This window comes from Schistocerca americana, chromosome X (genome assembly GCF_021461395.2).
Source record: "Schistocerca americana isolate TAMUIC-IGC-003095 chromosome X, iqSchAmer2.1, whole genome shotgun sequence".
NCBI lineage: Eukaryota > Metazoa > Arthropoda > Insecta > Orthoptera > Acrididae > Schistocerca > Schistocerca americana.
In genome coordinates this window covers 168,718,245-168,862,423 of record NC_060130.1, presented here as the reverse complement: position 1 = coordinate 168,862,423, position 144,179 = coordinate 168,718,245, and the positions used below count along the sequence as shown (strand labels likewise).

The 144,179-nt window shown below is 40.4% G+C and overlaps 1 protein-coding gene across 1 annotated transcript; it reads left to right on the top strand.

Annotated features, from left to right (window-relative positions):
- Positions 1–79,322: 79,322 nt before the first annotated feature.
- On the top strand, positions 79,323–132,447 carry LOC124555580 (G patch domain-containing protein 4-like). The gene is made up of 5 exons (XM_047129544.1): positions 79,323–79,641; positions 86,009–86,175; positions 102,015–102,122; positions 113,810–113,946; positions 132,013–132,447. The coding sequence occupies exons 1-5, from the start codon at positions 79,596–79,598 to the stop codon at positions 132,293–132,295; spliced, it is 741 nt and encodes a 246-aa protein (XP_046985500.1). The 5' UTR covers positions 79,323–79,595; the 3' UTR covers positions 132,296–132,447.
- The last annotated feature ends 11,732 nt before the right edge of the window (positions 132,448–144,179 follow it).

The following is a 144,179-nucleotide window of genomic DNA, read 5'->3' as shown; positions in this document are numbered from 1 at the left end:
ATTCCACATTAAATAACTGTATTTGATGGCTTTTCTTTCACTGTTTGCTTAAACAAAGAAAGTTCTGAAGGTTGCTGTAAATATACATAACAATATAGGATATAAATACTACTACTAACATGAAGAATGCCTTGATGTATGTCCTGCTTTGAATTTAATATTTCAACATCCTGTCTTTGTAAAATAAAAACATTGCAAATTCCTGCAACACTGGTCATAAAATCTTATACTGCATGACACCAGAAACAGTACAGAGTCTATATCATAAATTTCAACACCAGAGTTACAAGTAAACAACCACAGAGCAGTCCAAGCAGATACATATCTGTAGGAAGGATTTGAGCATTGATATAGGGAGAAGGTATAAATGGCATTCATGTTAAACACAGAACTGGCTTTACACTGCTGAGGTCACCCCTTTATGTCCGGATCGCAAGTAGACATGTTGCTCATAAGAGACAATGAGAGTGGCTTTCACAGCTGGTATTTGCAATCTTGCATGGCAGCATGGAATATCATTCATCTTTCTTGTTTAGAACTTGCAAGTACACTCATAAGTTGCAAGGTTTGAACTAGAAACTACAGAGCAGCAAGAATGACTAAATGATTCAATTACAAAGTCTTGTACTTAGCTTTAGTTGCATTTGTCTCCTCCAAGTTGAAACTGCACTGTGTATTTCCCAGTGACATTTGAAATATCATGTAGAATGTGTGTCATATACTTGGTTACCTCTCAAATATAAACACTGGTCATAAAGTTTGCTGCAAAACTTCATTTATTCACTGCCAAACTAATCTCTATCCAGTGTATTACATTGCACAATCTGCAGTAGTGTTGTGCAATAATTGTATATACAGAGAATTTGACAAGTGCATTCTTTCATTAATACATCCACATTGCAAATTTCTTTTGCCTCATAAATGTAATTTTGACAGTCATTTGTGATCAATAACAGGTTAGATTGAGAGATATTGTGATTTAAATTTTGTTGTAATTTATTATTTTAGGTTTATTGGATATCTTCAAACATGGTAGTTGTGGTGACACTGCCAGACACCACACTTGCTAGGTGGTAGCCTTTAAATCGGCCGCGGTCCATTAGTATACGTCGGACCCGCGTGTCGCCACTGTCAGTGATAGCAGACCGAGCGCCACCACACGGCAGGTCTAGAGAGACGTACTAGCACTCGCCCCAGTTGTACAGCCAACGTAGCTAGCTACAGTTCACTGACCAATACGCTCTCATTTGCCGAGACGATAGTTAGCACAGCCTTCAGCTACATTTGCTACGACCTAGCAAGGCGCCGTATTCAATTGATATTGAGATTCTATTAATGTATCATCAAGAGCGATGTTCTACAAATGTGGATTAAAGTTAAGTATTCCAGAAGCTACGTACTTTTCTTTACAGCATTCATTACGTATCCTGTTTCAGACCTCACGCCAGCCTGCGTGAGTTTAAGCGCGTGCCTTTCGGCTTCCTCTCATTGTGTCTAGGCTGTCTTGTCTAGACACAACAGTAGTAATTTTGGCTTGTAAACAAACATTACTAATTTATTGTTATGACACTAAGTAAATATAGGTACCACAGACAGTATATGGATAGTCATCATTCCAATTATAAGTGTTATTCATTAACCTAAAGCATAAGAATGTCAACTGGAAGGACCTTTTTCAAGCACACTGTGATTTGGTGCTCTACAGGATACCCAGCTATAAAGTGAATTGACCTATACCAGGCATTAAGTGTTAAAAGCACCCTCAGTGGATAACAAATCCCTCCGCCTTTAATCATCCTCTACATTTGGAAATGAACAGGATATAATGTGATTTGTCTACAAGGAGAAGGCACTGTGCTGGAGGCTCAAGTATGGAAGGTGCTGACAAAGAATATTCTGCTGGTTGTTGAGAGTCCCTGAAGAGGGGGGGGGGGGGGGGGGGGGGGAGGAATGGGGATACTGATGGCAATTGATTTGGATGCAATAATTGTGTCTTTGTCAGAATCGACTTCTGCTGTTCTGAATTATCATAATCCTGAGGCAGTGGCTGGGTGGTGATGGCCAGTAGTGTCAAGGGTTCAGGTTGTATTGGTTCTGAGGCAGAGCTATCAGAACTTTATTGCAAGAAGGCTGAATGTGTTCCTGACGAGGTGCCTGTATAGGCATCCTCTGCTAATGCAGCTGTTTACGGTGGCACATTGGCCACCAACAAGTGAGCATGCGTGAGTAGTATGTTATGTTACAAGCATTCCGAGTGCGAAGAAAGTGTCTTAGCACAGTGAAAAATTACTCCATTAAGAGCTTCACTTCAAAAATCAAGATCTCACCTTGATGAGATATGCTTTTGCTGGATATTCCACAATCTTTTCACGATTTTTTCCTGAGTTAGGTATCCCGATATTTGTTTTCTTAGTTTGATTTTTCTTAACTCTGTGACAGCTGTTCCAGAGCATGATGAAGGTGTTGCAGACAATCCTGAGCTCAAAAAACAGCTAAATCTGTATATCAGCTACATATTCAGTCATTTGGCTGTGGTTTCCTGAGGTTTATTTTCTGAGTTCAGATTCTCTAAACTCTGTGACCACCACTCCAGGGCATGATGAAGGCATTGTGGACAATCCAGAGCTCACAAAATGGCCAAACCTGTAGATCAACTACAGATTCAGATGTTTCATAAGTTCAGTATCGTCCATGATGCCTTCATTGTGCCCTGGAGGTTTTTTGGAGAAAGCTGCTGCTAGTTTATCAGTTGATAAAGCATTATGTGTTCACTCATGATGTTCATGTAAACTGAGTCCTGATGAGATTCTAATCAGCTGGATTAAAGGTCATGGTGATGCTAAATTTTCTGTAGTGGGTGATTGTACTGTACATACTAATTTTTGATGTATTGTATGTTTAAGATTAATAAAACTACACACTGATCTTCCCAAAAGCTGAGAACTGATGTCTTCTTTTCTTTTGTAGCCCCTCTGGGTCCTCAACATGGTATCCTGTCTCTGGGTTTGTGCTCTGTGATAATGCATATGAATAGCTTATTTGGTAAGGGGGTGGTGTGGATGGGTATTGCAAATGGTACACTCCGTTGAACATCTGGTTTATCACTGGACAACAATGTAACTATGAGTTTATTTGCTGGTGACACAGCATTTTAACCACCAGCGGAAACCTACAACAAATAACAGAGCATGCGCAACAACAGCTAAAAATCTCAAAACTTGACACATTAAAATATAACCAAGTTTAATAATGAATTAAGAATGCTTCCACCTTTTTGCAAGTGCACACATTATTGTTTTGTTTTATCACCCACACATGTTTCACTATAGTTGTGGCATCCTCAGTGGGTTCTTTCATTATTATTATTTTCATTTTATTTTATACTGTGTGTATCCTGTGGCTGCCAAAACCAAAATCAGTTGCATGTCTAAATTAGTACACCATGTCACCATATTTTGCTAGTCCTTAGATGTGACAGGTTTGTTTTTATGCACCAAACATGTTTTTGTGTAGTTGAGATGAACAATTTCTTCTGCTCATTTGTAAGTACTGCATCCTGTTATATGGCTATGGCTTGGACAGAAGTTTCACTGCACAAACTTACATTTCTGATGTTCAAGTTTAAACCAATTGAAACAACAACTGTATTTTTCACCAAAAAACAACAAATACTGAACAGAGAACTAAAAATTTATAATGAACTAATTCCATGGTAGGAACATGCAAAATATCTCAAAGTCTGACTAGGCATCTACAGTAAAATTTATCAGAGCACTATTTCCAATGCTCCTCAGCAAAGAACTTCACAAAACTCAAACTTTTCAAAGTCAACATTCAACTGACAATACTATATGGAAGTGTAGTACAGGGCACTACCAGGCAAAAAAACAGATGCCTCAAATAGAGTCTACAACCACAGTGGCACACCAGGACAGTAGAAGCATACAGATCCCCATGGGAAAATGACATACAAAACACAAAAGCTACACAAACAGACTCTTCGCCAAACTAAACAGTTCTAGAAATGTAATCAGACAACTAGAAAACACAGCAACAGTTCACCTTAGACTGTGGCTCAGCTATGAAGTGCTGAACAACTGAACAATTAATAACCTGTCTTGAAGATAATCTGCTTAAGGCCAAATTAAAATAAAGATCAATTAAAAACACAATCATGAGGGAAAAAGACCAACCCACTTAAAAACTCGAGTTACCATAGGAGAAAAGGATCCAATTGGCAGCCTGATACCCTCAAAAAGTGTAAATAAAGTCAATTTTTTGTAAAGCTCACACTCTAGAAACAAAGATGGTTAGTCTTCAGCACAAAAAACATTGAGTTGCGATGGAGAAGACCTGACATCCTTGGTGTATAATGATTATGTCTAGTGCCCATTCAAGCCTGGGTCCAAATGTATCTGTGAAGATCAGCAATCCAGGACAGAAAAATGGCTTCTTCGGGAGGGGGAGGGGAGGGGTACAAGAGCTCCATTGAGGAGGAACGGTGGTGACTAAGCAGAATGTAGGTTGGGCTGCACACAGAGTTGGGTCTACAGGTAGCCAAATAGCTTGCCAGAACTTTGTCCTTTGTTGTCATCTGTAGCACTTTTTTTTCATCTGTGACTTAAAATGTCTTTATCAGCACCTCAGCCTCCAGGTTGGATGCAAGGTGAAAGTGTGTGATTGTGAGGTGCTGAATTCTATTCCTGTGACAGAAAGAAGAAAACTGGTTTTGTGTAAACTGCGGACCTGACACAGTGGTCTTAGGGGCCCTTCAGTAGTGTAAATGGTTGTCAGAAATGTTATGGTTACTGAGCTCGTGTTGGACACCATGCTGGCGATTTTTGGGAAACTGGACAAGGAATAATCCACCAAGAGCAACAAGGAGTCCAAGAGGCGGCCTATAAAATCTATATGGATGCATCAAGGGGTTGGCATGGGATCAGCCATTGTGGGTAGTGGTGTGGCTGCAACGATGACTGGTTCCACATATAGGTTGCAAATGTGAGGACAGGCTTCTCAACTTCTGAATCAAAGTCTGGCCAATATGCACAATGCCAGGCTCACTCATCTGCACTATGCTCAATGTCTTCTATTGGTCACCTACAACATCTGCTTGTGGAGGGACTTAGGGATGACGACCACCCGGCAGGTCCTCACGCAGCACACTGAGGTGATAGTGCAGTGAGTGGAAGGTTCATAGAGAAGACAGAGCATTTGTAGGAAGACACACCAGCCAACCCCTACTGGACTTAGGTGAGGGCATGTTGTAGCACATGGAAGAAGGGAGAGAGATCAATAATTAGAAGTTGCTTATTTATTTTCAGTTTTATAAATGGGTATTACTAAGGCATACTTCAGTCTTTCAGGAAATACCCTTTTACTCATAGACTGATAACAAAAGTATCTCAAAGGGGGCACTACCAAGTCAGCAGATGACATGACGACTTTGATGGAAGTACCATCATAGTCAAATGAGTTCTGCTTTTCAGTGACAAAGACTTTTGTGATCTCCTTGGCTTTCCCAAAAATGATGTCAGTCGATGGAGTGTACAGTGCCTGTCTAAGTACTTCTAATGGATCTACTTTTGATGATCAGTTTTTAATTTCTAGATTTCCTGCTACCAATAAGAATAGGTCATTAGAGTCTATGAAAAATGATATGACTCAAACAGAATTTTTCACACAGCTACTATTATCAGTGAGGCGAATATGATTCACCTCATGCATTCTTTCACACCTCATAATGCTCCAAATTTCCTTTAGTTGGTTTTTGGGATTTTGTATTTTTTTATTGGTAGAATATGATTTATTTTATTTGTTTATGATATGATGAAGATTTCTGCACTATTGCTTATACTACACAGCCTCCCTGAGGATTGGGCTAAAGAAATTAGCAAGACGTGTCCCTTATGTCGCACTGGGACAGCAACCATTGCATAACATCTCTTCTGTGGAGGGAGCAGCTATTCATATCCATTTTCTTACGAATGATGATGAAGTAAAAGTTTTACCAGCTGAATGCTACAATTGTTTTGTCAGGGGATGGTGACATACTTAAAATGGATTCACTGCCCAGTGATTGGCTTACAGAAGGTTATGGATGACCCCCGTGGAAAGGGGTAGATGCAAGACTCTTTCACTTTTGAAAATGAATGTATTGTTGGAAGATTTGCGCAAGAGACTTCATTCTGGTGCTGTTATTCCACCAAGACTGCGTGTACTGCCAAAGATACAAAGGGAAGGGGTACTCTATGCTGTATGGTTAGTACTTTTGGTGCATAAAGTTACAACCTGGTGAAGTACTTAACATCATTTCTTCATTCATTTATTGGCAAGTTTGAAATGAAACCATATCTTTAATTCTATGAATTTTATTCAGCAGTAAAGTCTGTGAGGCTGGATACTTTGGATTTATTTGTGAGTTTTGATGTGGTATCTCTATTTACACATGTCCCTTTGGAAGAAACCTTGCATCTGTGAAAAACTGGATTCCAAATTGTCAAAGCTTTGTCACCATGTGCTGACACCACATATTTTTCATTTAGTGGCAATATTTTTGAACAGACACGGAGTGGTTATGGGTGGTCCTTTATTGTCCATAGTTGCCAATTTATCATGGAGGTCTTTGAGGAAAGGGCACTGAGGTCTTTGGCTTTGAAACCAATGTGTTTCTGGAGATACATTAATGATATTTGTTTGTCTGACTCCATGGAAATGATACCCTCATCTGATTTTCTGGATCATTTTAACTGTTTATTTATTTATTTGTCCATATAAATATCTTTTTCAGTACATATATTGTACACAGGATATTGGACAGAAAACCTTTTTAGCTATTGGTTTTTCAAATGTCAAATATACAAATGGCTGGCTCTGAGCACTATGGGACTTAACATCTATGGTCATCAGTCCCCTCAAATATACATTATTTAAATTTTTATAACAAATTGTATCTATACAGTTAATAATTACAATTTTGTAAAAATACTGTACATTTATAACTTATTTCTACAATTAAAGATACAAATTACATTTTTTCTTGCATAAGATACTGTGAGATTGAATAGCAGCAGTTTTTCAGAAGGTAGCCTGTCACAGACTTTTTAAAGCTTTGTTGTTCAGGAAGAGCTTTTATATGTCTTGGTAATCTGTTGTAAAGTTTTGTTCCTGCATGATATACACCGTTTTTGGCATAAAGTAGTGTTACAATGATTAACGGATTAACATGTATGTCACTGCCTGACCTGGTACTGTAATCATGGACACTTTTGTTTTGAGGAAAAAGGTTTTCTTTTCTCAGTATACTTTTTTGACATGCATGACTACTTCCAGTATAGAAATGCAGGGAAGGGGTAGGTTCTTTAGATCTTTACAGAAAGGTTTGCATTGTTTTCTGCTGCTCACTTGTTTCATTATTCTTATAATTGCCTTTTGTTTCCTGAAAATTGTTATGGCCTGGTGTACATTTCCCCCGCAAATGATACCGTACGTCAATGCTGAATGTACATGAGCAAAGTATACAGCCCTAACTGCTTCTGCACTAGTATTGTTGCAAAGGCTTCTTATTACATAGCTCATTTTTGCTAGTTTTGAATTTAGGGATGTGATATAAGTGTTCCATTTAAGATTTTCCTGGATATGAATCCCAAGCAATTTAGTTTCATTTTCAGCACTAATGTTTTGGTTATCTATACATGTTACGGGTTGTGCCTCATTTTTAGGTTGTGCCGCATTTATATTTTGATCAGTGAGGAAATTCATGAGTACTGTTTTTTGCGGATTAACTATTACCCTGTTTCTGGTAAACCATTCAGACACTCCTTTTGTAATATTTTTTGCAGATGCAGTACGATTTTCTTCTTTATTCCCTTCAATCAATAGACTGGTGTCATATGCGAACAGTACTGGTTCAGAATCCCTAATGTGTGATGGGAAATTATTAATGTACACCAAAAAAGAAAAGGACCTCAAATGGAGCCCTGTGGAACACCATGACTTAGTCCACATGGTTCTGAAAGGTGCACCTGGAGTTCATTTCCTTCCATGTACTTAATTTCAGTTACCTGAGAGTGATATTCCAAATACGATTTAATCCACTGATTTGGCAAAGCTCTTACACCATACCATTCAAGCTTCCTCAGGAGTATAGAATGATCAATCACATCAAAAGCTTTTGTTAGGTCCAAGAATAAACCTGAGATATTTCTGTGGTTGTCCACTGCATTTAAGACAGGATTCATCAGCTTGAAAGTGGCTGTTTGAATTGATCGCTGTGGTCTGAAGCCATATTGACATCCAGAAATAATATTATTCTTCTCAAAGAGTGTAGTTAGTTTTGAAAGGAACACTTTTTCAATAATTTTCGAAAACCCTGACAATAGATACACAGGCCTATAGTTACCCATACATTAATGATCACATTTTTTATATAGGGGTATTACTTTTGCCATTTTCAGTGGCTGAGGGAAGATTCCACATGATAATGATAAATTGTGTATGTCCAATAAAGGCAGAAGTATTTATCTTGCTGTTATTTTTTTGATATAATCTCGAATATCATCAATAATTACTCTTCAGTGAATTAATGGCACTTAGGAGCTCTGTTGGGCTTATTGGACTGAGGAACATGGATATATTATTTATTTCAATAGATAAAAGTTCTTTTCATGTTGTATTAGGTGGATTTCCAAATTTTTCCTTCACTAATTTTCCAGTAACAGTTGCATAACAAGAATTGAAACTGTTTGCAACTGCCCCATGCTCAGTGACATTCTTGCCATCGTGTGAGATCACGAGTTGTCTTCTTCCCCATAAGATCTTGCACAGGTTTCCATATGGACTTAGTTTTACTGGATGACTTCATAATCTATTTGTCATTTTCCTTAATTTTTGCCTCTTTTATGACGCGTTTCAAAACTAGCTTGTATTTTTTGAAATAACAATAAAATCTGGACTGCTATGAGTTTTTGACTGCAGGAAAAGTTCCCACTTTGTTTTCCAAGAATACTCTAATGCCTGATGTAATACAGTTTTTGAATCTATCTATGCTTTTGGAAATCAATTACCTTCATGGAAAAGCTATGTCAAAGTTATGCTTGAAAATGTTCAAAAAATTTTCCATCTTTTTGTTGGTAACAGAGGTATCACATACTTCTCTCCAAGATTGTTCACTGATTAGATACTGGAAGTATTCAATATTTTTCCTACTATAAATCCTTTTATGGATAATATTTTGTATACTGGTCAAAATGTGATTTACAAGTATGATCAGTAATTGGGAAAAGTGGTCACTATAGCCGGTATCAAAGTTTTCTGATGCACACTTGTCCATGTTTACACATACCTGATCAAGGAGAGTGACACTAGTTTCTGTTACATGTGTTGGAGAGCTAACAGTCAGACAAAGATTGTAGGCTTTTATAATATTTAAAAACTTTTCCCTGTGAGGGCTATGGCTCAAAGTCAATGCTAAAATCACCTCATAGTACCACTGTTTCCCAGTTGTCTTAAGTTTGCCTAAAGCAAGGTCAATTTTTTTGATAAAAACACTTATGTTGTTAATAGGAGATCTATACACACATAAAATAATAGTTTTTTCAGACATTAACTCAACAGCTGAGATTTCAAAGTGTCTTTCACAATCAAGTTTGTAAACAGATGCTATACTCTTCTAATCTACATTTTCTTTTACATATGTACAAGTTCCCCCATGTTTTAATTCCATTCTACAAAAATAGTTTGCAAGGTTAAAATGCAATATTTTTAAGTATTGCAAATACTCATTTTGTAACCAATGCCCACAAAAACATCTTTCCATTCACTATTAAGGAGTGTATTTATTTCATCAACTTTGTTTGTTAATTACTACAGTCTGGTGTACAATCTTCAGTGTGTATTTGCAATTTAATTCTGCATCACATTTTTTTGTGGTACAGTCTAACCTCACTTGAGGGGAGCAATTGGTGTTGCCAAATGTGTAACAGTGAAGCATCCGGCATGATACTGGTATCAGTCATTCCTTGCAAATGGTTACATAATTCACACAGTATCATGTTGTCATTCCTCTCATGGTACAGGATTTGCATGAGCCTTTGACCCTTTGGTTTTAAGCAATATGAAATCAGCACCATCTTGAGAGCATTGTAAGCAGGGTGGGATGGGGAGAGGATGGGGTCTTAACATAATATCCAACACCACTGAAGTAGCATGTTGAGCAAGGTTACTGATCACGAAGGTGAACTGTTCAAAATTGTTACTGACTTGCTGTTGCTTGAAAATGCTCTTCGTTATTGCAAGCTAAATTCTCAGTTGATCGGATGTAGATAATGGGGCCTGAATTTGCAGGTGCAATATGCAAGGATTGCAAGAGCTGAAGAGTAGATATTTCTGTTCATCCCACAAGTGGTATCATTATGGTGAAATGACTAGGACCATGTTCTCCCTGGGTTTGATGACTTATGACACTGTTGAAATTATGTGTGAAGTGGTGTTCTGTGATTGTATCGCTGTGTCTGATGGCACGACCAGTGCAGTTGAAACCATGATGTTCCAAGATGGACTGGTGTGTGGTGTAGAATACAGAAGCTGAAGCACAGAAGGCGGGCACTGTAGAATCTCGGTCTCATTTTCAACGTCCTTAATGGCGCCTTTGATGGCGTGCAGAAGGTTATGTGCGGTAGTCATGGCTGATAACCTATCCACGACGGCACAGTTTCGTCTTTGGGGTCACCAATTATGTAGGGACACTATCTCCTACATACACAATATGTACACTAACAGTGTGATTAGATTAGATTAGATTCAGTTTTCGTTTCATAGACCCAAAAAATGAGATGATTCTCATGGGTGTGGAACATGTGAAAGTATAACATAAAACATTTGAATATAATACACTACTGGCTATTAAAATTGCTACACCACAAAGATGACGGGCTACAGACGTGAAATTTAACTAACAGGAAGAAGATCCTGTGATATGCAAATAATTAGCTTTTCAAAGCATTCATACAAGGTTGGCGCCGGTTGCGACACCTACAACGTGCTGACATGAGGAAAGTTTCCAACCGATCCCTCATACACAATCAGCAGTTGACTGGCGTTGTCTAGTGAAACATTGTTGTGATGCCTTGTGTAAGGAGGAGAAATGCATACCATCACGTTTCCGACTTTGATAAAGGTCGGATTGTAGCCTATTGTGATTGCGGTTTATCGTATCGCGACATTGCTGCTCGCGTTGGTCGAGATCCAATGACTGTTACCAGAATATGGAATCGGTGGGTTCAGGAGGGTAATACGGAACGTCGTGCTGGATCCCAACGGCCTCGTATCACTAGCAGTCGAGATGACAGGCATCTTATCCGCATGGCTGTAACGGATCGTGCAGCCACGTCTCGATCCCTGAGGCAACAGATGGTGACGTTTGCAAGACAACAACCATCTGTAGAAACAGTTCGACGACATTTGCAGCAGCATGGACTATCAGCTCTGAGACCATGGCTGCAGTTACCCTTGATGCTTGATGCTGCGCCTGTGATGGTGCACTCAACGACGAACCTGGGTGCACGAATGGCAAAAAGTCATTTTTTCGGATGTGTCCAGGTTCTGTTTGCAGCATCATGATGGTCGCATCCATGTTTGGCGACATCACAGTGAACTCACATTGGAAGTGTGTATTCATCATCGCCATAGTGGCGTATCACCTGGCATGATGGTATAGGGTGCTATTGGTTACACGTCTCGGTCACCTCCTGTTCGCATTGAAGGCACTTTGAACAGTGGACGTTACATTTCAGATGTGTTATGACCCGTGGCTCTACCCTTCATTCAATCCCTGCAAAACCCTACATTTCAGCAGGATAATGCACGACCGCATGTTGCAGGTCCTGTACAGGCCTTTCTGTATACAGAAAATGTTTGACTGCTGCCCTGGCCAGTACATTCTCCAGATCTCTCTCCAATTGAAAACGTCTGGTCAATGGTGGCCGAGCAACTGGCTCATCACAATACGCCAGTCACTACTCTTGATGAACTGTGGTATCGTGTTGAAGCTGTACCTGTACACGCCATCCAAGCTCTGTTTGACTCAATGCCCAGGCGTATCAAGGCCGTTATTACGGCCGGAGGTGGTTGTTCTGGGTATTGATTTCCCGGGATCTATGCACCCATACTGCGTGAAAATGTAATTACATGTCAGTTCTAGTATAACATATTTGTCCAATGAATACCTGTTTATCATCTGCATTTCTTCTTGGTGTAGCAATTGTAATGGCCAGTAGTGTACTTTCTACCCTGGTCATTTTTCAGGAGATAGTTGAAATAGGTTAACACAATGCAGTAAACTGGAACAGCTAATGTCTACAGAATTAATACACTGTCAGAATGAAACACTGTTACGCACTATTAATAAATTTATCATACACAAAATGCCTAATCTTGACTGTTGTGACCAAGTGTTGTCAGAACTGAAATCTAACAGATATTTTTACTTAAACTGGTTAATAGTCTCTGTTAAGATATTCATCTATGGGGTAGAAGGGGTTGCCTATCAAAAAGTCTTTCAAACTCTGTTTAAACCAGGCTCTATCTGAAACCAAGTTTTTAATGGTTGCTGGCAATTTATTGAAAATATGTGTTCCTGAATATTTGACCCCTTTTTGGACCAAGGTAAGTGATTTTAGGTCTTTGTGTAGATTGTTCTTAGTCATAGTATTGATACTATGTATTGATCTATTGGTTGGCAACAGAGATGTATTACTTGCAAAAAATTTCATTAAGGAATAAATATATTGAGAAGCAGTGGTTAGAATACAAAGTTCCTTGAACCGGTTTCTACAAGATGTTATTGAATTTACACCACAAATTATTCTTATCGCATGCTTTTGCACCCTAAAAACTTTTATTCAGTTTGATGAGTTGCCCCAGAATACGATCCCATATGACATAACAGAATGGAAGTAAGCAAAGTATGCAAGTTTCTTTATATTTATGTATCCTACACCTGACAACACACTCATGGCAAATACAGACTTGATTTATTGATCCATTTTCATCTGCAGCTGCACAATGTGCAAGAGAGATTTATATCAATTAATGATGAATACTTAAATGTTGTTACGCTATATACAGAGAGATAAAATACAAATGTTCTTCTGAATGAGACTACATTGGGTAAACACACCAAAATTTAGTTTTGTAGGTATTCATTTACTGTGTAAAAGCAGTGATCAACCAAGTAAGACTTCAGTTTAGATTTGAAGTGACCAATGTTTTGTATGTGTTTAATGGTATCTGGTAAGGCATTGTATAGTTTAATACTAGGATTGATAAGGCTGTTTTGAAATAACTTTGTGTTGGCGCTTTGAACATGTACATCCAATTTTTGTCTTGTATCATAGCTGTATATTGTGTGATTTTGAGTGATGAGTGGTCTTTTTGTATATAAGTTTTGCTTTAAATATATTATATTTTCAAGTGTATATATATGCAAGGAAGTGGCAGGATCATCCTTTTTTGAAACAATGGTCTACATGATTTGCGATTATCTACCCCTTCCATTATTCTTATAATTTTTTTTTTATTTTTTTTAATTTTGAATGTTTTGATGGTATCTTGTTTAGGCACTTAAGCAATTCTGTGGTATGTCCTTCCCAACTGAATTTATTATCGAGCTGTAATCCCAGAAATTTAACACTGTCAACCTCTTTGATTTGCATGTCTTCATATGTTATACTCATGCTGGAAGAAAATGTCTTGCAGGTTCTGAACTGCATATAGTGGGTCTTCTCAAAGTTTAATGACAGTGAATTAGCTTTAAACCACTGCGCACAGATACAAAATACACATGCGTACCCATTAGCAAACAAACCAGAACAGGAAGCAACAAAGAACATAAGAAATTAAAGACACACTGCACTTGTCACATATAAATTTGTCAATTATGTCATTCGCAAAACCACATTTTGTCAATTCCCAATGTAAAAGTTGTTATTAAAATTATTCATGATGCCACTTATTACATGTAAATGCTTTGGTATAGATGAAAATAAATAAATGCCTTATCTCCACCCAGTATTTAAATTTTATGGGCAAGTAATGCAGAAGCAGTGTTGCAGTCTGCTCTAATATGACACTTGTGGCAAAAGGACATGGCAGTATCAAATAGCAGTATGCCTGCTACTTTGAAACTTCTGTGACTATAGTGAAATGGAATGAAGCAAAAAACATAAGATCATTGTTTCACATGTTCAACTTCAATTCTGCATCAGTTCAACAAGCTGATTTCCCCTGCAAAAAGTTTTATACTTGCTTATTTACCTGGCAGCCGCAGTGAACTGTTTTGCAGTACCATAGTGCATTTGCAAGGAAAGTATTTTCTTCAACACATACAACTAAAAGAATTACCATATTCATATTGTCAACACTAACTGAAAAACTGTAGACTTACTTCCCACACTCTTCACTCTCATGTTATCAACCTTAATGCATCTACATCACATATACTTGCATTTAATCAACCTGAAAGCATCAACATCTACACAAAACCACATCATTACTAGGAAGTACATGACAGAAAACTCTGGTGTATGGCATGCTTTCAAAAGCAAGAGACAAGTGGAATTGTCATTATTCTGAACAAGTGAACTGAAATATATTTTCAAATATTTACAGTGGCTTTCAGGTCAGATGACCACTTGAACTCAAACAGTTAGTTTGAGCACCTACACTTTAATGTACAGTACTTCTAAAATGTGAGTACTCTAAACACTGTCTACAATCTGTGCCTATGAGACGTTCTCCCTCAGATGGTGCTGTTGATAGAGGGGGCAGTGAGGTAGCTAGCGGGAATCTTTCATCAGTAACATTACCAGATGCCAAGCTGTTTGATACAAATATTGCAATAAAAGGCTAATGGAATTTTCATGAACATTATGCTTCCTCGACAAGTGTTTGTCACTATACTTTGAAAAAACAAACTACATACAATTCAGAACTTTTAAAGAGGTTTCTTACCAGTATATGCACAAAATACAAGAAGCAGATAAAAGAAGTGGAAAGTGTCAAATTCTTGGGAGTACAGCTTGACAATAAATTCAAAGGGAGGTGCATGCCATAGGACTGCTGAAACACCTAAACAAATCTCTTTTTGCACTGTGCACTGTGACATAGGGGATATAAAAATTAAAAAGCTGACATACTATGCTTACTTTCATGGGATTTTCTTTTGGGGTAACTCATTAAGCCAAGCTAAAGTTTTCTGGATACAAAAACATGCAATAAGAATCGTGTGTAGTGTGAACTCAAGAACATCCTGCAGAGGCCAGTTTAGGGAGTCAGGGATATTAACTACTGCTTCCTAATATATTTATTCCTTGATGAAATATGTCTTATTCAAACCAACAGTTCATTTCTTGGAATCAATACTAGAAATAAGAATAATCTTCACAATAACCTACTTTTGTCCAAATAGGTGTCTAGTATTCAAAAACACACATTTTCAATAACTTTCCAGCAGCCATAAAAAGTTTAACTACCCCTAAAGTTCAGTTTAAGAGGAGCGTAAAGGATTTATTACTAATAACATATAATGATGTGAATATTAGTGCAATCTGATTTCCGTACAAATGCACTGCAGTAATCATTGTAGGTAAGTGTTGTAAAATGATTCTTCTACTCATCGTTTACTAACTCATAAATGAAAATATGTTTGGAAAGTTTAGATTCACTCCACATGCATGATAATTCATTCCACTCTGGTGCGGAAGGAACATCAGCATATACATATTTTCGACATCCTGGAGTATCTCCTCGCTATGGTTCAATTGGAAGGAAAAATACATCTAATCTAATCGCCTTTGGAAAATCACAATTATTACTTTATCTTGCTACTGTTGACATGGCACGTTACTTTCACTGTAAACAGTGTGTATTTTTCTGCTGATGGGGGCAACTAAGAGGGGAGGTTGGTCACAACATTAAGAAATAAACAATAAGCTCACTTATAAACTGGAAAACAAACTTATCTTCAGACACGGGCAGTCTCAGGGATCACTTACTTTTGCCTGATTTACTAATAGTTATACTTTGAATTCTTTCTGTATCGCGTCTGAAAATGAAACAAACACCTCCAAACATTGCAAAGGGGTTATAAATCATATTCTAATGACGAACTCGTACTGGACTTTGTCGCAATTTATATGTGTGAACACTACGCGAAAATTTATTCCATTACTAGAAATTTAATGCCCAAGAAATAATTTTGATTTATAATTTCTATCGGCCGTTTTGATGAGATGAAAATTTCTCTCTGCATCGAACATATCCACTTCTGCCGCAATTTTGTCTTGACTTGGAAAGCTGAGCACGCTATCCTTCCGTCCTGACACACAAGTCCCTTTATGCTGTTACACTGATATACAATAGCAGGAACTGTTTTACTGTTCTAATAATAGTGTTAACCATGAAAATGCTATTTCAAGAGAAACAGCTACGCCCAAAAGCGTTTGCGTTTCGGGAAGCTCCAACATCCTACTGCTTGGAACACTATGTTGCATCGAACAAATAAATTGAAAACATGGAAGTTATTACTATTGGTACACCTTCGATATTAACTTTCACAGGATGGGGGTGCCTCAACGGCTCAAAGTTCGAACTATTGAGTGTCAGTTCTTTTACGGCTTCTGTGAGTTGCCAACCCTCCTCCTTTCTCCGGGCTTGGGACCGGCAACAGCAACTGCGGACCTACTGAATTCACTCTCGCAGCAGCTGAAGGCGGAGTTAAAGAGGTTTTCACCACAAGTTTGCATTTAACAAAGTTTAAACTATAAACAACTCATCAGATTCATCTGTATCGTTCAATTTCTCTCGCACCTTCGTCGCCGGAGGTGTGAAGTTTATATGCTGCAAGACTACTGACAGTTAACGAGTGTGAAACCAATCCAATAAAATTTAGTATTCTTATCTGTCCATCAACCCTGCATACCTTGAATTTAAATATTTACTTGGCTTTTCAATATTAATAAATATGAAATAAACCGATATTACACAAATTTTGGCGTAAAATCGCCTACCCTGTTCGGTCGTCATATTGTTTCTCAACAGAAATACGAGATGGCAGCACGGGTACCATCATACTGCAGGATTCAGAACTTGTGTTCTGTGATCAAAGTATTCCCACCGTCTTATCTGTATTTTCCAGCGAGTTAAATTTAACACGTTGGTGTTTTCCATATCTTTGGCTCTGTTGTAAACAGTACCCAACATTCCAACTAGTATTTTCGCGATGCACATGACAGTAGAGTGCATTTATCACCTATTTTAATAAATATGTGTAGAGATAAAAAGGAAAATTTAGGTACACTGTGCATGTCGAGCAAGTTTTCGTCTTTATCTGTACTTACGTCTACAAGTACACTTACGCAGAAAGAGGTTTATTTATTTACTCAGACATCTGGTCCCAGAATTAAAATAATGATGAATTATATTCAATAAGAAGCAAAAAGAATCTTGCAGAAACTGTTACAAAGATCTTAATATTTTGACCTTTCCATGAATACACAATATTGATTATTGAAGACCTTTGTAACTGCGTTGAGGTATCCTTGTATGTTCAATAATATTGTCAAACTACCAATGTGTTGACCGTCTGATAGAGCGTATTGACGTATTTCCAGTTTTAGAAATATTGGTGAGCAGTACTGATGGGCCTCAAAATATTTTTAGTATTGTCAATACATACAGAATGTCAAATATTGACTGTTTGACAATATTTTCCCCTCAGATGTTGATAGAACTTCATAAACCAGTCACACGGCGTTAAATATTGTGCACTGTTGATTTTTTTTTCAATTCGCCGTTGTGTGTATCATACCATAGATTCAATTTTTAAGCGAGTCTTTTAACACAAAAGAATTTTTATAGGCGTATGCAAAGGTAATCAATAATCATTGTACATGCCACTTTAGGATGGTTGTCGGAGGATGCTGTATGACAGTAATTTGAAAAAAAAAAAAATATATATATATATATAGTGACTAGTAGAGTTCGTTTTCTTGCTGTCGGTATTTATTTACCGGCATACAGGGTTCAATCGAAAGGCGTTTGTCCAGGGCACGCAGTACTTCGGTGCAGTGGGATAACTGCAACCAACACGTAAAAATTCAATACATTATGTACAAACGATACTGGGAAATTCTTTAATGTCTCATCAAAACCGTGCTCAGATCAAAAAAATTAAAATTTCTATGAACATCAGAAAGCCTATTTTCAGCATTATTAGGAATGAAATAAATAAACTTGGCAAGGCAAATCATATTTACCAACTAGATGACAGTAGTAGTGAGGCAGATGATGTTTTAACATCAGACCACTGGCCACAAAATTCTGTGAATTCTTCCTGACACTGGACGATGGAAAACAAATCCATTAGATTTCTTTAGACTTTGTCTGCCCCACCAGCAGACAGTAGTTTTACCATATCAAGTTGTCAATGAGGTCATAAATTTCTGTAGGTCACTAAAAAGTAATTGTGCCAACTGAAGTCTTGAATTAGCTTTGTAATCATTTGATGAGCCACGATATATTTCCTGAAATTCGAAATCTGCATTCGTAATATTAATTTAAAAAGTCGGAATAAGCAGGTGAGCTCTGTTATAGACACATCTCTGTCCTCCTCGTGTTCTCAAAACAATTTGAGAAGGTAGCTTGTAACAAAATGTTAAACTACCATTCTGATAATAACCCTTAACAGAAGCTTAGTTTGGCTTCCGTAAAGTCTTTTCTATAGTGATATCCAAGTATTATGTCAAAATTCCATCCTAGTAGAAATAAACAAGGAAAATTAGTCTGTTGACGTTTGATCTTACCTACACTTTGTGTAGTCCATACAGTTCTTTAAGAAAAAGAAAATGTCATGGCATTATAGGTATTCCCTTTGCGTGGCTGGAAACATACTTTAATTATAGGAAAGAGGGGGGCCATATTAACAAATTGTGTCACAAGACTAGCACTATATTTAAGGTGGGAAACCTTGAATTATAGTTTCTTGCAATGTTTGACAATTAGCCGACTCCTCTTGTTGACCAACATAAACAATTTACCATGGGCGTTAGAAGACTATTAAAAAATTGTGATATTTGCTACTGAAAAAATAATCTGCTAAAGGGCTCAAACACACCCATACCAGATGCCACCAGGAGAATTATGTAACAGGCTTACAATTACTTAAGGCTTAATCTTTCAAAGACTCATATTAGGTACGCATTTCCAAATAGATAAAAATGATCAGTGAGCACACTCTGACTGAGGCTCCATATATGGAGTTCATAGATGAAGATAATGATTATGTTTGGTTTGTGGGGTGCTCAACTGCGATTTTATTCTTACTGCATGCTTCTGCAGAATAAAAAGGTACTTTTTTTACCACAGCTGGATTGCCCCACAAGAATATGGCATAGGGCAGTACTGAGTGAAGGCATGCAAAATATTTTAGAAATCCTGTCTCCAGGTCAGCACAGTGAGAGAGAGTTCTAAGCTGAACTGAAATGTCTGTCTAACTTAATCATGTACTGGTGCCACCTGTACGTCTGTGAAGTTCTCAAGATGACTGAGTGTTTGTGTTGTCACCTATGGCCTGTGGTGCACCACAGATGCCTGTACCAGTTTTAGATAGCACCATTTTCTCATACACGGCATACTTTAACCACATTAGCACACAGACAGTTTCCAAACTCAGCCATTTTGGAAATGCTTCCCCCCTTGGCCCAAAAGCCAGTGATAATGCCCTTTTGGGCCTCAGATAAATCGCTCCGTTACCACAGCATAACAATGACTGCATCATTTTCCTAGTCCCACCAACAAGCTTTACATTCCCTGCCATCTGTGAGTGGTTATTGCATGTTGACATCAAATATAGGTGGTGGTCACATTATTGTGACTGAACTTTCTATTTTTACTTTCAGTATTGTCAGTGCTATTTTTCTGGGGGAAGCGTACCCTTCACCTTTTTCGTCGATAAAGTAATTTTATGAATTGTATGAATTTTATTTTTGTGATCTGAAACTTCCCTGGCGCACAACGTTTTCTGGGTAGTTTATTTATGAATTTCCAAGCTCTTCTCAAACTGGAAGTGATTATTTATACCAAATTATTCCTCTGCCCTCAGACAGTCTAAATTCTCATTCAGTTATGATTGCTCCCGACTGCCATGATATACTGTTCACATAATTGTCATAATTGTTTGGGTAAATATTTACAAGATTTGTGAGTTTGAATGCCATACATAATTCTAATTATACTCTTCTGTGGGATAAATATTTTGGGTTTCAACGTAGAATTTTCCCACAATATTACACCATAGGACATTTACACAAGAACATAATGTTTATTTTCTGATTTATGCCTCCATCTTATTCCTGTTGCAAAAGTAACTAAATCTTAAGTTTTAAGGGTGTCATTGTATGAGTGTCTCAATTTAAGTTTTTGGAAAATGTAACCACGCAAAGTAGAATGTACTGCCACAGTTCTGATTCTTTTGAGGTTGCTGTCTTTACTACTGATGGCCTTGCCATAGTCATAATATCAATTCCCATCAGATCACCAGAGTTAAGCACTGTTGGGGCTGGCTAGCACTTGGACGGGTGACCATCTGGGTCTCTGAGTGCTGTTGGCAAGCAGAGTGCACTCAGCCCTTGTGAGGCCAATTGAGGAGCTACTTGACTGAGTAGTAGTGGCTCCGGTCACGAAAACTGACAACAGCTAGGAGAGCAGTGTGCTAACGACATGACCCTCCGTATTCACATGCAACAACGCCTATCGGAGGAGATGATACAGCAGTCAGTCAGTGCTGTTGGGCCTTCCAAGGCCTCTTCAGATGGAGTATTTTTTTTTTTTTACTAATGCTAGTTTTTAGACATACCCAACTTCATTAACTGTTTTTAAATTCAGGGAATGATATTTCTTGGGAGACTGGAAAAGCACTGTGCAAAATGACATTTAAAATCTTCGCTGTTAACACTTCTCACGTCTGTATTTGCTTCAACAGTTATTCTTGTACCATCAACAAAAAGAAATAATTTGGCCTCCTGTTTCAAATAATGTTGCACATCACTCATTTCTAGATAAACGAGCTTCCTTTTTCAAGCTTTCTTCCCCAAAGCAGGTGGTCTGTGTATGACATGTTAAAAACTTTTAGTTGCTGAAACTGTCTGTTGTAAGTTTCAGAATTGTTCTTTTTTTTTCAGTAATATGTAAAAGACTCTGTTATTGTACCATTTATGGCAGACATACATTTTTTTGAAGTTCAGGTTCATACAATCAGACACTGTGAATAAGTCATAGATATCTCCATCTGTGGCTAACTAAATAAGCTCACCAGAGAAAATATTAGTAACTATCTTAAAAGAGTGCACTAGTTACTTTGGAGCACTGCGGGTTATGTAGACCTGGTACCAGGCGCTCACATAACCCTCCAGCACTGACGTAAGTAATGGCAGTGAAATGGTGTGCATATGCCAGTCAGTTGTACAGAGTCGTTGCAGCTGTGTGGGTTGAGGTTGAGCTGTGGCAGAAGAGCAGTAGTGAACAGACACGTTTGAATGTGCTCATCACCACACTGTGATTTGCCCAGTTTGTTGTTGTATCAGCATGGATGGTGCAGTGTGTCTGCAAGAAATGGTGTACCACTTACAGCTATGTAACATAACATAAAAACTGTGGTCATAAAAAGATCTTAACCAACATGGACTGGATACAAGTGCCACACCTAGTCATCAAACATTAGTTGCTACTGTCAGTGATTGTGCATCAGTCTCAACCAGTTTCTGAGGGAACACTGTGAAGCAAACTGCATGCAATAGCCGTTTGAAGTCAGGTATCTCACAAACAGTCAGTGTTCACAACAGCAAATACAGTTGCATGTTCGTTACCCTGGATTTTAAGCTTGTCCATTGATACTAACAAGTGCTCATCTGTAAACATTAAGTGGCAGCAATCAACTGTCATGGGAGCACACCTCTAAAGGCATGTCTGGTAGATACAACAGAAATTGTTTAACACTAATGCTAAAGTGGTATTCTGCCTGAGCAGATAGTTTGAAGGAGGGAGTGAAAATGTCACAGTGGGAGCTGTTGAACAGCAATCCTTACTGGTTACACATTAAGTTTAAGGCATCAGGGTATGGTTGTAGCAGGCCAGGATAATAGTTAATGCTTTGGCCACAGAGTACAACCTGCTAATACTGACAGGAATGAATATAGGTGACTGCAATTTGGTCACAATTTGAGGGCATAGAGGTTTTGGTAAACTTAGCTAACATAAGAGCTGTCTCACAGCTGGATACATCTGATCGAATTGTTAGACCTGAACACAAATAATTATTGTTGTGGACACATTGTTGCAACTCAGCAACCATTAAGGTGGCATGTGTTTGCCAGTCCTTACTAGCTGCTAGGTAAACATGGGTCTGCCAGCGTGCATTTTTGTAATAATTCCCACACAACAAATTCACAGGCAGTGCAAGTGATGGGTAGTTTTATTTGCGCCACGAGGCTCTCATCAAGGTGGATTATTTCCACCTTTGCAGCAGTGTAATAATAAGACAAGTGAGATTCAGTCACAGGGTAAATCATTTGTGAAGGTGTCAAAGGTGAGTGGAGACATTGGTTAATACAGGCATTAACAAATCACCAGGCAGAAGAGTGGTAGCGAGTTCATGTTGAAAGCCTAGGTGTATAGTAGTATGCGAAATGTTTACTTGTAACAGAGCTGCATGAGTGTTGTAGAGAAGAATTTGTGTAGCTCTTGTGAATTCAAGTGCAGCAGTGAGATTGGATAAATCCTCATGTATCAACAGAAGATCTTGGGCAACAGTGTTTATAAATATCTCATACTGTTGCATCAATGCAGTGGTAACTGTTGGAATGTGTTGAGTGGGGGCAAACCAATTGTCTTCTAGATGTGTGTGTCACACCCATTGACAAGTGAGAATGTCATGATTACTATTTCAAAGAGCAGTGGCATAGTGTATAGTGATGTCCCATCAGTTGGCACTATAATAGTCAGTTTTAAGTACAGATCTTCTTGCACTAAACCATGCTGTCTTTACACAATGGGGCAGTACAGCATCAGCAATGTTGTGTAACCATTCACATTCATTCTTACCAAGTTTAATTACATTGAAGAGCCAAAGAAACTGGTACACCTGCCTAATATCGTATAGGGCCCCCGCGAGCACACAGAAGTGCTGCAACACAACGTGAAGTAGTGCTGGAGGGAACTGACACCATGAATCCTGCAGGGCTGTCCATAAATTAGTAAGAGTATTAGGGGGTGGAGGTCTCTTCTGAACAGCACGCAGAAAGACATCCTAGATATGCTCAATAATGTTCATGTCTGGGGAGTTTGGTGGCCAGTGGAAGTGTTTAAACTCAGAAGAGTGTTCCTGGAGCCACTCTGTAGCAATTCTGGATGTGTGGGGTGTCGCATTGCCATGCTGGAATTGCCCAAGTCCATCGGAATGCACAATGGACATGAACGGATGCAGTTGATCAGACAGGATGCTTATGTACAGGGTTATTACAAATGATTGAAGCGATTTCACAGCTCTACAATAACTTTATTATTTGAGATATTTTCACAATGCTTTGCACACACATACAAAAACTCAAAAAGTTTTTTTAGGCATTCACAAATGTTCGATATGTGCCCCTTTAGTGATCGGCAGACATCAGGCCGATAATCAAGTTCCTCCCACACTCGGCGCTCACTGCAGGCCGACCCGTTGATTTCCCCTTACAGAGGCATCCAGAAGCTTTAAACTGCGCATACCATCGCCGAATGGAGTTAGCAGTTGGTGGATCTTTGTTGATCTTCGTCCTGAAGTGTCGTTGCACTGTTATGACTGACTGATGTGAGTGCATTTCAAGCACGACATACGCTTTCTTGGCTCCTGTCACCATTTTGTCTCACTGCGCTCTCAAGCGCTCTGGCGGCAGAAACCTGAAGTGCGGCTTCAGCCAAACAAAACTTTATGAGTTTTTCTACGTATCTGTAGTGTGTTGTGACCATATGTCAATGAATGGAGCTACAGTGAATTTATGAAATTGCTTCAATCATTTGTAGTACCCCTGTACATGTCACCTGTCAGAGTCATATCTAGACATATGAGGGGTCCATTATCACTCCAACTGCACATGCCCCACACCATTACAGAGCCTCCACCAGCTTGAACAGTCCCCTGCTGACGTGCAGGGTTTATGGATTCATGAGGTTGTCTCCATACCCGTACACATCCATCTGCTCGATACAATTTGACATGAGACTCATCCGCCCAGGCAACATGTTTCCACTCATCTACAGTCAAATGTCGGTGTTGACGGGCCTGGGCAAGGTGTAAGGCTTTGTGTTGTGCAATCATCCAGGGTACACAAGTGGGCCTTGGGCTCTGAAAGCCCATATTGATGTTTCATTGAATGATTCACATGCTGACACTTGTTGATGGCCCAGAATTGAAATCTGCAGCAATCTGCATAAGGGTTGCACTTCTGTCACATTGAACGATTCTCTTCAGTCATCGTTGGACCCATTCTTGCAGGATCTTTTTTCAGCTGCAGTGATGTTGGATATTTGATGTTTTACCAAATTCCTGGTATTCACAATACACTTGTGAAATGGGCATCGCTACCTTGGAGATGCTGTGTCCCATCGTTAGTGCGCCGACTGTAACACCATGTTCAAGCTCACTTAAATCTTGATAACCTGCTATTTTAGCAGCAGTAACTGATATAACAATTCCACCAGACACTTGTTGTCTTATATAGGCGTTGCTGATCACAGTGCCATATTCTACCTGTTACATATCTCTGTATTTGAATATCCATGCCTATACCAGTTTCTTTGGGTGCTTCAGTGTAAATCTCATAGAGAACGGTGGTTGCTTAGTGTTGACTAAAGCATGCTCATATTTTATCAGTTTGTTAGTCACATACTAAAATTTAGCCTCCTCATTATGAAATGATTTCTGCGAGGATTATAGCTTGATGTGGTGTATACAGCAGATTGCTTACACATTCAAGTTACACTCCTGATGGGGATGGATGGATATGTAGTGGCAATGACCCAACAAAAGTGCTTAATCAGAGAAATATAATATCACACATCACCTTGATTGACTGTGTAAATGGTATAAACTCACACAGCAGGTAATGGAAGTCAAGTCAACACGTGAGTTCAGAGGCAGGCACACTCGTTACAGTGTGTTCCAACGCCTGACTAACTATTGCCTGTTACTTTCAAGAACAACCAATAGTCCATCCATGAACAGTCAGCTCCATAATCAATGCATTGTTATGGCAACAAAGCAAAGGTTGCACATATTTCTTCAAGAGACGCATTGTCACAAACCCCTACATGCCACACAGTGTTGTTACACACTGCATGAAAGCATATTGTTGGTGTATCAGTCTTGAAGCAAAGGACTTCTCAAAGCCATATGTCGCTGACAGTTAACTTGACAGATGGTGACAAATACATGGCTGCTATCTGCTCGCAGTGGTACTGGTAGGAACAGGTGGTGAGTGGGAGTGGGGGAGGGGAGGGGGGTGCAGAATTTATCCACTCTGTGTATGGAAACTGTGTTTATTCAGTTCCAGACGTAATTGAAGGGTTTCTTGCAAGAAGGAGGCAGCTCCACTTTTCCCAATTTGTGGCAAATTAAAATAGGCATTTTAAATATTCAGTTTTCACCAAAACAAAAATTAGAGGGCCTTGTGTTGGGTTATGGGATGTCTAATACTTCTGACCAGAATACACACAAATGCATGCACTCAGGTACGTGCAATGGAGTTTTGACTTTTGGAACTGCCTCTGTTTTGCTCCAAAGTGAATGAAAAAAACTCTTTTTTTGGACCATATCCTCCGTAATTAACCATATTTCAGATTAAAAACATTTATTAATAAAGAAAGTACAACATTATTGGCATAATACATCAATATGTGCTGTTTTTCTTCGGTCTTCTAGCTCTCCCCCTCAGTCTTCTCAGGTTCATTTGAAGCACCTGACATCAACTGGTCATAAAACCACATATCATTTTCCCCAACATACTTTCTGGCTAGCTCTTTGACATCTTTAAACTTTAGGTCTTTAAGCAGGAGGAGACAATCATAAGCTTGATGAAGGTGGTCTATTGTTATGAGACTCGCAGGTCCTTGGTTGCAAATTTGAGCATTATCGAAGACAGTCATCCCTGTGGTGGCACTCCATTGAATAATCCCTTTACCAATGTATGGCTGCTCATAGACGAATATTTTGTACTTAGTGATTAAATATTTTCCTCTTTTCTTGTTTGATAGTGATATGTAAGTGTTCTTTAAACAAAAGTTCTTCAACTTGTCAACAAAGTTGAAAATAAATCCCTGGTCCATTTCAGTGACATGAAATTTGGGGCTGGTTCTTCTGATAATGCGAGCATAGTCCACTGGAAGAAAAACTCTTTCCATCTTCCTCAAACACTTTTCTATATTACCGAATGCTCTGTCACAGGGCATAAAGCTGTGGCCCGGTTCAGGGAATCGATGAACGATCTTTGTAAAGCAGCGACTTTTCACAAGCTAAAACAGGTACTGCGTTAACAAATTATTTTTATTTCGTGAGACACAGTTATCAGAAGATAGGTAAAGTATTTTGATATCATGTGTTAGAACGTGGTTGATGTAGTGATGTATAAAACTTATTGGCTCATTGGATGTCTTTTATCCAATTGTTTCATCATAGAGACAAAAATGATGTTTTCGAGTCTTATCAGACAAAATCACAAAGTTATGGACCCACAACTGGCATTTATAAAATGCGTCCGCAGAAGGAACTTTGGGGAGGAGCATATTTTGGTGGTAGTCGAAGCACAACATCTCGGTGTCATTATTACATTGTGCAAGTGCCATCTTGTCTTTAATATCTTGATTGGCACCCTGGAGCTCCTTATGTCTCTCATCTGAGATAGAAGAGGCACTTAGTTCCTTTTGTATGTAGTCACACACTTTTGACACTTGTCCGATCTTGGGTGCCCAGATCTGATGTTGAAGTGTGTCTTGAAGTACCATAAGTAAAAATCATATTCTGCTGGAGATTCAGAATGCCTTTCCATGTACAAATGATGCATTTCTTTGGTAGTGAGGTTGGCACACAAGTATTGTCTATTGCTGTTGTCTCGTTGACTGTAATGTGATTCTCGTGCAGGAAAACTGTCAATGTGACAATGAACCTTTTGCACAGTTTCATCTGGAATTTTGATGCATCTTGTATTATGCTTTCCCCTACCATCTGGCTTCGGTGTGATAGTTCCATCAAAAGAAAGTTGCTTTGTGATGGCAGTAACGTTGTGCAACTCTTTACCATCACTATCACTAATGCCAGATCGAAGGATAAGTTTAAACAGTCAATCAAACAACTGCTATTAGAAACCCCTTTATATTCAATCAGAGAATTTCTTTCAAACGAAAATAACTGAAGCAAACAGGCATAGTAGACTAAAAGAAAAATGTGCACAGGTATAGAGAAAAAGAAAATATAAAATGTGTTACTTTCTTAACAGCATTGTTTTATCTAAAGATTTAGGTTTTCTACAGTATTATCGCTGTTTTTTTTTTTTTTTTTTTTTTTTTGTAAATGTAAACAAAACGGGATTTAGAATATGTATGTGCTGCATGACTGTATTATACCGTATATATAAGATGATGGACCCATAGTATAGAATTATTGCAATTAAATGTTCTGTAATTTAGGTACATAGATTATGTATGCCTCATAAAATCCATTCAGTTTATAGTATCTAAAATTTTGTAACTATGTTGTAAATTTCTGGAAATGTTGTGGCTAAAATTTGTTAGTTATCCGAGCAAAACTATAGTTAGAATCACTAAAAGTAATGTATTTTATTGGAAAACTGACAAAGCAAATATGTACTTGGACTTACTCCATAGATGTACATCATAAGCTGCTAAATAAATAAATAAACTTCCCATCAAAAACACTGCAGGGGTATACTCATTGCCATTGCAATGTGCAGCTGAGAATTGTCACAAAGAAGGAAATGCACAACAAGTATGTTACATGGGGTTGCATGAAATTGGGCGAAACCCTATAGTGGGTACCAATATTTTGGCAGGAGACACTGTTGGTGTAGGCATCTTTATGTGCTCACTGTATGCTCAGAACTCAAAAGAGCGATGTGACAGGATCGACAGGCATACTAGAGACACTGCCCAACATATCTGTGCAAAGATTAATCGGATTTTCACTGACGTTTTCATTTTGCGACCTGTCAGATCTTTCTTTCCACATAACCCTCATATGATAATATTCGTTTAAGTGTTATGAATATGTTGAATATGGCCTTTAGTCTTTTGATGAAAGAGCATAGTTCTCTACTTTTTAATTCTAAACAGTTTGCACACTTCTACAAATAATGAGGACATAAAATTTGTTCCCTGATCAATAGAATAGCGTCAAGGCTGCCAAATGGTAGTAACAGATGATTTATAAGTGTCAGCCATCATGTTGTCTATTGACAATAATATTAGGTATTTGTAAAAGTGATCAATTACTGACAGGATAACCTTTCTGCTGAGGGCATCGACTTTGTGGTGCAGTTTTCCAGGTTTATGACGTAATTCATAGCTATACTCCACTAGTTTTAAAACCCAACGTGTGAGCTAGCTACTGGGATTCTTTAAATATAACAGCCACAACAAGGCAACGGTAAATTTCCTGCCATATTTTAGCACTTGACACCAAACACTAAAGCCAAAAACTCTTTTTCTGCAGTGCTGTAATTGATTTCAGCTTTGTTTAGCTGATAAGAAGTATAGCCAATAGGTTTTTCTCTGTCAGTGTGTTCTTCACTCAAAATGACTCAGAAAGCAAAGTCTTAGGCATCACATGAAAATGCAAATGTTTTTACAAAGTCAGGATACCTCAACATAGGTGAACGCATCAAAATTGTTTTTAGCTTTTTGCATGACAGTTGAACATTCTATGGACCATTCAAAAGTTGCCTCTTTCTTCAATAACCTGGTTAAAGGATTAGTCACAGTGGCATAATCCTTCATGAAACAGTGATAGTAATTACTTAACTGCAGAAAGCTTTGTAATTCCTTTACATTGGTTGGGGCAGGGAAGTTATCCATGGATTCCACCAATCGCAGGTGTGGACTTATCCCATCAAAGCTGATAATATGTCCCAAGTACTGGACCTGTGACTTTGCAAATGAGCATTTTCCTCACTTCAAACTTAGATGGGGATTCTTTAACCTCATCAGCATATTTTTCAAACGATCTGCATGTTCCTCAAGAATTTTAGAGAAAATGGTAATATCATCCAGATACATCAGACAGGTGGTTGGCTTCAAACCTCCTTAACAGCCAATCACTAAACCTTTGAAATCTGAAAGGTGCATTTCTTAGGTCAAAAGGAATCTGCAAAAACTGGCACAAGCCAGAAGGTACAACACAAGCTATTTTAGCTCGGTCCCCAGGGGCCATCGAATCTGATGGTAGCCTGAGCACATTTCAAGTGTAGTGAAAAACTTAAAATTTCCTGACTGATTCAGAGTTTCACCAACATGTGGCAAGGGACTGATTTCAGTACTGGTGACATTTTTTAACGCTTCATGTCCATACATAGGCAGAAGATCTTCTTGACATTAACAGATTTTTTCTGGACAATGACAATTAGGCTCAACCAGAGACTGGCTGACGGTTGAATAATTCTGAGACTGTAATTGATACGAAATTCAGGACAATTTCTAGTAAATTGGTTTTGCATTTCTGGTTGGAATCTCATGCTATACAAGATCAGTAGCTGGTAAGTATTGCCTCTCTTTGAATAACCACAAATACTACTCTACAATTGGGTATAATAAACTTTGCTCACAGTTGGTTAAATGGGACATCTTATTCTGCAACTGTAGCTTGAGCAGTGGCATGATAGTGTACACTTCTTGGACTGGTAATAATTTTTCTCTTTATTAGCCATCTTTTTGACAATGGATTCTTCATTCTTTTTTACTTCTTGCATACAGGTCAGTGTAGTTTGGTATTGTCACATGTTGGAGTCCAAAAAAATCTGAACACACAGGAATTAGCATTTTCTCTTCCACAGTTTCTGCTTTGCACAGGCCTCATCTGACATGTACTTGTATACTGTCAAGCACATAATTCTGAGTGAGTGGTCAAAAAGACAGACCTCTTAAGCTCCTGCATTTTGACAGTCAACCAGAGAATGTTTCTTGTGCTGCCAGTTATCATGACAGGGGTGGATGCATTCAACAGCAAGATATGTGGTTTATTGGCATTTTGGGCAAGGGCCCCCAGATTTCTCCATGCCTGTGAGGTGTTGTCACCCCAAATTGGTAAATTGTTTCACTAAGTTTTACAGAGTGGAGTAGAGACCAGAAATCAATCACACCCTGATATTGGCACAGGAAATCTTTTCCCAGCAAGATGTCAAAATCAGGTGTCCTCTGCCTTACCACTATCATCTCAAACTCATAGGTGGTGTCATTGATTTTCAGCTTAACTGAACATTCAGCTTGAGGATTTATAACTTCAGTACCCAAACAACTAATGCGACACTGGAGTGGTTTCAATGGCCACTTGTCACCAGGAAAAAGAAACACTAGATTTATCTGGGTGCCTGTATGCACTAAAATTTGGGCTGGTTTTCCTCACATTTCTCCTCTGACAGCCACATTTGCTACCTTCTTCAAACTGTGGTAATTTATAGTGTTAAATGACTTTACTGGGAGTGGGATGGGGTGGTAGTGCCTGCCCGCAGGCCATTTTCCCGATTAGAATGCACACAACCACAGAATGATGTGTTTCAGTTGTGTGTGCCCAAATCCTCACAATTATGATAATAAGGTGCTCAATAGGTATCAACCTTACGACTAGAATGTTTGCCTTGGCCAGAAAGTGATTCATCAGGAAACATACAGCACAGCTAACAGTTGCACACCAGGGTGGCAACGTACATCATTGTGGGTTATATGTGAACCAGAAGGTATAAGTTTTGAATGAGGCTGTTCTTACGAGATCTGCAAAATGTTCAAAATCTTCCCCTGACCTCTGTCCGAGGGTGGACAGTTTGTCATGGTATTAACACCACGCTTGTTGGAATACTGCTCTGTTAAACTTTTTTCCAGGGATTCAAATCTGTTAGCCTATTTTAAGGTGTCAACAAGCTGTACATAGATGTGTACATCTCTGGTTAAGTTTAATCATGCGACATTATGCATAAAACTGTCAGGCCAAGCGCAAATATGACTCATGTCATGGATATTTTGTAAAAAGGTTTTCACATTATCTGTGGGTTTTCCAAAGAACGAGGGAATAGAATTGACTTCATGGAAACTGCTGGCAGTAGTAGAGAGTTTAGGTGAGGCAGTAGCCAAGCTAGTTTTGACTCCTCTGGCTTCACCAAGGGTAGCTCAAACACTGAAATCTACCTTTGGTGGAGCTGATTGGGCTGCTAGGCTTCACAATTCAGCATTTTTCTCCCCTAAATCTGCATTTTGACTGTGACATCTTTAAGTCTTCGCTGTAAGGAATCACTGTGTTTGTTATCCTCATTCCCTGAGAAGTTTAATCTGCATTTTGACTGTGACATCTTTAAGTCTTCACTGTAAGGAATCAATATGTTTGTTATCCTCATTCTCTGAGAAGTTTTCACCCTGATGTTGCATTTTTGGTGTCATGCTTACAGCAAATGGGGAGCGGGGGGTTACAGTAACAAATATGAATCAAAATAGCACAGGAAATAAACCAAACCCTACAGGGCTAAGATTCCCTATGCCTTCAGGCAGCTAGGTGGCACATGAATTCTCTGGCAGGTCGGCAACAGGATGCAAAGGCAGAGGAGAGCAACACTCACATTAACAGTGCCATATGAAGACAGTGGTGACAACAGCAGCGGCAGTGGTGGCACATGGCTATGGCACAGACATCATAGGCTCTATGACAGTGGCAGCATGGGGATGGCAGGAACAGGCAGCAAGGGCGTTGAATGCAGCACTGCATTGAACAGCAAGCAGGCAGCAACCACCAGTGGGTTGAACAGGACCTGGGTGGCAGCAGTGTGCTGGTTGGCCGGAATTCAGTGCAGCTGAGGACAGCAGTGTAAGCAGCAAGAGCCAGATAGCCCATGCACAGCAAGACAGTCCATCCACCTTCACAAGTGTGGGCATAGTGGTGACAGAACACACGTGCCATATGGCACTGGCTTAACTGGAAGCAGTTTATAGGTGCTTACTGCTGAGGTTATTAGCATAGGCCTAACTCGAGCCAGAGGTGGACACAGGCCACATGAAAAGATGTGCCCAGCACTTGTCCATTGCTAACACATCAGATTTTGGCAACAATCAGGAACAATACTCTGGATCAAATGTTGAGATACATCCTGCAAGGTAACAGGAGAGGTGAGGGAACAGGCATCTGGATTATGGTGGTCAAATGAATGACAGAAGGTTAACTACCAAAACACTGATCCCCAAATAGGTTTATTTCCAGAAGTGGGTATACATTTGTGCCTAGAGAAGGGGGCAGGCAACAGCAGAAACCCAAAATTAAGCTCATGGAAATCTAACATTCAGCACGGGGGAGTGGAAAAGAATATGCTAACACTCCAGGTGCCAACAGACAAGAGGTAGTTGTGTCTCCATGTAGTCCCTTATGTGTGCACTCAAGGCACCACATGACTCCTCTTATGCCATCCCATTGGTTGAGGAGGTTGAACAAAGTTCACTGAAGGTGTTTCTCATTCAGCACCCATCACTGTGAGAACCATAATATGTAAGCATCCCTCACTGAAGGTGTGAGACGGTGGGTGCCTGCCCAGCATCCAAGCTAGTTAAGACTCTCAATAAAGAAAAAAATATATTTTTCAAAAATGTATAACGTCTGTCCTATCCAGGTGCAGGGCACCTACAGAAAATACTCTTCCAAAATGATCCAAAAGCAAATGTGTTTGGCACATATTACAAACTTTTTGCTCAGAACTATAGTTCACTGCTTTATCTTATTGAAATGGTAGAATAAGTAACATTCATCTGTTGTGACTCTACTTTTTTCTTAGTGTCTAGTTCACGCAAGTCACTTGTCAATAAAATCAAATATGTAGAGAAAAACATCCAGTAATTGGTTCTGGGTTCAAAGAGTAGTTTCTTTTAAGACGACCGCTGTGGACACTTATTAGTTTTGTACAGAAAAGCTTAAGTTAGATCAAAACATACATATGCCAAGAAAGAGCTGATCTTTTGTACATTGCACCCATGTCTTTTGAAGAAATACTTGATGGGTGGCTAATACAATATTTAGCCAACATAATATGTGACGAGATGAATGGAGGCCAAATTAAAACTGGACTGGAAAATACTTGAGGATGAAATGAAATGTATTGACCTAGTTCATGAACAGAAAAGCCACTGTTGACATAGTGAATAAGTTATCAAACTATTATTACAAACTGCCCATCTCAGAACAATTTAATTTTGACCACTCTGTTATAACTGTCTTGCCCCACCTGATGTCAAAATTCTCTTCCAAATTGTATTCTTGTATTGCAGGCTCAGTATATTACACCAGTCTATGTTTTAAGTAAGAGTGCCTCAGTACATAGTTTTTGCCAATGGCTATCCTCCAGATTTATGTGGCGCATGATGCACACTCATATTTATTTTTGCTTTGGTCCTGTGAGATCTTGTACAGACATAGAGCAAGTCAATAGAAAATACAGAGGCAATAAAGATTACAAATATGTAATAACATTAATAGAATTTACTGCAAGTGATGGCTATAGATAAGTTTGATTGTAAATGCAAATGATTATGTTAATTGTACATACAATTAATGCAATTCCTCACACACATTATTGCTAAAATATGCCTGGTAATTTTATATTGTAAAATTCAACTTCATTCGGAAAGTAATTGATTTACAGAGTAGAAACAGTGGTCCATCAGAAATTACTTCAGCCATGTTGTTATGAAGATGATTTTATAATTATGTTCTATTCATTATGGACAAGTTTCTGATCGACCAATGTTCTGTCGTAAGAGACATAAATGTTATTGCAGTTATTTACTTTATAAATGTGCACAGACCTGTTTTGCTGACATGTATTTGAAGTGCACAAACATTCACATACAGAAACTATTGTTCTGTTGTTCAGCCATGGAAGGTTCAGTATGTTAATTGTAGGGAAAAGACAACGTGAATGTTGTCTCTTTATATTGCAAATGATTCTGATGGCTTATTTTTTGACTAAAAAGTGAATTCCTCCAGAATGTTATTCCATATCTCATTGCTGACTGGAAATATGCATAATGCACTTTTACTACTGTTTTTCTGTTACAGTGTGTGTTTTATATCCACAGTATATAACATGTAGACAATAGTTTAGCTGTAAGAACTTTTATTAATAAACTCTAGCAAAGAGCTTATTAAAAACTTTGAGAATCCCCTAAGCTGAGCAACAGGCTTGTAACTTTTAATACTGCCTGTGGTTTCCTACTGAGCATGAGGGTGATCTTCGCAACCTTTAGAAGATTTAGAAATGTACCAATGAAAAGAGTTAGTAATAATATGCTTCAGAGGTTCTATTATATAATGTAGTGTTTGTTTTATAATACAGTGTTGAATGTCAGCAAAACCACATGACAGTTTCTTTAATCTGATCCCCCATGATACACAAAGCAAGTCAGAACACTTTAAAAGAAGCAACAAAAAAGTATGCCAAATTTAAAAGAACACAAAATCTCCAAAATTGGCCATGTTTGACTGAAGCCAGAAACTTAGTGCAGACTTCAGTCCAAGATGCTTTTAATAGCTTTTGAAACAAAACTCTGTCTCGATATCTGACAGAAAATGCAAATATATTCTGATTGTATGTAAAGTAGGCCTGCACCAGGGGCAAGACACAATCAATACCTTCACTGTGCAATACCAGTGGTAATATTACCGATGATAGAGTCATTAAAGTGGAGTTATTGGTTTTCCGAAATTCCTCCATCAAAGAAGACAAAGTAAATATTCCAGAATTTGGATCAAGAACAGCTGCCAATATGAGTAACTTAGAAGTGGATGAGATTGGTGTAACAAAGCAGCTTAAATTACTTAATAAGGACAAGCCTTCATCTCGGATAGCAGGCCTATACCAGCTAGGTTCCTTTCAGAGTAACCACTCGCTAAATGAAAGATCTGTACCAAAAGACTATGAAGTTGCACAGATCACACCATCACTCAGGAGAGGAAGTGGCAATAATCCAATGGATCACAGACTCTGATCATTGGTGTCTATTTGCCAACACATAGTCAGCATGGATTCAGGAACTATCGTTCTTGTGAAACACAACTAGCTTTTTATTTGCTTGAAGTAATGAGTTCTATTCATGAGGGATCTCAAATTGAATTCATATTCCGAGATTTTCCGAAAGCTTTTGATACTGTCCCTCACAAGAGACTTGTGTCTATAGAGTACCGCTTCAGTTGTGAAACTGAATTTGTGATTTCCTGTCAGAAAGGTCACATTGTGTATAATCTATGCAGTCCTCTCAGATTGTTTGGAGATGATGCTATCATGTATCATATAGTAAAATCATCGGAAGATCAAAACCATTTGAAAAATGATTTAGACATGATATTTGTGTGGTATGAAATTTGGCAGTTGACTCTGAATAACGAAAAATGTGAGCTCATACTCATTAGTACTAAAAGAAATCTGTTAAATTCCGGTCACAGGATGAATCACTCAAATCGTCAGTTTGACTAAATTCATAGAAATTACAATTACTAACAACTTAAATTAGAATGGTCATGCAGATAATGTTGCAGGTAATGCAAACCAAAAATTGCATTTAATTTGCATAACACTTAGAAGATACAACATGTCTACTATAGAGGCTGCCTAAACTACATCTGTCCATCCTCTGACAGAGTACTGTTGTGTAGTATGGGATCCTTACCAGGTAGGACTGACGGATACCAAAAAAGTCCGAAGAAGGGTGCAAACAGGTTGGTTGCAGGTCCTCAACTGGCCTCCCCCTAACCAACACACACATGGCCATCACTGGCACCGAGGTAGAACCCGTTTTCAACTCAAAACACAACAGACCTCCATCCTGCCTTCCAACGAGCTGTCACTTGGCACAACTGAAATCACAAATGGTGATGTTTTGGGGTCAGTGGAATGCACATTACAGGACATCTGGCTCAGAGCTACCCTTGAAGCAATCTATTTGTAACAGTTCATTGTGTTCCTGTGGTGCCCACTGCTGCTGAAATTGCTGTTGCAGGTGCAGTAGGTTATGCCAGAGCCATATGCTGAACATGATGGTATTCTCCCTCAGTAGCGGCACATAGCTGCCTGGAGCCCAGTCTCCTCACAACTTATCATCCTCTTGATCACCACTGCTAACAATCATGTACAGTGGCTGTATTCCTTCCAAGTCTTTCTGCAGTATCGCAGAAGGAACATCCAGCTTCTCATAGCCCTATTACACAACCTTCTTCAAACTGAGTGAGGTGTTGATAATGGAGTGTTTGTCATCTTAAAGGAATTCTTGATTAACATCAACTTGGACATCATCCTTCAGGTGTAGAAACACACCTACCAACTTTCGTTTACATTGCAATTTCTTTCGTCCAGTGTATTTTACTGTCACCAATCTGCCTAGAGAGAAATGAATATCATAATAAAATAAATCAGAGCTCATACAGAAAGATTTAAGTGTTCATTTTTCCCCACATGCTGTTAGAGGGTGGAACAGTAGAGAAAGAGCCATAAGGTGGTTTGAAGAATCCCCTGCGAGGCACTTGAGCTTCAGTTGCAGAGTAATCATGTAGATATTGAGGTAGATATTAATGAGTTGATTGTGTATGACATGACTGAGAGACGTAGATGCTCTGGCGGGTTTTCAGTGTGGCGCATATGAAGAGCTAGAAAGTGATTTTGGATCAGATGATTTGCTATTTTCCTGAAGTATTCATTCAAACTATTAGCTACTAAAGTAGTATCAGATTCATATCCATTTTCCTGCTTTAAACTAACACTTTTTGCCACTGGCTTTGTGCCTGTTTCGGACCTGATGACATTCCATATCACCTGTGTCTTGTGTTTCTGTTTCCAGAACTTTTCGTCAGTACCTCATTTTATTTAATCTTTAATAACTTTGCGGTAGATCTTACTTTACTCTTTGATACAATTTTGCATTTCTAATTGTAGTTTGGCACAGGGATGACAAGACTGTGAAGTAGTCACTAATGGCACAAATGTATCAATATTAGCCAATGGTGGGTCGACTACACGCCAGGAGCTGAAACCTGGAAGACAGAATGAATTTCGTCATATGGTTCAATCTACGGTGGAGTAGACAGACCGAACACCATGTGGGTAGTGAATATAGAGGAAAACACAATATGCAACCAGTGCAACCAACTGACAACTCAGCATATGGAAACAAAACTCTGCGCAAAGTCAAGGATTTTCTATGGCTATTGAAATCAGCATTAGAACTGCTGGACCAGACCTTTTGCCACCAGCAGTAAACATCTTGGTTAGTTGCTCTGCCCAAGCTAGGCCTGCACATGCCCTTTGTGACAGCATTATGTACTATTCCACTGTGAAAAGCACTCCAGTTCCTCTGCATCAGTCTCAATGTCAGTTGACAGGGACATTAAATCCCTTCCCCCTGGAGAGGTCATGCAGGGCTGAAAAGGCCCAGTTTGTGTCACGACCTCTGGTGCAAGACCAGATAGTGTGGAAGGTTCCATGGCAGCAGATTAACCATTGACACAATGCCCGTGGAGCTTGCTCCATCGGAGGAGTGGAAAATTCCAGAGGCTGGATGACACTTAGTCCAGCAGCATGGGCTAGGGCAAGGACTCTGTCACTGGTGAGCAGGGGCACCAGTTCAAATACCATTGGCTCTGTGGTAGCAGGCACAAAAGGTAGCCCTACCTTCAGCCCATTCACAGTAGAATGTAGGATGGCTGAGGGCACGGTGCAGGCAGCAGCAGGTGAGTATGCTGTTGCAATTTGGTACCCACCACCAGAATAACGCCACAGTCATCCCTGTTGTCCAGCTGATGTGGAGATGGTGGCACTGAAGCTCTAATGGTTACAGCTACAAATGAGTGGAACGATGAATCAGTTGCTCCAGACTGACATCCACCTCGAACAACTGCCAGCCTTTGTGGCCCACCACTAAACCTGGTAGCCAACCTTCCTGCTAGGTGAAAGACCGTACCCTGCCAGCAGCCCTGTGAGGAAAACACAGAGAAGTGTGATTATCTGCGGCATTCAACTCAGGGTGCAACAAATCCAGAAGAGCCTGTGGCTGCTGTCCATGCAATCGTTCCACCTGATTGTATTCCGAATACATAGAAAGAAGGATCCTTTATTGTATGATTATATGATAGCGGAACAAACACTGGTAGCAGTTACTTCTGTAAAATATCTGGGAGTATGCGTGCGGAACGATTTGAAGTGGAATGATCATATAAAATTAATTGTTGGTAAGGCGGGTACCAGGTTGAGATTCATTGGGAGAGTCCTTAGAAAATGTAGTCCATCAACAAAGGAGGTGGCTTACAAAACACTCGTTCGACCTATACTTGAGTATTGCTCATCAGTGTGGGATCCGTACCAGATCGGGTTGACGGAGGAGATAGAGAAGATCCAAAGAAGAGCGGCGCGTTTCACCACAGGGTTATTTGGTAACCGTGATAGCGTTACGGAGATGTTTAACGAACTCAAGTGGCAGACTCTGCAAGAGAGGCGCTCTGCATCGCGGTGTAGCTTGCTCGCCAGGTTTCGAGAGGGTGAGTTTCTGGATGAGGTATCGAATATATTGCTTCCTCCTACTTGTACCTCCCGAGGAGATCACGAATGTAAAATTAGGGAGATTAGAGCGCGCACGGAGGCTTTCAGACAGTCGTTCTTCCCGCGAACCATACGCGACTGGAACAGGAAAGGGAGGTGATGACAGTGGCACGTAAAGTGCCCTCCACCACACACCGTTGGGTGGCTTGCAGAGTATAAATGTAGATGTAGATGTAGATTTCACCTATTAAATAGTGTACCCCAGTACATACCCAGAAAACATGACCGTGCATTGTCTCAGGACAAGCCAGACACGGACTTCTTCATTTGAGTCTTGAATGTACACACCTCTCTGGGTGAAGTGGGATGGTAATCAAATGCTGGATACCACAGTGAATGCGAAAGTCTTCAAACTCACATGACACAAATTACTGACTGTTATTGGATACAAGGGCTTGGGGTACCTTCGATAGCAAAAATGTGAACATTTTCTGTTGACGTCATGGAAGACTGTTTCATCTACATCTACATCTATATACATACTCCACAATCCATCATATGGTGCGTGGCAGAGGGTATCTCGTACCACAACTAGCATCTTCTCTCCCTGTTCCACTCCCAAACAGAATGAGGGAAAAATGACTTCCTATATGCCTCTGTACGAGCCCTAATCTCTCTTATCTTATCTTTGTGGTCTTTTTGCGAAATGTAAGTTGGCAGCAGTAAAATTGTACTGCAGTCAGCCTCAAATGCTGGTTCTCTAAATTTCCTCAGTAACGATTCACAAAAAGAACGCCTCCTTTCCTCCAGAGACTCCCACCCGAGTTCCTGAAGCATTTCCGTAACACTCGCATGATGATCAAACCTACCAGTAACAAATCTTGCAGCCCACCTCTGAATTGCTTCTATGTCCTCCCTCAATTCGACCTGATAGGGATCCCAAACGCTGGAGCAGTACTCAAGAAAAGGTCATATTAGTGTTTTATAAGCGGTCTCCACATCTTCCCAAAATTCTACCAATGAACTGAAGATGACTATCCGCCTTCCCCACAACTGCCATTACATGCTTGTCCCACTTCATATCGCTCAGCAATGTTATTCCCAAATATTTAATCAACATGACTGTGTCAAGCATTACACTACTAATGGAGTATTCAAACATTACAGGATTCTTTTTCCTATTCATCTGCATTAATTTACATTTATCTATATTTAGAGTTAGCTGCCATTCTTTACACCAATCACAAATCCTGTCCAAGTCATCTTGTATCCTCCTACAGTCACTCAATGACGACACCTTCCCGTACACCACAGCATCATCAGCAAACAGCCGCACATTGCTATCCACCCTATTCGAAAGATCATTTATGTAGATAGAAAACAACAGCGGACCTACCACACTTCCCTGGGGCACTCCAGATGATACCCTCACCTCTGATGAACACTCACCATCGAGGACAACGTACTGGGTTCTATTACTTAAGAAGTCTTCGAGACACTCACATATTTGGGAGCCAATCCCATATGCTCGTACCCTAGTTAGGAGTCTTCAGTGGGGCACCGAGTCAAATGCTTTCTGGAAGTCAAGGAATATGGCATCCATCTGATACCCTTCATCCATGGTTCGCAAGATATCATGTGAAAAAAGGGCGAGTTGCGCTTCGCAGGAGCGATACTTTCTAAAGCTGTGCTGATGCATGGACAGCAACTTCTCTGTCTCAAGGAAATTCATTATATTCAAACTGAGAATATGTTAGAGAATTCTGCAACAAACCGATGTTAAGGATATTGGTCTGTAATTTTGAGGATCTGTCATTCTACCGTTCTTATATACAGGCATTACCTGCATTTTTTTCCAGTCGCTCGGGACTTTACGTTGGGCAAGAGATTTGCAATAAATGCAAGCTAAGTAAGGAGCCAATGCAGTAGAGTACTCTCTGTAAAACCAAATTGGAATCCCATCAGGACCTGGCGATTTATTTATTTCCAACCCATTCAGCTGCTTCACAACCCCAGGGATGTCTATCACTATGTCCTCCATACGGGAATCTGTATGAGACTCAAATGGCGGTTTGTTTGTACGATCCTCCTGCGTGAAAGATTTCTCAAATGCTAAATTTAAAATTTCAGCTTTCGTTTTGCTGTCTTCTGTTGCCAGGCCAGACTGTTCAATGAGTGACTGGATGGAAGCCTTCGACCCGCTTACCGATTTTACGTAAGACCAGAATTTCCTTGGGTTTTCAGCAAGATCTTTTGCTAAGGTATGACGGTGGTAGTGGTTGTATGCTTAGCGCATCGCTCTTTTTACAGCAGCACGAATCTCTACTAACTTTTGCCTGTCCTCATTCTCCTGATCTTTCTTGTACTGCTCCCGATCTTTCTTGTACTATGAGTGCAACTGTCTTTGTTTCCTGAGCATTCTCCAAATTGCGGTGTTAAACCATGGTGGGTCTTCTCTGTCCGTAACCCAGTTTTTCGGCACATATGGGCGACATATGGGAAATTTAGTGATTTAGTGATTTTAGTGATTTATCAACCACATGCTTCCCAAAACTGGGCACACAAAGTTGATGTATACCATGTCCCAAGGACACTTGAGGACTGGGAAAGGAGAAAACTGACATGGAGGTACAGGCTGGTTTTGTGAACATACCATGCAAGCCCACACAAGGTGTTCTGTGTAGCAACTGATCACTATCCAGTTGACATGATGACATGTCAAAGACTTCATGTGAGTCATACCCCAGTGTGAAGCAAGCAGTAGCCGCAGTATGCAAGGGTACAATGTAGGGATGACCACTCAACATCTTTGCTGCTCCATGGGAAGCACCTCCTTGACAATGCTGACTCAAACATGTAGTAAAATAAAAAATAAATAAATAAATAAAAACATTATGCTAAATCTGCTGCTGAAAGAGCACATTCTGGCTACCCCATCCCATCTGGATAGCTGAGACAATTTTCCAAAAAAGCAGTTTGGCGACTGGCAGTTGTGACCTCCCATGCTGTCAAATTAAAATCCAGCAAAGTCTGCTGCAGAGGTGAAAATGAGAGCCCCCTGTCACTTGATATCCAGATCCCCACTGACAGTTGTGATGATGCATCCACATTCACATGGTGGGTGCTCAACTGGTGTCATATGTCATGTTGTTGTTGTTGTTGTGGTCTTCAGTCCTGAGACTGGTTTGATGCAGCTCTCCATGCTACTCTATCCTGTGCAAGCTGCTTCATCTCCCAGTACCTACTGCAACCTACATCCTTCTGAATCTGCTTAGTGTATTCATCTCTTGGTCTCCCTCTACGATTTTTACCCTCCACGCTGCCCACCAATGCTAAATTTGTGATCCCTTGATGCCTCAAAACATGTGCTACCAACCGATCCCTTCTTCTAGTCAAGTTGTGCCACAAACTTCTCTTCTCCCCAATCCTATTCAATACCTCCTCATTAGTTACGTGATCTACCCACCGTATCTTCAGCATTCTTCTGTAGCACCACATTTCGAAAGCTTCTATTCTCTTCTTGTCCAAACTAGTTATCGTCCATGTTTCACTTCCATACATGGCTACGCTCCATACAAATACTTTCAGAAACGACTTCCTGACACTTAAATCTATACTCGATGTTAACAAATTTCTCTTCTTCAGAAACGATTTCCTTGCCATTGCCAGTCTACATTTTATATCCTCTCTACTTCGACCATCATCAGTTATTTTACTCCCTAAATAGCAAAACTCCTTTACTACTTTAAGTGTCTCATTTCCTAATCTAATTCCCTCAGCATCACCGATTTAATTTGACTACATTCCATTATCCTCGTTTTGCTTTTGTTGATGTTCATCTTATATCCTCCTTTCAAGACACTGTCCATTCTGTTCAATTGCTCTTCCAAGTCCTTTGCTGTCTCTGACAGAATTACAATGTCATCGGCGAACCTCAAAGTTTTTATTTCTTCTCCATGAATTTTAATACCTAGTCCGAATTTTTCTTTTGTTTCCTTTACTGCTTGCTCAATATACAGATTGAATAACATCGGGGAGAGGCTACAACCCTGTCTCACTCCTTTCCCAACCACTGCTTCCCTTTCATGCCCCTCGACTCTTATAACTGCCATCTGGTTTCTGTACAAATTGTAAATAGCCTTTCGCTCCCTGTATTTTACCCCTGCCACCTTCAGAATTTGAAAGAGAGTATTCCAATCAACATTGTCAAAAGCTTTCTCTAAGTCTACAAATGCTAGAAACGTAGGTTTGCCTTTCCTTAATCTTTCTTCTAAGATAAGTCGTAGGCTCAGTATTGCCTCACGTGTTCCAACATTTCTACGGAATCCAAACAGATCTTCCCCGAGGTCGGCTTCTATCAGTTTTTCCATTCGTCTGTAAAGAATTCGCGTTAGTATTTTGCAGCTGTGACTTATTAAACTGAAAGTTCGGTAATTTTCACATCTGTCAGCATCGCCCTTGTATAAACCCTCTATATACTCCTTCCACCTTTCTGCCTTCCCTTCTTTGCTTAGAACTGGGTTGCCATCTGAGCTCTTGATATTCATACAAGTGGTTCTCTTCTCTCCAAAGCTCTCTTTAATTTTCCAGTAGGCATTATCTATCTTACCCCTAGTGAGATAAGCCTCTACATCCTTACATTTGTCCTCTAGCCATCCCTGCTTAGCCATTTTGCACTTCCTGTCGATCTCATTTTTGAAACGTTTGTATTCCTTTCGGCCGGCTTCATTTACTGCGTTTTTATATTTTCTCCTTTCGTCAGTTAAATTCAATATTTCTTCTGTTACCCAAGGATTTCTACTAGCCCTCGTCTTTTTACCTACTTGATCCTCTGCTGCCTTCACTACTTCATCCCTCAGAGCCACCCATTCTTGTTCTACTGCATTTCTTTCCTTCATTCTTGTCAATTGTTCCTTTATGCTCTCCCTGAAACTCTGTACAACCTCTGGTTTAGTCAGTTTATCCAGGTCCCATCTCCTTAAATTCCCATCTTTTCGCAGTTTCTTCAGTTTTAATCTACAGTTCATAACCAATAGATTGTGGTCAGAGTCCACATCTGCCCCTGGAAATGTCTTACAATTTAAACTCTGGTTCCTCAATCTCTGTCTTACCATTATATAATCTATCTGATACCTTCTAGTATCTCCAGGATTCTTCCATGTATACAACCCTCTTTTATGATTCTTGAACCAAGTGTTAGCTATGATTAAGTTATGCTCTGTGCAAGATTCCACCTGACGGCTTCCTCTTTCATTTCTTACCCCCAATCCATATTCACCTACTATGTTTCCTTCTCTCCCTTTTCCCACTCTCGAATTCCAGTCCCCGATGACTATTAAATTTTCGTCTCGCTTCACTGTCTGAATAATTTCTATTATCTCATCATACATTTCATCAACATCTTCATCATCTGCAGAGCTAGTTGGCATAGTAACTTGTACTACTGTAGTAGGCATGGGCTTTGTGTCTATCTTGGCCACAATAATGCGTTCACTATGCTGATTGTAGTAGCTAACCCGCACTCCTATTTTTTTATTCATTATTAAACCTACTCCTGCATTACCCCTATTTGATTTTGTATTTATAACCCTGTAATCACCTGACCAAAAGTCTTGCTCCTCCTGCCACCGAACTTCACTAATTCCCACTATATCTAACTTTAACCTATCCATTTCCCTTTTTAAATTTTCTAACCTACCTGCCCAATTAAGGGATCTGACATTCCACGCTCCGATCCGTAGAACGCCAGTTTTCTTTCTCCTGATAACGATGTCCTCTTGAGTAGTCCCCGCTCGGAGATCCGAATGGGGGACTATATGTCATAACAGTGTGATAACAATGATTACTGAGGAAGAGCGCACACCTCTGCAACCATCGGGCAGTTCTGTTCAGCAGCTTGGAATGAGGACTGAATAAGGAAATCAGTGAATTGTGGTCAGTGATGAGTAGAATTTTGTCTGATGCAAGAAAATGTGAAACTTTATAATTCCGAAAATGATAAATAGTGCCTTCTTTTCCACCTGTGAATAATTACATTGTGCCACAAAAAGCATCTATGATGCCTAAGTGATGGGTTGCTCAGTGCCATCCAGGTTCCGATGTGATAGGACCACACAAGTGCCATGCAAGAACATGTCACAGACCAGCGTTAAAAAGGGTTACCTGGGGTAAAAGAAGGCATACAGGGAGCACAGAGAAAACACCACTTGAGGGACTGAAAATCCCATTGATGATCAATGGACCAGACAAATTTAATGCTCGTTTGGTGAAGCCAGTTAAGAGGATGACAGATGTGCGCGGCCTGGGGAATTAACTGGAGCTCTCTCATGTTTTTGGGTGCCAGCAAGAAGACAAACGACTATGACATACTGACCCATAGGGTTGAGGGCATCTTTGCTGAGGACATGACCCAATACAGCTGTGGGGAAAAAAGACTCCCTTTTTTTTTTGCAATTTCCAGTGAAGGTTATTCTCCATTGTACGTGTCCCAATATCAACAAGGAATGTCCTGAATCAACTGCTTCAAATATAATTAATAGTGGCACAAACTATGTATTAGCACATTTTTAGTGCAGGTTGCATACATTCAGGGGCAAGTATGCATTCAGGGATTCAGGGGCAAACCTATTGCTCTCTTTTGATTGACAGGTCCTTAACCTATTGTTCTGCTAAGTGGATTAGACCCCCAGGGATAACCCACCTTCTGAGAAACCATCCACCCCTCCCCATCCTCCTCCTATCCCACCCCTCTGGGAACCCCCCCCCCCCTTGCCGATACAAGTACACTTCCTAGTCCAAGTTATTAGAATAGCCCCCTCCCACTCCATCAATTTGACTAATTAATTAACCCCTCCCCCTCTGGGAAATACCCAGCCCTCTCTCTCCTCTTCCACGCCTGGAAACTGGCGGGAAAAAGGCCAGTCGGTTGGCCATTTGGCAGGAAGTCGATTGCAGTGTATGGATTATTGTTTAAGCTCTTTCTGGTAGACAAGGCAACGTGTGGAATATTGTTTATTTTAACAGTATAAGGGATACAAGGCAGCGTTTGGAATATAGCTTATTTATTTATGTATTTATTTATAGAATTTGTCGGGAAACTGACTACCATGTGCAGAATACTGTTTATTTATACAATTTGTGGGTTACAAGGCAGTATGGAATACATAAACGGTTGAGGCTCTCTTTATTCCGATCATGCAAGGAAACGCTGAGTGGGCTTGGCTTATATTTCCTGCTGGAGTCAGGGATGTTAAGGCACTTCTTTTTTTATTTTCCTCACTTTTGAAAGCACAGTGGTGTCTAAGCACAGACGAGAAAATCAGAACAATTACATGTCTAAAAGTTCATGACATATTTCAAAATGTACAGCAGATCATGGAAAAAACACAGACACACAGTAGATGGATGTCTAAAAGATTCTCCTAGAATTCGAAGCACTGTTCTACAGACAAAAAAGATGGCTGGAATTTTCAGTGAATTTGGATGTTCTCCAAATGCTGGAATGGAGATGTTCTAAAACCACAATAGTAGGCGAGGGACAGCATCCCAACTGTCTGACACCAGAGGAGGCTGGTCTGCCTGGATTTGTCTCTGAACACTTGAACAAAGAAGACATCACGTGACTCTCTGATGACACGAAACTTTCTGTAGATACCTTGCTTTGCCCCCATCTTGTTGGGACCTATCTGTAGAAACGCCAACGTCTCCATAAAGGATGTCTTGTGACTGTCTGATGTCATTGAAATTCCTGCTAATGGAGCATTTTTAATGGTTCCTATTGAATTTCACCTTCAAATTGCTGCTGCTGGAGTGGGAGCACTGTCCGCTGCTTTCTGCAGATGGACAAATTACGGAAATTTCAGTTGCAAACTATTTTGTATGGATCGTAAAACGTACAGCAGTCATATTGCACTGACAATTAAACCTTGCAAAAGTGGTCACCAGATCATGAAATATGGAAAATATCGCCTAAGACACTTAGACAATTACACTGCTCTGCTGTTGTCGAGGAGCGGTCGAATTTTTCAGCGTGAAACTGATCTCCAATCAGGCTATATCAATATGAACAATTGTATCACCATAGCACATCGTTGTAGTAAATTCAATTCGTATCCTTCACCATTCAGAACCCTCACTTCTGGATCCTGCATATAGCTATTGACCACCACACATATACTGTGAAGACAGACAGATGCCAAAAAACATAAGCACTTGCACCATATACAGGGTGGTCCATTGATCGTGACTGGGCCAAACATCTCACGAAATAACCGTCAAACGAAAAAACTACAACAAACAAAACTTGTCTAGCTTGAAGGGGGAAACCAGATGGTGCTATGGTTGGCCCGCTAGATGGCACCGCCATAGGTCAAACAGATATCAACTGTTTTTCTCTAATTACGAACTCCCATTTTTTATTACATATTCATGTAGTATGTAAATAAATATGAATGTTTTAGTTGGACCACTTTTTTCGCTTGGTGATAGATGGCGCTGTAATAGTCACAAACATATGGCTCACAATTTTAGATGAACAGTTGGTAACAGGTAGGTTTTTAAATTAAAATACAGAACATAGGTATGTTTGAACACTTTATTTCGGTTGTTCCAATGTGATACGTGTACCTTTGTGAACTTATTATTTCTGAGAACATGTGCTTTTACAGAGTGATTACCTGTAAATACCACATTAATGCAATAAATGCTCAAAATGATGTCCGTCAACCCCAATGCATTTGGCAATATGTCTAACGACATTCCTCTCATCAGGGAGTAGTTCACCTACCGTAATGTTTGCACATGCATTGACAATGTGCTGACGCATGTTGTCATGCATTGTCAGTGGATCACGATAGCAAATATCCTTCAACCTTCCCCACAGAAAGAAATTCAGGGACGTCAGATCCAGTGAACGTGCTGGCCATGGTATGGCACTTCGACGACCAACCTACCCATCATGAAATATGCTATTCAGTACCACTTCAACCGCACGCGAACTATGTGCCGGACATCCATCATGTTGGAAGTACATCGTCATTCTGTCATACAGTGAAACATCTTGTAGTAACATCGGTAGAACATTACAAAGGAAATCAGCATACATTGCACCATTTAGATTGCCATCGATAAAACGTGGCACATTTACAGTTCCTCCCATAATGCCACACCTTACATTAACGCACCAATGTTGCTGATGTTCCACTTGTTGCAGCTATCATGTATGTTCCGTTGCCCAATAGTGCATATTATGCCGGATTACGTTATCACTGTTGGTGAATGACGCTTCATCGCTAAATAGAACTCGTGCAAAAAATCTGTCATCGCCCCATAATTTCTCTTGTGCCCAGTGGCAGAACTGTACACGAAGTTCAAAGTCACCATGCAATTCCTGGTGCATAGAAATATGGTATGGGTGCAATCGATGTTGATGTTGCATTCTCAACACGGACGTTTTTGAGATTCCCGATTCTCACGCAATTTGTCTGCTACTGATGTGTGGATTACCCGTGACAGCAGCTAAAACACCTACTTGGGCATCCTTATTTGTTGCAGATGGTGGTTGATGTTTCACATGTGGCTGAACATTTCCTGCTTCCTTAAATAATGTAACTATCCAGCGAATGGTCCGGACACTTGGAAGATGTTGTCCAGGATATCAAGCAGCATACATAGCACACACCAAATTGGACGTTTTGATCACAATAGCCATACATTAACACGATATCGACCTTTTCCGCAATTGGTAAACGGTCCATTTTAACATGGGTAATGTATCATGAAGTAAATATCGTCCGCACTGGTGGAATGTTACGTGATACCACGTACTTATACGTTTGTGACCATTACAGGACCATCTATCACAAAGCAAAAAAAGTGGTCCAACTAAAACATTCATATTTCTTTACGCACTACATGAATATGAGGGTTCCTATTTAAAAAAAGGCAGTTGATATCTGTTTGACCTATGGCAGCGCCATCTAGCGGGCCAACCATAGCGCCATCTGGTTTCCTCCTTCAAGCTAGCCAAGTTTCGTTCTTTGTAGCTTTTTCGTTTGATGCTTATTTTGTGAGATATTTGGCCCGGCCACGATCAATGGACCACCCTGTATAATCACAGCAGTAGATATTCCCCACGAGGTCAGCGGTCATCCTTTGTGGCCAACAGTCATGAAGCAACTGCTTCCACACACGCTGGCCTGATGTGTGATCAGAGCGTCCTCCACGGACAGCGGCCACTCTCCAAACTGGTGTGCAAATGCTGGGCCGCTTGCCCCATCACAAAGGCGTCCACTAATGGTACTGTTTCCGTTTGGCCTGCTTGGTGCCATGGTTTCTGCAATGAGTTGCGATCATCTCTAGACTCAGGAATTACAAGAACATTTACTTTCGGAGCTCTAGCAATGAGAAATGCTTCATCCATCACGAATCAATTTATTGATCTCGAAACCGATATCAACTGCAATATCCGATTTTACACGCAAAATAGAGATGTATTTATGACACTTTTATGCTGCAGTCATTGAGTAGCTAGTGAAAATTTCCCGAATTTAATGTATTTTCACATATCATACCATTTACACGATTGTTCCCCATATCAACCATATCACAGTAAGCTACTTATCGCTTGCACAGTGTAATTCTGAAGGTTAAGAGTGGAAATTTTATCTCTAGAAACCTGAAACGTTAGTGAGGTGGGATGTGCAGAAAACGTCTGAGTAACTAGAAAATTATCCCATCTGCAAAGATACATATTTACATGAAAACTGGAAAATGGAAGAAATTGGTAGTTCCACTCATATTCTTTAACGAAACCGATGTCAGTTATATAACAGACTCCAGATCATCGTTGTACTTTACAATGTCAACTAAGGCTTTAATACTGATAATTGTACACTTTTCTCATGTCTAGAGAAGCAGCGAACATCTCTTCCACCTGTTTTTCACCATCTAGATACAAACAACACACCACAATCGATGTTCTCTCACGCAAGTAAAGACAGGAAATGTGTAGAATGGCAGTACAAGCAGTTGACCGGTCAATCTACATGGGAAGGAATAATTGCCAAGTGCAAACACTCACCATACTGAATCTTCTGAAATTTCCACATCAAAATCGGAGAATACACACAACATATGGAATCACAAAGGCTGCCCAATATATACTGAGTATTAGATTGCTATTCCCACACCTATGGGCAACACTGTTAGGTCCGCTGCAAGCTAGTACCTTGCCTGCCAAGTTCGGGCAGCTCCTGCATTAGGGCAGAAACTATAAGTCTTTAAAAGTTTTCCCTATCTGTGATAATGATGGAAGCAGAATAAAGGAATTAAAATCTGTGTCATACTTGAGACTCGAATCCGGGTCTCCCTGCTTATGAAGCAGTAATAATAACGATTACATCAAAGTAAACATGAATACTTGGCTTTGAGCAAAGCCTTCTAGATACAAGGCCTATGCAAAGCGGCCATATTGGCACTTGACGTCACAAACTGTTGGACATCTTATCTCTAGTCGGTAGTCCTGTTGGCATATACTATCCACGAACTATTACTTGGCATCCCCCAGCGGCGGGTGCGGAGAGTAGGGAGCGAGCTCTCTGGCTGCTGAGGGTGTGGGAAAGGAGGGGGGAGGGGGGGTGGGCGGGGGGTAATGAGGGTAATGAGCTCCGCTTCCATGTACTGCAAGCGCACAGTGCAGGCAACACAATCGTGTTTCTTAAACTCCCACAAAAGCAGCTATGTGTAGGACAAAGTTAATCGTCAGTTAAATACTTCATGCTACCGAAATTGAGATCACTGTTTGTACTGACATATTAAATAAAAGCATTAACAGTGATTTTTGTTTTTTTCCACTATCACAGCACTTTATTACATTCATCATCATTTTACGAGAAGCGCTCCTTATAACCAGATTCTTTTTCCGAACTGGAGTCGACGGTAACTTCCGCGATGGGTCAGCAACCGGATCGTTAGTCATTTTCAAAACAGTGAAAATGCAGATACTATACACACAGCACAGCTAAGCGACCGAGGTAGCAGGCAAAAAAGCAGTCTACGCCGCACAGTTGGCAACATGTACAAATCGCCACGCCACGAAATCCCCCGACTGCTACTGATAGTTTCCAATTCGGGGACCCGCATGCCAAGTTATAGTTCGCACTTCCCATACCGTATGTTGTGTTGCAAGTTTGTGCCGCGTGAAAGTGGTATATATTTCATACATTATTCACCTACAGTTCTTCAAAGTATGGGGTACAAGTGCTGCGTTCCCTTTTGCCAGGCAAAAGGGAACTTTTAGAAGAGGAGAGCATGGGAATACCTATGCAGTTTCAGTACTAAAACTTGTATAGCTGCAGGGTGCGTCACAGACCCGGCCATCAGTATGTGATGTCACAAGCGCGCACACCGGCTTGTTGTCCAGGTCAAGGTGGTGTTGGTTCAAGTCCCGGCCATGACGCAGGTTTTGATTCCTTTCTTCTGCTTCCATCATTATCGCAGATAAGGCGGGAATGTCAATCCGTTCCAGTCACCGGCTACCTCTGCCATGCACCTGCATATGAGACACAATTGTGTAATTACAATTAAATATTTCGATCGTAGCTCCAATCTAGTGACATTCGACAATGAGCGAAGTGTTGCAGATACCTTCCCCTGATGACTATGGCTGATCGCACATCAGGCCAGCACGTGTGGGGGCAGTTGCTTCATGACCGTTGGCTGCAATGGATGACCACCGACTTCGTGGGGAATATCTACCGCTGCGATTATATATGGTGTATGTGCTTGTGTTTTTTGGCATCTGATAATATCAGTATCTATAGCATTCTCATGACTGGATGTAATTTTCCACGTAAAATATTGCATCCCCCTTACGGCCATCGATGCACTGAAATCACAGTTTTAAACATCAGATCCATAGCTCTCCTCCTATTAAAGTAGTCATTTTCTTTGCACGTATTGGAACACAGGCCACAGTAACTTTATACTGCAATATATACACATCTCAGACAAGCAGTGCAGCTATCATTTATATGTGTATAGCATCAGAAAAAATTATGGCACATCCACACGGCTAGGTGTCTCGGTTTTCCTCAGCTCTAGGAAATTATTTGACGTTTAAGTCTTCCAGTCAGTGCTTCCAGAAGGTGCTGCATGTCGCCAAGACTCTCTCAAACAAGTGTTGTAAAACACAGGCGTCTGGCACTATGTGATATTCAACAGGGCTCCCATGGACGAAAGAGCTGGAAAGACATCGCCGATATGGATTGTTGTACTGTAATAAACGTTGCAGTTGATTGGTCAACAAAGAACACGTGAGGATCTGCTTAGGGGAGCCAATGAGAGGACGTTCTGTCTATCCATTTTGTTGAAGCTGCATTGCCTGTCCTGTTTGTGCACTGTAGCAGATCCAGTTGAATCCTTGCAGTGCTATACTGTGCAGCTGTTTACGAAATGACTCTATCGCTTTTTACAGTCAGATATACTCCTCAATGCTTTGAAATCACACTTCACCATGTCAAATCTATCCTCCCCTTACAACTAGACACTCCCCTTACAACTAGACATACGTAATATTTTTATGTGGATTGTATTTGATCACTTTCCACAAACATCTGGTGATATGTCGGAACATAATCCACAGTACCTTTATATAAAAGTTTGATAGATTCATTTTGTAAACAGCTACACAGTATAGCTATGCAAGGGCTCAACGGGATCTGCTATAATGTGACCTTGAAGCAGCATAACATTTCTGACTATCAGCTACAGGTGTATAGCGTCCGAGAAAAATTATATGGCCACGCTTGCTCCAGCTGGGTGTCGTTTCGTACTGCCCGGAAGCAAAAGCCCACCGCCACATCATCATCGTCACCACATATTTGTCAAAGAATAAAGAGTATAATTACAACTGAAAATGCCCTTGCGTCTTTTTTATTTCACGATTTCGCCTCTTCCACGAACGCTTTCATTTTTGACACTTGTAAATCCGGGCAATAGAGCAGTGAGTCTATACATTTTGTTATATACCATTTTAAACTTCACTCTTGAACAGTATTCACCTTAAAAAGAAAAATAATGTCGTTTGTGTCATCAGTATCCTTTATGTACACAATGCAGTTGTAGATAGGTTTCTTTTGTACACACAATACATGTATGGTGTACATGACTAAATAAATAAATATTTAGATGACTCTCTCTCTCTCTCTCTCTCTCTCTCTCTCTCTCTATATATATATATATATATATATATATATATATATATATATATATATATATATATATACCTAAAAACAAAGATGATGTGACTTACCAAACGAAAGCGCTGGCACGTCGATGGACACACAAACATACACACAAAATTCAAGCTTTCGCAACAAACTGTTGCCTCATCAGGAAAGAGGGAAGGTGAGGGAAAGACGAAAGGATGTGGGTTTTAAGGGAGAGGGTAAGGAGTCATTTCAATCCCGGGAGCGGAAAGACTTACCTTAGGGGGAAAAAAGGACAGGTATACACTAGCACACACACTCATATCCATTCGCACATACACAGACACAAGCAGAAAATGTCTCAGATCATCAAACACCTCCTCACACCGATGAAGCTGTCTCTATATTTCCTCCACCCACTATGTCGTTTCGTCCTCGCCTGAACTGGTGAAGAGCCGCCTGTTCAGCTCCCCTACATCACCTGCAACATGATGACCTAACAGAAAAAGCATATACACATGCAAAAAAAATTAAGGGGGAAAAAAATGCACTTACATGAGAATGCGATGGTTCCTGCTTATCATCAACGCATACCCTTCATTGTTCTCCTTCTTCTGTCAGGAAATCATCTACAACAAAGAATATGCACCATATTACATATTCAATGAATTTTTTAAATAGAATTTATATCTACATATTACTGTGGCGGTGAAAAACATTAATGGATATGTACTGAAACAATACGCAATTCTTACAAGGGAACCTCCCCATCGCATCCCCCTCAGATTTGGTTATAAGTTGGCACAGTGGGTAGGCCTGGAAAAACTGAACACAGATCAATCGAGAAAACAGGAAGAAGTTGTGTGGAACTGTGAAAAAAATAAGCAAAATATACAAACTGAGTAGTCCATGAGCAACATAGGCAAATCAAGGAGAGCGTGAGCTCACGAGCGCCGTGGTCCCGTGGTTAGCGTGAGCAGCTGTGGAACGAAAGGTCATTAGTTTCAGTCTTCCCTCGAGTGGACAGTTTAATTTCGTTATTTTCGCAAAGTTATGATCTGTCCGTTCGTTCGTTGGCGTCTCTGTTCACTGTAACAAGTTTAGTGTCTGTATTTTGCGACCGTACCGCTAAACCGAGCGATTAGTAGACTAAAGGACGTACCTCTCCAATGGGAACCGAAAAAATTTGAACGCAAGGTCATAGGTCAACCGATTCCTCCACAGGAAAGCACGTCTGATATATTGTATACGACACTGGTGACGGCATGTGCGTCACATGACAGGAATATGTTGTCGACCCACCTAACTCGTACACTTGGCGAATGGGTAAAAAGACTCTTCTACCTTGCCCGATTTGGATTTTCTTGTGGATGTGATAATCACTCCCAAAAAAGTGATCGCATCAGACGGACGGACAGATAATAATTGTCTGAAAACAAAAAAATTTAAATTTCACTCTACGGAAGATTTGAACAAGGACCTCCATTCCGTAGCTGCTCACTCTAACCACGGGACCACGGTGCTTCTACACTGACATTCTCCTTGATGTTGCATATATTGCGCATGGACTACTCAGTTTGTATATTTTGCTTATTTTTTTCATAGTTCCACATAACTTCTTCCTGTTTTCTCGATTGATCTGTGTTCACTTTTTCCAGACCTATCCACTGTGCCAACTTATAACTAAATCTGAGGGGGGTGCGATTTAAAGATTTTGGTCCCTCAATATCTTCTCCAACAACCTAAGACTCGTTGGTTACAACATATTACATTTACAATGATTATATATATATAACGCTGCCATTGCTGCTACTGCTGGTGCAGCTGCTGCCAGTGCTGTTGCTGTTGTTTTTGCTGCCGCTGTCGCACCTTAGCATTCATTTCATCCACGATTCAGTGGATATTTGCTGAAACAATAAGAAGAAATCTGCCAGTGCTGTTGCTGTTGTTTTTGCTGCCGCTGTCGCACCTTAGCATTCATTTCATCCACGATTCAGTGGATATTTGCTGAAACAATAAGAAGAAATGTATTTAAGACGGCCACTACGAAAGTCTTAGTGGGAGAAAAAGTTGCAGTCACCGATTTCAATCTGTACCTACCAGGTAATTCTCTATCCAGCTCTAACAGCCTCTGCCATTTGCCGCCATTGGCACTCCCACTGCTACTTGATGCTGTTGATCACTTCATGTTAAGTGAATCAAACTAGCGATTAATGTAAACGAGCAGGAACAAGACAGCTGACCTCACAATGGCATTTGAAAACAGGACGAGGCTGATTTCTTAGTACATAAACATTTAGCAGATGCAAACAGTTCATTGTTCTTTTCGTTTCTTTATTAAAGTTGCTGTTCTTGTGAGATTTTTTTACGCGTACTTCAAGCATTATTTTCATAATATATTGTGTCTTAGGCTAACATTTAATGCATAGTTTGGCAATACATGGGATATGACTTTTCAGAGTCTTACAGTCGGCTGAAGAATGAGTTTCCAACATTTTGTCCATTTGCTGCTCAAATAGGATACAATAATTATTGAACTGTCAATATTTTCCATACAGTCGTCCTCAGCAAACTGCTCAATGGTTTCAAAGCTTTGCACAATAACCACATATATTTGCTGCCATGACAAATTCTGTTGCCATTATTATGAATTACCTTATGTATCTATTGCATATCCAAAATATGTGTGTGTTATTAGCTTCGGAAACTTGTTCTTTTGAATAACATAGTACACTCGAGTAAAACCAGGAGCGCTGGCAGTCACGCCACGCCTCCTGTCCATGTGGAGGTGGAATCACGTGACCGGCCTGTGGCCGTTGTGGAGGGGAGACTGCAAATTCCGTGTGAAACTTGAGTCTTGCGACAGGAAGTAACTACTCGACAGAGAAAGAGAGAGGGAGAGCATGTGTTTTGACAGGAATTTCTCTGGTATCAAATATCAAAGGATTACTACCACCTGATGTTGTATCAGTACCTTTGCGTCTGCAATATCTTTAAATATATACCGTCTATGCTCACCATCATGGAAACCACGAAGGAAAGCAATAGCGCATTAAAAAAAGCTGTAGTATCTTCACTGGCTACAGAACAGACGTTATGATTTATTATTACTGATCTTTTCAGCTATATATCGAACATAATGCATCTTAATCGATGGTGTTCCATCAATCTGGCATTGCACATTCGAGTCATGGTGCTTGAAGTGGGGCTCATAGTTTGAAATGTGTTCATCCCTTGTAAGGACAGATGTAGGGCAAAATGCAGTCTTGTGCGTAAACATATATATCTCCAAAAATATTACAGCTAAAATAGTAAAACTTGGGTCTACTATGTACAACATAATGCTTGATATTCTGTGCAATTTTTGTTTGAAAATGCGCATCGACATACATTTCATAAGGATCTGAATGGTAACCATTGTTTCTATAATGTACCTTTTCTCATGAATTAATCAAGCAATATGTGGCAGGGGGCTTTTGCTGCCGGGCAATTCAAAACGACACCCAGCTGGTGCAAGAGTGGACGTATCATAAATTTTCTCGGACGTTATACACCTGTAGACATTACGCTGCTTCAACGTCACATTATAGCAGATCCAGTTGAACCCTTGCATAGCTATATTGTGTAGCTATACACCTGTAAATATTACGCTGCTTCATCGTCACATTATAGCAGAACCAGTTGAAACTTTGTATAGCTATATTGTGTAGCTGTTCATGAAATGAATCTATAAAACTTTTACGTAGAGGTACTGCGGCTCATGTTCGACATATCGCCAGACGTTTGTGGGACGTGATCAAATACTACACACGTAAAAAAATTACGTATGTCTAGTTGTAAGGGGAGGATAGATTTGACGAGGTGAATTGTGATTTCAATGCATTGAAGTGTGTATTTGACTGTAAAAGGCGATAGATTCATTTCGTAAACAGCTGTGCAATATAGCAGTGCAAGGGTTCAACCGGATCTGCTACAATGTACAAACAAGACGGGCAATGCAGTTTTAACAAAATGGATACACAGAATGTCCCCTCATTGGCTCCCCTAAACAGATACTCACGTGTCCTTTGTTACACTATCAACTACGATGTTGATTACAATATAACAATCTATATCGGTGATGTCTTTCCCACTCCTTTGCGCATGGGAGCCCTGTTGATTATCACATAGTGCTGGACGCTTATGCTTTACAGCACTTGTTTGAGAGCGTCTTGCAGGATGCAGCACGTTCTGGAAGCACTAACTGGAAGCGTGAGAAAATTTCCTAGAACTAAGGAGAATCCAGACACCTAGCCACTGTGAGTATGGACATAGCCTACCACAATTTTTTCTCGTGCTATACACATATAAACGATAACTGCACTGCTTGTCTCAAATGTGTATATGTTGCAGTGTAAAATTATTATGGCCTGTGTTAGAATATGTACAAAGAAAATGACTACTTTAATAGTAATGGAGCTGAAGATCTGAAGTTTGAAATTGCGGTTTCAGTGCATCGTTAGCCATAAGGGGGATGAAATATTTTTCGTGGAAAATTATGTCCAGTCACAATAATGCTATAGATATTAATATTTCAAGAGCCACAGTCGTCAGGATAAGGTACACTCCTGGAAATTGAAATAAGAACACCGTAAATTCATTGTCCCAGGAAGGGGAAACTTTATTAACACATTCCTGGGGTCAGATACATCACATGATCACACTGACAGAACCACAGGCACATAGACACAGGCAACAGAGCATGCACAATGTCGGCACTAGTACAGTGTATATCCACCTTTCGCAGCAATGCAGGCTGCTATTCTCCCATGGAGACGATCGTAGAGATGCTGGATGTAGTCCTGTGGAACGGCTTGCCATGCCATTTCCAGCTGGCGCCTCAGTTGGACCAACGTTCGTGCTGGACGTGCAGACCGCGTGAGACGACGCTTCATCCAGTCCCAAACATGCTCAATGGGGGACAGATCCGGAGATCTTGCTGGCCAGGGTAGTTGACTTACACCTTCTAGAGCACGTTGGGTGGCACGGGATACATGCGGACGTGCATTGTCCTGTTGGAACAGCAAGTTCCCTTGCCGGTCTAGGAATGGTAGAACGATGGGTTCGATGACGGTTTGGATGTACCGTGCACTATTCAGTGTCCCCTCGACGATCACCAGTGGTGTACGGCCAGTGTAGGAGATCGCTCCCCACACCATGATGCCGGGTGTTGGCCCTGCGAGCCTCGGTCGTATGCAGTCCTGATTGTGGCGCTCACCTGCACGGCGCCAAACACGCATACGACCATCATTGGCACCAAAGCAGAAGCGACTCTCATCGCTGAAGACGACACGTCTCCATTCGTCCCTCCATTCACGCCTGTCGCGACACCACTGGAGGTGGGCTGCACGATGTTGGGGCGTGAGCGGAAGACGGCCTAACGGTGTGTGGGACCGTAGCCCAGCTTCATGGAGACGGTTGCGAATGGTCCTCGCCGATACCCCAGGAGTAACAGTGTCCCTAATTTGCTGGGAAGTGGCGGTGGGGTCCCCTACGGCACTGCGTAGGATCCTACGGTCTTGGCGTGCATCCGTGCGTCGCTGCGGTCCGGTCCCAGGTCGACGGGCACATGCACCTTCCGCCAACCACTGGCGACAACATCGATGTACTGTGGAGACCTCACGCCCCACGTGTTGAGCAATTCGGCGGTACGTCCACCCGGCCTCCCGCATGCCCACTATACGCCCTCGCTCAAAGTCCGTCAACTGCACATACGGTTCACGTTCACGCTGTCGCGGCATGCTACCAGTGTTAAAGACTGCGATGGAGCTCCGTATGCCGCGGCAAACTGGCTGACACTGACGGCGGCGGTGCACAAATGCTGCGCAGCTAGCGCCATTCGACGGCCAACACCGCGGTTCCTGGTGTGTCCGCTGTGCCGTGCGTGTGATCATTGCTTGTACAGCCCTCTCGCAGTGTCCGGAGCAAGTATGGTGGGTCTGACACACCGGTGTCAATGTGTTCTTTTTTCCATTTCCAGGAGTGTATTTCCAATACTACGCTCATTGTAGAATGTCACCAGGTTGAAGCTACGATCGTAATATTTAATTGTAATTACACTGATAAATATGTGGCTAGTTTCCTAGGACGATTCGGCATGACATACGGGTGCATGGCAGAGGTAGCTGGTGACTGGAACGAACTGACATTTCTGGCTTAATGTAGGAGCCGCTGCTGACCCGCCTGAACTTTACAGGCAATGTACAAGCTTGCAGCTGACCTAACAGTGTCGCCCTTTTGGTGGGTGAATAGCAAACTAATGCTCAGTATGTGTTGTGCAGCCTTTGCGATTCCATATGTTGTGAGTATTCTCCGATTTTTATGTGGAAAAGTTTAGAAGGTTTAATATGGAGAGTGCTTGCACTGGACAATTATTCCCTCCCACATAAATTGACCGGCTAACTGCTTGTACTGCCATTATACACATTTCCCATCTTTATTTGACTGATAGAACATCAATTGTGGTGTGTTGTTTGCATCTACACTCATGCTCATAAATTAAGGATAATTGCAGAATGTGGTGCCACACAACCTGGCACTTCACAAAACTGGCGCTAATAGCATAGACATATAGGGAACACACGATACAGTCCGCAGCTCGTGGTCGTGTGGTAGCGTTCCTGCTTCCCACGCCCGGGTTCCCGGGTTCGATTCCCGGCGGGGTGAGGGATTGTCTCTGCCTCGTGATGTCTGGGTGTTGTGTGCTGTCCTTAGGTTAGTTAGGTTTAAGTAGTTCTAAGTTCTAGGGGACTGGTGACCATAGATGTTGAGTCCCATAGTGCTCAGAGCCATTTGAGCCATTTGAACACACGACACAGATCTGTAATTCCACGGTATTGGTGATAAGTTGAGAAAACCGTCTCTAAAAACATGTGCTACAAAACGCCACTGTTTCCTGCGCATGTACCCTGACATCAGTATGTGATATGATCACCATGTACACGTACACAGGCCGCACAATGGGTTGGCATACTCTGGATCAGGTGATCGAGCAGCTGCTGGGGTATAGCCTCCCATTCTTGCACCAGTGCCTGTCGGAGCTCCTGAAGTGTTGTAGGGGTTTGAAGATGTGCAGCGATACGTTGGCCGAGAGCATCCCAGACGTGCTCGATGGGGTTTAGGTCTAGAGTACAGGGAGGCCACTCCATTTGCCTGATATCTTCTGTTTCAACGTATTCAACCATGATGGCAGCTTGGTTGGGCCATGCATTATCATCCATCAGGAGGAAGGTGGGACCTACTGCACCCCTGAAAAGGTGGACATACTGGTGCAAAATGACGTCTCAATACACCTGACCTGTTAGAGTTCCTCTGTCAAAGACATACAGGGGTGTACATGCACCAATCATAATAACACCCCCACACCATCAAACCATGACCTTCATACAGGTCCTTTTCAATTACATTGAGGGGTTGGTATCTGGTTCCTGATTCACACCAGATGAAAACCCGGCGAGAATCTCTGTTCAGACTATACCTGGACTCGTCCGTGAACATAACCTGGGACCACCGTTCCAATGACCAAGTTCTGTGTTCATGACACGAGGCTTTATGGGCTCTCCTGTAACCAGGGGTCAGTGGAATGCACCTTGCAGGTCTCCGGGCGAATAAACCATGTCTCTTCAGTCGTCTGTAGACTAAGTGTCTGGAGACAACTGTTCCAGTGGCTGCAGTAAGGTCCCTAGCCAGGCTGCCTGCAGTACTCCGTGGCCGTCTGCGGGCACTGATGGTGAGATATTGGTCTTCTTGTGGTGTTGTACTCTGTAGACGTCCTGTACTGTAGTGCCTGGACACGTTTCCTGTCTGCTGGTATCGTTGCCAAATCTTGAGATCACGCTTTGTGGCACACGAAGGGCCCGTGCTACAACCTGCTGTGTTTCACCAGTCTCCCTAGTATTCTACCCCTCATAACGTCATCAATATGGGTTCTTTGAGCCATTTTCAACACACAGTCACCATTAGCACGTCTGAAAACGCTGCACACTTACTCGCTGCACCGTACTCTGGCATGCACCAACACACCTCTGTGTATGTGGACTGCTGCCAGGGCCACCGTGTGATGACCGCAGGTCAAATGCACCGCATGGTTATACCCCGAGGTGATTTAAACCCGGAAACCGCCCACCAGAGCGTTGTTTCACAATGTATCAGCATTATCTTAATTTATGAGCAGGAGTGTAGATGGTAAAAAACAGGTAGAAGAGACGTTTTCTGGTTCTCTAGACATGAGAAACGCATACGATTACGAATATTAAAGCCTTAGTTGACTTTGTAAGGAACAAGGATGATCTGGAGTCTGTTATATAAGAGACATCAGTATCGTTAAAAATTATGAGTGGAACTACCAGTTTCCTCTATCTTCCAGTTTTCACGTGAATATCTTCACAGACGGGATAATTTTCTGGTTACTAAGAAGTTTTCTGCACATTGCACATAATAACCTCGCTAAGGTTTCGGGTTTCTAGTGATGTAATTACCACTTCCGCTTTCAGAACTACACTGTTCAAGCGATCAGTAGCATACTGCGATATGGTTGATATCGAGAAAAATCGCGTAAATGGTATGATATCCTGTTAAACCACGTGAAAATACATGAAATTCCGGAAATTATGACTTACTACTCAATGACTTCAGCATAAAAGTGTCATACATACATCCCTTTTTCGCGTGTAAAATCGGATATTGCAGCTGATATCGCTTTCGAGATCGATACATTAATTCGTGATGAAGGAAGCGTTTATCATCGCTAGAGCTCATAAAGTACATGTTCTTGTAATCCTAGAGTCTGGAGATAATCGCAACTCATTGCACAAACCATGGCAGCAAGCAGGCCGACCGGAAACAGTACCGTTAGCGGACGCCTTTGTGATGGGGCAGCTGGCTCAGCACTTGCACACCAGGTTGGAGACGGCTGCTGTCCGCGGAGGGCGCTCTGACCGCACATCAGGCCAGCGTGGTGGGGGCCGTTGCTTCACGACCGTTGACCGCAATGGATGACGGCCGACCTCGTGGGGAATATCTACTGCTGCGATGATATATGGCCACGCTGGATTAGCCGAGCGGTCTAAGGCACTGCAGTCGTGGACTGTGCGGCTGGTCCCGGCGGAGGTTCTAGTCCTCCCTCGGGCATTGGTGTATGTGTTTGTGCTTAGGGTAATTTAGGTTAAGTAGTGTGTAAGCTTAGGGACTGATGACCTTAGCAGTTGAGTCCCATAAGCTTTCACACACATTTGAACATTTGATTATATATGGTGTATGTGCTTATGTTTTTTCGCATCTGTCTATCTTCGCAGTATACGTGTGGTGGTCAATAGCTTTATACAGGAACCAGAAGTGAGGTTTCTGTATGGTGCAGGATACGAACTGAATTTACTACAACGGTATGCTATGGTGGTACAATCGTTCATGTTGATATAGCCTGATTGAAGATCAGTTTAACGCTGTAAAATTCGACCGCTCCTCGTCAACAGCAGAGCAGTGCAATTGACCAAGTGTCTGAGGCGATATTTTCCATATTTCATGATCTGGTGACCACTTTTGCAAGATCTAATTGTCAGTGCAATCTGAGTGCTGTAAGTTTTACGATCCATACTAAATAGTTTTCCACTGAAATTTCTTTAATTTGTCCATCTGGAGAAAGCAGTGGACAGTGTTCCCACTCCTGCAGCAGCAATTGGGTGGGGAAATTCAATAGCAACCAATCGAAATGCTCCATTCACAGGATGTTCAATGGCATCATACAGTCACAAGACTTCCTTTGTGGAGACATAGGCGTCTCTACAGACAGGTTCCAACAAGACTGGGGCAAAGCAAGGTATCTACAGAAAGTTTTGTGACGTCAGAGAGTCACGTGATGTCTTCTTTGTTCAAGTGTTCAGAGGCAAGTCCAGGCATACCAGCCTCCTCTGGTGTCAGACAGTTGGGATGCTCTCCCTCACCCGCTATTATGGCTTTAGAACATCTCCAATCCAGCATTTGGAGAACATCGAAAGTTCACTGAAAATTCCAGCATCTTTCTCGTCTGAAGGACAGTGCTTCGAATTCTAGCAGAACCTTTTGGATACCCATCTGCTGTGTGTCTATGTTTTTTCCAAGATCCGTTGTGTGTTTCGAAATATGTCTTGAACTATTAGACATGTAATTGTTCTGATTTTTTCGTCTGTGGTTAGACACTAGTGCACTTCGAAAAGTGTGGAAAATAAAAAATAAGTGCCTTGACATCCCTGACTCCAGCAGCAAATATAAGCTAAGCCCACTCAGCATTTCCTTGCATGATCAGAATAAATTGTGCCTCAACTGTTTAAATCATCTATACTGCCTTGTCACCCACAAATTGTAGAAATAAACAGCATTCCGTACACAGTAGTCAGTTTCCTGACAAATTCTATAAATAAACTAATTCCAAACACTACCTTGTATCCCTTGAACTGTTAAAATAAACAATGTTACACACATTGCCTTGTCTACCAGTAATTTTCTTAAACAATATTCCATACATTGTAATTGCTTTTCCATTAGATTCTTTAAGTAAATGAAGTATATTGCATTCACTGCATTGTGCCCCATAAATTGTTTAAATACATAATATTCAACACATTGTCTTGTCTACTAGTATTTGTTCAAACAATATTCCATACACTTGAACCCATTTCCTGCCAAATGGCCAATCAACTGACTCTTTTTCCCGCCAATTTCCAGGTAGGGAAGTGAAGAGAGAGCACTGGGGGATTTGCCAGAGTGTTAGGGTTTAATTAATTGAAGAATTTAATTAATTAGCCAATAAAATTGATAGAGTAGGAGTGAGCTATTCAAATAACTCAGGCCTGGAAGTGTATTTGTATTGGGAAGGGAAATTCCCAGAGGGGTGGAGGAGAAGCAGTGGGAGCGAGTGGGGTGGGGGGATGGGGAAGGGTGGGTGGTTCTTGGAAGGACGGATTATTCCCAGGACGTCATTATCGAATTAGCAGAACGATAGGTTAAGGACCTGTCAATCGAAAGAGAACAACAGATTTGCCTCTGAACGTATGCTTGCCCCTGAATCTATGCGACTTGCACTAACAAAAGGCGCTAGAACATAGTGTGCACCACTGCTATCATTCATAAATTTGGGGAGCAGACAAAATTTCAAAAGGCAAACAGCTAAAAGTCCAAATGTGCTGTTGAACATTAAGAAACTCCAAGAAGTGGCATCTGGAAACCCCTGCAGGTATGTGTCATGCAAGTCAATGTGTGAAAAATACTGGCCCCCTGGGAACTTTGCCAGCAAATCCTCTGGCCATGAAACTGAATATGAGTCTGTGACATGTTGCACATTGACTGGCAGTATAAAATCACCACAAAGGTGCATGGCACCATCTGGCATCTGATTCACCACCGAAGGGGTGGCCCACTGCCTTGACGAAATAGGAAAAATGATGCCAATTTCCTGCCAATGACGCAGCTCAGCACTGACATTGTTGCACAAGGTGAAGGGAATAGTAGGGGGGATGACAAAATTTAGGTTTCGCCAGCAACTTAAGGGAGATGTGGGCCTCGAAATTTTTTGCCCAGCTCAAGGTATTCTTAAACAATTGGTTGAACGATCGTAATAAGGAGCCGAATTGTGAAAGAGGACTGATTGAGACATTAAATGTACTTTGCAACTTTCTGGAAGTCAATAAACAGAATAGGCATGAAACCTAAAAATATTTCGCGCAAATGGTGAGTCTATTACTAACAATGTAAGTTACCATTCCACATTCTTATAACCTGCAGTGACAGATAATTGCCCCCTAAAAGGAATACACTGTTTACTGTAAGACACAATCTGATGCGATGGTTATCATAATGCAGAGTAACACAATAGCCAGCACTTTTCTAAGTTAATGAAGCTGACTAATAATCCTGTATCTACCTGAAATTGCATTGGTCACCTATTCACTTCCAGCGTTAGAAGAGGACATTGGGGTGATGCTTGTGGGCATTAAAGAGCACCTCTAAGCCTAGGGAAAACACTGGGGCCTCTCACGGCTGCCCCACAGCTCGTCCACTGTCACAAACAGTTGCCAAATGGCCTAATTTGTGACATACCCCACACATGGTATTGATGTGCAGGCAGCCCCTTCGAATATGCACCAAATGGCAATCGGAAAAGTTTCGCATGATGGCTCAATGAGCAAAACAGGTATGGAAGGGAAGTGACGTTAGGAATACGACAAACATCATGAGTGGGGATCATGAGACTTCGATTTAAGAATACCTGCTGACCCTGGCATGGGCAGCGCCATGACACTGCTGCACTCGAATTGTCCAGAGCGTCGTCACATGGCAGCTCAGTGGAAGGTAACTCTTTCTGCCTTACACCACAGGGCGCTAGGAGCTGTTTACCATGCATGTCGAACATTACCGCCTGCCAATTGTCAGAAAGTGCACCCCTTGCTGCTGCCGTAAGTACATGTGATTTAGCAATCCTAGCAACTCTGGCTAAAGATGGGTTGTACAAGGTCAATGTCCTAGTTTGGACCTATGGGTTTGGTATTAACCAGATAATCACGTCCTCGATGAGCGAGTCCACATACGAGGTAGCACCCTGGGTACACTCAAACCAACATTTCGTAAGAGACTTTGCAGGTCAGTGAACCATACCATGTGTGACTGCCCAGTATGCTTGTGGTGTTGGTTGAACAGTAACCATGCCACTACCACATGGGTTTGATAACCAAATTACTGCATGAGTAACTGACAGAAATCCTCAAAGTTAACTGGCTCAGGATAAGTAGGGGGCTTGAAATTCAAGATAATTTCATATAATCCCACACTGCTGAACATTAGCAAGGCAACCTTATCATCTGGATTGATGATATGCCTTACTTGGCGGTACGTTCTCAGCAGGTGCCTGGCACATTATCAGCATGGTGTGAGTGTGGAGCAATTCTGCAATCTGTATAACATGCATTCTGTATAACCTGCATCTGTTCCTGCTGCAGCTTTTGTTGCTGCTCCTAGAAGCACAAATGCTCCATTCAGCACTGAAAAAATGCCAGGTCCATGATGGCTACAATTTAACTCTAGAAAAAGAAGAGTGTTACACGTGTAAGAAAGTCTGATGTCGTCACTTTAGTATCCATACAAGGCGTGACAGAAGTGTGAACCATCACAGGCAGCTAGAACTATATGAGCTGATGGTGGCTCAACAACAAGCCGTGAGCTGAACCCCAGAAGAGGAAACAGAACTCGATTGGCGATTCAATCTACAGGGAAGTAGAGAGTCCAGACACTATGTACGGAGCAAGCACTGAAGAAGACATATATTGTGACCAGAACAACTGGCTGACAACTAAGCACACGAAAACAGAGCACTGCACGAGGTAGAGGCTTGGTGTGCAGGTGATGAAATCAGTATTAGAGCTGTCAGTCCAGTCCTATTGTTGCTGGCAGGTAAAAGCATCTGGGTCAGTGGCTCTGCCTTTCGCCCACACCCTCTGTTACAGCTTTGTGTACTATTCCACTACCATAATCAAGCCAGCTTCTCTGCATCGACCTGTATGTCTGCTGCTGGGAATACTAAACTTTCAGTAGTTTCTACATATATTCAGGAAGTTAGAGTTTCTGTTAGTTTTTTAATGGTGAAGGGCCTTTCCTTTTCTGTCTAGCCTAATTCAGCTTCCTTCAGTTTGGCAGTTCCACTTGTGGACTCACGAACTACGTTGTTTTGTTTTGCTGATGGCCAGTCTATGTATGTATGCCTTTTCCTGTGTGGAATTTTATGTTCAGTCAGTGATGCCAAAAGCCTATCCCCATGAGCGACCCATCACACAAAGAGCTGAAAAGATATCCTGTATTAGAACAAGGCCTTGAATTTGTAGAGTTCCTTGGTAGTTTTGAGACTTCACTTTATTCTCTGGAAGTTATTTGAGCTTGCAGGAGGTATAATGTGCCACCTACGACTGCAAAGAGATCTTGGAGGAATTATGTTTGAAGAGACACTACCAAAGAGTTCCTGCCTCAGGTGGGAAGACACCGGAAACGTACCAGGAGGATAGAGAGCTTGTTCAAGAGAAACAGTTTCCCTTCCTAAATGAGAAGCAGTTGCCATGATGGACTAACTTCCTTGTATCCAGTAGCGCAGTTCACACAAGACTGGGGGAAACTGAACTGCATGCACAAAGATCCACTGTGAAACGGGAACTCAGAGAGGAAAATGTTTTATACCATCTGGCATTCATATAGCTCCATGCGAATGTGGCTTGGAAAAACATAATTTTCACTGGTGAGAAGGTGTTTTCCAAGAGCAACGATGGTTTACGAGAAATTTAAAGGCCGCGAAAAATATGCATCATAAACAATGAGAAGTTTGTGCTTATCAGTTTCCTGCTGGAGTCGGATTTCTGCGAGAGAAGCAGGAATATTTCACTGAGTTGAGAGAACATCTGATAACAGACAATACGCCATACAATGAAAGATATGGTGCTTCCCTCAAAGCGAATACTTTACACTTAAGGAAAAAATGTAATGGGTGTACGGCATTATTGACTGAGAGACCCCATCTGGGGATGTTCAGGCACCTGGTGCATGTCGTTTTATTTCACTTCATTTCGGTTCAAATGGTTCAAATGGCTCTGAGCACTATGGGACTTAACATCTGAGGTCATCAGTCCCCTAGAACTTAGAACTACGTAAACCTAACTATCCTAAGGACATCACACACATCCATGCCCGAGTCAGGTTTCGAACCTGCGACCGTAGCGGTCGTGGGGTTTCAGACAAGCGCCTAGAACCGCTCGGTCACAACGGACGGCTCATTTCACCGACTTGCACTTCGATGATGAAGACATCAGACACACACACACACACACACACACACACACACACACACACACATACACACACAGTCCTGAGGCGAGAAAATCTGGACGCAGACAATGGAGAACATTTGAGCTGAGATAGCACGAAAACTCTTAGATAATTTGTGACTAAACCAACCATTTACATGCGACTCTCTTTGAGTCTGTATTACGGAAGCCTGAGAGGAAGTTGTCTCTTCTAGCAATTACATCCGACTATTCACAGATTCCGTGCTAATCCATTTGATTAAATTTAGAAACAGTGGGGGATTCTGGACAAGATATTAGAGCACTGAAAACATTTCATTTTCTTTCTTATTCTTTTGCTCAATTTTCTGTCAGTGAGAACCAGTCGAAGATCACTTAGGCAACAGAAAGGTATCAAACCCCAATAATAAAATATGGGTTATTTTTCCTTTAAGTTACCTTTTTAATTGACATAAATTTCTTTTAAATATATTTTCTAATATTATATTTCTCTTTACTTTGCTCTCTGTCTACATACTGAAAAAGTAATAAACCATTTTGAACTATTAAGGCTTTTTTGTTATATCAAATTCATCTTCCTCCTTTCCTCTATTGTTACCTTATGCATCCTCCCAAAAATATGTAAAACGTTTCTTCTAATATTTAGTTACCTTTAATTTCCATCTCCAATGAGCTACTGGCTGAGATTGGTTGGCAAGCTGGATGCCACCATTTGTATACAGCCATTGATGATTAGAATCCACTTTTGTCTCCTATCCTTGACTTGATGTGATGGTTTCCTATGACATCATGAGAACTTTTCTGATGTTTATGTTGGGAGAGTTACTTGAGCTTTGATCATAATACAACACACTGTAGAATACTACCTTTAGGGCAACAATAGGCTACACTAGCGTAGACAACTGTGGGTGCGGCAAGATGCCAAATAAACTAACTGTAGCTACAGCGCCGATTACCAAAAAATATGAATCTTAAAAATTTCAAGGAACTATGGAAACGTGTGGAACAAACTTCGACCATAAATATAACAGACTGACCCTGACGTTATTTTCGTGGCTCCAACATCTGTGGGCTGAAGGCACGTGAATGTTGGCAAAACATGGTTGTTTCGTGTTGCGCACAGCAGGATTCATTGTGCGTAAATTGTGCGTAATCAGTACATTGTGTAGAACGTGCAAATTCCTAATGTGGGGCAATAGACAGTGACATTGGACTAATCAGAAGAAAGAACGTGGGAGGTTTAGTTACGCCTTCTGCTGACGTTATTAAAATTTGGAAAGCAGCACAGCAAGCTTATCGGTTGCAGCAGGTGAAGGGAATGTTGCAAAAGAAAAGTGTTTCGCTTGTTCTTGTTTCATATGCTATGGCAGATGTTGATTGTAGTGTTTTTCAATCCATCAACGAACATATTATGGAGTTTGAGCCCACAGAAATGTTCTAATTAAGTCAATTTTATTTGAGTAGGGTATTTTAAAATTATAAATCACCATTTTGGAAAGACTGTGACAGAAAAATTCCAGAAAGATTGTGTGAGGAGTTTATACACAAAAACTGTGTTGTTTAAGGAACATTAAATATTCTATGCCTGATCCCTTTTACAGTACAGAGTTAATAATTGCCAACTTGATGTTATTTACTATTATTATTATTAATGTTTGAATCTTGATGGTCTACACAAAGTACAGACAGAGGTATAAGGAATTCTTTGCCTTTCTAAGTGCCCATACTGCATCCACTAAGCCTTTGGGCTTTACTTCTGTTTTCAGACCAATTGGATTCATTTGTTTTATGTAAACTTAGATATTCTTTTTCTCTTAACAGAATATATATTTATGTACTGTCTTTTTTTTATTTTTTATTTCTTCTAGGTCTGTATGTTGTGTTGTTAATTTGTTTGGGCCCTTATATTTATTAATAGATTTATTCTCTTGTCAGTGTCTTGTATATCTTTTTATCTGTTAAACTACGCTCTTAGAATATGGGCTTAAGAAATAAATCTGTTGGAAAATATTAAGAATCAACACGTATTTCTTTTCTTGTTATCTAGAGAAACTCAAACCCTCAAAAGTTGTTTCATGTAAAAGTTTAAACCAGTTTCTTGATTCTTAGTCAACTGTAGTTGGTTCAATGGATAGTGTTCACGTTGGTAAAATGCATCTACTATAGATACATAATAGCCACCAGGTAGTAAGGATTTGTCAGATGAGCTTGTAATACAAAATTCGGTAGGTTCTGAGTGAAGCAAGTACAGGTACATATATTTCATTCATATGCAACAGCTTCCAAAATTTGCTACGAAACTTAGTGAAAATGTGAGATTATACATGGTGCTGGTAGTTGCATATTTGTAAATATCATTAGAGTCGAGCATAAAAGTATTTATATTACCTCACTTGTTACTGCAATGGATAGTGTTCACGTTTGGCAAAAAACATCCACTACAGACACCAGGTACTAAGGATTTGTCACATGCACTTGTAATAAAAAACTCTGAATGCTGTTTGAATGAAGCAAGTACAGATATGTATATTTCATTCATATGCAACAGTTTCCAAAATTTGGTACAAAATTTCAGGAAAATGTGACACTGTGCATGGCACTGGCAGTTTATGAACTGTGCAGTTTATGAACTCTGCAGAAAACACACCTCACTTTTCAGTGTAAGAACAACTTTTCCTGTCTTTAAACGTTACTCCTAAGGTAAGCCTAAAATTCCTGTTAAAAAATTGAGTTTTTAAACTCTATTGTCTTCTGCTGCATTTGCAGTAAGCTATTCAGATTGGGCACAAACTGTATTGATAAACATTAATATGTAATTAAAGGGAAGTTTTATTTAATTTATACTCACCTGATTATTATTCAGAGGCAAAGAAAAATTTCCTTGTGATCCCTCACAGTGTCAGTGCAAAAGCAGATCGCTGTACAGGCGTTATTTTTCTAAAATAAGGGGCCCAATTCTTATTGTACTGAGAGTACACAAAATTTTTATGGGATGTGCTTTATTTTAAGCAGTAAGCTCACTGCTTTTGTTTTGGCAGATCAACTCTAGTCTGTTTGTGCCCTGGAAAATAGCTCTTCATCTGGATGAGTGTCAGTATAGTTTTGCAATTTAGGAGTGGAAAGCGTCCCTCAGATAGTTTTCTTAAAAAATTATATACTGTCACAGTTCATTATGAGAATTATTCTGCACTTTGCTTCCCCACAGAATGTCTTTCTAAACACAGAAGTTGACAACAGTGTTTTAACCTTGAAAAGAGTTTTCCTTCAAATTATTTTCATCAACTGTGAAGAATTACCTGTAAAAAATTAAAATCATTGCATAGGCTCTTGGAAATTTTCATTTATGACCTGCCCTGGTTAAATGTAGAGCTGCAATGACTCTCAGTTGAAAGTTTATAGGTGTTTCTTGAGTCATAATCGACAGCTTTTACTATGGTGCACAATATTCACTTTGATATATGCATTATTCATCTTGAGGTACTTAATAACCCACAGGTACCACGGATTTGTATATAGAAGTGAGATTATAATAAGGTAAGAGCAACTATAGTCGACACATTAAGGGGCTCCGGAAAGGCTCAAAATCATGAAAAGTTCAATTTTTACTTTTTTGCGTTTTCTGAATCTGCAGACTATTACCTTTTAATAGGTATATAATTTATTCAATTCCGAAGACTACAACTATTTTTAAATTTTTTTTGAAATGTGTTCTACATGGGCGTGACCCACTGTGGCGCTGTTAAACTGCTGCCAAATGGTGTTATTATTAACGTCCGTGTTCATCAGGTAAATTTTAGTGATGTGAGATAAAGTATGTGTTGTGGCTAACCTGTGATGGTTCAATATATATCGCTGGTGTGATTGTCGATTGTTTCACGTTTATTTACTCTGTCATTATCTCGAAAATATTCGTAATTAATTCTGTTTCTTGAGTCTCTGTTTTGTTGAAGTATAATAATGAGTAAAAGTAAAGTTATTAGAAATCCTCTGAAGGCTTTTAAGAAAAGGAGATATGTTGGAAAGCCAAAGGTATGTGTTATTACTGTAAACAATAAAGACAATAACCAAGTGAGTGAACCTAACCTCTCAAGTACACCTGCCCATAGCAGTCAAAGTGGGAAAGAAAATACTTCACAGAAGAAGCTTGGTTCAATGAGTGAAAACTATGAATGTTTTATGGGCGAATCGGATGTGAATGAAATATCTGATATGTCGGTTCTCAAAGGAATTTTTTCAAACTGTGTAAGATGTATTCATTGTAGTGAAGTTGGTCTGGAACTCTCCATAATAAAGCACGTAGAACTTGCTAGTGAAATACAACTGAAATGTGATAAGTGTTCATACATGACCACCTTTTGGAACAGTGTTGCAGTAACTGCAACTGAAGAAAATGGTAGCAAAATCTACGAACACAACAACGAGCGATACTTGCTTTAGACAAGGAACGCCTTCGGGCCGCAGACAGGGCTGTAAAGAGTCTAGAAATACAAGCAAGAATAAACAGGAAGAGGAACAAGAGGAAGCTGGAGGAGGAGTTTGCAGAGGATGAAGATAATCCATCCTATGGACCTGGAATGCACTAAAAAGTTAATCCAATCTTTGTCGCTCGATTCCCAAAACTTTTATTTTCTCATACTAATTACATGTTTTCTAAGGATCTTCCAAACATATTTGTTTCAAACTTTCAGTAAATGTTACACAGTACCTTCTGCATAATTTAACACAGCCTTTTTCCAAAAAACTTTATATTTTTGAATATATAAATAAAAAATTGCAAAAAAATGTTGTGAATTTTCATTACAATTGAAAAAAAATCATCTTTAATAACTGAACTTAAATTTTGTAAAATCCCTGTGTTAAGTTGTAACCCATATTCCAATAAATAATCTGTAAGAAGTTCAACTTCCTACCTCAAATACTTTGTGAGGAAAGATGTAATTTATAAGCGTTATTTTAACATTGCAAGTATAGGGCGTTCCGGAGCCCCTTAAGAGAATTTTTTCTACCTTCTAATACTATGGCCATACTATTAAATAATTGTAGGTTATAAAATTATTTTCTGAAAGTTCAAAGTCCTAACTTTCATCTAAAATATCATGTTTTTTTTAAGCTGATAGTTTAAACTTTGGTAAAAATAGTTTGAGCTGAACCTTTGAAGTGCACCTAAAATTGATACGCTAAAACGGACCTGCTCCTAAAGTCGACAATTTTGGCACCTTTAATTGACATAATTCCCATATCCCATTTTCAAAACGTGGCGAATCCAGTGTTTTAAGTTTCGACACAAGCTCCTCTTTTTTTTAAAAAAAAGAATTTGGTAGTTTATAGTAATTTCATCCCACTGCCCACCAGAGTGGCGTTTGATGTATTTGTTAGATTTTATAAATGATACTGTGAACAAATCCAGATCAAATGTAGTTCTGGCATTATTTTTCGCAAATGGAAAAGGAATTTTCGTTGGAAGCATTTGGCAGTCAATTGAGAAATGTGGGGAAAATACGATACAAAAATAGGATGGCAGACCGCTGATTTGAAATCCCGCCACATTTTGCCAACAGTCACGTGGTTTATGTTGGAGCCACACCAGCCCTCTAGCTTCTGCACAGCAAGGCCAGTCTTCTAGTATCTGTGGCCGAAGGGAACAAACGAGTCGATTGCTGTCTCTTGCTGGGGATACAAGAGAGGTCTTTATTTCGTTAGTATGTCAATTTATCAAAACTGAATTTGGAAACCACAGTGCTTGCTCAAGCACATTTGGGTATGGAAAAACTGCAAGAATAAGTTATGTTTCTGTGTGTGGGTGTTGAATTACATCACCAGTATCCGACATCTGGAGGCGACTGTTGTGATTTAGAGTAAAAGCGTTTGACTTGACAGTGATCGGTAGTTTTGTTCTTCAAAGTCTTCAAGGGACAGAAGATGGCGTAACTAAGCGAAGGCAGCCTTCACAACAAATAACTAGCTAAAGGAGTTAGTGGCCATTATGGCGCTCTTTAAAATGGGAATAAATCACAATGTTTTGTTCGGATTTTTTTGTTTTGATGAAATCTCTGATGACACTGTAGGATACAATTAGGGGATTAAGCGATGTATATTTCTATTTCATTTTACGGTTTCCCAATTACTTTTTCATGTTTGTTTTCCAGTTAAGTGCAGATAAGTTGGTGAGCTGCTTCTGTAGACAAGTAAATGTGCTCAATGCATTAACAAATCCATACAACAGTCTACAGGCTTTATGTTTGTTCTGGGACATGTAGAGCGCCTCAAGGACTGAGATCAAACAATGAGCACTAACTTACGTTGTAAACTGACACATAACATATCAGTCTGTTCTAGCAATTGCTCCTTGATGATTCTTGTATAAATACTATTATGGCCTAGAGAAGTTAATATCGAACCGTCAGGTAATAACTCCTGAAAAAGCTGCACTGGCTGTGAGGCATTACTTTGCAAAAATGTCCCACACTTAACTAGATAAGCCTCTTATTGCTATTTCTATCTATTTCTGTCATAAGTGTACCACAAATTGAACAGTTTATTCATAAGAACATTTTTGCTTTTATCAGCAATGATCGTTTTGTAATCACTACGGGAAGAAGTAATTTGCGTTCTCCTTACTGTTGTAGACTGAGTGACAGTTTTAATTTAGAATGGCTCATTGAAGACAATGTTATCAGCCTAGTGTGTTCCTTTTTACACTCCCTGCTTCAGTCTCTGTATGTCATTGCAGTGTGTTTCTTGGGTAATTGCGCATTGCTTCATTGTACAATTCACTTGTATGGCCTGAGGCTTTTTATTACTTGTAGCTTACGGAACTTCTATATGATGTTCACGTTTTGCACATCGATACTATGTTAGTCTCTTCTCAGTTGCGTTCCTCTCTTTTGGGAGTAGTGCCAATATTGCTCTCAAGCAATATCCGTTTTAAGTCTATAAAGATCAAAATGTGTGTTAAGCGCCCATAATGATTACGCTTCAACGAGAGTAAATCACGTCTGGCGAATGAGATTTCAGTTTGCAGTATGCTTAAGAAATAAAAGCAATAATGATTGTGACAGCATTGATTTACGGTTTTCAGCTTACAGTCAGTGTATCTGAGTGCTACTGCTATCTACGTTCTGGACCCTAGGCCAGTTACAGGAATCAGAGTAAAAGTCATTGGTTAATAAATACTGTTGATATTTCGGCCCTGGCTCAACTCAGCAGCCCACCCTTGAGATGTAGGCTACATTCTGCACTCCCAAGCACACACAGGGAAACCATCACCAGTGTAAAGATATTATTCCTGTGGTTAGTAAAGCTGGCAACATCACATAAAATGTTTGGCAACCCTATGATCATCAAGTTACTTCCTAAAATGGCACAGAGTTATCCTGCTAAGTTCACTTGATATTTTCTTGTCAGTTTTATTAAATAATCTGAATGATTTTCAAGTAAGGTGCGCCAATGATTTTCAAGTAAGGTGTGACATCAGGTTATCAGATTTGTGATTTTAACTCCAGGAAGACCCTTCTATGGAGAAAATAAAACTACTCTCGTCTTTTCGACCGCAAATTATCTATGTTAGCTATTAGTATGGCAACGACAGAAGATGGGCCAGTTATTATGGGTAGTCAGATGGATTTTCCATTAAAACCCAACTTTTCGTCCCCATCTGTGGAGGACACTTTCAGGGGGGGTCATAGTTTCTGATTGTCAGTTTCACACCCTGGCTCGCTACTGAGTCAATCAGACAGCAGCGAGCCACCATGTGAATCGGGCATTCAAAGAAACTACGACCCCCCTTGAAAATGTGCTCTGCAGCTGGGGACGAAACGTTGGGTTTTAATGGAAAATACATTCAAGCACTGCATAATAGGCCAGAGTATTTTATTAATTATGATATTTACATGTCACAGAGGGTGGACCACAGCATTTGAATAGAGATCAACATAAACATCATTTCCACACTTTTTATTGCTCATGAAAACCACACATTGCATGTTGTACTACCATACAGCGGGACCTTCAGACGTGGTGTTCCAGATCGCTGTACACACCTCCCGAGGAGATCACGAATGTAAAATTAAGGAGATTTGAGCGCGCGCGGAGGCTTTCCGGCAGACGTTCTTCCCGCGAACCATACGCGACTGGAACAGGAAAGGGAGGTAATGACAGTGGCACGTAAACTGCCCTCCACCACACACCGTTGGGTGGCTTGCGGAGTATAAATGTAGATTTAGATGTAGATGTACCTCTAATACCCAGTAGCATGTCCTCTTGCATTGATGCATTCCTGTATTCGTCGCGGCATACTATCCACAAGTTCATCAAGGCACTGTTGGTCCTGATTGTTCCACTCCTCAAGAGCTATTCGGCGTAGGTCCCTCAGAGTGGTTGGTGGGTCACGTCGTCCTTATCAGCCCTTTTCAATTCATCCCAGGAATGTTCGATAGGGTTCAGGTCTGGAGAACATGCTGGCCACTCTAGTCGAGCGATGTCGTCATACTGAAGGAAGTCATTCACAAGATGTGCACGATGGGGGCTCGAGTTGCCGTCCATGAACACGAATGCCTCGCCAATATGCTGCCGATATGGTTGCACTATCGGTCGGAGGATGGTATTCACGTATCGTACAGCCGTTACGGCGCCTTCCATGACCACCAGCGGCGTATGTCGGGCTTTCATGATACCACCCCAAAACAGCAGGGAATCTCCACCTTGCTGTACTCACTGGACGGTGTGTCGAAAGCGTTCAGCCTGACCGGGTTGCTTCCAAACACGTGTCCAACGATTGTCTGGTTGAAGGCATATGCAACACTCATCGGTGAAGAGAACGTGATGCCAATCCTGAGTGGTCCATTCGGCATGTTGATGGGCCCATCTGTACTGCGCTGGTTGGTGTCGTGGTTGCAAAGATGGACCTCACCATGGACGTCGGGAGTGAAGTTGCGCTACATGCAGCCTATTGCGCACAGTTCGAGTCGTAACACGACGTCCTGTGACAGCACGAAAAGCATTATTCAACATGGTGGCGTTGCTGTCAGGGTTCCTCCTAGCCATACTCCATAGGTAGCGGTCATCCACTGCAGTAGTAGCCCTTGGGCGGCCTGAGGGAGGCATGTTATCGACAGTTCCTGTCTCTCTGTATCTCCTCCATGTCCAAACAACGTCGCTTTGGTTCACTCCGAGGCGCCTGGACACTTCCCTTGTTGAGAGGTTTTCCCGGCACAAATGCGGTTGTGTTCGAACTGCGGTATTGACCATCTAGGCATGGTTGAACTACAGACAACACGATCTGTGTACCTCCTTCCTGGTGGAATGACTGGAACCAATCGGCTGTCTGACCCCCTCCGTCTAATAGGCGCTGCTCATGCATGGTTGTTTATATCTTTGGGCGGGTTTAGTGACATTTCCGAACAGTAAAGTGACTTGTGTCTGTGATACAATATCGACAGTCAACGTCTATCTTCATAAGTTCTGGGAACCAGGGTGATGTAAACCTTTTTTTGATGTGTGTACATTTATTGTTATTCAAGTGATCACATACTGAACAGAAGCAGTTGTACTGTGGATATTCTCTTATAGATCTCCCAAATCATTAGTAATTAGTATACATTTTGTGTCATTTGGCATCTTATTGGATAGTTTAATTCCCATGTAGCATGTACCTCTCTGATACAAAGTTGTATTGGCTGGGAGTAAGTGTATGTTACCGTTTTAATCTAGAGTTGTGATTACATAAGTCACAATTTTTGCTAATACTATTGTCATTTCGAATTAGGTATTTAATTCATTAGTGTGTCTGTAGTATATAGTCACAATAATGGTAGCACTTTCAGTGTTTTCAGTATCAGCTTATGTGACTATCTAGCTTTGCTCCCTCTCTAATCCTTTACTTAGTTTATTCAGTACATTTTAAAACTGAAGATGAAAAGCTTATGAACTTCCTGAATTACATACTTGTCAGCATTTTTCTGCTTCAGCCAACAATATTTAAAATTTCCTGTGAATATATAATCTGGTTAAATACTGAGTCATACTGAACATTTGGTTACATCGGTAGACAATTTCGTCTATAACACATGGAGACTTTGTTATGATGACGATAAAGAACAGTTTCAGACCATCACACTCAGCGTGTGGACACATTGTAAATTATGTGCCTAGACGTAATCTAATGTTGTGTTAAGTAAATATCGTTCTTAGTTTCAGCTAAATCGTCTGACAGAGAGATTTAGCTGAATGCTTAACAGTAGGTAAAGGAAGTCGTTTTATTTGAACCCATGTGAACCCATAAAGTGTTTGGTATGACATAAACCCGTCAAAATACTCGGAACCTACTGTAGAGGTAGAATAATGCCTTCGAGATAGGTCCTGGGAACATCAACCAGTATCCTTATATTATTGCTCATCAGCCTCTGCTTTACTAAAAAATTGTGGGTAATATAACATAACGGAATGACAAATAGATATCGAGGCTAGCAGCCCCAAGGTTGGAATCTCCATGCAAGTACGGTACCTCATAAAGTCACTAAGAAGAAGAAAAACGTTAATGGAATGGTTTTAGACTATGTGAGAATGGAACAGATAAAACACCTAGGTACCTAATGAGTTCATTGCATCTGTTAGTTTTTCTATGTTTATTTGATCTAAGTGTCAGAAGAATTCCGAAACTGCATCATAGACGGTTTGTTCCTTTCGCATCTCATGGTCGTACTGACGAGCATCACTGCAGCGCCAGTGCAGTAAGATATGTAGACTCACTACATGGGGAAGTTATGCACGTTTAGAAAAAAAATTTATCAGTAAACCCAGCTCAATTAGTAGCTCTTGAGTATTAGGGAAATAGTTTAGTCAAAGGTCGCCACCGTCGCCTTGACCTGCAAAACGAGGATAAAAACGGTGCCACACCTATAATATTGTCAGTTCTGTAGCAACCTCCTTACACTACGTTAATTTCCAAATTCATCCCACTGAACCGAAAACATGCATCACTAAAATCTGAACAAAGAAAAATTCTCAATGGCATTTTCAAAGCAAGAAAGATCCGATACGTTCGGAGGAGAGTCACTTAATTGGCAGACCCATTGTGCAGGATCGAAGTAGGATCTAGTGTCTAATAACACCATCGTGCGACCTTCGTGTTACTTTTCGCAATACATGCGTAAATAATGAGTATGAAGTCGGTATAATCTCACTTTCAAAGGAGGAGAACAGCAGAAATAGCTTCCAAAATTGCAATAAATGTATGAGTTGAAGATGTAACTAACTGCTGCTTTAATATGTTTGCTAGATGAGCATCGTGACAACAAAGTCATCTGTCAGTGCCTTTCGAAGTCCCGGTTCCCCATTTTTGGTGCGGCCACACACCTGATGAGCAGCGCTCCTGAGAGAGAGTAGAGTAACTTTGGTTGCTCACATAATTGTAACCTTTGAAATTCTAGTGGGACGCGCATGGGTTTTGAATGTGTGTTGTGTTCAGTGTTGTGTGTTTGGGAAACAGCTGTATGTCGTTTGGAAGTTGGTATACGTTACCTGTGTACATCAGTGAAAAGAGGATGTTCTTGATACCCATTTACTATTAAATTAATACAGTTACAGAGCGTTTTGTACATTTTAATTTCAAATTTGGAGTGTTCTGTCGGCATGTAAAAATCAACACACAGAAGACCAGAATACTTTCGTTATTAACAATGGAGTTCGCCAAACGTGAAATGGAGAAATATGGATGGAAGGAAGGTACGTAACGTTCAAATCCTTGTTATAGAACACGAAAAATCAAATGCTTTTGTGATATGCTATTATATGTGAGTGGTTAGATTTGGTTATCATTGTCGCTTTCTGTAAATGTAGCAAACACCAATGTATTACGTCACACATTTTCACTAATTCTGTAAGCTGATAAACGAGAAACTATGTCATCGCCGTTACAAGTGAAGCCACATTTACTGTGATGTGTATTATTTACACATATTATAACTACACTATGAAAAAATGCAAGGCGAGGGCGCTATTTAAAATGAGTTTTTCCAAAATTGTAGCATATTTTCATGTCATGCTATGTACACAATGTCAATCATGAAATGGAAAATCACTGAGGGCCTAACCAATTTGTCCTGGACACTAAGTAGTTCCTTTCACACAATGTTTAAGGGCCACACACATTTAACTTCCGATCACTAGATCATAACATGGAATCACAGTTTTAATAATTTCAACTGCATCTACACAGTGACATGTAAACTCTACCTGTGTATGGAAGCGATCGTTTCACATGTTATGTGACAAATGTTGTGACGTCTAAAGGATGCCATTAGAATTTATTTTACTCTGACCCCAACAATTTTATACCAGAATAATTTCCTGTTTGTGTTTACTGATTCTCAGTAGACTATAAACTCTGGTATCGTACTGCAATTGCTCTAATGTGCCACTGTTTTGCAGATATCAGTTTTCTCAGTCACAGTTTCGGAAAGATTTAGGCTTATTCGTTTTTAACTTGGTTGGTACACAGCTAATATTGTTTGTTTTGCGTCTTTGGGATTGTCTTGGTAATGGACTCGTGAATTGGGTTTCTCTTGCTTCTCATGATGTATTATTTATTTATTTTGTTTGATATTCCAGTCTTATTCATATGTACCACTATCAGCATGATTAATATTGGGAATAGTATTATTTTTCTGCTCTGAATGATTGTCGAATTAGGGCAATAGAAGAATCAACTAGCTAATTACAATCATCACAGGTGCAGCTTAAATTAGTTCTTTCTTTCCATAATTAATTCCAGTTGTGTATCACATTGTTGAATTAAATACTATAATCCATCAGGTTGCATCATGTAGCAGGCCGTAATTTTATCGTTAAAAGGTGATCTGCCAAACCCTTGTAAGCCCGAAGGGAAAACATTCATATAGCTACATTTGTGAGTAACTCATGTGACAAACAAATGCACAGTTTGTCTGCTGTAGCTTTCTCTAAATGTTGACTCTAAGGTAGACAGTCCGACTTTGCACATGGTTCTCATGTGCTCAAGTTATATGTATTATAATGAAGCTGTATGGTGTTTTACCTTTCACACATTTCAGGTTTTGACAAAATGTCTTACAACTGCCTACTATGTGGTAAGATGTCATTACTAATTTATTGATGATTACCAAATTTATTGATGTACTACCTAATGATGATCTAAGAGCATAATTAGAAATAAATAAAAACTCCGGTAGCAGCTGTAGTGGTTATAATTACATTGCTTTTAGAATACTTAACAGCTCTTGAGCAGGGAGTAGGGACAAAGAGTAACTGAACCTTACAAAACTAAGACTGGGATATATTTTTGAAGATTTTGTCCAGGCAGTTAATTACTTCAATTTGCTAATCGTTTATTTATGTGAAAAAGTAGTTGCACTGTGGTCTGAATCGCACATGTAAATGTGAACCTATATGTCTGATTCACAAGGGGATGCTCAAAGATTTTGAAACTATGTGCATGGTGAACATTTGGCTGAGTCATTGCAGTACTTCCTCATTTCCAGTGCTACAATTTTTCTTTCTGACTACATCTTTTCATTGACCTACACTGTTGGATAGAATCCTTTCTGAAACCTAGCTCACTTTTAGGAAGTCAATTCTGGCTTCTCCCACTTTGTTTCATAATTTTACACCACTTGTTATGGTTAACTGATGTTCGGTTCCCATATCTGGGTTTGACCTCCACCTTTTCAAAAAATTTTACATTTTGTGTGGGCCATGTCGTGAAGGTCATCCAACGGAGCCAGTCCATGTGGATATTGTGAGGTACTCATACAATGATGGCAGTATCAATGCCTGGCCCATGCCGAGTAGTAGTGCCTGTCCATTGTGGGGGGCACTGGGACCAGGCATGATCACTAATGAAGCAAACAACCGAATAAAACAAGTCATTTAAAAAAAAAAAAAAAAAAAAAAAAAAAAAAAAAAAATCAGGCTGTTACCGTCCGACTCAATCTATACCTCAGGCTAAGCTACAGATCAATCTGTCATTACAACCAGTTTTTTCCCCACATTCGTTGGCTTCACCAGTTAACAACAGAATTGTGAATATATGCACCAAAAGGTGATGTAACACAAGCCAACAGCCCATATCAAACATTCCTCCTGATGCATAGTGCGTTCTGTTCTGAGTGGTTGTTCTCTCATTGTTATAAATTATTGTTGACTGCGCTCTGTTACTGCCTGTTGTCACTGTTATTGACATGCCGATATATACTTTTCGTTGAGTGGCACTAAATACCTTTTAGTTCAGTTTTCAGCCCATGTTTATGAATAGGTGCTTTCTTAGTAGTGAACCTCGAGCCTGGGTCAAAATGTCTAAACACTCAGTGCATGAGAATGGAAGAAAATGTATGACTGGATAAAAAGTGATCTCCAGATGAATTCAGTGAGATACAGAGTATCTGCAAGGATGGTTCATTGTATGAAACTACATTAACCACAGAAATTCAGATAAAATTAATGAATGATTACAAATACAATATTTCACACAAAAAATACTTTGCACACGTGACATTTTAATTTACCAGGAAGTTACAAGGAAGAAAGTGATGACAATGTGTAGTTTCTCATGTGGAAATGGAAATTTTGTCATGGTGGTCATGGTCTTATCAAATGCACATACTCTCCAAAAGGCTTTTCATACTTTATCACCGTACTTCATTTCACAAACCGTGGTAGAATTTCATACAGCAGAACTTCTAATGTGACAAAATATCCCACATTCCAACACGATTAGAATGCCACGGAGGAGGAGAGATTGGACTTGGTTCACTAACATAACCATGTAATTGCCTTTTATCCATGTCGGAGCTAGAATCTGTAGCAAACTTGACAAAATTTACAGAGTGGTTATAATTAAACTTTTGCCAGAAGAGATCGCAGGAACAATTCCTGAATCACCAGGTAATTCAAACTTCTGAATCAAATTCTTCAACCCCATTGCAGAAAGATGACCTTTCCATATTCCTTTAATGCATTGGTATTCATGAAGAGCTACAGCACTGTTGCTGTTGTTTTGGTAAAACAGCACCATGATTAACCCTCGAGTGGGCGTGCCTATGCGTAAAGTGTGCCAACCACAAATAATATTGTCTTGTACCGCTCCATGGTTGCTTCAAAATTGTGAGCTTCAGCTATCACACTACTAACTTGTGCTGTCAAAGGGCCAAGTGAACAGCAGTAATATAAAACAAACAGCGAGCTAGGCGAGAAAAAATGTACACTATGTGCGAGAAGCTGACCTAGATTACTAGCTAGCGGCACAATCCCACAGTGAGATAATTAACAATCGAATAAGCGATTTGCTCTGATCTGATGCAACTGTGCTATTTAATCCTTCGAGTTAGTCATTACTCCGGGATAACACTTGTATGTGGCATCAGAGAGATATAATGTAAGTTCATTTTATCATTGTTCAATTAAACTAAGATTAAGCTGTGATTTTGCTCATACATGTTAACCTTAGTAACATAAAGACAGCTATTCTTTACATGTGTACAAAGTGCGCTGCGCATCCGCTCGTGTTATAAAAGTGGCATGCCCACTCGAGCATCAAAGCCTTGCTCATCTTGTCCAGACCTGTGTTGACCATCTACAACTGCAATGCACACTAATGCTTGTGTTTAAGTCGTTTATCACTTTACCAGTAATGGGGGTGAGGGGGGGGGGGTCAATGGGTGGGTGGATGGATAATCAGGACAGTGTCCTAGTCCTCTGCGCTGTGCTATCCGGAACCCAGTAATGATCACACAACTTTAAGTAGTTGATACTATGTCACTCTTACCAAATGTGTTGAGTTCCTTCCCTTGTGTCTTCAAAAACGTATCATTTTACCTCAGGCAGTGCTTATCTCATAAGCACTGGAGATTAGTGCCTCTTTTTAGAGAATTAACGTGACCCTACTGAGAGTTGATATAATTTATTTACATCGACTCCACCACTGGGAATTCCATGAATGTCCTGCTATTTTGTTGCAGTCTTGCAGTGTACTATCCCCGTGTTGCAGTTATGCTATTAAGCCAAAGAATAATATGCTTGTTAGTGAAAATAAGCCTTGACATGTGAAACTCGCAACAGGACAATAGGCTCCCTCTGTTGAATTGCAAAGGAGGTATAAAGTTGAAGTTAATATTTACGCATTGCCTGCATGTCATTAATGCACGGCTTCACTTTCCAGTGCAAAGGTGCACCTGTATTCAATTCTTGAATATACTGTTTTCTGTTAATAAACATTGTGATTGAGTTTTATTCATTGGCAGAAGAGAGACCCTTTGTTTAAATGAAGACATGCTCACGAATGAAGGTACTGATAGAATGAGTGTAGTTTGTGCTATGAACAATTGTTTGTTGACAGATTGTCCCTAAACTAGTTGTCATTTTGATATTGCAGTGTGGCCAGTTCATCCTGTGTGTCACATGATAAAAAATCAGCAACATTTGCATTTGATGTTAACCTTTTGTGGTAAACACATAAAAACATTTGGGAAAAAGTTTTATATTTAATTTAATGGAAATATTTTTTTCCACAGAGTACTCACTTCTACACGGGTGGAAAAAAATCACAACACCAAAAAATTGTAAATATAGAGTAATACACATTTGTGTAGGTAACATATTTAAGTGATTAACATTGATAGATCACTGTTCGATGTAAGCACGAGATAAGAAATTGCAAGTGTGAAATGCCAGTACATTAATGACAGGTGTAACTGCCAGAATGTTGAACGGATGCATGCAAACGTGTATGCAGTGTGTTGTACAGGTGCCGGATGTCAGTTTGTGGGATGGAGTTCCATGCCTGTTGCACTTGGTCGGTCAGTACAGGGATGGTTAATGTCATTTGTGGATGATGCTGAATCATATTTGAAAACGTCCCTTGGAATGTTGTTCTTGAACAGGTTGAATCACCAGACTGACAACAAATTTGTTGTCAGGGTGCATGGGGTAACCATGAGAGTGCTAATGCTGTCTTACTAATTCGCACCCGACACCATAATTCCAGATGTAGGTCCAGATGTGTGTAGCACGCAGACAGATTGGTTGCAGGCCCTCAACTGGCCGCCTCCTAACCAACACGTGATGATCACTGGCATTGAGGCAGAACCAGCTTTCATTAGAAAGCACAACAGACCTCCACCCTGCCCTCCATTGAATTCACTTGACAACTGCTGAAGTCACAAATGGTGGTTGTTTGGGGTTAGTGGAATGCACACTACAGGGCATCGGGCTCGGAGCTGTCCTTGAAGTAACCAATTTGTAACAGTTCATTTTGTCAGTGTGGTACTAACATCAGCTCAAATTGTTGCTGCAGATGCAGTATGATGCAGTAGAGCCATATGCTGAACATGTTGTCATGTTGCCATATGGAGCCCTGTTTTCTTGGCACCTTACATTCTCGTGATCACCTCTGTCAGCAATCATATACAGTGGTTACATTTCTGCCAAGTCTTTCTGCACTTTCGCAGAGGGAACATCCAGCTTTTTGTGGCCCTGTTACACTACCTCTTTGAAACTGAGGTGTTGATAACACCATCTTTCTCGCCTTAAAAGCATTCTTGACTAACATAAACTCATTATGTACAGTCTCAGAGCTAACTAAAGGTCATGACCATTAAAGTGTATATTTAAAGCAAACCTTATTTGCATCTAGTGCCACTCTTATGCGACTGGCACAAAATCAATAGACAACATCTTTCAATTGTGGATACACACCTGCCAACTTTCATTTATGTCTCACAGCTCCTTTTTGTCGTTGCAATTCCTTTCCATCAGTGTACATATAATAGATATTGCAAGAAATTACTGTAGTCAATTAAGGTGTATATTGTTCCTCACTGCTGTTCATTGTATCACAATTTTGCCATTGCAGTTTCTATTATGCTCTCTCTCTCTCTCTCTCTCTCTCTCTCTCTCTCTCTCTCTCTCTCTCTCTCTCTCTCTCTCTCTCTCTCTCTCTCTCAGAACTGTCAAATGTTGAGGTACTCTGTGAAATAATCTGATTTGTGTGTCATTTTAGTTATGTGGAACCAGACACAGTTCAATAAATTACAAGTTTCTGTTTTACTACATTTCACAGGGAAAGGGCTTGGTCGAAATGAAACAGGTATGACAAAGGCCATAACTCCAAAACTGAAGTTTGACACTGCAGGTATTGGCCATGATTATTCAGAAGAATTCACCTACAACTGGTGGGAAGTTGCTTATGATAGTGCCTTGAAAAATGTAGCTGTTAAGTCAAATGAGGTAAGCAACATTCAAATTTATAACTCTTACAAACAAGTATCTGCCACTCCATCTGGACAACTGTACAGAAACCGTATAAAGACTATTCTTTAATAAAACCGTCTTGGTTGCAAAAATAATGCTTTAATTATGCGTTTCACCTTTATAGGGCACCATCAGATTGTCTACAAAAGGAAGAAAGGCGAAACATATCGTTAAAGCAATGTTTTAGCGACCAAGATTGTTTTATTCAAGAATATTACATATGCCATATACAGGGTGTCTCTCTTAAGATCATCACATGCATATTATCTGGTGTTTTGGCTGATATTAACACTTTTGTTTTTGCAGTGTGTAGTTGGAGTGAATCCAAACAAATACTGCATATCACATCTTTCTGGTGTCTGTGGAAAGTATTGGTTTGTTTCCTTTTACTAACAAAATTATTTTTAAAGCAAAACTTACGTGCCTGTTCAATAGAGCAGTCCCAAATTAGTCTAGGGTGACACTTGTTTTATTGATATCTATTAGCAGGAGCAGTAAAACATGAAGAATAACCAGTACTCCAGCAGCGACTCAAGTGCTACCCTGACCTGCACTGGCTGCTGCTGCTGCTGTAGAGAAACTCCACTTAGTTGTTGCTGGGGCACCAAATATTCTTCGCATTTTAGTGACTCTGTTCATACATGTAGATAAAACAAGTGCACACTAGACTAATATGGAACAGCTCTGTCGAATGGGCATGTAAAATTCTGCTTGAAAAATCATTTTGTTTGTAACGGGGAAACGAATTGACATGTTGTGTAAACATAGGGTGTCGTGCTAAAGACGTGATGAGCAGTATTTGCTTGGGCTGAGTGCAGCTACACATTGCAAAAAGAAAATTGCAAATATCTGCCGAAACATCATAGAAAATGTGCCTAATGACCCATAGGAGAGAGACCCAGTATAGCTGAATTCATGGTATGGTGTATTATAAGTAATAGCAAAAACTGATGTGGCTGGAACTATACACTAATAGAAGCAAAACATTCCAGTAAACATGGGCCAGTAAGGAAGCAGTTTGTGAATGTGTAACTGTAGACTGCCACTGACCTCGGTATGAAATATTGTCCTAGTTAGTAGAAATGTAATCAAAGGTAAACTTTTTGATCGAGTACGCACCTTATTGAACTCAAATTTCACCCATGGCCTACTGCTTCAATGGGTTATGTCACAGATTACTGTACAATCATACAGTATTTTACAGGTTATAAGACACACTTTTTTCTTCAAAAATTGCCCCCAAAATTCAGGTGCATCTTATGCTTGAAATTAATATAAAAATGTCCAGTGCTTGATTTAAAATTCCCACTAGTCTTAAAAATAGCCATCTGTTCAATGCCATGGGAAACCTATCTCTGGCAACATTGGATTCAATTGGCAGCAGCAGTAGACCAATGCAACGACCATGAGTAGCAGGGAGTCACAAGCTTGCTTACACTGTCTTCCCCCTGCCCTGCCATAACAAACGCAGAACACTGTCTAGCCTATGACGTGTCATTGCAGTCTACGGTGCCAGTGAACTGGAATGGAAAATGGTTTGTTTTATTGGTAACAGTGCAATATGTTTGTTAGTAGCTAGTTTAGTAGAAGATTTGAAAAAGATGAGGAGGACTAAATGTGCAAATAGAGGACAGAAAGCAAAATGGCCAAAACTAGATGATGACACATTGAAATGGATTCAAGGACACTGTCAAAATGTAATGACAATTAATACAAAAATGATTTAAATACATGTTCATAAGCTAGTGCTACAGTGGAGCTTAAGAGACTCTAAGGGTGGACTTGGCTGGTGCTACAGGTTTATGAAGCTTCATGGACTTAGCTTGCAAACCAAAACCAAAATATCTCAGAAAATGCCAGAAGATTATGAAGAGGAAATATTATCATTCCATAGCTTTATTATTCAAAAGAAAACCATTGTGGGACTAATCCAAATAGCAAATATGGACAATACTCCTCTGATATATGATGTGCCGAGTAACAGAACTGTTGCCATGAAAAGTGCTAAAGCTATAGCTATAAAAACAAGTGGACATGAAAACATACACTACACTATTGTCCTTTCATGTTGTGTTGATGGTACGATACTTAATCCAATTATCATTTTCAAGTGCAAAACATGCCAAAACCTTCTGAAATACTGCCAGATGGTGGTGTTCACGTACATGACAAGGGTTGGATGGATGAGGCTGGTATGAAATTATGGATTAACTAAGTGTGGGAGAAAAGGAAGAAGGAAAGGTGCTTTATTGAAGAAGAGTTATCTTCTTGTGCTAGATCAGTTTAGTAGTCATTTGAAAAAATCTGTGAAAGAGAAATTGAGACAAGTAAATACAGAGCTTGCTGTTATTCCAGGAGGACTTACTTCACAAGTGCAACCTCTTGATGTCTTGATAAATAAACCATTTAAAGTGCATATTTGAGAGGAATGGAACAAATGGATGCTGGATGAAACCCAACATGAATTCATGCAGAAGGGAGCTTTAAAATGACATACAATCAAACAAATGTGTCAGTGAATAAAACAGTTGTGGTGTAGATTGAGAGAAGACATTATTATCTTTCAAGAAGTGCGGTAAAAGTAATGCTCTCAATGGCAGCAAAGACAATCTTATAGACAAAGAGGAAGAATATAAAGAAGAAAAATCATATGATGATTTTCAGGGATTTTGAAGGTCAGTTCGGTTTTAAAAAACTAAGATTTTTTTAGTCTGGCTTTGCAATCTAACAACAAAAATGGTAAAAATGTTATTTAAAAAAACTGCCTAAAATTAAGGTATTTCTTACAGTCTGTTGCATCTCATAGTCCATAAAATATGGTATTTGTTAAAGGAGGCGTTCCATCTGTTGTTCTCACATTTGATTTTCATTTGTGTATGTTTGGAGTGGGGGGGTCCTTATTTCCCCTGAAGAAGGTGGCAGTTAATGATAACAGACGAATGTTGTGGCATGTTAAACAATATCCACTGACTGGAATTAGATGAAGTTGTAGAGTGATGACACCAGTAGTGTTTTATTTTTAACATACTTATTTGGTGCTGTGTTAAAGAGAGGAGCTCATTATCAAAGACAGCCAACTTCATTTTTCCTGAAGTTTAGATGTTAACTGATTCCAGTAGCATTTTCCATGTCGAATTTAATTTTAATCTTCTCAAGCTTCAACAAAAGACTAAAATGTGTTTAAAATGAATGTAAATCATAATATGCAGAACAAAATTCAGACAATTCCATTACATTTCTGCTCCGTTTTCACTCATCTCCAGCAGCAACCAATAAGATAATTGGAATGGCTCTCTGGCATTCCCATATTGCAGTGTGCATCCGGTATGGCAGAACCTCACCCATTATATGTTGTCAACACCCCACCCCCACCCCCAGGCAGCTCGCCACTCTTTGGCGGGTTCGTACTTGGCTACCACAGGGCCCAAGCCTTTGGAGCATTTTTTCCCTCCCGTGCCGCATGTCTATCCTCTAGCTATTCTTTTTCCCCTCCCTTGGGGAACATGTCTGGGATATTATTGGGAATGTTCTGTATTCTGTCGCTGTCACGCGCACAGTTTCACCTTTGTTTTTCACTCCCTTTTCCCTCTTTTGTTTCCCTTCTTCCTCCCTGTGTGCTCCTGAAGGCCGACCCATGCGTCTGACGTGTAACAGGTGACTGGATAATGCTTAATTCCCAGCCCCAGGTTGACAGGTAGGGTTCGCTCGTGCCCGTTGGTACAGGCCAGGCCCAGGGAGGGGTGATTGCCTGAGCTGTAACCTTCCCAAATTGCTGATTGGTCCCTCTGTCAGGTGTTTGGAAGGTGTGAACAATCGCCTAATGTAGGTGTGCCCCCTTGTGAAGCGGGCCCCCAGTTGGAAGGAGCGGGCCATCGGAGACACTGGCAGTCGTGGAGATTTCCTCGCGATGAGTCAATAATCTTCCCACTCAACGTGTACAAAACGTAAACGTAATGAGGCTAGTGATTCAAGGACCCTTCCCACTGCACCACGGTTCCTCGTGGTCTCACGTGCTGAAGACAGTCAGTCCTTCACCACAGTAAATCTGTTTATTATTCAGAAAGGTGTAGATGCAATTGCTGGCCCTGTGACATCCTGCCCTCATTTACAGAGTGGCGCTTTACTTTTGGAGACCACTTCTGATTCTCACCCACAACAACTGATTGCTGCCTCACTTCTCCACTGTTACCTTGTTCGTGTTGAGGCCCATACAACTTTGAATTCTTCCCATGGTGTAATTTACACCAGGCTGCTTGATGGTCTAACCGAGGCCGAAATCCAATCTTACCTCTCTGATCAGGGTGTCATTGCCATCCATTGTGTAATGAAAAAGGTCTATTCCTCCTTAGTGCCCACCCGCACTCTCTTTCTTACCTTTGATAGAGTGGTGCTTCTGTCCAAGTTCAAAGCAGGCTATGAAATTATCACCGTCCGGCCGTACATTCCGAACCCGATGCGCTGCTACCAGTGTCACCGTTTCAACCACACTAGAACGTCTTGTCGACACGCAGCCAAATGTATCACCTGTGATAGGGATGTGCACAAGAGTGGTTGTCCACCTCCTTCTCCCCTATGTATCGACTGCACCTCCTCTCGGGATCGTCCAGTTCATCTCGATGAGCGGACTGTTCAAGAGATCTGGGTAAAGGAAAAGGTGCCTTATCCAGTCGCTCGCAAGTTACTGGCTAGTCGCAAACCCTGCGTCCTCCCGTCTGGTACCTATAGTTCTGTTCTTGTTACCCCTCACTCCACGAAGGACATGGTTACACAGACGTGTGACATCCAGTTCAGCTCTGAGGTTGTGAAATTGCCCATTGCCAAGGTAGCATAACCCCCCCCCCCCCCCCCCAAATCCGTCCAGCTGTGCATCAAGCCGTCGAACTCTTGCCTCAAGGGGCGAAGCCACCAGATACATAACCGGTAGGCCAGAAAGGACAGGAGAAGTACTCCCTAAAGACTTCCTCTGTCCATCCAGCCAAACACCACCTGAGTCTTCCTCTAACCAGAAAAGGTCGAAGTAGTCCACCAAAGGCAAACGGTCTTCTCCTTCGCCACCTTGAAGATCCTTATCGATGATGTCTTCCTTTAATTTGACCTGGTTCAGATCCCAAATGCTTGAGCAGTACACAAGAATAAGTCACACTAGCATTCTCTATGTGGTGTCCTTTACAGATTGATCACACTCCTTAAAAATTCTCCCAATAAATCCCCAATAAATCTCCCTACCATTCACCTCCCCTACCACAAACCTCACATCCTAGTTCCATTTCATATCACTTCACAACGTTACTCTCAGATATTTAAACAATGTGACCGTGTCAAGCAGGACACTATTAACTTTATTTGAATGTTATTGGTTTGTTTTTCCTACTCATCTGCATTAATTCAATTTTTTTCTGCAATTTGAGCTAGATGCCATTTATCACACCAACGAAAAGTCATCTTGTATCCTCCTACAGTCACTCAGTGAAGACACCTTCACATACACCACAGCACCATCAGCAAACATCTGCCCGGTTATTGATGTATATGAAAAATAATAGCAGACCTGTCACACTTCCCTGGGGCATTCCTGACAATACAGTTCTCTCTAATGAACAGTTGCCATCAAGGGCAACGTATTGTGTTCTACTACTTAGAACTCTTCGAGCCACTCTGATGTATGTTAATCTATTCCATGTACTTGTACCTTCATGAACAGTCTGCAGTGGGGCACTGTGTCAAATAATTTTGGGAAATGTACAAATATGGGATCTGCCTAGTGCCCTTCATCCATAGTTCACAGTATATCATGTGGGAAAAGGGCAAACTTGAGTTTTGCATGAGTGATGCTTTCTAAAAGTGTGCCGCTTCGGTCTCAAGTAAATTTACTATGTTTGAACTCAGAATATGTTAAAGAATTCTGCAGCAAACTGATGTTAAGGATATTTGTTTGTAATTTTGTGGATTTGCTCTGTTAACCTTCTTATATACAGGAGTCATCTGCACTTTTTTCCACTCATTTGGGACTTTGCATCAGGAAAGAGATTCCCAATAAATGCAATCCGAGTAAGGGACCAATTCCAGAGTACTCTTCATAAAACCGAATTGGGATTCCATCGGACCTGGCAACTTTTTTGTTTTCAACTATTTCAGTTGTTTCTCTATGTCAAAGATGCGTTACTATGTCATCCATACAGGAGTCTGTACGGTGATCAGATGACAGTATGTTTGTAAGATTCATCTTCGTGAGTGATTCCTTAAACATGAAATTTAAAGCTTTGGCTTTCCTTTTGCTATCTTCTTCTGCCACATGACACTGGTCAACAAGTCACTGAATGGAAGCTTTAGCCCTGTTTAGCAATTTTACATGGGACTAGAATTTTCTTGGATTCTCAGCCAGATCTTTCGCTAATGTATGATTGTGATGGTTCTATATTTCACATACACAGGAATCACTACTAACCTTTGCCTGTTGTCATTTGAATGTTCTCTTATGAGGGTGCAACAGCCTTTACTTCCTTAGCATTTCCTGAATTTCATTGTTTAAGCCACAGTGGGTCTTTTCCTTCCGTAATCCACATACTTCTCCAGAGCGGGAGTTATCGTCTCTCTAAACTTTGGCCACAATTCCTCTATGTACATCATACTGGAACTAAATGCTGTCAGTTCATTATCTGAGTGAGATGCTAGCAACTGCTTGTCTGCCCTTTCTATCAGAAACTCTCTCCTAGCCTTCTTGACTGGTTTATGAACTGTGGTAACCATAATCACTATGATAGAAGTTACAAAAGGATCATGTAATTGAACTATTTTGCAACGTGAAATTAAAAACATCATGTAAAATGGACTAAATGGTTCTCTTAACTTATGTGTGTGTGTGTGTGTGTGTGTGTGTGTGTGTGTGTGTGAGGGGGAGGAGGAGGAGGAGCATGTTAGCCTCTTTGTTTCTGTTGTTCCATTTTATTTTTATTGTTTAATAGGAACAAACCAAGTTGCTTTACACTTAACAAAAAAAAATCTTTAAAATCATTATAGTCAGAAATGTAGTAACGCCTCTATGGAGACCCCCACCAGACATCTTTCTCTTTCAGTTTTTTTTATAACCTTCATTTGGCACCAACTTTGAAGAAAAGCTATACAAGGGTGGTTTGATAAATACGAGGGTTGGAACTTAAATAGTGGCAACTATTTATTTACAACTGACACAAAAGAGTTACGTGTTTGCACCTGTTACTGTCCTTCAAAGTGGTCACCAGCGTTGTGTAGAACCCATTGCCAGCTATGCGGAAGGCGTAGTATACCATTAGCAGAGCCTGTTCTGTTGATGGTGCAAATGGAGCGGTCTAAAGTTATGATGATTCTCGTGTACGACTGTATGATGTTATCCCAACACATTACGTTCCTCCACAGCAGACCGTCAGTGCACAGTATTACTGTTCGTTTTTGGAGTATCACTTGCGACCAGCTCTGTGAAAGAAGCAGCGACACTTCCTATGCAACCCATCCATCGTTTTCCACAACATCTGTGGGCGCATACAGCGCAATCTGTGGCTGCTCTGTTCGGTCGATGGGGCTAGGAAGTACTCTACCATCCACCATACTCCCCGGACTTAAATCCTTGTGACTTTGATTTGATTCCAAAGATGAAGGAACCACTTTATGGCAATTGCTTTGGAACTGTTTCAGAGATTCGACAGGTGGTAGACCGCTCCATTCGCATCATCAACATAACAGGCTCTGTGAACGGTGTACTCGCCTTCCACATCACTAGCAACGGATTCTACACAACGCTGGTGACTACTTTGAAGGACAGTAACAGGTGCAAACATGTAACTCTTTTGTATCGGTTGTAAATAAATAGTTGCCACAAGTTCCAACCCTCGTATGTTAGGAAAAGCAAGGAAAAATTTTCGTTTTGTAAACAACTCACCTTACTTGTCAGCATAGTCTCCTTTGAGGGATATGCACTTGGTCCAATAATCCTCCAGCTTTTTAATCCCATCAGTAAAATAGGTTGTGTCAAACCCTGCAAAATACTCATTGACTGCAACCATCACTGCCTCATTTGATGAGGCAGGCATGGTTGCAGTCTTCCGAGCAAGCCAAAGTTTCAAGTTGGGGAACAGGAAGAAATCACCTGTGTCTAAGTCTGGTGAATACATTGGATGAGGAACCAATTCAAAGGCCAATTCATGCACTTTCACCATTGTTATCGCTGATGTATGGGATGTTGCATTATCCTGGAGAAAGAGCACTTTTTGTATGTCAGCCTTGGTCTTTTTACAGCCAATTCAAGTTTCAAGTGGTCTACCAGTGAAGCATAATAGGGTCCAGTTACATTTCTGTCTTTTTCTAAGTAATGTCTATGGATTATTCCTTGGGAATCCCAAAAAAACCGGTGTCCATCTCCTTAGTGGCTGATAAAATGGTCTTTTCCTTCTTCGGTGCTCTTTGACCAGCCTTTGTCCATTGTTTCGATTGCCATTTTGACTTTGGTGTGTAATGATGGATCCAGGTTTCATCAACAATTACAAATCAGCCAAAAAGTCTAGCAGATTGCGAATTAAACATCGCCAGACATTGTGTTGAAACATTGTGTCGGGTGCATTTTTGGTCAACTGTCGGCAATCGTGGCACCTACCTTACACACAGCTTCTTCATAGCCAATTCTCCATGCAGGATATTATACTCACTCAGCTGAGATGCCTACAGTCTCAGCAATCTCAGGAATTTTTATTTAGCCATCTTGCATTACTGTATCGTGGATTTTTTTCAATGGTTTCCTTTGCGGTGTCCTCAGTTGAACGGCCAGTGCCCGCTTCGTCTTTGGTGCTTGTCCGATCACATTTAAATTGGTTAATCCAATAGTAAGTGGTTGATGATGGTGCAGAGTCCGCATGAATGTCATTAAATTCTGTTTTGATTTATGTGGCAATTGAACCCTGTAATGGATCTGGATGATGTGTTATTTTTTTTTACCGGATTTGTCGATACCAAATTGTAAATGTTTTCTTATATTTTTTGTCAGAATTTTTTATTATAATTTGCCTTATTATATGTTAATTTACTTATATTTTTTGAGAGTGAAAGCATATTGATTACTATTAGTAAATGTCTCGAAGAATAGCAAAGAGACTGATTACAAGTGGAAGCTTGTGTGTTGTGTAAAATGTCTTTGACGCTGGAGTCGTCTTTGACTATAGTCAGTCGGCAGTTAACTCTTGGTGTGTGTTGACGGAAGAAGAATGTGTAGGTCGCCGTCATAAATAATTTTGAATTATGTTACTTTTTTTTATATAAACTATAAGAAGAAACTACATTCGAAGAAATGGTATTTGAAGCACCAAAAATGAGCCAAACACATTGAACCAGGTCATTTCTGCAGCCGACAAAGATGCATTGTGGAATCATACTTCCATTAGACAACTGAAGCCAAGACCAATATCGCCTTGTAAACATTTAACGGAAAAGGTACTGTCACGAAACATGTCAAATTTAAGTAAATAAAAAAAGTAGTGACCATATTTCAACTTGTGTCTTAGCCGAGATACCATATTTCAACCCTTCAAATGAAAATGTTTAATAGCAACATGAAACTTGATTCTCTCCATTTTTCAATCACAGTTGACTGTGTGACCCATTCAGACGGCTGTCAACAGTGAACTGTATGCTGCACAATGTTGAAATTCTTTATAAAATTCTTGGAAAAATCAAGCTTACCAACCATGAAGGCTCAGCAAAGATGTTCTCTGATGGAAATTGACCAGACTTAACAAATCATCTTCGTATTTTTCTTCTTCTTTTCCCTGGTCATACACTGTCTCTTCATAGGTTTAGCTTGTTATTTAGGATTTGGCAATGTTAGAAGCAGGGGGTGGTCGGGTGCTCAGGTGCTCTTCCTGTAACTACCTCTTCCCCCATGGGACAGAATTCGTGTGCCCCATCTGTGTGTGATTACGTTTATCAATGTGAAAGTGTACAAACATTTTCTAAATGTTTGAAAATCATGTAACTGAGGTGGTCCATGAGTACCGACCTGGTATTCACCTAGTTAGATGTGGAAAACTGTGTAAAAACCACATTTAGGTTAGCTAGCACACCAGCCCTCTTCGTTAATCTGATGGGCGAATTCAGTCTGTAGCTGGCACGCTCCCCTTAATCCAGAAAGCGGGGTGCTAATGTGTAGGGCTATCCTGACAGGTCAAAAACTAGATTTTTATTTTTCTGTTCCCAAGTTGAAGGTATTAGATTTCAGTTCCCAGTCTCGTATCTGATACAACTTTTTCTGTTCTCCACCCTACCCTGCCCCCCCTCTCCCCCCCTTTTCCACAAATCCTACATTTTTATTTTCCTGGAAAATGAGACTATGGCAGCTTGTTCTGGTGCCTATTTCATACTCATTTTGAGTATAATCATTTGATTTGAGGAATTACTGCTATTAATCCATATCAAATCAGCCTTAGCAAATACTGTCAGCATTCGTGCTGAATTTTTTATTTCATAAAGTGGTGGTACTATATTGTTTTCTTTGCTAACATCAATAGTTTTCCATGTATTGAACAAAGTATATCCATGCGTGCTTCTCAAAAATTTAATTTCTGCCACATCAATGCAAGTTTCATCCTGCCCCACTTTTCCTTATTTTTTAATTCACCCACAGCTTCAGTTTTTGTGAAAAACTAGGTTCACCTGTTTTTATGCTTTTATTTTATAAGTGTCTGTGAATACTTGTAAATTAGTTTAGAATTCCATTTGTGTCTACATTTGTAACAAATGTTTTTTTGTGTGGGGGGGGGGGGGGTATGATAATGATCTGCGAAGGAACTATGTGCAAATTTCTGTCTGTGAGTGGAAATCAGCCTTGCTTGGTTGCTGTACCACTTTGAAAGTTGTTCATGTTGTGCACAAGCAAATAAAATGTATCACAGACATATCACTTGCATCTGTTTCACTTCCCACTTTTTGCATCCTTTTATCTGGATTATTGTCTGCATGTTGTATTGCGTGTACACTCACCATGACATGTTATACAGTGAGGTTGAGGTGGACCACCATCCATGCTTACAGGCAGATTTGAATCTGTTTGAAGTATGTGACAACACACTGCAGCCAGTATTTTGTACAATCGTTGTTGTCTATATAGTATAGTAGCCTATTACTACGCATGCATTATAATTTTCATGAGGAAGTGAGAACATCATTTCACCTTGTATTTAATAACAATTTACATTTTCCTTATCGGCTTCTTCCTTATGGAAATGTGGTGTCCCTGTTGCCCATCACAGGCTCATAAAATGAGCAATCGTGAGTGAAATCTATGCATTATGTACCAAGATCCATTTGTTTTGTACTGTATGTAGTGTGGTAAAGTGCAACCGCCATAAATGTACCGCCATGGTATGTTTCAGTAAGGATATGTGATACTACATTTTGTGCAATGCTTCCAGTTAACTATCGAGACATTCTAGAACATACACTGCACGACAAATAAAATTTAGGCACTTGGAAGGGAAGGAGGAAACTAAATGAAACTTCACAGGTTGAAAGTGCATGTTGTTATTTCAGTGACTGCAGTATTGAGTCAAATGAACAAAGAACTTGTCAGTATGAGCCCACATCTCACCCCTTCTGGCCTAGACGCATGCAGTGATTCTGTCGGAAAGTGTGTCATAAAGCTGTTGTATCCTCTCGTAAGTCAGCCCACAACTGTTGTAACTGGTGCTTGATGTTGTGCTTAGTGGCACTAGTATGGAGTTAACATCTGAGCTGGTCCCACATGTGCTATCAACGACAGATCTAGGGATCTTGCTAGCCGCAAGAGTACCTCAGTATTATGCCGTCAGTTCACAGACACACATGCCATATGTAGATAAGCTTTATCCTGTTGAAAAATGGAACCACGATGTTGTCGCATGAGAGGTACCACAATTAATTCAACTAAATACCTGGGAATTACAATTATGAACAACTTAAATTGGAAAGAACACACAGAAAATGTTGTGGGGAAGGCAAACCAAAGACTGCGTTTTATTGAAAGAACACTTAGAAAATGTAACAAATCTACTAAAGAGACTGCCTACATTATGCTTGTCCTTCCTCTTTTGGAGTACTGCTGCACGGTCTGGGATCCTTACCAGATAGGATTAATGGAGTACATTCAGAAAATTCGAAGAAGAGCAGCACATTTTGAATTGTCCCAAAATATGGGAGAGAGTGTCACGGACATGGTACCAGATTCGGGGTGGACATAATTAAAACAAAGGTGTTTTTCGTTGCCCCAGAATCTTCTTAAGAAATTTCAATCACCAACTTCCTCCTCCGAATGTGAAAATACTTTGTTGGTGTCAACCTACATATGGAGAAGTGACCATCATAATAAAATAAGGGAAATCACAGCTCGCAGGGAAAGATATTGGTGTTTTGTTTTTTCCATGCGCTGTTAGAGATTGGAATAATAGAGAATTATTAATGTGGTTGGATGAACCCTTTGCCAGGCACTTAAGTGTGGTTTGCAGAGTATCCATGTAGATGTAGATGAGTACACAGAATGTCTGTGACATACTGTTGTGCCATCAGGGTTCCCTCAATCAATGCTATCTGTGCGTTGAAGCCATACGTAATTGCTCTCTGCACCTTAATGCTAAATAACACCAAAACATTGGAAAAATGAGACCTCTCTCCAGGTTGCCACCATACTTGCCAACAATGCTCATCTGGGGTAGCGCAGAAATGCAATTCTTCACTGAACTCAATGTGATGCCATTCATCAGCAATACATGTTCTCAAGTCACAGCATTACTCCAAATTTGGCAATTTGTGTTCTTGTCTTAACAGCAGCACACACACTGGGCAGTAATTCCCTAGCCTGGTTGCCACTAATCTCTGCCCAGTGATGTGCGATGACACAGAATGTTGTAGGGAATCCATTATTTCTTCTTGGACAGCAAGTGCAGCTGTGATGGGGTTATGGTGTGCTTCTCGCACAGTACATGATCCTCCTTTGATGCGAAGTATGCCTGCCCTCATGTTCCCGTACAGTCCTACCTTGAGCTATGGTCACAACTGAATCCCTGATGAAAATAGACATTGCATGATTCAACCAGCTGGCCAAATGAAGACCTTCGTTGAAGCCTGTTTCAAACTGCCAGGTGCTGATGACACTGTTTGATCTGAATACATGGCATCTCCTTGTCCTTTGCAGTGATCACTCATCATTTGACACAGTTCTTGCCCCCCTTATGTTTATTACCAGGACAAGTAACAACACTAAACATGAACAACATTGATGCATCTTGTGATCATTATACCTGTGACAGAATTGCAACTCAAATCACATACATACCTGTCAATGATCCATACATATACCAAGTTAAACAGGCATTTGACCATGTCTTCTGGGTGCTTCACTACTTATGTCAGGCAGTGTTTGTTCAGATGTTAGTTATAAATATTTCTGAAGTCCTATATATCATATGATACTGGCATTTTAAATAATAAAAAAATTACTTACTTTATAATTTTCTCATAACTAACCATTTTTGTTCTTACTGGTCATTTTCCTTTCAGTGCCACTATACACTACTCTGCAAAACCTAAATACAAGCTGGAGCAATGTGTGCTCACATAAGCAACCGAATTACCAGTTGCTGCATAGCTATGTCACCACCTCTGCACCTGTGTTACCTGTGGCTGTGCTAGTGTGAATGTAAGAAAGTTTTAATTTCTTCCCCTTTTGTGCCCTAGGGTGTGATAGTAACGTATCATATTACCTATTTGGTGGAAATGAATGAACGTGTGGAGCATGTTGCCAAAGGTCTTCCAGTCATGCACAAAAAGCTGGACATTACATGGTCTGTGGTCATCATGACTATAGAGCCAGATGGGGCTGGCCACACAGCATAAGGTAGTTTAAAGACTGGGAAAAGACAGGGTGTAGCTATCAGTGAGCTTTACCAGTTTCAATGAACTACATCATCATTTTCAAATGTAAAACATCAGTTGGAGAATATATAATGGGAATTGTGACCATACATCTGACAGCTATTATGTAAAATAATGAGACCAGGCAACTGCAGCAACGGTGGCACAATCAAGTAACTAAGAGCTATGCCTATGCTTGTCCAACAGTTGGATGGGCATAACTTGTGGTGACTTGATTGTGCCACCATTGCCTCGGTTGCCTGGTCTCATTATTTTTCGTAACTGTTGTTGTAATTGTGTTCACAGTTCCATTATATATTCTCCAACTGATGTTTTACATTTGAAAATGACAATTTAGTTCGTTGAAACCGGTAATTTAACCCCTTTTTAAAAAGAAAAATTTTATGGACTGTGGCTATGGCTTCACTATGGTAGTGTCAAATAAATATTTAACTTATATTGTAGTCACACTCCTTTATGACACTGATGCTGGAATATAGACTCAATGAGCAGTTACGGCACTCTGTAGTGGTCTTCTTCATTACAATGTGGCAAGGAGACAGTGCTGTAAAGCATATGACGCCGTACCACACTGCAGTCTGTCAATGAAGGTACAAGTATATTGAACAGGTTCTCAGGTATGTGAGTGGCTCGAAGACTTCTCAAGTAACAGAACCCAGTATGTTGTTCTTGACAGCAAGTGTTTATTGCAGACAATGGTATCATCAGGAGTGCCCCAGGGAAGTGTGACAGAATTGCTGTTATTTTGTATACGCATAAATGATATTGTAGACAGGATAAGCAGCAGTCAGATCTGCGTGCTGATAATGCTGTTGTGTGTAGGAAGTTGCCATCATTGAGTTACTGTAGGAGGATACAAGATGACTTGGACAAAATTTCTAGTTTGTGTGATTAATGGAAGGTAACTTTAAACATAGAAAATGTAAGTTAATAGCAAATGAGTGGGAAAAATGAACTTGTAATGTTGGAGTACATCATTAGTAGTGTGCTGCTCGATACAGTCACATCGATTAAATATTTATGCATGACATTGCAAAGTGATGTGAAATGGAGTGAGCATAGGAGGATTTTGGTAGGGAAGGTGAATGGTCAATTTCGGTTTATTGGTAGAATTTTAGGAAAGTGTGATTCGTCTGTAAAGGAGACCGCATATAGGACACTTTTGTGTTCCCTTGTTGAGTGCTCTACTCATAATCCTCCACACTAAATTGATTATTTGTTTCCTTTTCTTCCAGTTCTTCTAGTCTCACTTGTGATACCATCTCTAGTATTGTCAACGGAATGCAGGTCTTAGGAGATATACAAATGCTGTGATGGATTATCTAGTTTTCAGATTTTCAGTATTCATATAGTTAGTTGATACAATACATATTCGTGGTTGCAAAGTCCATTTTCATGAATGATCCCTATACTTTCTTGCTTTCAAAGAAAATTAGTAACATTTAGAGGCAAAGACACAGTAAATTCATTCATTTGAGGTATAAATAGATTTATAATTGAAATTGCAAGAGCTAGGAAATATTATCTTTAATCAGACCAGAAATTTTATACATGAGAACAGCACTGGCATTTTCCTGAATAGCACTGTGATGTGTTTTCTAAAGTATGGGAATGAAAGCATGTGGATCCAGTAGTATTCATGCTGTGGAGGTAAAAATAAAAAAAATTACTTTCACTCCTGTAAAAAGGATAAGTGTGTGTATCATGTTTTGTTTCTGTGTGTTCCACGTGTGAAAGAAATGTGTGTGTGTGTGTGTGTGTGTGTGTGTGTGTGTGTGTGTGTGTGTGTGTGTGTGTGTGGGCGCGCGCACACACGCATGTGCTTGTATTAATATTCACAATTTACAAAATACATATTCTGTTATAATTGGATATAACATTTCTCCTTTCAGAGTGGAGTTTCTGTAAAAGTTTGTGATGAGGACCTTGAACTCACAAACAAGAAAATCACTAACAGGAAGAAAAAGAAGTCAGAACTTGTACATGGAAGATTTTATAAGGTTTGTTGCAGATGCCACCTCTTACAGTTACTGATATGGATGTGTTTATTGTCACAGTCTTCAATTGTACTTTGGAAGATTAGGTATTATTCACTATTGTTGTGTGTGCTGTTTAGTAACCTTAATTGCCAAAAGATGTCATCTTCATATGCTGAATATTATCATGACCACAATCAGAAAAAAAGTTTATTAATATACTTACATTTTGTACTGCATTCATGTGTTATAGGACAACCATTTTCACAGTTGTTTTTTTAAGTATGGGACTCCCAGTATGGTAGCCCCCAGGAAAGAGAATTAAGGGAATATATAATAATATTTGTAGAAAAAAGTCTGTAGCAAAAGGCCCACAATTGCTTTATTTTATTTTCTGTATGCCAGCTGACAAATTTATGAAAGGCTTTGATACTCTCCAACAGAATTTGGACAAAGAGCATCACCTGAAGCTTTGAAAGACCAATAAATAGTAATTTTTCAGGATGTGAAAGCAGTGTAGAGTTTAATTACACTTCTTGAAGCATGGTCATATATAGTGAGAATGATGTGAATCTCATATTTACAATAAGTACCAGAAAAGCATGTTCTGCATAAAGAACAATGAAAGTATTATTTTGAGATAAGGAGAGCTCAAAAACTTTGGAAAGAGAGGTTCCTACCACAATTGAAGTAGTTAAATTATTATAATGAAACATGCCATGAAGATAATTGCAGAGGGGAAAAAAACATTTTAGATATAAAACATATGTGACCTGGAAAAATTGGTATATTGCGAAAGTGCAAAGTGTTTCTTTGTCTGTACAGTTCACATTATACAAATTTTGACAAGCAGGAAAACAGAAAGGAGATAATAGAAATCCAATAATACGGAATGTTCTGCATGACATGTATGAACAAACAATTGAACAACACGAAATGTTTATGATCTCCACAATGTTTCTGCTTGATGTACTAAATGTAAAAATTATTATGCCATGTAATCTTCCTCACTGTGGTAGGTGCCGTGGAAAAATTCAGATACCTTTAACTTGTCACATGATGCTATTTATATCACATCTTATGTGCGGAATGCTTTTCTGCATAGAGTTCTTGTGACACTAATCATCTTCCTCACACTCTCTCAGTGTGTCAGAGGGGTTAATTAAGTGCAGGAACAATTTCTACCAAGTGAGATGGCACAGTGGTTAGCACACTGGATTTGCATTCGGGAGTAAATCTCTTCAGGCAAATGCCAGGGTGGTTCCTTTGAAAGGGCACAGCCAACTTCCTTCCCCATCCTTCCCTAACTTGATTGGACCAATGACCTCGCTGTTTGGCCCTCTCCCCCCCCAGATCAACCAACCAACTTAATTTGTACAGAACATTTGGTGATATACCGTACTAGAAGCCATCAGCTTTTAAATTTTTCACTTGTTTGATGGTGGAGGTCACTCGAATAAAATTCTTATTGAGTGTACATGTAGTAAGGATGGGCTTCTGTACGACAACAGCTGGTAGTTGTGTTGGCAGTGGTATAGAGCAGTGATCATCAAACTTTTTTGCTCAAGAGCCAATATTTACATTGTGGGGAAGCACCTTGGCCCACTCAATATGTACCGATCCTAATATAGATTGCTAACATACATAAATAAGTACATAATGATCCCCCCATAGACTAACTGTAGTAAGCCTACAATAGCCGCTGGCCCTGATGTATTGATTTTTAAGCCAACACCAGTTGGAACATTTCATGTTGACTGTTCTCGTTCCAGATTGCTGTCAGCCACAGTGACCCCAAAGTTGTGACAGTGTAATTAACTGAGAAAGTGCTATGCTGTCGCCTGTATGATCAGATGATTAATTGATTAATAACAGTAACTGTATTTTTATTTAAATGTGTTGTGCAATATACTACAGGATCACAAATGCTTACTAAATGTTTTGAATGTCATTTTTATTCTATGCACTTCATTGTATTATGACAGCCTGAATTAATTTAATTTTCCTTTCTACAAATAAGTGCTGCATTTGATGAGTGTCTCTGTAATGCTCATTCTTCCCAACTCCATGGTACATACATGTCATAGCTTATACCATATTGGCTGATCAATATGAATTGCGCAGGCCACTGTGTTGTCAGCACTGGAAGACAAACAATAAAACACTCCCCTCACATCCTTCAACACTGCAGTAACCATGCTACTTAGGCCGTGTCCTACGTGAGCGACAGAAGCGAGCGACAGCGAGTGACTTCTGGACACACGACATTCCAGCAACAAGCAGCAGCATCGAGCGAAAAGCTTGGGTGTCCTGCGTGGGAGCGACCATGTCGCGCTACAAGATGGCTGCTTAGAGCCAACCAACTGTTTCTGTAAAACGGTGTCACTAACCTGTAGAATACTGTAGCTGGAGAGCAGGTTACAGCATTAGGTTTATTCTAGAAAATAAAGCAAAAAGGAATGCTGTGCATGAAATTTACAAAAGGAGGAATCTCCATGGAGAATTTCATAAATATCATCAACTACGAAGATCACCAGACAAATTCTTCGAATACACGTGAATGAGCAGAGGAGCATTCAACTATCTCATCAATAAATTAAATACTAATGTTTTTTTGCTTGATCAAGAACTTTTAACAACCAATAAATGCAGAGGAATGACTACTACATGATTAACTACGCTAAATACAAACATAGGTACACAGATAGATACCATTGAACAAAAGCTAGCTGTGGTTTAGAGGTAGCGTATACAGTTCGTGATTACGTGTTTGTTAAAGGTTCTGGGTTCGATAACGAACAGTTCTTATATTTTTACTGACTCGGTTACAATTCTGTATACTAAGTTTTATGCATACTGTTTACACTTCATCGCTAAGTATATTTTTAAGGTCTTGCCAAAGAACTTGATCGTCACACCTATCCCAGTATATCACACACATTTACTTCCTAATAAATTACAATGAACCATAAAATTTTACAGATATTCGATGTTCTGAACGTAATTCATCAGCATTCAGTGTTAAGGCCAAGCGTTTCAATTACTCTAAAAATTACTCTAAATTTTCTGTAAAAGTAAAGCTTACAAAATTTTTGAAAAGAAAGTCAAATGTTTTGTGTAATGATTTGTCTAAAAGAAGGAAACAAAAAATATTAGGGTAAAATTTGGTGCACCTCATTTTCTGTCCATGATTTCGAGCATCATTAAAAGGCATGTAGAATGTTTCTCTGATCTGCTTATTTCTTTTACACAAATCATTTCATAAAATATGTGACTGACTTCTTTCATTTTTTTCAATTTCAAGTTTTATTCAGAAAGCACGATCGTACTGACTCCAGGTTTGCCTTCCTAATGTACTTGATTCGAAGGAAGCCTTTTTGACATTTAAATACTGCACGAATGTATCTTTTTATGTGCAAAATAGCTAGGTCTTGAAGCGATGAAATTTTTGACACTTTACTTACAGCAGCTTTTTGTTAAATATTTCAAATTTTCCCCAGCTTATAATTAAGTTTTCGTTAATTACCCTGATTACTTTCAAGCAGTTAAATATTTTCATGCCAAACTAGACCTCATGGTGTAAGTTATAGGGAGTCTTGTTTTTGCTCTGCTCATGCGTTTACAAAAACGTATCGAGTGTTAATCATATGATAAAATAGTTCTTTCTGCGTACTGTCATGTCCAAAATTCGTTGTTTCGATATATTGAGTCTTTTATGAGGTACGGAGATTTTTACGACCACTTGATTCTCGAAGTGTAGGAAAGGTTCGGACGGGCCATGAATGACCCATTCGTGGATATAACAACCAATACCTCAAGAATGAAAAGAGATTAACTATACGGAAAGTCTACACAATGTGATTTTACCTCTGCAAATTCTTAAAAATTTCGTGCAGCCATGTACTCAATTTCATGCAGCACAGTAGCTATGATGAATAACGAAAATAAATTCACACCTGTATCGTTTAAAGATATCAAGCTATATGTTGCGCTAGAATCAAATGTTTTCACCGAATAGTTTTCTTAAAATCAGATGTTAAGTAATTCATAGCTGCCGTCACGTCCACTCCACTGCTTTGCCGAGAAAACACGTGGCTGTCACGCGTGCTGCAGCGACAAGATTCAAACATGTTTGAATTCAAACGTCGCCAGTTGCAGCGAGAGACAGGCAGCGACACAGATGTCGCTCACGTAGGACACTTCTGTAATTACACCTGCTGTTGTGTTTTGTCGCCTGAAGCTGTCAGGCGCTGCCGCTCGCTCCTGTCGCACACGTAGGACACGGCCTTACCCGTCTGCCCCTGAGGTTACTGGCCATCCTTACTTAGCTCACGGCTGAGTTCACCAATGTCTATTAAAATTAAGTGTGTCTTGAATCATTATTCTATCTTTGAGTACTTTTTACTGTTACTGAGCAAGAAAACTACATTCTTAAGAATCTGTTGACATTAGCAGGCGTTTTTTAGATTCAGCTTTTAGGTGCTAGATGCATATTATTATAAAATAAGAATCAGAAAAGCTTGGAAACTACGTAGTTGAAATGATTTATTGTCTCTCCCACAGAAATCCAAATTTAGTAGAAAGCTGTTCCATGGATTGTCTCCATCAGAGTGTGAAAGAGACTTTCATTTATTTATTTTATTTATGTATTCCATTCCATTGTAGCCTGTTACCTGTAATTTAAACACAGGCTGCATTGTTTCTTATACAAATTGTGCAATATACATGATTCCACGATACACTCCATTGTTCAAAATTCAATGGGTGTGCCCTACTGGGTTCCTGTACTTTTGGAGGGTGTTGTGGTTGTATCTGAGACAAACATTCTGTTTGAGTTAGATCACACGACATCGCATCTTGACCTCAAATGATGCAGTAACATGCATACTACTTGTTTTTATGCAATTTCCAGAATAAATCTTACGCAAAAATCAGCCTCTTCCATTGTTTGCTGGCTCCCTTGTCGCAGGGAGTGATTGCCCAGTTCCAAGAGAGCATCGTTGTTGCCTGTAACAAGTGTAGCCATGCGCTAGCCCATGTCACCCAGGTTCTGGTTGCTTGGGTGGTGAGGCACGAGGATTCCCCTCTACCAAGAAAGCATTGTTGTTGCCTGTAACAGGCATAGCCACACACTAGCCTGTAACCCGGATTCTGATTTCATGGGTTGTGAGACACAGCTCACAGCTGCGTTTCTCTCTTATGTTGTTACGATGTCTGTGCATATCGTGTTCCCAGTTCTTTTGCCACCGCTGTTGACCTCAGCTGTCTTGGCTGCATTGTTTCTTGATCTCCTGTCACAACCTCTCGTAGTGTAGTAGACGGTGGTTGGTTGATGTGCTAATGTGCTACCCAAGCATTTCCTGAAGTAACGTCAGCAGTGGTGTACAAGATCTGCTATTCTCTTTCGCAACACGATATCTCCTTGACATTGAGTCTTCGGTTCCAATTCAGTTGCTGCCGATCAGTATCAGTGTACAGTAGATATCTCCAGATAGTATGTTCTGGCATACCTTCATCACCTTCAGAGACCTGTCTTCTACCAGTTCAGTGCCAGTAAGCAGCTTAGGGGCTGTGGCCAGTCAAGAAGTGTGTCAGGCCTCTTTGGGGATTTAGATGCTTCAGTCCCAGTCTCAGTTTTTTATTTGGCTGAGAACAATAGATGCACCTCACTATTTGGGCATCTTTCTATCATTTCTGCCGTAGATGGAAAATCTGATTTTGAATTTGCTGCTTGTTTGTGGCCTGTATTCCTATTAAATTCAGCGCTTCTTCCTTCAGCCAATAGGTTGCTGCTTTTTCCATAACTGGAAATTGAGTGGACACATTCCAAGTATTACTTGCGGTATCTCAACTGACACAGTGCCATAGCTCCCGCCAACCAAAGAAGTATTCCACATTGCACTCTGTTAATTATTTGTGCTGGTGTCATGAGCAAAAGCATTTGGGCCGAAGCACTGAAACAGTATCCAATGATCCCAGTTGAGGTAGCATGATGATACATTCTTATGGTTTGCATTGCAGCTTTCAATTGTAACTGGCGAGACTAAAAATTTTGTTCATCATGTTCCTTGCTCTCTCTCTCTCTCTCCCTCTCTCTCTCTCTCTCTCTCTCTCTCTCTCTCTCTCTCTCTCTCTCTCTCTCTCTCGTTTTTTCGATATGTGCACCATAATTTTGTTGTTTGTCCAAAAAGATACCTAAGTATCTAGTGACAAATTTCTTTTCATGGACCTTTTGCTTAATTTCATGATCAGGTCTCCTAAAATATTCCCATTTAACAGCATGTACGTGGTCTTCTCAGGCGTGACAGACAATTTGACTCTTTGGCACCAAAAGGACTGTGTTACATCCATCTTCCAGGCTGTTCCTGGAGCTTCCATTCACAAGGGTTATATGTCATTGACATGTGCCACTACTCCTACAACCTCTTCATTGTCTTGTAGCCTTCCTAATACGGGTTGAGCACTAGATTCCAGAAAACAGGGCTACTTATGGATCCTTGTGGGTAGCCTTATGAAATTTCTTTTATTAGGGTCTCTCCTGGGTGCAACAGTGTTGCTTCTCTGTTTTCACTATAATTCGTAAAGCAGTTGTATAACGCTTGTGGGCAGTCCAAGTTTATCAGGTGCTCAAAAATTTCTGGCGTCTATAAATGATCGAATGCCATAGCTATTTCCATCATTATGGCTACAACATATTTATGTGGATCGTTTCTCACAAGTTGTATCACATCATTTACAGCATCTTCTGCTGACTTTCCATTTCTGAAACCATACTGTTTCGAATTCATTCCATGAAGAAATCTTTTCTCCTGTGGTCTACCACATAGCACGTTATCCAGGACCTTCCCTAAGGTACTGAGATGGCAAATTGGTCTGTAGGACTTTGGAGCTAGGGGATCCTTGTCCTCACCCTTTTTCAAGATTGACATTTGCTTTCTTGCAATAAGCAATAAACAATACATTGTAGAGTTGGCATAAATATTAAGTTATTTTCAAATGAAGGGCTTGTAGAACTTCAGTGGGGATGCCATCAGAGCCAGGTCATTGATTCCTTTTCAGTTTCAGTTTTTTTGTTGCCGCCTCTTCCAAAAATGTGAAAGAGGAAACAGTCATTGCACATTGCCAGTTCTAGTGTGGTGATACATACTCAACATTAATGATAACTATATTTTAAATGTTATGCTAGAAATATTTTGCCTGAATATAATTTGTCAAATAATTAAAAAATTACAGATAATATCAGTGCTGATGTGAGACGTAACCTGCAGCCATCTACCCTGTCTATTTGATAGCTGCTTCTAGTCTCTAATCACTGTCTTAATTGTGAACCACCTATCCTTCCCATCAGTACCCATAAAGAATATGCACTTGATTTTCTGCCTAAACAGACTGCCATCTACATATGGACTCTGCAAGCAACCTTATGGTGCATGGCAGAAGGCACCTTGTACCATACCATTTCCTTTCCTGTTCCACTTGCAAATAAAGAGAGGAAAAACAGCTGTCTTTTTTTCCTCTGTATGAGCTGTAATTTCTCTTATCTTTGTGGCCCTTACGAAGAATGTATGACGACGGTGGTACAATCATTCTGCAGTCAACTTAAAATGCCAGTTCTCTAAATTTTCTCAATAGTGTCCTGTGAAAAGAAAACCATCTTCCCTCCAGAGATTCCCATTTGAGTTTACGAAGCATCTGTATAACATTCGCTCAGTAATTGTATCAACTAGTAACAAATCTACAAGCATGCTTCTGAATTACTTCAATGGCGTCCTTCAATCCAACGTGGCAGGGGTCCCAAATACTTGAGCAGTGCTCATGACTGATAACCCAGCAGTTTAGTCCATTTACTCTCAAACCAGCCAACTTGAGCAGTACTCGAGAATAAGTTGCACTAGTGTTCTATAAGCGGTCTCCTTTACAGACTAAACACACTTTCCTAAAATTCTACAAATAAACTGAAGCCGACCATTTGTCTTCCTTGCTACCATCCTAACATGCTCATTCCATTTCATACTGCTGTGTAATGTTACACCTATATATTTCACCAATGTGATTGTGTCAGTAAGCACATTGGTAGTGTGCTTCAGCTTACATTTTTGCATATTAAGGGTGAGCTGTGATTCATCACACAAATCATAAATGTTGTGTGTAAACTTTTATCCTCCTGCAGTCACTCAATGACAACATGATACTGTACATCACAGCATTGTCAGCAAACTGCTGCCATTTTTTGCTCAGCCTGTCCATCAGATAATTTGTGATGTAGAGAATAAGAGTGGTCCTGTCACACTTACCTGGGGCACTCCTGACATTACCCTTCTCTTGATGAACATTCACCTACGAAGACAATGTACTGGTTTCTATTACTTAAGAAGTCTTTGAGCCACTCACATATCTGGGATCATAGTCCGTACGCTAGTAACTTTGTTAATCATCTGCAGTGGGTCACCGTGTCAAATGCTTTCCAGAAATCTAGGATTATGGAATCTGCCTCTTACCCTTCATCCATGGTTTGCTGGATATCATGTGAGAAAAGGGCAAGCTGAGTTAAACATGAGCGATGCTTTTGAAATCCTTGTTGAATTGTGGGTAGAAGCTTTTTCATCTCAAAGATTTTTATTATATTTGAACTTATAATATGTTCAAGAATTCTGCAGCAAACTAATGTTAAGGATATTGGTCTGTAATTTTTGAAATCTATTCTTTTACCCTTCTTATATACGGGAATCACCAGCACTTTTTTTCCAGTTGCTTGTAACTTTGTGCTGGGTGAGACATTCACAATAAATGGAACCGAATTGGGGTTCCATCCAGACCTGGTGACTTAATTTTTTTCAACTCCTTCAGCTGTTTCTTTATGTCAGGGATGCCTATTACTACATCCTCCGTGCGAGAGTCTGTGCGATTCTTAAATGATGGTATGCTTGTACAATTCTCTCTTGTAAATGATTTATTAAATATGAAATTTAAAAACTTCATCTTTCCTTTTGGTGTCCTCTATTGGCACACTAGACTGGTCACTAAGTGAATGGATGAATGGATAGTAGCCTTCAACCTGCTTAGTGATTTCATGTAAGACCAGAATATTCTTGGCAAGATGTCGTACTAAAGTATGATGGTGGTAGTTTGCTTCGCGCATCGATCTTTTTATAGACGAAGAAATTTGTACTAATTTTTGCTGATTGTTGTTTACGCATTCTTTTTTGAACAAAAAGTGTAACAGTCTGTTTCCTCATCATCCAGATTTTTTTACTAAATGACGATGGTCTTTTCTGCCCGTACTTCATTTCCGAGAAAATATGCATTAACTACCTAACATATACTTCCTGTGAATGTGTTTGTCTTACACATATCTACCAAGAAAATTGGTCCAATCCCAACATGTCGAGACTTGTTTCCAGAATGAAATGATAAGACTCATCTTGGCTCACATGACGTATCAGCCAAAGACAGTGCTTTCAGTTGTTGCCAGGACTCGTAGAAACAGTCAGCTGACACTTTTAAAGGTTTCACACATAGGACATTATGTTTATTATCTATAAAGTGATTATGATTGTACAACAAAGGGCAATTGTCGTAGTGTAGCGTTTAATAAAGTATTCATTTGACACTGTTAGAACACTTGTAAGGTTTCAACCTCAAGATTGGGCCTAGTACGCAGAAGTTAGATGCCCTATGACCGGGCAGGAGGTCTATAAAAGATGTTATGTTCCACTTCTACCAATACTGGACAGACTGTAAAACCATATTACAGCTGCAGTGAACTCTTGGGACAAAACTATCATCAGATGTGGTATGAATTCTCTTATCTTCTGGATGTCACCTTTGCAGCCCAAGACAATTAAAGGCTGGGGGGATTGAACATTTTTAAAACTTTTTTTATCTGTATAATCAAATGCAAGTTACACGATTCACATTGGTGCATAATTTGTGAAATATTAAAAGTAGTAAATAAAGTCCATTTTGAATCACCTTACAACTACTAATGGCATATCATGTATTATAGCAATCATTCTTTCTTTTAAGAAAAATATGATAAAAATGATGAAGCCATTTCATAATTATTCTACACAGTTACGGTATTACAGATTTAGCAAACATCATTCCTGTGAAACACAACTAGCTCTTTCCAGACATGAAGTTTTGAGTGCTATTGACAAGGCAGTTCAAATTGATTCCGTATTTCTAGATATCCAAAAGGTTTTTGACACTGTACCACACAAGTCGCTTGGAGTGAAATTACATGCTTATGGAATATCATCTCAGTTATGTGACTGGATTCATGGTGTCACAGTTCGTAGTAATTGATGGAAACTCATCAAGTAAAACAGAAGTGATTTCTGGCATTCCCCAAGGTAATTTTATAGGCCCTCTGCTGTTCCACGTCTCTATAAACAATTTATTCTGAGTAGCCACCTTAGGCTGTTTGTAGATGATGCTGTTGTTTACCATCCAGTAAACTCAACAGAAGATCAAAACAAATTGCAAAACAATTTAAAAAAGATATCTGAATGGTGCGAGAATTGGCAGTTGACCCTAAATAATAAAAAGTGTGAGGCCATCCACATGAGTGCTAAAGTAATCGGTTAAACTTCAGTTACATGGTCGATTAGTCTAATGTAAAGGCCATGAACTTAACTAAATACTTAGGAATTATAATTATGAACAATTTAAATTCGAAAGAACACATAGAAAATGTTGTGGGGAAGGCAAACCAAAGACTGTGTTATATCGGCAAAATACTTAGAAGATGCAACTAAAGAGACTGCCTAAACTACATCTGCCCATCCTCATTTGGAGGATGCACAATCTGGGATCCTTACCAGTTAGGATTAACAGAGTACATTGAGAAAGTTCAACGAAGAGCAGCTTGTTTTGTAGTATCGCGAAATAGGGCCAAGAGTGTCAAGGGCATAATACAGGATGTGAGATGGACACCATTAAAACAAAGACATTTATCGTTGCGGTGGAATCTTCTCGTGAAATTTCGATCGCCAACTTTCTCCTCTAAATATGAAAATATTTTTGGTGCCGACTTCATAGGGAAAACGGTCATCATAATAAAATGAGGGAAATCAGAGCTTGCACGGAAAGATATAGGTGTTCATTTTTTGTGCATGCTGTTAGAGAGTGGAATAATAGAGAATTATTGTGAAGGTGGTTCAGTGAACCCTCTGCCAGGCACGATTTGCAGAGTATCCATGTAGATGTAGATTGTATGAGCCAACATTGCTGCATATGTATGCAGTAACAAAGAATGACTTTTATGACTTGAAGTTGAGCATCAGAGGTTATAGAGTGTGCTTCCTGATCATGGTGTGTTACAACAGCTGTTATTGTAGGTGTATTTATTAAATCACAACTGGTTCATTCTGCACGAACATCCTCAGTGGTGAAACGTACCAGTTTGTCACATGAGGATGTTCAAATAGGGTGGAACTGGTCATGGCTTAATAAATGCACCTAAAATAATAGCTGTGGGGGTTTCCTTAACACTCATAATAATATGTATCTTAGGAGTTAGTTGTGGTGAAAACCTCATTAAACACTATACTATTACAATTACCCTTTGTTGTTCAATCATAAGCACTTTATAGATAATAAACATGATTTCCTATGTCTGAAACATTTAAAAGTGTCATCAGAAAAATCAGTAACATACTAGGTACCATCTACATCAATACCTAGTCAATTTTTTATCTTTCTTCCAGACATCAACATTACTTGCAGATGGCTCTGTAAATGAGACCCCAAGCATAACTGAGGAAACTGATGTCATCCAGATGCCTAACACCTCTTTGACAGATGAAGAGCTATTCAGGATATGTGGAGGCCGCACTGCACACAAGTAAGATATTAGATATAGTCTTTGTATTCACATATAAAGAATAATATTGTGTTAGTCAATTCACTACTACTAAAATTTGATCTCAGACTGTATATTTTCTAAAACACTGTGTCTCTCTCTCTCTCTCTCTCTCTCTCTCTCTCTCTCTCTCTCTCTCTCTCTCTCTCTGAGGGAGAGAGGAAGATTAGTTGATTGGTTGGTTTTTCAAAATGAACCCTAGTAAGAGTATAAAGCCCATTAAAAAAGTGTATCATATCTTGCCCAAAGCAGCTGTGTTTAAGCTAAAATTTGTTAAAGTCATTTAATTCACTGTAAATAAAAGAGATCTCTCAGTATTCTTTCATTGTCAATTGCGACTAATGATATAACTCATAAGTACCTAATCTTAATGCTCATGTGAAGAATATATAATGAAATCAGTGACAGAAGTTAATACTACAACACAAAATGGGGTTTTACTGCAGCATCAGTGTTTGATCAGTAAATTCACAGCAGTCCTCAGGTGATACCCCTCAAGAGTTTACATTTTTAAATGACATGCTACTATTTTTCTACAGACAAATGCTCCGATTATAGCATATCGTGGGATACTTCAAATTCAAGTATTATCCCTGCATGGCTGTTACTAGCATTCTCACGTACTTGAATTATCTAATGCAGGTGTTCCTGTGAATATTGTGCATGCTTAATATGTATTAGCCCACCCCCTCTCCCTAATTCCTTGTTTTTGTTTAAACTTTTATCATACTGTTCCCAAGTGTAACCCTCCCCTCCCCACTCGCGACCTGTAGCTTTATCGACCTCTCATGGTCATTTCTATTGCTCAATTTTCGTTCCATTGTATGTCAACAGTGTCGTCAGACATCCTACCTGATAGGGATTGGTGCTAACCCAAAGTATTTGTTCTCCCTGCCTCCTCCTCCTCCTCCTCATCCTCCCCCTCCCCCCCCCCCCCCTTTTCATACTTTGTCACACAGGTTCTTGAAGGTTTTAGTTCAGAAAATCCTATTCCCACGTTGTAACCAGAATCAAGTCGATATTCAAAAGTAGGGTCATTAATTAGAAGACTTAGTACTGAAAATAGATTTGTCATGAATGCCAGCATGCAGCCAGAGCAGAACAGAACTGAACTTCAGGACAGAAAGGGCTGATATTTATACAAACCTCAAATATTCTAGAATATACAAACATTACAAATGTAAAAAACTTTTGAATACCTTCCAGAAATGATAAATACTAAATAACAAGTAATTGCTAGTGGTTGGGTTTGAACTGAGACATACAGCACACCAACCACCAACTCTAACTTCTACACCACACTGCATGCACTAAAGCTTGTGCCATTTATTTCTCTCCTGCAATTCAGAAGTTTGCATTGGAGACAACTACAGCACCCTCGTTCTACCACTTGTCGGTGTTCCTTTATGTGGCAGCACTGATGAATTTTCGTGTTTTGGTTCTGTTGTCACATCATCTTCACTATGTCGAGCATTGTAGGTAGCCCCCTCTCATTGAAGTTTCGCAATTGGCAAATGGTTCACCAATTTCCTTAAATGAGAAACACTCATCATTGATCTGTGCCCCAGAACTGTAGTAGGGATTCCTACAGAGGACATGGGTGACGTCTCTGCACTTGTCTCTTGTTGATGAAGGGTCATAATCCTTCACTTCATATGTGATGTCCACCAAGCAGTGAAGAACACGATACAGCCCAAAGTATTGCTGTAGTAACTTTTCTGATAGTCTCACTTTCTGAACAAGAGTAAAAATCTATATCATATTTCCTGAGCTGTATCTCACTGGCCAGTGCTTGGCATTATACCGATCTTGGTCTTTCTCCTGGGTGTCCAAGGATCATATGCAAACAAGCTGTCTTGCTTCTTTGGTCCTGGTAATGAATAATTCCACATAGTGATCCTGAGTATCGTCCAGTCGAAATGGGAACAGTGTATCCGTTGTTGTTTTGGCCTCAAACTGTGGATCAGAAAGACAGGTGTGAAACATATAGTGTCCTGCTTCACTGTCTTGTATGTGAATGTTGCAGTGGGTAGTATTGTATCCCAGTCTCTCTGATCTGCATCAGCATACTTCAAGAGCACATCAACGTCTTTTTAAAGCAAACTGTGATACTACTCGTCTGTGGGGGTAGGCAGTTGTCTTCATATGGGTGGTGTCATTGAATGACATTACCTTTGATGTTAGTCTTGACTGAAAACTTTTAAACGATCAGAGATCATCACACAGGGTGCTCAGTGCTTCAGAATTATGTCTTCTGCAAGCAATGTTGAAATTTTTGTAGCTTCAGCAGTCAGCACAGCTTTGGTGACTATTATCAATTGATTCCTATTAACTGACTACTGAAACCTCCCCAATAGGTCAATTCCAGTCTAGTGAACTGGCCCTGCTGCAAGTGGAATTGGTATCAGACACACCGGCGGTAAGTGCAGAGTGAGGTTCCGCTGCTGGCATTCCTTAGAATGGCTCATATAGTGTCTAAGAGATTGGTATAGAACTGGACAGAGAACCCTACTTCTGGTTCTGTCTAGAATTTTCAGAAATCCCTAGTGACCAGATGTGCAAGCGTTGTGGAAAAACTTCACGATAGTAGGCCATAGGCGAGCTTGGAAGATGAGCAACCGTTTCCATCCTGTCAGATCATAATTCCTCTTATATAATGCTTCATTTATTAATTTGAATTCTCCTTTCATCAGTTTCTCATTCTTCAAGATTTGTATGGTTTTCAGCAATGCAGCACCCTCTTTTCAGCATCATTTCCATTTAAAGCAACAATGACTGAGATTTAGTCCAGGCTGCTGTTTTCTGCCACAGGAGTCCTTAAAAGGCAGTGTCCTTGAGATTGTGTCCATTTTTGTGTACCATTGTGATGTCATATTCCTGAAACTTGTGTCCAGCTCACCACTGCTTGATGGATCCTACAGACTAAGTCAGCCAGCATAAAAAAATGGTGGTACACCGCAACAGTGAATGGTTTGCCAAATAAGTTCAATCAGAACTTGATGGCTCAGGTAATTGCAAGGTACTCTTTCTTGGTTGGAGAGTGCTTCCTATCGGAATTTGAGAGTACTCTGGAAGCATAATCTATAACTTTATCAACACCTTCCTGAATTTGTTGTAGAACTGTTGTGTTTCAATTGTGTTGAAGGTTGCAAATGATGAAGATTGGTTTGTGGGGCACTTAGCTGTGTGGTCATCCGTGACTGCACAAAGTCCCAATTTTTACTCAGTCCAACCTAGCCACTGTCATGGATGATGATGATGGCAACACAAACAACCAGTCCCCAGGTAGAGAAAATCCCCAACCCGGCTGGGAATCGAACCCAGGATCCCGTGATCCAGAGGCAGCAATGCTAGCCACTAGACCACAAGCTGCGGACAGGTTGCAAATGAGAAATACATCCAGCTGACAGGAACTAGAATTGCATGATAGAGCACAGTCCTTTAAATTTCTCATTTTCTCAGACTGTAGCCGTAATGTTATTCTTGGATGGGACATCTTGAAAGCATCACAAGCTGTCATAGACCGTCAAAGATCAGAGCTCCAGACTGATGAAGCTATTTCAGCAAGTACACTAAACAAAGATTGTTCTGGACAGTTGTTTGCTGTTGAAGACATTATCCTACTGTTTCAATGACAAGTCTCGGTCGTCAATCTAGATGCTCAGAGAGTCCTTGGCCCTCTCCTGTTGTCCTTAGGAAGGAGGAGGATGCCACACGATGTTTCTGTGTCAACAGCCAACAACTGAACAAACTCACAAAGAAAGATATCTATTCATTGTTGCACATTACTGAGCCCTTAGACAGCTTGAGAGGAACAAAGCATTTCAGAACTATGGACATGCAGAAAGTCTATTGATAAATCAACATTGATGAGGATGACTGGGAAAAGGCTGCCTTTGTAACTTCTGATGGCCTGTATGAGTTCAAAATTATTCTGTTTGGACTATGTGACACTCTAGTCACCCTCAAACTTACAGTGGACAACCTGCTTCGATGTCTTAAATGGACAATGTCATTTTTTGAAGACATCTGACATCTAAATCACCAAACAATCGTGTTAAACTGTTTTCAGATTGCAGACCTATGCCTGAATCTGAAAAATTGCCTCTTTGTCACACAAGAAATAAAAATCCCAGGCGTGTAGTGAACATTGAAAGAGTCCATCCTGATACAGAGAAAATGTCAAACAGTCACAGGTTTTTTGACCCTTCAACACATCCATGGCATTAGAAGTTTTCTCAGTATGTGCTCATATTACAGCAGTTTATAAAGGACTTCTGCCCTAAGGCACATCCCTTGTGGCAACTACTGCAGTGAGATGCCAAATTTTCCTGGAATTTCTCCAGTCCCACCACTGTATCATGAGAATACTGAGAGAGAACTTCACACCAACACCAATCGAAACACAGTCCTCTTTAGCTGCTGACAATAAGCATTTGACAGTGCAGAAAAACAAACCCCTGAGTTAACTAGAACACAGACAGTGGGCTATCGATAATGTTGTGACTCGCCGATCATTCAAAGTGCCACCGCACAATTACACGCATCCTCTACGTGCGGCGCTGTCTGCCAGCCATGCAGCAGCTGTGCCACCTAAGCAGCCAGCCAGCCAGCGGCCGCTAGACTTGGACTCAGTGCTCATTGGAATGTTACAGTGTTCACATGTCTTGCTTTGTCAGCTTGCTCAGTGAAATATATGTGTTGTGTCGTTTTGAAATATGTGTGTTCAACTTGACGTTATAACAATTGGCGACGAGGTAGTGGATTTTTCCTTTTCATCATTGACCCACAGGTTTCCATGGCTACTGTCGAGCAACTATTGCAAGGTCTCATTGAACAGCAGACGTTTCTAACATCGGCGATTCGCGATTTCGTCGCGGCGTCAAATGCGGGGCGTTTCTCGTCATTGTCTATAACTCCTTTTCCTCCTTACGACGAGACGGCGGAAGACTGGTCTGATTATGAAAAACGTCTTCGACAGCACTTCTTGGGCATTTCATGCCACGGACAAACAAACATGTCTGTCTCTGTTCCTTTCCTGGATTTCACCTCAAATGTATCGGTTGTTGTCGCAATTGGCTCCTTTGAAAGATCCTGCGTCTTTGTCCTTTGCTGAAACGTGCTCACTTCTGTCTGTCTATTTTCAAAAGCAAACGCATGTGGTAGCCTCTTGTGTTGCCTTTTATTGTTGTCAAAACAACCGCATCAATCCTATCCACTTGGGCTGCTGAGCTCCATGGCCTCAGTCGAAAGTGTCAATTTGTTACTGACGTTCACGAAGAATCCTACACGGATTCCATGGTACGTGATGCTATTATCCAGTCTGTGCCCGACAAAGAAGTTCGGCAACGTGCCCTTCAGTTGGCACATCCGACTCTAGATGAAGTCCTATCCATTGCGCAGTCTTTTGAAATTTCTTGCGCCGCTGGGGCGCAAATAGAGGCGTGGGGTGACGTCGGGGAAATACAACTTCTGTGCGCTGTTGTCGACGCGTGCGGTGCGTCCCCGCCGCCCGACGTGGCCGCAGTACGCTCCCACGCGCAGCCTCAGCCTAACCGTAAACAAACCTCTAAGAAACTGCAGCAAAACCTCCGGCAACTTCCTTCATGTGCGCGGTGTTTTACGAAACATTCACACGAGGATTGTCCCCAACGTTGGGCTGTGTGTTTCAATTGCAAAAAGAAAGGTCATGTGTCTTCCGTTTGCAAATCCGACCGCATACATGATGTTCATGAACATGAACATGACGCTGATTCCGATTCTGTGTTGTCTGTCAATTGCACTTCTTCCCTTTCAGGGAAGTTATTACTCACTGTCCAAATCCTTGGTCGGGATGTTCGCATGCAGGTGGATACCGGTTCTGCTGCCACTATAATTAATTCTCAGACGTATCTTCAGTTGGGTTCTCCCCTCCTGTCACCTGTCACTCGGCAATTACGGACGTACAATAAACAGAAGATTTCTCTCTTGGAACAATTTACTGCTGAGGTATCTTACAAATCCGTCGTTCGCACTGTTCCCATATCTGTGGTCGACCAGAGTAACGCAGAGAATCTTTTTGGTTTTGATGCCTTTCGCGTGTTTGGGTTCTCCATAGATGACTCTGTCAATATCGTCTCTGATGCTATTCCTTATGCTCAATTGGATTCCTTGTCGAGAACATTTTTGTCCCTTTTTTCTCCTGGGTTAGGCCATGCAAACGACTTTGAAGCTCATATCACGCTCAAACCCACTGCTCGGCCTAAGTTTTTTCGGGCTCGGCCCATTCCTGTGGCCCTTCATGATAGGGTGAAACGGGAGCTGGATCGTCTCACTACTTCAGAGGTCTTGCTTCCTGTCACTTCCAGTGAGTGGTCCTCTCCTGTTGTTGCTAAGCCCAATGGTGACATTCGTCTCTGTGGCGATTTTAAAGTCACTGTAAATGCGCAATGCCTCATCGACGCTTACCCTATGCCCCGACCTGAAGAATTGTTCACTAAACTTGCGGGAGGCCAGTATTTTTCTAAAATTGATGTGTCAGAAGCTTATCATCAACTTCCTCTCGACGCTGCTTCCCGGCAGTTTCTGGTCCTTAACACGCTTTTCGGCCTCTATCAATACCAACGATTGCCATTTGGGGTTGCCAGCGCCCCTGCTCTCTTTCAGCGATTCTTAGAACAATTATTGCTCCCTGTCCCTGGGTGTATAAATTACATGGATGACATTGTTGTCACTGGCTCCACCACTAAAGAACATCTTCAGAACCTCCGCACACTTTTTCATGTCTTACAGACTGCCGGTATTAAGTGTAATCTTCAGAAATCACAATTTTTTCGGGCATCTATCACGTACTTGGGGTTTCAACTCTCTCGGGGTGGTATTCGTCCGCTTCAGCAAACTGTCGCTGCGATCGATGCCCTTCCTCGCCCTACATCTGTTAAGGAACTGCAGGCCTTCCTGGGGAAAATAGCGTACCATCACAAGTTCTTACTGTCTGCTGCTTCGGTGGCTCAGCCATTGCAACGCCTGTTGCATAAAAACGTGCCTTTTCACTGGTCCGCATCATGTGATCCGGCCGATGGCTCAACATGCGAATGCTGATGCACTGTCTCACCTTCCCATGGGTCCTCATCTGGCATTCGATAAGGACGAACTTTCGTGTTTCCATCTGGATGTTGCCGAGCAGCGGGTTGTGGACGGATTCCCCATGACAGGGGACCGTCTGGCGGCGGCTACGGGTTCTGATCCTACCCTCTCCCAAGTTTTACGCTGTATTCAGAAGGGTTGATCAGATCGTCCGTCCACTAAGACTTCTGACCCATTGCGGAACTACTACGCTTTGCGCTACCGCCTCACGGCTAGGGATGGTGTTATCCTCCTTTCTACCGACAATGCTTCGCTGTGTGTTGTGGTACCTGCGTATTTGTGTGTTTCGGTTTTGCGCCTCCTTCACGAAGGGCACTGGGGTGTGTGTCGCACAGAATCTCTGGCGTGCCGTCATGTGTACTGGCCTGGCATCGACTCTGAAATAGCACACATGGTCGCTGCCTGTGGCCCTTGTGCGTCACAGGCTGCCGCCCCGAAGTCATCTTTGTCACTGTGGCCTTCGCCTGTGACGCCCTGGGAGCGCATTCATGCTGACTTCGCGGGACCTTTTTTAGGTACTTATTGGCTCCTCGTAATTGACGCCTACTCTAACTTTTCTTTCATTGTCCGTTGCATGTCGCCTACCACCGCGGCAACCACAAGTGCTCTCGCCCGCATTTTTTCTTTGGAAGGCCTTCCCTCTACTCTTGTTACTGATAATGATCCGCAATTTGCCTCTTCCAAATTTGCGGATATTTGTGCTCGTCACAGCGTTATGCATGTCACGGCCCCTCCGTTCCATCCACAATCAAACGGTGAGGCTGAACGACTGGTCCGCATATTTAAGGCTCATATGCGGAAACTCCTGACTTCTTCTGCTGCTGATGATGTGCTTCTCCAGTTTCTAGCTTCTTACCGTTTCACCCCCATGGGCGACCAAAGCCCAGTTGAGTTCTTACATGGCCGACAGCCCCGCACGCTACTTCATCTTCTGCGGCCTTCCACCTCACGGCCGTGGGTGTCTTCGCTTGGCCGGTTCACCGCCGACGACCTTGTCTGGGTACGGGGATATGGCAGGCGGCCAAAATGGAGTCCGGTCCGCATCTTACGACACCGTGGCCGACGCCTGTATGAAATCCAGACAGACACGGGTGTTGCAGTGCATCATTTGGACCAGCTTCGGCCTCGTGTGCTGGCAATGCCTGTTCCGAATGCCACTACACCACCTTCAGCTCTACTGAGTGCTCGGGATCTTGGCATCTCTCGTTACTCACAACGCAGCCCTCTCACCGTCATCTCGGTGCCAGTACAAGAACGGACGCCACCAGGAGACATCCCCATGCAGGAACCGGATGACCATCATCTGTTGGAGCCAATCTACTTGCCTCCTTCTCCTAAGGACGCCGACACATCGCCCATGTCTCCTGTTATATCAACTGGACTTGCCGCAACGGGCAGATTGGCGCAGATTCGACTCCTACGTCTCCTGTCATCTCGACTTGTTATCATCGGGGACACTTCCGTCCGTACGGGAAGCCTCCTCCTCGAGACTTTACGGCCAGTCACACAACGCCTATGGACATTAGCAATCTACAGGCCACCTCCATCAAGACCAGTGAAAACATTTGAAAGGGGAGAAAAGTGTTGTGACTCGCCAATAATTCAAAGTGCCGCCGCGCAATTACAAGCGTCCTCTACATGCAGCGCTGTCTGCCAGCCATGCAGCAGCTGCGCCACCTAAGCGGCCAGCCAGTGGCCGCTAGACTTGTACTCAGTGCTCATTCGAATGTTACAGTGTTCACATGTCTTGCTTTGTCAGCTTGCTCAGTGAAATATATTTGTTGTGTCGTTTTGAAATATATGTATTCAACTTGACGTTATAACAGATAACAATGAGATTTCTGGCATTTGGTGACTATTGTCCATGAAGGAATTCCATTTGGGGTGGCCTCACCCCCATAGATGGCTGCCTTGCTTAGTTTTCATGGATCTGATTGCTAGATGAGCAGCAGGTACCTCTGTACTGTGACAGGGAATGACTACAGCATGTTGGGGAACAACTTCATACGGGATATGACGTTGGACTTTGTCCCCCAGGTCGACTGTAATTGCCTGCAGCTGACTGGTGTGAATAGAACTATTGCGATGTTTGACATCTGGCAGTGTAGTTGTCATCAGTGTACTCACCTTCTTTCTCTGCAGTACCATACAACTTGTTCAGGGTATTCATAGTGGTTACTTACCAACATGTTGCCTTGTATCCTCCAAATGTGTTTTTCTGTGGAGTATTATATTTACACCAACTCCACGTTGGTTGTACCTTCTTTGTTCGGGTGCAGGGTTGTCATTTGACAGTTGTGGCATAAGTGCAAGTTTGCCAAGTCCGTTCTTCCTGGCACATTCAATTGGTGGTGAAGATTGGTACTTACAGGTCGATACACCTCTTCTCCAACATTGTCTATTAACACGTGACATAGGGGGTTCTGCATTAATGGCCATTATCTCTTGTTTATTGAGTCCAACATTTCTGGCTGCCATAAAATTCTATATCTCTTCTTTTATTGACTGGCATGTGAGAGAGGCGAGATCATGATGCTCTTCCATAACTGCCATAAGAACTAAATTGAAAAGTTGCTCATACCTCTTTCTTCCAAATCTTTTCGTTCCATTTCCACAATTGCTGGCATAATCTGATGAGTTCTTGTGGTGTCATAATAACATCCTTTACAAAAAGAGCTTAGTTTGTGTGTTCTGTGACACCTTCCATCAAGTGGGATATTCTGCCAGCTTCTGTCATATTCAGATTCGCAGCATGGCATAGGGCCAAAGTATTGTGTATGTAAAACTGCATTGTTTCCCTGTGATGTTGGGCTCTGTTCTTCAATTGTTCCTCTGCTGAGTGGACTTGTCACTGATTGTCACCAAACATTTTCTTCAGTTCGGCCTGGTATTCATCCCAACTGTTGGGCTTCTCTTCGTTGTTCTCGAACCAATGCTGGCCGTGCCCCCCCAAGTAAAAGTACAACACTTGCTAAACACATTGTATTATCCTATTTGTTATGTTTGGCAACTATTGAATGCTTCCAGCCATTTCCTTAGGTTCTGACCAGCATCTCTAGAAAACACTGTTTGAGAGGTCTGATGTGCAGCTGACACTGTTGATTTGGAATCCATTGGACTCTTGAATATGCAGACCTTGGGAATGATATATTGCTTGTATTGCAGTTCCTGTCCATGTATATGACGGCTTTTAAATTGTGTGATTGGAATCATAATGTTGTAATGTTTTGAAGTACCTGCTGTCTTCACAGTACAGTGTCACATCATAACCAGAAACAAGTCCAAACCTGAAAGTAGTGTCATCAGTGAAGTACAACACTTAGTACTGAAAGCACATTTATTACTGACAACAGTGCACAGCCAGAGCAGAAGAGAACTGGTGGGAAGGGCTGCTATTTATACAAACTTTGGGTATTCCAGAATTTACAAACATAAGAACTTCCCAGAAATTATAAATACTAAATAACATATAATTGCTGATTGTTGGGTTTGAACCAGCCACCCACAGCACACCAGTGAGCAGTGCTAACTGCTACACCACACTGCATGCAGCACACTTCCGGTAATATTGCACTTTTGCTAATGTGTACTTTTTAACACATTATCCTTTTAGACTGTTATATTCATCTAAAATATCATTTAATTTGATGTTTGTGGTACCTATGATAAGTGACTTCCAAAAGAATGTTGGTTATATTGTCTTATCTCATATATTGGTCATAAACAGCCTGAAAAGCTTGTAAGGATGTTGCAGGGATGGTGGTGCTCAGAAATTGTTGTTAAGGAAAAAGTTTAGCACATTGCACCATATTTAAGTTATCTACCATTGAAGTTAGCCAATCAGGTTGTCGTGCATTCAAGTTCAAGCAGCCTGTCAGGGGCTATGTCACCAAATGTGTTCTTCATTTGATTTCCTCAAACTGAACTAACGTAGCTTTTGCTTGACTATCTTTTTAACCAGTAATGGGCATTTCAACAAGTAGTAACTTGCAGAACCACAGATCCCTATGCATTACCACTTTTTTGTGCATACAAGTGTTTGAATTTGTAAGTACAGTGACCTGATTGACTAACTTCAGTGCTAAATAACTGGGAATTAATTTCTTAATAATTATTTCTCAGCACAACCTCCCCCATAGCATCCTTGCAAAACAAACTTGTCTGTCTGTTTCTGAGCCATACAACAACCCCCCCCCCCCCCCCCCCCCCACACACACACACACACTGAAGTTATCTGAAACATGTAACAGTTATGTGCCCAATTAGTAAAGATTCTTCTAACTTAGTCTTTAGTTTTATTCTGCATATCACTAACCTGTGCTCCCTAGGATTCTGTGCAGGTTGAAGACTGACAAACAATTCACAAAGCCTTTATTTCATCTAATATTTATCCATTTGGTCCTTCCCAAGTCAGTACTTTTTCATGAAGCTCCAAGGATTATATGATTAACTGAACCAATATATTTCATTTCAGTTTCATCTCCACTCCCATGGTTATGGAAATTACTTTTACTCTTAATTTTTTTGCACTGGAAAATCAGAATAGGTCTTCAGATGTCATGTGCTTTGTCAGAAGTATAGCTTACATTGCCAGACCGTATCACCCACTAACCAGAATGGAAGTTTTTAAGCTCATTACTTTTTCTGGATTATGGCATATAAAATATATTTCCAACGATGTTCAGTAGCTATACACACACTCATTGCAGTTCGTGAAGTTAACTTTTACTAATTATAATTGATAGAACCACAGAATTAATGTGGTCATTAATTGTGTTATTCACCAGATTGGTGTTTCTTGTACTTCCACACTCAAATAAATTAATATTATTGTGTACATTACATTTGTGACTGTTATCTCAAAGTCTTCAGCAATCAACAAATATATTGAACCCCACACATATATAAAGTTACATATGAAGTAAAAAGTATGTGGATCACGAAAGGGACATGATGAAACCCAAAAAGAACAGATCTTCACCCACAGTAATAAAAAAAAAGAAGTGTGGTCAACTTAGAAAGGAGCTATAAGCTTCCTGGTTGGCATGTGGAAGATGGAAGAGACAGTAACTATTAAACTGGCCTGAAGTAGCAGATAGGACTGACGAGAGAGAGTGTGAGGGCTGTGCTTGTAATTAGTAGAGTGAAGCACCATCCAGGTGATGTCAATGACATCAACTCCAGGTCCAGTAAGATTGTACTGGTCAGAGTGCTGACTAGTTGTCAACAAATACATAGATAAGCAAGGTTGCTTAGATGATGAAGTAAACACTGAGGTGTCTGAGGACAGCACGGATGAGGTCAACAACAACTTGTGGATGTGTGCTAATGGAAAAAGTGTTCTTTCCATAACTGTAGTGTCGCTCTTGGAAGTCTGTAACTTAAAAATAAATTACTGTTCGATTGAAACTTCCATCTTTTATAGGGGCCAGAATGAAGGAACAATTGGTGACAAGACCTTTGGTTCTTCTTCCCTGTCAGCATCCTTATCCAGAGAGGTCTGTGATATTGCACTTCCTATCATGTGAGGACGTTGCTTGGTGCTACTTGTTAGCATGCAGCCTTTGAAGCCTGATTGGAACTTTCATAAGTCAACTAGTGGCACTAGGAAAGGTGCTTTAATGGTGTGGAGGTGGATGTGTTACACTTGGGATGCGCTTGGTTTTGATATCTTGTGATGCTGTTAATTCCAAACACTTTCCAATTGTCTGTGGATTCCACAGGTAGTGTTTCCTGGGTGGCCTGAAGAATACCATCCCATTCACTCTGAATCTAGTTATACCTGGGTGATAGTGGTTTGAATCTGATGGTAGCATTAACTTCAGCTGTATGAAAGGCTGTTTACTATGAAGCAGTTTTGCCGAGTCTATCTCATTCACCTAGGAAGTGTGGTACAAGCTTCCTTGTTTTGATTGCTTATAGCTGTTTGCAACTGTTGCTTTAATGTTCTGACCATTCTTTCTGTCTTGCCTTAGATTCAGTGTGGAAAGCAGCTATAAAAAAAGGCTTAATCCTATTCTTTGCACAAAATTTGTGAAGAAGTTTTGGTAGTCTGTAAATAATTGAACAAAGCTTTACAAACTCCAAACTGTATGCTTTGATGTCAAAGAGTAATGCCTACCACAAAAAATAAATAAAAATAAAAAATCTTTTCCTGTAATGCATTCACAGTGATAATTGCGGGTTTCCTAAAGGTAGAGGTTTCCTAATGGTAGAGGCGTTGCAGTTGCAGTATTTGTTGTTCTACTTCCTTGTATGTTTCATGTTCCAGCACCATATAAACAGCACCCATTTTCAACAGAACCGATGTGGAGGTGTGATTATCATTGCTACATTCTTTATGAACTTGAAATAGTAGTTCCTTGTACCAAGAAAAGATTTCAATTATTTCAGCTCACAAGGATTTGTAAGAATTTTTATCATCTGTCTGTACAGGGTGCAGCAGAACCGACTAAGCAGTTTTGAGGAGCAGTAAAAAGTAAATCTGGATGTATAGAGAAAAATGTTTCTATTTTCTAAATTAGTACAATATACCATTTTACATTTATTTAGTTTTGAAAATAATGTCCTCAAGATGGCGGTCATTAGCATCAATACATTGTTGTGGACGATCCTTGAAGTTTCGAGCAACTCTTGCACACGTATTGCCAGGGTATGGCATTCACTTTGTCAATAATCCACTCAGGGTGTGAGGGCGACATTTGAAAACCTTTTCCTTCAGATATACCCAAAGAAAGTAGGCACAAATGCTCAAATATGGTGACCGTGCAGGCCACTCAACATCACCCCTCAAAGAGACGAGGCATCCTGGAAACATTTCTCTCAAAACATCAAGTGAAATTCAAGCTGTGTGTGCAGTATCTCCATCGTGTTGGAACCACAAGTCCCCCAGTCCATGTTTTTCAACAATCTCGTCCATTCTGGGTTGCAGAAAATTTTCAACATTGAAACATAATGTGTGGAATTCACTGTCATGGTCACTCCTTCCTTCTCAAAAAAGTAAGGGCCTACCATGCCAAATTGTGATATGGCACACCACACTGTCACTTTAGGAGAATGTTGCGGTCTTTCATGAGTAATTCAAGGGTTAGTTTCAGCGCAGCAGTGAAAGTTTTGCTTATTCACGCATTTACTAAGATGAAAATATGCCTCGTCACTACTGAAGAAAGCTGCATTAGGAGGGATCTGAGCAGGGCATAATTCTTGAGCAATCATTATTTTGAAAGGATGGAACTTCAAATCACATTGCAGAATCCTTCATCAAACTGCAGTCTGAAATCCCCAATGCAACAGCATGTCATCAAGCAGAACGTTGCGGCGATTGTTGAACTGCTGTACTCACCGCTGCACATTTTCTGACATTCTGATGGATCTGCATCGTCCATGTGTATATCTTCTTAGTGTGCTACCAGTTTGCTCCAACTGCCAAACCCAGGACCGAATTTTGTTTGCATTAGGAACGCCATTGTTGCGTGGAAAGTTGGACTGTCGCCGAAAAGCTCGTTGTGTAGCACTCACATATCTATTGCTTTCATAATAAGTACGAACGGCAAAACCACGATGTGCACCGGTCCAGACCATTTTGGCTACTGAAATGGGTTCAACGACTGAACAAAGGCAGACAATGTGCAACTGCCTGCTCCCACCACAGTCCTAGTGGTAATGGATAGAAACTGCTTAGTCAGTTGTGCTGCACCCTGTATAATGTATTTGTCTAAGTTATGTCCTAAATATTCAGCTTGGAGTTTAAGTAAACAGCATTGTTTTATTTTGAGTCTCAAGTAATTTCATCCTAAACATTAAACAGCAGTGTGAAATGTTTCATATGTTGCTTCTTGGAAATTCCCATGTTGATTATTTTGTCTCTGCAGTTCACACATCTCGAGTTTTGCCTTGTAATTTTTTTAAACTAATGCTGAAGTACTGCCAAGGTACTATTTTTCCCAACCTCGTCGCCACTGCCCCTGCCACCACCCCTTCCAGGAGGTTTTGTTTCTTTAATGAGCATGTGTATGACAAGCATGGGACCTCGAACCGTTTGGGCACTGCTTCTTACCCCTGTTGCAGTCTTTCAGCCCCCTTTTCCCACCTTCTGGGCCACCGAGGTAACAACACAGAAGAAGGAGACTCAAACTTTTCAAGCTGGTGGCCATACAACCACAGCAGTCTCAATTGATTGATCAGATTTATATAATGTAGAAAGGTACAGTCCCAAGATATTTCTGTAGCTACACCATGGGAGGAAAAAAGATTAAGAAACATGAAGAATAATATGCACCACAGTACAGGGTCTGCATCAGATGATGAATCTTTCCTGAATATACAACCAATTTTCTTACGAGAAGAAATGAGACATGTGGTGAAGTTGCCTCACTAGATGATATGAGAAGTAGATCAATCAACAAATTATCTCCTGTTTATCATGGGCAGGTGGGCAGTGATCGCAAAGTAACAAATTTGGTTTTATGCCATGCACCACAGTGTGGCCTTTATGAGGTGTAACTGTGACAGGGATGATTTTTCCTCGTGATCTTATACTACAGACAACTAAAGAATTACTGCCCAATTTAGAAAGATGAGAGTTCACTGTGTCAGTATATCCAATAATGCGCAAAAGATACCAGGGCAGACATTGGAGCTTTAATTCTGGGCATTGAAGGCGATACTATCTCTGAAAGATTTATAACAGCTGTTGGGACTGTTCCTCCTCCTCTCAACTACAGGACAAACTATCTAGTATTTGTAGGCACCAGTCACCCTGCAGTAGCCCTTTGGAGAATAACTAGCAATGCACTTTGCTTGAGCCTCATTATCAGAAAGATACCAACCCAAATTCCACCTCCTGTCCTTTGATTCTCAATTCGTATAAGCATATTAAATGTTAAAATCTAATCTCCCAGCAGTCATATAAGCCTGGTGCTTTATATGCCAAAACATCACTTTTAGAATTTGTAAATCACTCAGGAAGAGTGCCTGGAGTCTCGTGTGAGCATAGCAGTAGTAGACTGCCTCCCACACTTGACAAAATGTTCGTGCTGTGTCATAACACTATTGATGGATTATTAAAACACTGGTGAAAACAGATTTCTCCTGGGTATTCCAAGCCATAAATAACAAGCTGTAAGTGACAATAGGAAACACACAGATTATTTGAGAGGTAAATTGATTTTAACAAGTAATTTTTAAGTTTCAGACTTGGGAGGCACGTTGGTTATTGTATGTAGTGCACTGAAGCCAACTCTGTTACCCCCTCTATCCCTCTTCCTGCCCCCCCCCCCTCATACCTCCATGTGCTCTCTCTCTCTCTCTCTCTCTCTCTCTCTCTCTCTCTCTCTCTCTCTCTCTCTCCCCCTCTCCCCCCCCCCTTCCATCCCTCTCCCTCATGTAATGCTCTAGATCGAGCATGGACTAAAAATTGTTACAGGGTTGTTTTATGGGAGGCAGGAACCGATTACTTGTTATATCTTTGAGCGTTTGTTTCTTAACAGGAGATATAAATATCACAGTTCTTTTGCTGCCCTTCATAACCTCTTCAGGAAACATGTTTGTGATGGGAAGCATGGCATAAACACGCTGAATTTTGATGACAGCAAGATGGAGAGATTTGGTTATGCATTTTCAACCAGAATACCTGCTGTGGCAGGTACTATAGGTATAGTTTATGTAACCATCTGGAGGATACAGCAGGAGTACAGTTGGTATGTTGTCTAACTTCTAGGACCAGGTGACTTATTTCATCAAAATCACACACACACACACACACACACACACACACACACCAGCAAACAGTGACCATTAACGTTTGGGCTGGAATGGCTCCTTAACAGAAGCATCTGATGATTAATTTCTGCATACCAGCCTTACAGAACTCTGAGCACATTTCAGTGTTAATGTTCAATCACTGCTGGCTTTAGGCTTTGGGAAATTTTGGATAGATTGAACAGAAATTGTGTAACCAACACATTTGCTTGAGTTAATGCCACTTTAATTTTCCGTTTATTTGGAGAAATGTCGAAAGCGTAGTGTACAATACTGAAATTGCCATCCAAATTGAGCTGTTTTACCACAAAAGTGATGAGTTTTGTGATATAAAACAGAATCTTGCCATGCTTAACACAATACAATGGTCATTGCTGTTAAGGCAGCAGCATGTATCAGGCACAGAGCAAATTTATTCAAAAATGTCTTCAGTCAATGTAATGTGTGTAAAATTGTTATTGTATATGTGTAGTCTTTTGTAGTTGGCATCAATTTTTCATAAAATTATTTTGAATTGTAAATTGTCATATTGATTAAAAAAAATCTGCCTCTGTTGCAAGTGGCTTTCATCAGGATATTTAATACTGCTAGATCTGTGTAACTTGAACCATTTGGGACTGGTTGTGCAGTATTATACACCATTATGAAGACCACTTGCAATAGTATTGAAAAGTTGTTTCATTTTGCATTATGGCATGATCTACCACACAAAAGAAAGGAAGTTGTAACTATTCATTATCAGAGCATTAGAGTCATTTCATATGCAACTAATAAGCAATGAGTTGAAAATAATATAATTTATACGAAAATTTGCCCTCTATGTGTGACCCGTCATTTGTCAAAGTTTGTCGGCATGGCCCTGGTGATATTGCTCCTACCTGTTTCTAACCTGAATATTCCCAGTACAATATCTGTTTTCCCATTTTATTGACTTACTGATTTTCTCATCTATATTTGCTCCCATATTTAACCACCATTTTAATCCTGGTTCTGAGTTGTGGGCAGTATGCAGTAATTATTTCTGTTTTGTTATTATACCTTGTTACCTAGTCTGTGCTATTTTGCTTTGTAGTGTTTTACTATCGCAATAAATTAATATTTGTAACCTATTTTTCTTACATCTGAAAATATACTAACCTTTCTCCATTTATTTATTTTAAACAGAGGTGCTCGACATGGCTTGGGACTCAGTGGCAAACTTGCTCGAATTGAAGATCAAGACAAGAAATTGCTTAAACAATTATCAGGAAGTCAGAACTTGAAGAAGATAAAATTATCATCTGATTGTGAAACCTCTAAAAGTAGTGAAAATCAATGTGCAGACAAGTATTCCACAAAAACTGTTGAAAAATGTACAGAAAATGACTGTGGCACATTAGAAGAGAAAAAGAAAAAGAAGAAAAAAAGGAAGAAAGAAAGAAAGGAAAAGTGTGTTGAAGATTCGTAACAGTGCAGGACTGTCAAATGGCTGAAAGCCAAACTTCCTTCAGTATTTTATTTCATATTGTTACCATTAACAGAAATAAAGTTAAAATTACTTACAAAAATCGGATTATCAAGTTTGAGCATTTCTTCTACGTTTTCATTGTCATATGAGATCCAGTGTTACTGTGATAAAATGATTCAAGATTTGCCAGTCTTTGTTTCTGTTTTACTGTACTTCCTCAAACTACAGCAGTGTGTGTTTGCTTCATTCATCCTGTTGAACACTATTAGGATGAAAAGCTTTATTAGTCCCAATATATGGAAAGCATGATCTTTAAATGCAGTCCTATTTTTGAAGTGGCATGCAACAATTCACTGTGGTTGCAATCTGTTATGACTGTATTATCATACACAAACCAGTTTAAGCTCCTTCGACCATTTATGTCAGAAAGTGGCTCTGGTTGATGGTTTTTGGTTCTGTAGTGAATTATTGACAGTCAGTTGGGACTCTGTATTTGTGCAGTACACAAACTTTGAACCTAGAAAGTTATCAGAAACTGAAAATAGGTTTCTGGAATTGGATACCCTTCTACATAAATTGTTTGTTTTTATTCGTGCTATGCTTTACTAATGTAGGTGTTGCCCACTCCTGGGCTGGAAACTCCCACTGTTTTTTGTCAGGATATTTGGCCTGACGACCTATGGACGGGGGGGGGGGGGGGGGGGGGCATTTGATGCAAATAAAACAAAATTAGTTATTAATCATTGTATAATCTAATATGCATCTCATAGCTGTGGCCTCAGCCATGACCAGTTTCTCCGTAGGCTGTAATGAAATCTGCTGTCATCAGTGGCGGAGGCTTCCTAGAGGTCACTGTGTCAACCCATAGCTTAGGCTGGCAACTTACAGTCTGGTATATTGTGGCTGCACGCTGATCCATACGTGCTTCCCTTGGAGCAGATCTGCTGAGAAGGAGGGATGACTGTGGTGCTTGTGTGATTGATTTACACGCCGCCCTGAGAGTGCTCTGTTCCCCTCTCGTCACTGCTGCTGTCAGATGGTCCATTGTGTTGGACCGAGCAAGGTGGCGCAGTGGTTAGCACACTGGACTCGCATTCGGGAGGACGACGGTTCAATCCCGTGTCCGCCCATCTTGATTTAGGTTTTCCGTGATTTCCCTAAATCGCTCCAGGCAAATGCTGGGATGGTTCCTTTGAAAGGGCACAGCCGACTTCCTTCCCCATCCTTCCCTAATCCAATGAGACCGCTGTTTGGTCTCTTCCCCCCAAAGAACCCAAAGGTCCATTGTGTTGGGTGCCATGATGTCTGATGTATGCCGATCCTGTTTAATCAGTTCAGTGGGCCCTCTGGTCCATATGATGCCGAAGTATCAGAGCATCTCATGACCTGAACTGGAACAGTGATGGTGGACCCATGGATTACCTATTGGTGGCAGCTTCAGTCCTGGACTCCAGCATCAGTTATCCAGTGTTGCAGAACTGCTATCATTATGCCAAGTAGCAAGAGTGTGACTGGCACAGTGTGACAACACTGGAACAATCTTAAACAAGATGTTACAATATAGTAAATAGAAAATCAAGTGTGAATGAGATTGATCATACTGATTGACTACCCCCTAGGCCAGCTTGCCGGGGTATTTCTTGAACTGAGGAGACACTTTGCTGTGCAACAGTATTTGTAATGACCAAATCGGTCCAGTTTATTATGAGTGGTCAGTGGTCTCCAGTTCTGCTACATTTGCTTAATGGAGTTGTTGCAGGACTGTAACAGCTCTGTCAGGTCCCCAATATGCGTCGTTGCATCCTATCTAGTGCATCTTAATTTTACAAGAGCAGCGAAGGCAGTTTGGTGTACTCTTGTCTTGCAGTTTTCTGTTAAGCTTATTCTCTCTCACAGAATTGTCAGTGTTGCTCTCTTGGTGACCAACTAACTGTGTCAAAATGTTTACATGTTGTGGCTGGCTTGTATTGATACCTCCCTGTGCTAAGACAATGCTTGGCTGTGGGGACTTAGTACAGGACTGGGGGAGTAAAAATGTTATATCTCAGTGTGTGACACTATTGTTGCGTCAACCTTGATTGGCCAATACAAACAGTGAACAACATTACTGAGGTAAACTCCTGAGCAGAATGTGGTGGTAATGATCACAATTTTTATTGCATTCAATGCAGACACGTGCCCTGTGCCCAGAAAAAATCATGGACTAGTACTAGAACACAGTTCAAATCATAGAATCTTTTTATTATTCTGAAAGGACAAGAGGGAAATTTTGTAAAACTTTCACCTTTGTGTTGTAAAAGGGTTTTGTCTGGTATTGCTGTAATATTGAATTTGGTGAAAATCCTCAGAAATTGACTGCCACCGCACACCATGCAGCTGCTTTTGAATACTTATCACCTTGGGGAGTATGTGATTGTGACTGAGCTATACATCTCTTTGAAATTACAGCGAAGAGCTTATGCTGGGCAGATATATTATTGAAGAAAGGGGATGTACAGACATTAACAATATCATAAAGGCAATTAATGGAGAGATGTGAAAAGGTCTGCTTCTGTACATGCACTCAACATGCCTGAGCTTCTAGAGACTGTCAGAGCAGAATCAGTTTGCTTGAAAGTATGACATTACATACCTATTCCTTTAACCCTTTGAGTACTGCATATGTGATATGCCACAACACTGCACCTTGCTGCGGGGCCTGCGGATGTTGTTTGCCGCTGAAGTGGGCTTTTCCGTGGGCCCTCCAGACGGCATTCGCTGCGCGGCCTGGCCGGTACTTGAGTCCTAATGATGGCTTATACCGCAGCTGGTTCACTGCCTGTTGGCCTGCGGACGTCAATAGCCGCTCAGGGCTGCATGCCGGCCCATCGCAAGTTCTTTTGTCATATACACTCCCTGGGATGGATGTACCTTATTTATTGTTCTGTGCCCCTGTCCCTGCTACATGGGAAACACACTGCTATGGATTTCGCAGTTGCTTTTCGACATTTGTGCTAGCTGGTTCATGTGATATTCTGCTTCTGTGGTGTCATTTAGCTATCTGCCGTTTCATCAGGATTTTTAGAGTGCTGTCTCTTTTGAGCTCCACAGACAAATGGCACATCGGCGTCGTTGCACTGACGAAGAGATACTGACAAGGAGTGACACTGACAGTGAGTGTGGCATCTACAATGAATACAGTGATGATGGAGATTCATCAAAAGAATGTCGTAGTAATGCACCTCCACGTACTTCACCTAGTAGAGCTCGCCAGGACAGTTCTTCTTCAGATTCTGAAAGTGAAGACGAATCGATCTGTAAAAGGCCACGCCATAGTGAGAATGAGAAATTTGATTGGCAAAAACATGATTTCAGTCCAGCACTTCATGCATTTGATGACTCATCTTCAGGACATAATTGCCAACTAACGCCTGGTGCAAGTGTTCTATCATTTTTCCTGCTATTTCTGTCAGAAGATCTGTTGAAATTTATAGCTCTTGAAACGAAAAGATTTTTCACTTTCACCATGGCAAAGGAGCAAAATATCATTATCAACTTTTCATTTATGTCTGGTACGAGAACTTGTGGAAAAATTTGCTACAGAATGGAGAAGAGATAGGAAAGGAAGACGCTCTGATGACGAGAATCCTCTTCGCTTCACTGGGAGGCACTTTCCACATGTCATTCTAAGTGACCAGTCCAAGAAACGCGGACTATGGCTTAGATCTGCAACCTGCTCGAAACAGAATGTGCATCGAGAAACGAAATATGAATGCAAGACATGCAGTGTACCTTTGTGCATTGGCCCATGTTTTGAAACATACCACACAAAGAAGAACTTTTAGCCAAGTTGCTAAAGCTGGAAGATGAAAAAATTAAAAAATAAAAATAATTACAAAAATTTAAAAAAATATTTTTAACTTCACCATTGCCAGTTCAAAGCCCGGGTGACAAGGAAGGATGGGAAAAATAACTGTGGGGAAGGAAAAACACAGACGGGATGCTTTAAGTGTTCTTACAGAAGGTGAATGAATAAAAACTTAGTACAAATTTATGGATTCTTCCATAGAAGTTAAACCTTAAACTTAGTGCAAATATCATTAATTAAACACAAAATTCTAGCATTATCATTACTACAAAACTGTAGTCTGGGTTGTGGTAAAAGATATTTATTTAAGCAGTGACTAGTTTCGGGGGCCGCCCATTTTCAAACCACCATGTAAAACAAAGACATTATAGCTGTTAATAAAACCATGGTTTTATTAACAGCTATAATGTGTTTGTCACATTCCTTTTTGACATGGTTGTTTGAAAATGGGCTTCACCCGAAACTAGTCACCGCTTAAATAAATATCTTTTACTGCAACCCGGGCTACAATTTTCTATTAATATTCAGTAACGGATCGCTGTCCTATTTTTGCAGGACACTGGATTTGTGAAAAAATTCTAGGCCTACACTTGGAAAGGGCATCTCGGCACATGTTGGTCAGTTGCACATACTCGCCCGTTTCTGAAGCACTAAAGGTCATTAGGAATTAAAGGCGACATTTAATTAGGTAGTTTAGAAACTTGAGTATTTCCTTATCTAATTCTTAAACAAAAGCTATAAATAATTGTTTATTTCTACTGTACAATAACAATTGCATCCCATACAAAAAGAATTCAGAAATGTTGAATTTTTGATTTTGAAGTTTCCTTGGGGATAATTTATTTGGTCAAGGCTCTCAAAATATAGTGATTAGCTTCAAAAGTGTGTCTTGGCATCCAGACACTTCCCTCAATGGTTGTTTGGGGCAAATTATTGCGCTAGTACAGAAGAACGTCAACGTTTGGTCATTACGGATTATACAGTGTTTACATCATAAGTTGCATACAGAAATCTGATAATGAAGTATCAGTATGCCAAATGAAACACAGATGTGTACTGAGACCTTATGACGATTCTCAAGAACTAATTGCCAATGGAAGAAAGCCTTCGTGAGGAGTTACATTTTAGCATCGTAAGTGTACATTAGGTCTGTCGAGCAATTCATCTCCAGATTCAAAGCTATGGAATAAGTATCCAGATACCCTGCATTTATATGTAACATCTGCGATCACACTAATTGCGAGTCTGTCACGACCCCCATTGTTCCAGAAATACTCGGGCCAGGGCGAGGACAGCTGAGCAGAGTGCTCAGGCACACACAATAGTCCGCGGAAGTGGCTGCCAGCGCAGGCACACGGATTAGGCGGCTCCAAGAGAAGGTTTGACACGGCCAGCTGCACACGCTGGTGCAGCACTCAAAGGGTTAAAGCACTTCAAGTGCCAGGAATTTGGATGCATTGTGTTGTTGTAAAGACCACAGACTGCGCAGAAAATTTTGCAAAGCAGCCCAGGAACAAAGAACAGTGTTATCATCTCCATCACCGTGTGTTAATTTATTGACTCATGTTGTGTGGAGTAGAGGTAGCCTATGTATCTGGAGGATCAGAACAACTATAATACAGATCACCAACCATGTATCATATTGCAAAACAGATTGTATATAAAGCACAACAGCCACCTGTTTTTATGTTGTCATTCATGGCAAGAGCAGTAGCAGCAACACAGATGCAGTTGTCAATAAACGTTAACACAAGTGCATTTAGACCAGGTTGTTGTCCACCTTGGTACCAATAAACAAACACACCAGCTGTAGGGCTGTGTTGTGGCTGTGATTTGTAGTTGGTGACACAGCGCTCTTAACTTGAGACTGTTATGATCATTCTTACATTTAAATTTCTGTTCAAACTGTGTGCAAGATTTTCAGTGTCGAACAGGGCATATGTTATAACTGTGTGTCTATGTTGTTGATTAGAATTCGTGTTGATGGTGGCGTTAATAATGCCTTCTACAGTTTATTATGGCCCATAGTTCCTGTAAGAAATACCAGCCGAGGATAACTTGATATCTGTATTCCGCAAGAAATACAACATTGTAGAACTTTGTTCAGGTGCTAGTATTCTGCCTATAGGGGTTCATTTTGGCTGCACCTGATTTCCATTATTGTGGACTTGGTCCACAGGTTTCATTTGTCTTTGATTCCCTGGCATTATCAGAATTGATATTTGATGATTTGTGCAGTATTATTTGTTAACCTCCTAACTGATTATCCCAAGATATCTCGGGTTAAGCTGTTTTGCTGATAAATATGATCCCGACATAACGAGGGCCTCCAAATTTTGTGCATCCCTGCACCAGCAGCCTGATTATAAATGTTGTAGTTCCTTCCACTGCCGCTAGTTAGCACCAGCATCCAGATTATAATCATTTTTGTTCCTTCCACTGTCACTTGTTAGCATTCTTTGCAGTTTCACTTTTTGTTGCAGTGTATTGCTGCTGGCTTGTGCTCGTGAAGTCATTGCAACATTACCTTTTTTGTTGCAATTGTTGCAGTATTATGTCTGCTTGTGATTATTCCAGAGAGGAAGGGCAGTGGGAACATATCCCTGTTTTGGAATCTGGTGGTGACTCTTTTGAACTTTGAGGACGTCAAATAAACACCTTTCAGCAATCAAACTTCAAACCTTATTGTATTTGTCAATCAGTCTCAGCATTTTACTACGCCAATAGGTGCCTCACCAACGTGTAGGAAGAATTTACCTCACTTGTGATCAAAACAGGAGCTAGCTATACTGGTATTAGTAGATTTTTGTTATAGTGATCACTATAACAAAAGAAGCAGGATACAGGTGGGAAGCATGTTTGGAGAGAAACATGATACTACTGCCACCAGTGCCAGGTCCCCTTGTGCAGAGTCTGTCATACACAAACAGATTTCTAATACCATTCTAGTCTGTGATTTTCATATGCATATCTTAAGTATACAAATAATATGGCAGATAAATTTGGAGCTCCGTCTCGCATAAACAACACGTTTCTTCTTAATATCTGTTGTATCATCACAATACTTTCATATCTACTCTACAACGATAAGAAGTGATAACCTCCTTGACATGCGAGCATCTGGAGTGATTTTGTGCACTTGGATGGGTGCTATGAGTAACATTGGTGAGGAAGTCTTTGCTGAACTGCAGTTACAGATTCGGCTTGTTCTGCTCCTTCACGAGACATGCAATGTAGTGGTCTACTTCTGGTCAGCTGCAAATTAAATCAGTGACAGTGTCACAGGGAGGGTTGGCCAAAGATAATGCGATGAGATCTTTTAATATCTGACTTTATCCTAAGAATGCGAGAATGCTCTGTAACTCCCGTGCATATACGGAAAGATGGGCAATGGTAATGGTAAATTACACTCTATGATCGAAGTGCTAGAAATATGTAGATAACCTAACTGCATTGGTATAGGACGCTGAGAGGCATACATTGCCATATATATGTCTGGGAATTAACAAGGATTGGACGTACTGTACAGTCATCTTATCTACATTCGTAATCTATTATAGGGTACTCATAAAGAAATGGAGGGGTGGTTTGGCAATGATGCTGCCATGTCGTCGTGGTGGAGCAGCGTCCTGATGCTGTCAAACGCCAGTTTGTACAATACCTCAGACACCATGATACTTGTGAAGAAAAAAAAAGTAACAGTAAATTTACTATATCAAAATATCAGAGGTTTAAAAAACAAAATTAATGAATTTCAGATCTGTTTAGATGAGCTACAGTCTACAAATCCTGTTGATATTATTTGTATTTCTGAACATCATTTAGGTAGTGAAATTGAAATGCTTAATATGGAACGCTACACATTAGCTTCAAAGTATTGTAGAAAAGAGATGGAGAAAGGAGTTGCCACTTACGTTAGAAAGGGTCACAATTATAAAATCATTGACATTCTTAAATACTGTAGTGATCAGCATTTTGAAGCATGTGCCACACAAGTAGAAACACACAAAAGAGCAATAATTGTAGTCACAATATACAGGGCTCCAACTGGTAATTTCCTGCTATTCACTAAACAGCTTGATGCAGTATTAAATTTCTGAACTTCTAAAAATAATGAACTCATACTAGCCAGCTGCGGTGGCCGTGCGGTTCTGGCGCTGCAGTCCGGAACCGCGGGACTGCTACGGTCGCAGGTTCGAATCCTGCCTCGGGCATGGGTGTGTGTGATGTCCTTAGGTTAGTTAGGTTTAAGTAGTTATAAGTTCTAGGGGACTTATGACCTAAGATGTTGAGTCCCATAGTGCTCAGAGCCATTTGAACCAACTCATACTAAGTGGAGATTTTGATTTAAATTTTATGGAGGCTAGTCATTCAAGATCCATACTAGAGTCTCTTACCACTTCTTATAATCTCATTCCTTTACTACAAATTCCAACCGGGGATATGGGTACCAGCAGCACTGCTATCGATAACATTTTCATGGATACTACCACACTAGCAAATCATAGTATAAATCCAATATTTAATGGCCTTTCAGGTTATGATGCCTAGTTGCTTGCATTTAATATAGTGGGGTCTGATTCAACTAATAACAGGAAATGGGAAACTATGCAAATAATAAATGAAACAGGAAGTGAAGGTATAAAAAACTGTTTGAGGAATACAGACTGGAAAGATGTATATAATTCACCCTGGATAAATGAAGAATATAACTGTTACTCTAATATACTCATAGGTCACAACTTTTTCCTTTCAGTAGCAGACAACTTACGTTTGCATAGTCGTTCAGAAGACAGCTTAAAATACTTAAAAAATGCATTTCTGCAGAAGTTTGACAAAATTCAACTATATCCTACCTCACCAAAAGAGATTTCTAATATTACTAGTTCTCTTAAAAACAAATGTTCCAGTGGTTATGATGAAATCAGCACTACCGTAATTAAATGTTGCTCCTCACAACATCGTGACATACTGAGTTACTTATGTAATGAATCCCTCCACAGTGGTACTTTTCCAGATAGGCTTAAATATGCTATTGTCAAACCATTACACAAAAAAGGGGACAAATCGTCAGTGGAAATCTTCCATCCCATTTCATTATTGGCAGTATTTTCAAAAGTGTTTGAAAGGGTTATGTACAATAGACTTCATAAACACTTAGTACAGAAAAATATTCTCATTCGCAATCAGTTTGGATTTCAGAAAGGATTGTCAACTGATCAAGCTGTATTCACTTTTGCAGATGATATATTAGAATCAATAAATCAAAATTTATTATCCCTTGGAATATTCTGTGATCTGGCTAAAGCTTTTGATTGTGTTAAGCATGATATCCTTATACAACAGTTAAAATATTATGGGATAACAGGAGTAGCAGGTTCATGGTTCTCATCCTATCTTTTTAATAGAAAACTGTGTGTCTGTATCAGGCTTATCACATAACAATAGTCATTCAAACTATGAAACCATCAGACAGGGGGTGCCCCAGGGCTCTATTTTAGGTTCCTTGTTGTTCCTATTATATATAAATGATCTTCCATATGCAATGCCACAAAATGAAAAGTTTGTCTTATTTGCAGATGATACAAGTATTAGTATAAAAAAAAGTACTCGTGATCTCACTGAGCAATCAGCTAATGAAATATTTGTTAAGTATGAATGGGTGGTTCACAGCAAATGGATTGTCACTGAATTTTGAGAAGACCCAGTACATACAGTTTAGTACCTCACAAAGAATACCTAACCCTATAAGTATAATGTGTTCAAACAATGAAATTAAAGCTGTAGACAGTGTCAAATTGGAAAACTCACACTCTAGACTTAATGAAACGCCTTAGTTCCGCTACATTTGCAGTATGCATGATAGCAGAAATAGGTGATTTAAAAATGAAGAAGTAAGTTTAATCGCCCTACTTACATTCACTAATGAGTTATGGAATCATCTTTTGGGGAAACTCCTCTCACAAAGGAAACATTTTCAAAATTCAGAAACGAGTCATTAGAATAATATCTGGTGTCAGTCCTAGATCATCATGCAGAGACTTCGTTAAGAAACTTGGTATTCTAACTACTACTTCTCAGTACGTATACTCGTTGATGTCCTTTGTCATTTCCAACGTATCTCTTTTTACACAAAATAGTGAAAAACTTGATTATAATACCAGAACCGAAAACAATCTGTATAAGGACTATAAAAGCTTAACATTAGTACAAAAAGGAGTCAAATACATGGGTACTCATATATTCAATAACTTACCAGAGCATATCAAAGGTCTTGTAAGTGATAAAGATAGGTTTCAGGGCGAATTAAAGAACTTCCTGTTGGCCAACTCCTTCTACCCCATCGATGAATGTCTTCACAAGGATTATAGCTCGTAACTCCATCTGCATTAGAATTGTACAATATCCATGTATGTGAGTAAAAAAAAGAAAAAAACTGACTCTTTCCACATCCCAGAGACTCCTCTCCAAGGGATCCATGGAAAACTATAAATGTAATGTAATGTAATATTTAGTGCTTCAGTCTATTTGTAGTGAAATGTAATTACTTGATTTGCAAAATGTTTTCGCGTGATTCTAAATGTTGAAAATATGTTTTATTATGAAGAAGAATCATCGTAAGGTGGTGGTGAGTGTTTTAAGCGATCTGTTTGACTCCTGCAAGTAGTTAAACAACTAATTTGATAGGGTAGTGCAAATGGACTATTTCCCACTATTTTGATATCGAAATTGCGTCAGCCCTCCATTTGTCCCCAGCATTAGCCAATAGGAACACAATGTTCTGCGGAGAGATGGCAATCTCCGTCTGTGTGTTTGGAGATGTTGGTTCACACACAAACAGGAAGTAGCCACTTGAGACAGACACGAGACAGGAAGCAAGTCTGGTGTATCTGGGTCAACACAAAGCCACCACCTGATGCTTTGTTCGGTTCTGTGAGATCAAAGGAGGCCAACATCTGGTCCGTGGTTGGTGGTATGTAGTATCATGATCTGTAATTAAGACATTGGGCGATTTTTGACCTCTGTTGCGGGTCCTGTATGAAGACACATGCGTGAGCGACACCAAATGGCGACTACTATACTGTGTTTCATTCCATTCCTCGGTGCTTACAGTTATTACGTCATGGGAAGTGGGGATGTAGACATGAGCTATACCCTATCTGTCGCAAACTGATTAAATAAAGTATATGCATCAGTATATTATTGAAACTGATTTGAATTTCATGTCATGAGATCCTTCCTCACCAGCACAGACTGAGTCTTTATCACATCATTTTTTTTTCTGGGAGGGAGGGGGCAAGGGGTGGAGGGGTGGGATGTCGTCTGATGGTGGCACTGCACACTAGTTCAGTCAATCCCTGCACATCAAGGTTAACGTAATTAGGATATGTAATTGCTTAATGTGAGCTTTTCCCACCAATTAAAGAGATTCAACCCCTGAAAAATTGAATTTTATAAATAAACATTTTATCCTCTGCTATGTAATGTATGAGGAGAGCAATTTCTCCATATTAACAGCTTACTGTGAAATTAAGATTCCTGGCAAGGGAAGCTTTAGCTATAGAATTTGCTATTGCAATTTCAAAATAAGTATTGAGTGAAATCATATCCAACACTTTCGAAGCTATTTACGCTGTACTGAAGGATGATTTCATGAAGCCAAGTGAAGTACTGTAACTAAATTCTAACAAGTCACAGATAACCTTTTTACAGCTTTAGACGTGTTGGAAAAGAGTATATTTTTAGAAATTATACACGTGGCCAGTGAGCTTTAGTATAGTTTGTTTCTGATTCGATATTTTCAATTCCATGCCTGAAGTTCACCAGCAACATTTGCACCAGAATACTAAACTCTAGACAAGGATTTATAGTATAGGCCCGCCAGTATCTGGAAGGTTTTACTTCTTGTATTCTGGTAGTGAATTCTACAGTCCACTTTTAAATCACTCCTGTTATGAATCACATATTATATTAGGACGTAAAACAAGAGTGTAATGATAACTATGTCCCTGAAGATGCTGTTCCAAGATCTTCCAT

Coding starts and splice junctions, on each gene's coding strand:
- LOC124555580 (XM_047129544.1), top strand. CDS start 79,596: ATGGAGTTCGCCAAACGTGAAATGGAGAAATATGGATGGAAGGAAG. Junction 79,642..86,008: donor GAAATATGGATGGAAGGAAG/GTACGTAACGTT, acceptor TACATTTCACAG/GGAAAGGGCTTGGTCGAAAT. Junction 86,176..102,014: donor TAGCTGTTAAGTCAAATGAG/GTAAGCAACATT, acceptor TTCTCCTTTCAG/AGTGGAGTTTCTGTAAAAGT.